General features: G+C 33.9%; 20 protein-coding genes and 1 long non-coding RNA gene across 27 annotated transcripts; 9 read left to right on the top strand and 12 right to left on the bottom strand.

Annotated features, from left to right (window-relative positions):
• The first annotated feature begins 5,473 nt into the window (after positions 1 to 5,473).
• On the top strand, positions 5,474 to 6,257 carry LOC105111399 (agamous-like MADS-box protein AGL62). The gene has a single exon (XM_011006742.1). It carries the CDS (start codon positions 5,604 to 5,606, stop codon positions 6,255 to 6,257), a length of 654 nt encoding a protein of 217 aa, XP_011005044.1. The 5' UTR covers positions 5,474 to 5,603.
• Positions 6,258 to 11,973: 5,716 nt separating this feature from the next.
• LOC105109515 (uncharacterized) lies at positions 11,974 to 14,360 on the top strand. Its single transcript, XM_011004248.1, has 2 exons — positions 11,974 to 12,916; positions 13,440 to 14,360. The coding sequence occupies exons 1-2, from the start codon at positions 12,300 to 12,302 to the stop codon at positions 14,170 to 14,172; spliced, it is 1,350 nt and encodes a 449-aa protein (XP_011002550.1). The 5' UTR covers positions 11,974 to 12,299; the 3' UTR covers positions 14,173 to 14,360.
• Positions 14,361 to 15,600: 1,240 nt separating this feature from the next.
• LOC105109521 (high mobility group nucleosome-binding domain-containing protein 5-like) lies at positions 15,601 to 18,859 on the bottom strand. Its single transcript, XM_011004260.1, has 2 exons — positions 18,727 to 18,859; positions 15,601 to 17,677 (listed from the first exon to the last, which is right to left on the bottom strand). The coding sequence occupies exon 2, from the start codon at positions 17,643 to 17,645 to the stop codon at positions 15,969 to 15,971; it is 1,677 nt and encodes a 558-aa protein (XP_011002562.1). The 5' UTR covers positions 17,646 to 17,677; positions 18,727 to 18,859; the 3' UTR covers positions 15,601 to 15,968.
• Positions 18,860 to 24,190: 5,331 nt separating this feature from the next.
• On the top strand, positions 24,191 to 25,453 carry XTH10 (xyloglucan endotransglucosylase/hydrolase 10). Its single transcript, XM_011004270.1, has 4 exons — positions 24,191 to 24,395; positions 24,475 to 24,575; positions 24,676 to 24,869; positions 24,960 to 25,453. Exons 1-4 carry the CDS (start codon positions 24,209 to 24,211, stop codon positions 25,360 to 25,362), a joined length of 885 nt encoding a protein of 294 aa, XP_011002572.1. The 5' UTR covers positions 24,191 to 24,208; the 3' UTR covers positions 25,363 to 25,453.
• A 3,359-nt stretch (positions 25,454 to 28,812) lies between these two features.
• LOC105109540 (pathogenesis-related leaf protein 6-like) lies at positions 28,813 to 29,799 on the bottom strand. The gene has a single exon (XM_011004281.1). It carries the CDS (start codon positions 29,511 to 29,513, stop codon positions 29,031 to 29,033), a length of 483 nt encoding a protein of 160 aa, XP_011002583.1. The 5' UTR covers positions 29,514 to 29,799; the 3' UTR covers positions 28,813 to 29,030.
• Positions 29,800 to 32,726: 2,927 nt separating this feature from the next.
• LOC105109547 (cell wall / vacuolar inhibitor of fructosidase 1-like) lies at positions 32,727 to 33,288 on the bottom strand. The gene has a single exon (XM_011004290.1). The coding sequence runs from the start codon at positions 33,286 to 33,288 to the stop codon at positions 32,761 to 32,763; it is 528 nt and encodes a 175-aa protein (XP_011002592.1). The 3' UTR covers positions 32,727 to 32,760.
• A 4,916-nt stretch (positions 33,289 to 38,204) lies between these two features.
• On the bottom strand, positions 38,205 to 38,873 carry LOC105109558 (pathogenesis-related protein 1-like). The gene has a single exon (XM_011004299.1). The coding sequence runs from the start codon at positions 38,801 to 38,803 to the stop codon at positions 38,315 to 38,317; it is 489 nt and encodes a 162-aa protein (XP_011002601.1). The 5' UTR covers positions 38,804 to 38,873; the 3' UTR covers positions 38,205 to 38,314.
• Positions 38,874 to 45,823: 6,950 nt separating this feature from the next.
• Positions 45,824 to 46,911, bottom strand: LOC105109568 (basic form of pathogenesis-related protein 1-like). Its single transcript, XM_011004311.1, has one exon. It carries the CDS (start codon positions 46,478 to 46,480, stop codon positions 46,001 to 46,003), a length of 480 nt encoding a protein of 159 aa, XP_011002613.1. The 5' UTR covers positions 46,481 to 46,911; the 3' UTR covers positions 45,824 to 46,000.
• A 4,639-nt stretch (positions 46,912 to 51,550) lies between these two features.
• LOC105109576 (branched-chain-amino-acid aminotransferase 2, chloroplastic-like) lies at positions 51,551 to 53,865 on the top strand. Its single transcript, XM_011004323.1, has 8 exons — positions 51,551 to 51,673; positions 51,901 to 52,077; positions 52,541 to 52,672; positions 52,773 to 52,871; positions 52,981 to 53,097; positions 53,239 to 53,334; positions 53,496 to 53,608; positions 53,686 to 53,865. The coding sequence occupies exons 1-8, from the start codon at positions 51,566 to 51,568 to the stop codon at positions 53,798 to 53,800; spliced, it is 957 nt and encodes a 318-aa protein (XP_011002625.1). The 5' UTR covers positions 51,551 to 51,565; the 3' UTR covers positions 53,801 to 53,865.
• A 4,455-nt stretch (positions 53,866 to 58,320) lies between these two features.
• On the top strand, positions 58,321 to 62,498 carry LOC105109590 (branched-chain-amino-acid aminotransferase 6-like). Its single transcript, XM_011004343.1, has 10 exons — positions 58,321 to 58,555; positions 60,063 to 60,115; positions 60,265 to 60,451; positions 60,603 to 60,779; positions 60,898 to 61,029; positions 61,146 to 61,235; positions 61,400 to 61,516; positions 61,666 to 61,761; positions 61,984 to 62,096; positions 62,210 to 62,498. The coding sequence occupies exons 1-10, from the start codon at positions 58,484 to 58,486 to the stop codon at positions 62,322 to 62,324; spliced, it is 1,152 nt and encodes a 383-aa protein (XP_011002645.1). The 5' UTR covers positions 58,321 to 58,483; the 3' UTR covers positions 62,325 to 62,498.
• Positions 62,499 to 62,636: 138 nt separating this feature from the next.
• TBL13 (TRICHOME BIREFRINGENCE-LIKE 13) lies at positions 62,637 to 65,180 on the bottom strand. Its single transcript, XM_011004335.1, has 6 exons — positions 64,706 to 65,180; positions 64,449 to 64,626; positions 64,177 to 64,317; positions 63,876 to 63,996; positions 63,151 to 63,285; positions 62,637 to 62,975 (listed from the first exon to the last, which is right to left on the bottom strand). Exons 1-6 carry the CDS (start codon positions 65,082 to 65,084, stop codon positions 62,712 to 62,714), a joined length of 1,218 nt encoding a protein of 405 aa, XP_011002637.1. The 5' UTR covers positions 65,085 to 65,180; the 3' UTR covers positions 62,637 to 62,711.
• A 1,515-nt stretch (positions 65,181 to 66,695) lies between these two features.
• Positions 66,696 to 67,195, top strand: LOC105109624 (uncharacterized). Its single transcript, XR_839301.1, has 2 exons — positions 66,696 to 66,873; positions 67,042 to 67,195. It is a non-coding gene; the product is annotated as an uncharacterized LOC105109624 (long non-coding RNA).
• Positions 67,099 to 70,263, bottom strand: LOC105109601 (uncharacterized protein At3g49720-like). Of its 3 annotated transcripts, none has more exons than XM_011004366.1 (7): positions 70,115 to 70,263; positions 69,841 to 69,978; positions 69,682 to 69,721; positions 69,307 to 69,348; positions 68,361 to 68,735; positions 67,812 to 67,867; positions 67,099 to 67,451 (listed from the first exon to the last, which is right to left on the bottom strand). In XM_011004366.1, the coding sequence occupies exons 2-7, from the start codon at positions 69,961 to 69,963 to the stop codon at positions 67,299 to 67,301; spliced, it is 789 nt and encodes a 262-aa protein (XP_011002668.1). In that variant the 5' UTR covers positions 69,964 to 69,978; positions 70,115 to 70,263; the 3' UTR covers positions 67,099 to 67,298. The 3 variants fall into 3 exon arrangements, with proteins under 3 accessions (XP_011002668.1, XP_011002661.1, XP_011002655.1); XM_011004359.1 differs by having other exon boundaries at positions 69,841 to 69,998; positions 70,115 to 70,262; XM_011004353.1 differs by having other exon boundaries at positions 69,841 to 70,009; positions 70,115 to 70,262.
• Positions 70,264 to 73,952: 3,689 nt separating this feature from the next.
• LOC105109629 (DUF21 domain-containing protein At2g14520) lies at positions 73,953 to 78,736 on the top strand. 3 transcript variants are annotated; one of them, XM_011004383.1, is made up of 11 exons: positions 73,956 to 74,671; positions 75,115 to 75,191; positions 75,272 to 75,355; positions 75,735 to 75,848; positions 75,935 to 76,021; positions 76,313 to 76,452; positions 76,542 to 76,629; positions 77,621 to 77,694; positions 77,813 to 77,937; positions 78,079 to 78,344; positions 78,446 to 78,725. In XM_011004383.1, the coding sequence occupies exons 1-11, from the start codon at positions 74,494 to 74,496 to the stop codon at positions 78,503 to 78,505; spliced, it is 1,293 nt and encodes a 430-aa protein (XP_011002685.1). In that variant the 5' UTR covers positions 73,956 to 74,493; the 3' UTR covers positions 78,506 to 78,725. The 3 variants fall into 3 exon arrangements, with proteins under 3 accessions (XP_011002701.1, XP_011002685.1, XP_011002692.1); XM_011004399.1 differs by lacking the exon at positions 78,446 to 78,725 and having other exon boundaries at positions 73,953 to 74,671; positions 77,813 to 77,957; XM_011004390.1 differs by lacking the exons at positions 76,313 to 76,452; positions 76,542 to 76,629 and having other exon boundaries at positions 78,446 to 78,736.
• Positions 78,737 to 79,349: 613 nt separating this feature from the next.
• LOC105109644 (G patch domain protein) lies at positions 79,350 to 82,000 on the bottom strand. 2 transcript variants are annotated; one of them, XM_011004413.1, is made up of 4 exons: positions 81,811 to 82,000; positions 80,899 to 81,073; positions 79,949 to 80,222; positions 79,350 to 79,800 (listed from the first exon to the last, which is right to left on the bottom strand). In XM_011004413.1, exons 2-4 carry the CDS (start codon positions 81,065 to 81,067, stop codon positions 79,482 to 79,484), a joined length of 762 nt encoding a protein of 253 aa, XP_011002715.1. In that variant the 5' UTR covers positions 81,068 to 81,073; positions 81,811 to 82,000; the 3' UTR covers positions 79,350 to 79,481. The 2 variants fall into 2 exon arrangements, with proteins under 2 accessions (XP_011002715.1, XP_011002724.1); XM_011004422.1 differs by lacking the exon at positions 81,811 to 82,000 and having other exon boundaries at positions 80,899 to 81,804.
• Positions 82,001 to 84,869: 2,869 nt separating this feature from the next.
• AGD2 (Pyridoxal phosphate (PLP)-dependent transferases superfamily protein) lies at positions 84,870 to 89,080 on the top strand. Its single transcript, XM_011004432.1, has 10 exons — positions 84,870 to 85,047; positions 85,140 to 85,216; positions 85,306 to 85,373; positions 85,522 to 85,638; positions 85,926 to 85,988; positions 86,379 to 86,483; positions 86,644 to 86,694; positions 87,267 to 87,587; positions 88,153 to 88,359; positions 88,477 to 89,080. Exons 1-10 carry the CDS (start codon positions 84,965 to 84,967, stop codon positions 88,768 to 88,770), a joined length of 1,386 nt encoding a protein of 461 aa, XP_011002734.1. The 5' UTR covers positions 84,870 to 84,964; the 3' UTR covers positions 88,771 to 89,080.
• Positions 89,081 to 89,900: 820 nt separating this feature from the next.
• LOC105109663 (uncharacterized) lies at positions 89,901 to 93,399 on the bottom strand. Its single transcript, XM_011004445.1, has 2 exons — positions 93,371 to 93,399; positions 89,901 to 92,029 (listed from the first exon to the last, which is right to left on the bottom strand). Exon 2 carries the CDS (start codon positions 91,864 to 91,866, stop codon positions 90,106 to 90,108), a length of 1,761 nt encoding a protein of 586 aa, XP_011002747.1. The 5' UTR covers positions 91,867 to 92,029; positions 93,371 to 93,399; the 3' UTR covers positions 89,901 to 90,105.
• A 1,109-nt stretch (positions 93,400 to 94,508) lies between these two features.
• On the bottom strand, positions 94,509 to 99,339 carry LOC105109674 (uncharacterized). Of its 2 annotated transcripts, none has more exons than XM_011004462.1 (12): positions 99,306 to 99,339; positions 99,015 to 99,189; positions 97,462 to 97,526; positions 97,322 to 97,383; positions 96,568 to 97,226; positions 96,234 to 96,513; positions 96,065 to 96,140; positions 95,842 to 95,964; positions 95,643 to 95,762; positions 95,452 to 95,544; positions 95,132 to 95,340; positions 94,509 to 95,049 (listed from the first exon to the last, which is right to left on the bottom strand). In XM_011004462.1, exons 2-12 carry the CDS (start codon positions 99,160 to 99,162, stop codon positions 94,794 to 94,796), a joined length of 2,091 nt encoding a protein of 696 aa, XP_011002764.1. In that variant the 5' UTR covers positions 99,163 to 99,189; positions 99,306 to 99,339; the 3' UTR covers positions 94,509 to 94,793. The 2 variants fall into 2 exon arrangements, with proteins under 2 accessions (XP_011002764.1, XP_011002756.1); XM_011004454.1 differs by having other exon boundaries at positions 99,015 to 99,188; positions 99,235 to 99,328.
• Positions 99,340 to 104,020: 4,681 nt separating this feature from the next.
• On the bottom strand, positions 104,021 to 107,763 carry LOC105109687 (receptor-like protein kinase HAIKU2). The gene is made up of 2 exons (XM_011004473.1): positions 104,737 to 107,763; positions 104,021 to 104,637 (listed from the first exon to the last, which is right to left on the bottom strand). Exons 1-2 carry the CDS (start codon positions 107,297 to 107,299, stop codon positions 104,234 to 104,236), a joined length of 2,967 nt encoding a protein of 988 aa, XP_011002775.1. The 5' UTR covers positions 107,300 to 107,763; the 3' UTR covers positions 104,021 to 104,233.
• A 3,129-nt stretch (positions 107,764 to 110,892) lies between these two features.
• LOC105109696 (malate dehydrogenase, glyoxysomal) lies at positions 110,893 to 114,130 on the top strand. The gene is made up of 9 exons (XM_011004482.1): positions 110,893 to 111,225; positions 111,349 to 111,564; positions 111,861 to 112,175; positions 112,376 to 112,465; positions 112,562 to 112,645; positions 113,389 to 113,424; positions 113,518 to 113,607; positions 113,692 to 113,786; positions 113,879 to 114,130. Exons 1-9 carry the CDS (start codon positions 111,160 to 111,162, stop codon positions 113,949 to 113,951), a joined length of 1,065 nt encoding a protein of 354 aa, XP_011002784.1. The 5' UTR covers positions 110,893 to 111,159; the 3' UTR covers positions 113,952 to 114,130.
• A 421-nt stretch (positions 114,131 to 114,551) lies between these two features.
• Positions 114,552 to 116,498, bottom strand: TIN1 (tunicamycin induced protein). Its single transcript, XM_011004492.1, has 3 exons — positions 116,264 to 116,498; positions 115,824 to 116,171; positions 114,552 to 115,574 (listed from the first exon to the last, which is right to left on the bottom strand). The coding sequence occupies exons 1-3, from the start codon at positions 116,387 to 116,389 to the stop codon at positions 114,753 to 114,755; spliced, it is 1,296 nt and encodes a 431-aa protein (XP_011002794.1). The 5' UTR covers positions 116,390 to 116,498; the 3' UTR covers positions 114,552 to 114,752.
• Between the last annotated feature and the right edge of the window lie 9,848 nt (positions 116,499 to 126,346).

Below are 126,346 nucleotides of genomic sequence, written 5' to 3' on the forward strand. Positions count from 1 at the left end.
ATATATGTACCACCTAACACGTTAGGGAAAATGTTTGAGAATTAATTTTATTAATTTTCTCTCTCTCAAGCTCCCTTTTACATTTAACAAGATATTTGTCTGTGCTTGCCCGATTTCTTCATTTATTTTGATTCCATTTTTTCGGTGTCTTTACTTACTAAATGTAACTGATTTATGTTTATGAATATGTTATATACAAGGTTGAATTCTAGAAGAGACACTGATAATAAATCTTTTCCATGGATCCATTAGTTTGTATGCAAATTATATCTATTTAATATTAATTTGATTAAAAAATTATTTTTCTTGATGCACAAAATTATCAAAAAAAATACATAGCCTTCGTATGTTTAAGGGGTATCCGAGATATGTCATATCTGGACATCGCGGCGGCCTTAAAAAAAAAAAATTGGAAAGAAAAAGATTTCTAGCATCTTATTTTTTCATGAGAATATTTTTTATTTAAGAAGTCGCCACCTAATATTATGGTTATTAGAAATCCTAACTGGTCAACAGAGATTCTATGGTTCGAGACTGATTACACAAAAAGGAAGATATTATCACTCTTTTGGCGTCCTGTCTAAGACAGGCTGCATTACTGACTTTGTCAATAATTGCTAATGTTTTGTTGGTTTATGGTACGGTGATTTTGCGTGTAATATTCCTGACTTTGGCGTCAGTGAATATTTAACTACAGATATTTCCAACTCTAGCGTTGGTAAATATCACATAGCTATAAAAAAATAATAATTTAAATCAGTTATTTTTTTTATTCCTGACTCTAGCGTCAGTGAATAAACAAATCAAATACATTTATTTTTACACATCACACAAAAAATAAAATAAATTTAAATCAGTATTTTTTATTCCCGACTCTGGCGTCAGTGAATAAATAAATAAAAATAAATTTATTTTTTATGCATGCACATATTTTTTATTTTTTATTTTTGTACTTTTAATATTTTTATTTTTATACGTATTACCTTGCACTGTTACAAATGGAAATTAATTAACAAAGTGAGGAGAAGAACTTACCTGGCTTACCTTGCACGGGACTTAATTAACAAAGCGAGGAGAAGAACTTACCTGGCTTTGCAGAGACTGTGCACGAATCAGCGGACGAAGCTCCTCTCTTCGAGTTTCCTTCCTGCTCCTTGCTCTTTCTTTTTTTCTGTGTTTCCATGGTTCTGCGCTTTTCGTTCGTTCTCCCCTGTGCTTTTCCTGTTTTCTCCGTTCTCTGTGTGTTCTGTTCTCGGTATTCCTGCCTCTTCTTTTTTTTTTGCTTCCCCTGGTCTTCCTTTTCGTTTCTGTCCAATCTTCCTGCTCGTCCCCTCTGTCCGTTTGATGAAGAACAGAGGACAGTGCTGGAGTTCGAATTTGGGTCTCTGTTTTTGTGTTGTGTTTTTGCTCTTTTCTTTTCTGGTTTTCGGTTTTCCTCCTCGTTTTTTAGTTTTTTTTCTCCCTGTTCTAGGTTTTTTTTTCCCCTTTTATTTTCTTCTCTGTTTTCGTCTTTCTTTCCTGGCCTCCCTCTCTATCTATGCTCTGCTCTGCCTTTTATAGAGCCCGAGAGCATGCAGAAACCAGTTCCCCTGTTAATCAATCCATGAGCGGGATCGTGGGCAAGAGATCATGGTGCCGTGGCCGTGATTTGCTGGAATGATCTGCCGGATTTTCTCCCCTGTTGAATCGGTCTTCAGCTAACAAATGATGAACAGTATGACCCGAAACGACGTCATTTGGCATGAAAAATGACATATTGTAGTTTGGTCCCTGGTGTTTTGAAATGTATTAATTGGGTCCAAAGCTAAGACAACATTATTTATTTTTGGACAATATATGCTACTTTTTATGGAAGAGGAAACAATAAAAAATAAAATTATACAACGAATGCTTATTTTTGACCTTAAGAAATCACTGAATACACTATTCAAAGCACGTGGTGGTCTCAATTAGTGGTCTTAATATGCAAGTAGTTTTTTAAATTTAAAAATATTATTAAATTACTAAATTATATTATCACCCTCAATCAAACCTCCAATTAAAAAAAAATCAAGACTAAAAGACACCAATACCATTGACCTTAATTTCTTACATTTCTTGGATTTGAATGTTTATAAAAAAAAAAAATCAAGATACCCTTGCCGCCTTAGTGGTGGTGATTTTTTTATTCTTAGGTATATTTTTTTTATTTTACTATAATTAAAAATGTTGAATAAAAAGAAATACCATCAACCAAATCTATAATAATTAATAAATCATGTGAAAATAAAAAAACACCCCTAGCTCTAAGGCACGTGTTTTTTTTTTTAAAGTCATAAATGTCACTTGATTCGTGTAGTAAATAGTAGATTATCTATATGGCTACAATATAAAACTCCTTTTCTTTTTAGCTTTTTTCTAATTTTTTTATTATTATCATTAATATTACTATTATTATCACTATCATTGCTATTAATATTACTGCTACTACTATTACTACCATCATATCATCATTACCACCACTATTATTACTATTATCTTTATTATAACCACCACCACCACCACCATTATTATTATTATTATTATTATAAACTATTATTAATACTATTATTATAATTATTAATAATATTATTACTACTACTATTATCATTATCATTATTGTTGAAGTAACAAAAAAATATAAACTTTATTTGAAGACTATTATTATTATTATCACCATTACTATTATTACCCTCATTATCACCACTACCACTACTATAACTACTATTATTATCATCATTACTTTTATTATAACCATCATCGCTACCATTTACTGCTATTATTGTGTTTTTTTTTTGCAAAAAGAAATTTTACTATTCAATTATATTTATATTTTTTTATTTTGATATTGACATGTAAAATCTAGATTCTATTTGTAAATAGCTACACCAAATATCACTACCATTTACCGCTATTATTGCATTTTTTTTTTTGCAAAGAGAAATTTTACTATTCAATTATAGTTATATATTTTTTTTTATTTTGATATTGACATGTAATATCTAGATTCTATTTGTAAATAGCTACACCAAATATTTTTTTCAAGATCATTCCTATTATATTTCTATTACCGGTCTAATATATTCCTATTATATTTAATTACATATTATATGTAATCAATAGACTACATCTAATACATTTAGATTTATATAATATATTTAATTTAAATAATATTTTTATATATTTGATTTTTTTAACTTCATAAAAACTTTGAAAAAAGGAAATAAAAAAGAAATCAAAAGAAAGGAACCAAATTTAAATTTTTATTATTCTTAGTTAAAAAAATAATAAAAAACTTGATATGAGGGGAAAAATTAAAAATCATAAAAGTTTTGATAAAAGAGCAAGGTAAAAAAAATCAAAAGTAGAAGAAATGAATTGGAAAACATACATTTACAAATTAAAATTAAAAATTAAAATTAAAAATAAATAAAACTTTAAACAAAAAGGACAAAAATCAAAACTAAAAGAACTGAATTTGAAATACCATCAACAATAAGGACCATAGTTGATTTTCTAGGACAAAAGAAATAAATAAAAGGAGAAAAAGGAATGGTCATTGGCAATAAATCAATTATTTTAGATATCACATACCACTAATTTAAAAAAAGAACATGAAAAAGAATCAAATAAAATAGCGAAAGCTCATTTTACACTACCAAAAAATACCATAGGTGTGGCCTAAAATGCGAGGCGTCTCCATACACTTAAATTTTTTTTATATTTAAAAATTATAAATTAAATATTAGATTACATTGCAACCCTTAACCAAACAAATAATAAAAAAAAAATGAGAAAAGAATGATAATACCCTTATTTCAATGGCTTACATTTTATATCCTTAAAAGTCATGTGCATAATCTTTCTTACTGTATTCTGAAAAAAGAAAAAAAAAAAGACAACACCACCTTTGCCTTAAAGTGTTAGTTTTTTTATTCCAAGAATATTTTGGCTTTTTTACTATTTATAAATATATTGAATAGATAAAAATATTCTCAAATAAATCTATATTGATTAATGTACTGTATAAAAAGATAAAAACACCCTTGATTCAAATAGAAATAATTTTTCTTAAAAGGGACAAAAAAGTCATGATAAATAAAAAAATATGAAACAGGCTACAATTCTTTTTCCTTCTATTTTAATTGTGTTGTAGTATGTATGAAAAAGGAGTCTGTTCAGAGATGTTCACAGTACTTATGTCATTCCTTCGAGAGACTAATGTTTTTGTTTTATATGTTCAGAGATGTTCACAGTACTTATGTCATTGAATTTTATAGCTCTTTACAAAATATTTACCCAGTGAAGCCATGGTACATAGCTTAAACAACTGTTCATTAGACTGTAATATCATTGAATTTTTGTGATTAAGTTAGTATTCGTTTGAAATTCAGTCTTTTGTGTGTGTATGTGTGTGTAATTGGTAAAAATTAATATTTTTCTAAGCTATTTTTAAAATATCCAGTTTAATTGTTTGGAGTTTATAATTTAGAGTATTCTCAGAATATAGTTATGTTAGAATTTGAGCGAGAATAGCAAGGAAATAATAATAATAAAAAAAAATTCAACCCAAGTTTGATTACCAATTTGCCATATAACTGATTTTTTTTTTTAAATCGCGAAATATTATTTCTAGGGTTGCTCTACTATTGATCAGATTTTATTAGTTGGATCTCTTTGCTACTAATATAATTAATGAAGCCCCTTTATAATTAGGACGAATCTTCATTTAAAACCTGGTTAAGGGTAGTTTTTCTACTTAATTATTATATGCACTCAGTTTGACCTGATTTCAACTTCTTGAAGTAAAAAATGGCATAAAATGAAAATCTTAATTTTTAAAATTTAAAACACTGACAAGAAAATAAGATATTTTTTAAAAATACCCATATGAAATAACATTCAGAAAATAAGAAACAAAAAAATTAAATTATTAATTAGTAGAGGTATTTATTTATATTTCTATATCGTTTTTTCTAATTTCTGAAATTATCTAAAAATAAAATCTCAGTTTTTCCAAGCCATTTCGCTTTGAGAAATTTATTTACATGTTATTTTGTGTGGGTTAATTTGGAGTATGTCCTTAATGATTGAGTTAGGATCAACACCATTTATTTCGTTCTAATGATGCCTGCTCCTTTGAGAAATTTATTTACATGTTATTTTAATGATGCCTGCACAGAAGTAACCTGCATATCCAATTAATTAGAGGCCATTAATCACATAATGATCTGCAGTGACATTTTAAGGTAGAAATTGATTATGCTTGGTAACTGTTGACATGGAGTTGCAGATGTCAAAGGGTTTCTTCATGGCTATCCAAAATATATTTATATTTAATTCCTTAGTGGTAAATATAAAATTAAAGCATAAGATTGCATAACCTCCAAATAAAGAGATTAATCATACGAGGAAATGCTAAATTAAGACACTCAAATGACATTTATTAGCCCCAGAAGGTTTTGGAGGGGATGTTCAGCCTATAAATACCGCGTGTAATTTTCCCTCCATGCATTCTCCCACAATTCCAGACCAGGTATTTTGTGTTGTAGATCTGCTTTCTTTGACGTATACATATTTTCGCAATGGTGAACAAGAAGCCAAGCATGGGTCGCCAAAAGATTAAAATTGAGAAAATACCCAAGAAAAATCACCTGCAAGTCACCTTCTCTAAAAGACGTGCTGGTCTTTTCAAGAAGGCTAGCGAGCTTTGCACTCTCTGTGGGGTTGACATAGCAATTGTAGTTTTCTCTCCTGCCCATAAGGCCTTTTCATTTGGCCACCCCGATGTTGATTCTATCATGGATCGATTTCTCACACGAAACCCACCTCCTCAAAGCTCTGGCACTCACCAACTCATCGAAGCGCATCGAAATGCTAACGTTCGTGAGCATAATATGCAGCTAACTCAGATTCTTAACCAGCTGGAGGCTGAAAAACGGCATTCAGAAACACTTAACCAAATGAGAAAGAGTAGTAGAAGCCAGTGCTGGTGGGAAGCTCCTGTTGAAGAACTAGGATTGCAGGAACTAGAACAATTGAGGGATGCTTTGGAGGAGTTAAAGAAGAGGTTAACAAAACAAACCAACAAAATCTTGATCGAGTCCTCTAATTCTTTGCCATTTTTGCCAGTAAATGGCACAGGACAGGTCGGAAATTTTGAGACAAAACCTGAGATTTGTGTTGCCTCTACTCTCCCTCACGTCAACAATTTTGGTTATGGGCATGGGATTTTTTAAGCTTTCATATTCCCTTTTAAACTAGCACCTCACTAGTAGATTATTGGTCGTTGATTGCCTTGTTTATCAGTTTTGTTCCTAGACAATAACATTTAGAGTGGAGAATCAGAACATGGAACACTTGGGTTTCATAATCATAGTCTTTGAGTCCATATAATGGACCAATGCATTATTGGCCACATATATGGATGAATAACGACTTTGAATGTATTCCCGTGAGGTATTCAGAAACAGATTTATTACAAGATCCTTTTTAATCAAGTAATTTAAGAAAATTTCATATGATGGGTTCTTGGAGATCATGCTTTCTTGTGTATGGGATTTGTCTTGTCACTTTATTTATCACTGAATTTTGTCGATAAAAGCTTTTATTAAGATGATAACAAATCATCCTTAAACTTTGCGTTGTCTTTCTTTTTTCTTCAAATCTCAGCCACGAATGACACGAATATGTGCGTGCAATAACAAATTTTAACGCCCACCAATAAAAAAAATTAATTTCATATTTGATAACATTTGGTATAATAAGATTCTATAACCTCCAAATCATGGATTAATGATACTGATTAATTATAGCATATTATATACAACTAGGCAACCGGAGAGAATGAAATTCGCAAGTATTTACTTTAAAAGGCTTTGATTTCATGAATGTCCCATATCTTCCATAAACCTTAACAACTCAGAGAGTATCTCATCCTCACGACAGTGTAACAAGTTGCTGAGATGACAAGCCCCCTTATCTTAATAGAACATTAATCAACATCCTCAAAACACTGCCCCCTTATTGACAAAAAAACAAGAACAAATTACGAGAAAAAGACCATGCCATTTCTCCGTGTCCTAACAATTCTCTTCCTGTTTACCATTCTTACGTTGCCTAGGCGCTGCTATCCACAGCCCCCGGCATAGGGCGGGCAGCGACGCCAGTCAGCCTGTAAAGGGTGACTTTGTTCAATCACACGACAGCACAAAAACTCATCATTCATCACCAATGACAACATTACGAAGCCCCAGTCTTATCTTCTTTTAGACGAATTTATATTGGTCTTACTGTACAGCCTAATCAGGTTTGGAGAGTAAAGCTTGTGTATTGATTAACCATTGAAGAGCTATGAAAATGGAACGTGCAGCATGAAGAGACATGTCCGGATCTTTGCAGATTGGTTTTTTAAACCAAGGGATCTACTGAGTCAATGCTTATTGCCCATTTCTCACCCCAAAGAAATATTAGTCAATGCTTTCCTTCACTCTTATTTCATGTTTAGAAGATCTTTTTGCCGCTTTTTTTTTTTTTTATCTTAATATCATTCGTATATATTGTATTTTCATTATTGTTGCATCCTTCCAATAGTTAGTATCATTAACACCAAAAATATTTGACATGTGTTATGTTCTTGAAGCATGAGATTTTCATTAGTGTGTGTGTGTGTTGGGATGGCTTAAATCATTACTGAGAATCGCCCGTGGTTCATAACTTAATCATGTGTGTGTGTGTTGGGATGGCTTGACCTTGAACAGGTTCTTATATTGGAAAACTCTTATCATCTAGTTCCTGAAAAATTCATCGGAACAATGTGGCTACTTGCAAATTACCATTTCTAAGTTTCGAGTGGTTGAGGTGCATGTATTATCATTTTATCATTGTTGATGATGATATCTATGCCAGTCTTGTCTGTCTCCATGCTCCATGCAAAACGGTAATTCTATCAAGAGAATTTCTGACATTATCGCGTTGAAAAACTCGTCTATTGAATTGGTGAGCCATATAAGATAAGATCTTCGATAAGAACTTCAAGAGACCAGTGAAATAAGATTTATCCAAAGAAAATCTTCTTTACCGCATCAAAACTACAGTAAAATAAAACATACGTAGTGACAAGAGACGGTCACAACAAGGGAATGAAAACGCAATGGGCCGGTGGCTTTGAATGGATCGCTACATGACCCAAGTAAAAAAGACGTATTTTTCTATCTTTTGTTCGCGAGCTACAAGCCATGAATCCAACGTCATAAAGCTTCCTTCATCGTTAATAACCTTGCCACGATTTCATTAACTTAAAGAACTAATGATCTCGATCAAGACTTACAAGCTAAAAAATCATGCCACGTCAAGGAATAACACTTATTGTTCTTTGAATCTTAAGCTATAGTTTCCAATAATTTTGTATTCATCATGGTTTGTCAATCTCTCTCTTCTCAACCACCACTTTCAGAAAGTGGTGGCATCTTTTGGCCAAGTTAAAGAAAGCTAAGAACAAGAACAATAAACTTATAAAGAATTGCACGTGTGATGCAATTCAAAAGATTCAATGTCCCAACAAACAAGAACAGATAACAAAAAAAAAAAGGGGGGGGGGGTTAAAAAGAAAAGGAGAAAGAAGATCTAACGGGATGGAAGATGGATAGGGACTGCCCAAATCCAAAAGCCACCAAAAATCAGACAACGTGATTAGTGGAGAGAAGGCTGTTAGTGGGTCCCAATAGGGTTGGGTAAGGTGACGGTCAAACTACCGTCCAACCGAAGTCTTGAGTGGCCACAGCTGTGCTCCAGCTCTGATCCGACATGTCCCTCGAATATCGTTCGGTTGATGAAAGAAAAGATTAAAAGAGATTTCTTTTCCTTTCACTGTGGTTTTAAGATTGAGTTGTGGTTTTAAGATTGAGTTTTGTGAGTGTTAATATGGAAAGTTTATATAATTATTAATTTTAAAGTTTATAAAATTAGTTGGGATATACGTAAATTAATTGGATATTTATGTTAATTAAAAAAAATAATAATTTAAGTAGTATTTTTTTTGTTTCAAAGATAAGAAATTTAATTGATAAACTAGAAATGTAAATATAAAGTGGGTTTTACAGCATAAAGTAACATCCGAGATAAATAAAAAGAGGATTTTACTCTATGGAAAAAATGGAACAAAACATATACAAGGTATAAGAGAAAAGAACCATAGATTAATCAGATATGTAGTCCCAGTAAATTAGTAGCTCTACTATCTCGTAAACGTTTTTTCTTTTACTAAGCATTGTTTTCCATCAAATCACTTATAACTTATTCACATTCATGAATGAATCTCTACTAATTGGAGGTAAGAAAATTAAAAAAATCATTAATTTTTTTTTTAAAAAACCCATAGGAGTAAGAAAATCATACAAATTGGATATTATATATAAAAAATCAAATTTAAAAATATTAATTCCTAACCTGGGATTATTAAAAGAAAATTATTGAAAAAAAAGAAAAAAAATGCTACCGCTATCAAGAAAAACTTCAACAAACTTCCAAAACTTCATATAAGCTAGATATTATATAAAAAAACATCAAATTTAAAAATATATATTCCTAATCTGGGGTTATTAAAAGAAAAGGAAAAAAAATGCCACCGCTAACAAGAAAAACTTCATGAAACTTTCAAAACTTTTAAGAGAAAGTATAGAAAGAAGAAGTAAGAGATAATAATAAAATAAACACAAATAACATTTAATCTGATGATTTCATAAATGCCAGTGAATTATCTCATTTATTATATTAGTGTACAAGGTTTTCATAGTATGTTTTTTCTATAAAGACTCCAATAAATCAAAAATGAATATTTTAGATTTTTTTTATAATTATAATATTCTTCATCTTTTAAAATTTTAACTTATAATAAATCTTGTTAACATTATCTCCTATCTGCGTGAAAAATAATAATGCTCTTAACTTGTTTTAGCAATTTCAATTTCATCTTCTTAATCTTACCTGTTGTCAATTCCAAATCAATTAATTGCATGTTTTTTTTTATTAAAGATTATTTTTTCTTACCAATTATAAAAGTTTTTATTTTTACAAACACATAATGAAAATAGAATTTTTTTATATATCAAACATTAAAAAATTCAAATGAACTAGAACAATCTCTTCTAAATATTAAATACATGCAAAGTAATTAAAAAACAATAGTTATTTAAAAAAAGCTAAATAAACAATAAAAAAGAGAAAGTATTAATTTAAATATAAATTAAATAATATTTTTTTAAAAATACATATAAAAAGTGTTAATTAAAAAAACTAAATTAAAAAAAAAATGCCCTATTAGGTCCAACTCATCTTAAAAAAGGTTGGCTCATATTTATAGGCTTTTATTTTTTTATTTGGAAATAGTGGATAATACATCGCTCACCCTAAATTTTTTTAAAAATAAAGAAAATTGATATGTCGCTTCCTTCTTCTTGAATTTTAGCCACAATAATAATTGGAAAACTAATTTTTTTTACACAAAATTTATTTTTAACCTATTTTTATTCAAAATACCTAAAAAATACTTTATACACATTGATAAAAATATACATGGCCTCAAATGACTCAATAACTATTTAAGAGATCCAAAATCTACCCAAAAAACAAAAAAAAAACCTTTAGAGCACGTATTACCATTTTAAGTTATGGGAAGATTAAATAATACTTCGAAGAGATTTCCCCATCAAGATCGAAATTTTTGATGTTATTTAAATTAATAAGAACTAAGATTTTTTTCTATTATTAAAATATGATGCTTTTTTTCTTGAATAAGAAACGGTAAAATATAGAAAATAAAGTTATCGATTCTTGAATAAGAAACGGTAAAATATAGACAATAAAGTTATCGATTGAAATTGAAATTGAAATTTCAAAAACTAAAGGACAAAAAAAATTAAAAAAATTGAAATTTCAAAAACTAAAGGACAAAAAATTAAAAAGTATAAAGATTAAACTAAACTTATCTTTCATAAACCTGTAGATTGCCATCTATTTTCTCTATTTTGTTTACTTTAGTTCTTTCTCTTTTAATTTTAACTCTGATTTGTAATTTAATTTAAGTCGATTTCAATTTGATTACAAGAATGTGAAATTGAAAAAAAAAAAAAGAAATCAAAATAAAAAACACGCAGTATACAACAAGTCTACAGTGCTGAATGTGTATTCACAGTGCAGCCCAATAGAAATTCACAACGATGAACGCCACAATGTTTAGAGTTTTCTTTAATTCACAGACAGAAAAACAATGTTTTTCGATTACCACGATTACTGCATCAAAGTGTAAGCAGCATGTACAAGCTTCAAGATACAGATCTGGTATGAATTTCTGTGTCAATTGACGAGTCACGTTTCTCAATTATTTTTCAAAATACAACGGTAGAGAGTTAGCGACAACCCTAGCTGCTATATTTCTCATAATTATTAATGTGTTGAAGTCCAAAAATCTGTTCGTGTAAAAGAGGAAGAGGAAAGACGACGAGGAAAAGGAATTGGTATTGACATTTGACAGAGATGCGCTTGGCTGGCATCTAGTAATCAAGCGTGCGTGCGTAGTGTGAGCCAGCTCACTCCACCCTGCCCCACAGATGCCCGATGCTTGTTTCTAGCTCTAGTCGGAAAATAACAAGGACAAAATTATTACAGCAATTCAAAGAGTAGAGAGATTAAATTGCTATTTTTCTTCTTTTCTTTTCTTTTCTTTTATTATTATGTTTTAAAAAAGCTTTATTCTGAATATGGGAAATGTGTTATACACAAGGCTCCGTCGCGATAAAATTAAGGAGTTTTTTTTATCTGCCTTTCTTTCATATTAATAGAGTGCAAATCAAAAGTCTTAAAAACCAGTATTTGAGATTTTATTTTCTAAATTGAAAAATAAAAAAGGAATAATGATTTGTATATACAATCTAATTACACCAAATAGTCAACAAAACAATTTAAGCCATGGAATATCATTTCCATAGTAATATTCTTTTCTATCTGTTTCTTCCCTCGACCTTTAAACCGCACCTGTTAGGCCTCGGCCAAGAAACCATAGAGCTCACAGCTGTGTACTGAGCTTGACCTCATCATGCCATTCCTTTTATCCTAAGAAAGACAGCCTGTTTCCTTCACATCTCTCTCTAGTCGGCGACGCTTATATATCTCCCTCCCAAATACCCTTCACCTCTCCCTTTCTCTTTCAGGCAGCAAGTAAAACCACCAACTCCAAAACCGCTTCACTTGGAGTTTTCAGGGACCTCTAATCTTTCTAAAGAGTAATGGATCCGTGTTCTTTTGTACGGATACTTGTTGGTAACTTAGCACTCAAGTTTCCCGTCTCTTCTAAACCCTCTTTGTTAAGCCTACAATGCTTTTGCAAGATCAAGCTCAAGAATTTCCCTACTCAAAAAGCTACAATTCCTTTGGTGAACAATCAAAACCAACAGGGAAATCAAAACCCAGAAAGCAATTCTTTATCGAATTCCTTAGCTGCAAGTTATAGTCTTGACAAGACACAAATTGATAATTTTTTGTCTCGCAAGAAACCCAACAGTTTGGAGATTGAGGTATACAGTAGAGACAACGGGGCTACTTGTGGATTGAAAGATGGAAAATTGTTGGGGAAGGTGACGGTGCCATTAGACCTGAGAAAGACAGAGTCGAGGCCTTGTGTTATGCATAATGGATGGATTGATATTGGAGAAAACAAGAAAGGCGAATCTACGCAGTTTTATCTGTGTGTTAGAGTTGAGCCTGATTCAAGATACGTGTTTCAGTTTGGTGGGGATCCTGAGTGTAGTCCTCAGGTTTTTCAAGTGCAAGGGAGTGTTAGGCAGGCTGTCTTCACTTGCAAGTTCAGTTTGAGGAACCCAGGGGATCGTAATTTGGTTTCTATGTGAGTTTTCTAATTTATCGTTGTTTTCTCTCCTTTTGTTACCGATTTGTTCCGGCGTTTGGTTGATGAGAGAGTAATTAAAGAAAAAAGGGAGGGGTTATATTTTTTTCCTTTTGTTGTAGGGAGGGAACTTAATTATTGAATCACTCGTGTTGCTCTTCCCCCGCAAAGTAGAAGACTTGGCATAAACCGAGTGAAAGGATTTGTTGTGTGGTCAAGTATGCAAATATGGTCGTAAAAAACCAGAAATCATCTATATTTTTTCGAATCCCAAAAACTTTGTGTTGACATTAACTATGTTAGCAAAAGCTGTTTCGTTCTGTTTGTTTTGATGCGGATACCAAACTGTAATTGTTTATCTCAATAGAAATTTCTATCCCTTTGACCCACCCACCAAAAAGATTTTAAATTTCTAGAATCTGGAAGTTGAGTTTGTTTCAGTAATCAGTATTGTTTATCTTGTTAATTATCATTCTCCTTGTTTATAAGTCGTTACTGATCTTGCTACATTGTTATTATGCAGGCCATCGATGACAGAACCAACTCCATCAAGAAATTGGCTACTCTCCCTTGGAGCTGATAAAGACCCACCAGCAAAAGAACGCAAGGGATGGTCAATCATAATCCATGACCTATCTGGATCGCCTGTTGCAATGGCATCAATGGTGACACCATTTGTACCATCCCCAGGTTCGGACCATGTTAGTCGGTCCAATCCCGGGGCATGGCTGATTCTTCTCCCATCACACGGTACCTGGAAGCCATGGGGCCGTCTGGAGGCTTGGCGTGAACGGAATGCCAACGCTTTAGGATACCGATTTGAATTGCTACATGATTCTGTTTCAGCCTCCCCTACCACCACAACACTAGTCAATTCAGTTATCAACGCTAAAAATGGAGGGAAATTCACAATTGACATGACAAATAGTGTTAGCACCCCGGCGAGCAGTCCACATTCCAGTTGCGATTTTGGTTCAGGACCGGGGTCTGGATCGTGGTCCGGATCCGAGTTTGGTCTAGGGTTGTTGTCCCCGTTTGTGTACAAAGGTTTCGTAATGCAATCAACTGTCAACAATGGTAATGGTCGGTGCAACAAGACAGAGGTGGAGGTTGGGGTGCAACACGTGAACTGTACAGAGGATGCGGCAGCCTTTGTGGCATTAGCAGCAGCTGTGGATCTAAGTGTGGATGCTTGTAAATCCTTTACTCATAAGCTAAGGAAAGAGCTGAGACAGAGTCAGAGTTTTGTCGTTTGATGTTTGTGTGGATGAGGATTGATCTGTCGTTTGAGGGGCATCAAATGAGTTGGTTAGGTATTGGATTCTTTTTGCTGATAGATAACTAACAGCAGTTTATTAGCTGTATGCGATGCATTATTATTTTTTTGTACAGAGAGGAATGACAAGGCATGGCTCTATTCTTTTAATTTTATTTTCTTGTGCTATGCGCCTTTTTATCGTTTAGTAGATAGTTTATGGTTGTATAATGAGAGGCCTTGGCATGAGAATCCAATGTTGGTGGGCATAACAAAGCATCCCGCTTGCACCAACCAGTCTCAGGCGGCAATGATTCGAATTCCAGTTGTTTTTCTTTTTCCCTGCGGTGTCAATTACTAGAAATCTAGAATATTCGTGACCCAACTTGACCGGCTGTCAAGAATAATTTAGAACGGAGAAGGAAACGAGATTTTCATAATTATTCTTTGCTAGTTTAAGAACACCCTCTACAGGTAAAAAGAAGAAGATAAAAAATCCGCATTGGGGGCTCTACAGGTAAAAAGAAGAAGATAAAAACGATTCATTGGGGGTGTTGGTCTGGTGGTGGTGGGAGAAGCTTGTTTTTTTTTTATGCTTTTAAATTTGAGTTTTTATATATATATATTTGTTATCTTTGTGATATTTTATATGTTTATTAAATTTGTAAAATATTTAATAAATTATGGAATTAATTGTGAAAAAAAAAAAAAAAAAAAAAAATCCGCATTGGATATATTTATTAAATTTGTAAAATATTTAATAAATTATGGAATTAATTGTGATACATGCAAATTGATTCAAACATTCATATAAATTAAAAATAAAAAATAAAAAATCCCAAATCTAGTTTCTAAATTATATATCTTGAAACACACGTACGGGTATATCAATTCCTTCAATCATTCCAAAAGTTTAATCTTTCAGAAAATGTGATGACGTGTATGGCATCTAGATACCGAATTTTGTTTCCCGTGAGACTGTCAGAAAGCTAGTTGAAGGTGGCTGGACTCTAGAGACGCCAACTCCCCGTCAATGCTGTCCCTTTGTTGGTTTACCATCAGAAAGAGAAACCCAAAGGCAAAGTCAACTTGGTTCCTTAGAAAGCCAAGTCTACTGCTGGGAAAGTAAAGAATTGCATTGGACAGTACAGGAGCTTGTCAACGCCCTGAAAATATACCAAGCTTCCTGCTTAAAATGGAGAAATGACTGGTCGATGATTTAATAGAAGGATTTAAAAGAGTTCCCTTCTAAAAGTTGCATATCCGTTTAATCCCTTTCACAGTGAACTTAAGTATAAGACCTGGTCATGTTACAGTTTAAAGAAGACCCTTCAGTCGCTCTCAACCTCTCCATCTTACTGTTTCCATAAACAATAATAGTTGCCTGTCAGCTTAAAGGAAAGGAACAGATAATTCAGGTAGAAAGTCCTTCAGAATAAAACATGCTTTCACTTGAACAGTCTGATTTTGGTCCCAACTCAAATCACCCAACCATCCATACATTAGGTAAAGATCTAAAGAGAGAAGCTTAATGAAGACCTAAAAGGATAAAAAAAAAAACAAAGAGGCATCACATCGTAAGCTGATATAAATTATACAATTAAACCCATCCGCAAGTGGAACCCGCCTATATTTTACTGTTGCTTGAAAATCTAAAGCTGTACTCTCTAAACACTGATAGATGTTTCATGGCCAAATGGAAACATACTAGAACACTCCATGCGTGTATCGAAACAGAGTGAAAAGGTAACTAAAACTTTACATCACTCACATACACAGGAGAATTTGGTAAGAATCTCATTCTTCTGCAGCATTTCCACTGCTAACCCCTCCTGTACCAGTCTCTGGCAGTGTACCTAGATCTATGCGAGCCTCTCTCTCATCTTGGCCAACTGAAGAATCAATAGGGTCATGCAGGATTGCATCTTCAGCCTTCTTCATATTAGAAGAAATGGTGTTTTCATCTGTTCCCCCTGATTCATTTTTGGTGTCTGAGCTCCCATCATGAGTAGCTTCTGTAGACTCATTTGTTCTGGAAGACAACCCAGAATTCACATCTTCTGCAACTGTTAATTCAGGCTTAATGATCTTATCTGATACACCAGAATCCGAATTACTAGAAGAGTTTGAGGAGTCAATGCTATTGTAAACCATGCCATTATTAACCTGTTCCAATTGAGTGGTTTGAATGTTGGATACATCTCCAGTAACTCGACCATCAATAGTTGCATTTTGAATTTGATTCGAGTCTGAGGCATTCCATGTTCCATTCTGCTGGGATGAACCAGAAACTCCGAGGTTTGCACCAGCCTGGTTATCGCCTGCTTCTGAACTCACTTCCATTGACTTATTGCTTGGTACTAATTGATCATTGGACAGCACTGTAACCGTTGTGTTGTTAGGTGACTCATCCTCAGACTTGGTCAGAGTGATCTTGTCATTTTGCTTTTCATCAATTGTTACATTCAAAGGATGGCCATTTTCAGCTTGTTCCAGCTGAGATGTTGAGTTAATTTTATCCTCATTAACATCCAAGGGGTTACCACTAATGGAATACTTATCTTGTTGCAAATCATTTTCTGCCAAGTTCTCATTTGATTTCTCCAAACCTTCTTTCTCTGGTTCAGTGCTTATAATTTGGGTGTCATGTGTCACTGCACTGGAAGCATCGTCTGCCTTGTAATGTTCCTCTCGGGCCTCATGGGAGTTCTTACCTCCTTCATCATGATCCTGATCTTCTGATTGAGTTTCATTGTCTGCTTGAACTTCCCTGTCCTCATTATCTTCACCTTCATTACCTTGACTTTCCTTTTCCTCGCCTTCATTATCTTCACCTTCATCCTCTCTCTCTTTCTCTTCATCCATAAATTCCTCATCACGGTCAGCTTCTCCTTCTATTTTCTCTTGATCATGTTCATCTACTTCATCATCTCCACCTTGTCTGCCCTTGTCTTCGGTTTCTTCACTGTCTGCTTCTTCAGTTTGCTCCTCTTCTTCATGCCTGATTTCTTCTTCTCTTTCTTTGTCTAAATGATTAGTTCCTTCTCCTTCTCTCTCTTCCTCTTCATGAATATGTTCTTCTCTTTCCATCTCTTCATCCTTAATCCCCCCCTCTCCTTCTTCATGCTTGGTTTCTTCTTCTTTCTCTTTTTCATGCCCCTTTTCTTCCTTCTTATTTACTTCCTCATCTACTCCAGTGTCTTCTTCCTCTTCTTCCTCGGGTTTCTCACTCCTGGTCTTGTCTTGCAAATCAGGATGGAGGTCTTTCCTCCCAAGTTTTGGAAGCTCATCATGATGCTGTGCACTGAGAGAGAGATTTGCATCTTTCTCATCAAGCTCCTTCTTCTTGTCATGGGAATGCTTGACTTGGTAGATCAACCAGAAGCAGACACCAAGCAACAAACAAATCTGAAGACCATGTTTTAACTTGATGCCTTTGGATCTTGGGTTTCTACGTGGTGACCGCTTGATCATGATCCACTCCAATCACGGCTCTAATCTCCTCCCTATACATATAGGATGTCAGAAACCAGCCACAATCCAATATTTTACCAATTAGATAACAATAAGAAATTAATGTACCAATGCAATTGCTGCTTGTTTTTTTTTTTCCAATTCACAATTAAATATAATTATAGTGAAGTTTTGACCTACTTTAATTTGAACTCTCAATCAATCAAATCTTCAAAACCCCAAGAAAATCATTTTGGTTACGGAACCCAACCCACAAGAGCTACTTTACTCTGTTTTAATCTACTATTAATGTTAGAAGAAGAAGAAAAACTATAGGAAACAAGAAACAAAATTCACAATTCTTTGTTTAGTCAACCATTTTCCATGCCAAGACCAGAAAAGTTAAGACACGTGCTAAACTGAGCCTATTCCTCTGCTTCAACATCCATTTTTATACCTTCTTCAACCAGACACAAAAAAGTGGAAAACTTTATTGATGGGCACCATTTTCAAGTTAGCCTAGTCACTAAATTACTTCAGATGTGAAAGACAATCTGAAAACAAATGCTCCGTGACAAGCAGCCAAGCAAGCTCTCTTCAATTTCCATCTTTAAAACATTAAAAATACTCGACACCAGAAATTCAACTGATTTCAAATTAACCAAGCCAGCGCTTGATGGTTTGTTCTTGGTTTAAATCCCAAGCCGATCATTTCATAAAAACAAGTTGTCACAACACAGATTTCTTTACTTCGCTACTGATTTATTCAATTAAATGCACCACTAACCAAAGCCAAACTAATTTCAGCAAGTGACAGCCCTTTGAAAACCCTAAGCAGAAAAATGAAACCCACAAACAAAGTCAGCACCCAATCCCTTGAACATGAAAATCCCACTTAAAACCCACAAAACAACCAAAATCTAATCCATTAACATTCAAACTGAAAACCCATCTTCCAAAAACACTTAAAGTTTATAAATGCAAAAACAAATCCTGCAAGATTAGAAACTAAAACAGTGCAAAGCTACTTGCAAATTAAGTACTGGCGAATAAAAATAAAATAACATAAAAAAGAGAGAGTTAAGGCTAAGCAATGAAGCACCTGGAAATGGAGACTGAGAGCAAGAGAGTTATGGGTGGTGTGGATTAAATGAAAAGGTATAAAAGCTATGAGCTTTGTTACGTCTCTTCTCGTTTACTAATAGTTTCTGGGAAGGAGCAGGTGGGATCTAATAACTAGGTGATCGTGTGGTGAGGGTCAACTGCATTTGGGTCCATATATTGTAAAATATGTTCTAATGGAGGACAGTCTTATTTTTTACTTTTCTATTTCAACCTCATAAGATCTTCAAAATATTTGAATATGGTCTCTTTCTATTTTGCCCCTAATGAGAATTCATAGAGGGGCCCCTTTATTATTACTTTTTTAATTTCTTTATAGATTTTCATAGACTTCTATAGAGTAATAGCAGGCAGGAATGGGTTTATAGTAATTAATATTTTAATTCCTCTGCTCGTTGTCTTTGTATGTGTTCTATGTGACATTTCCTATATATATATATATATATATATATATATATATATATATCAAATACTAGTAGGAGGCCATAAATAATTGGAAAATCGAGGCTGATATTGAAATATTTTAAAAAATAGGATTCAAAGTGAAATATTAGCAAAACTATAGGAACGAAAACACACTTTAAATTGATAGCAACAAAAGTAACGAGACCTTGTGATTCACGGATAGGAAACTCCGCTTCCTTCTCCACAAGCTGCGACAAATATGTTCCACTTCGGGTACAAAAAACTCCGTCCGCTAAATTACTGCGACAAATATGCTGGATTATTTTATTATTATTATTATTATAATAATTACTATTATTTAAAAAGTAAATTATATTGTATTAGTTTAATTTAGGATCATACAAAAGAAAGAAGAATCAAGCGATTTATTTTAGTTGGACTAGGCCAATATAGTTTTTTTTTTATCAGTTTAATTACAGTTTTTTGGAAACCAAATGACATGTGAAATAAAATTCAATCCTTTATAGTTTAATTACAGTCGTTTGAAACCATTTTAGAAGTCCGGTTTTCAAGAATTCGGCAACTTCGACGCTTGTAGTATGCCAAGACACAGTGCTCAAATACAGCAAGAAGATCATTCTTCCGCATGAAGGGCAAGAGATAAATATCAAGGAATGACATGAACAGTAGAAGTGCTATTATTGTTATTATTATTACTATTATTTAAAAAGGAAATTATATTGTATTAGTTTAATTTAGGATCATACAAAAGAAAGAAGAATCAAGCGATTTATTTTAGTTGGACTAGGCCAATATAGTTTTTTTTTTATCAGTTTAATTACAGTTTTTTGAAAACCAAATAACATGTGAAATAAAATTCAATCCTTTATAGTTTAATTACAGTCGTTTGAAACCATTTTAGAAGTCCGGTTTTCAAGAATTCGGCAACTTCGACGCTTGTAGTATGCCAAGACACAGTGCTCAAATACAGCAAGAAGATCATTCTTCCGCATGAAGGGCAAGAGATAAATATCAAGGAATGACATGAACAGTAGAAGTGCTGGAACTTACTTGAGTGAAATTGTTGACTTGTATGTTGAATAATTTCAGTGACCTGATGTCACTTTTCCTGCTCAGCATCTCTTCTCGCATTGAAACGAAATAACATCTAGACAACTCCTTTCTGTATCTATCAAGATCATTTCTTTCTTATTCTTATAAAACCTTTTAAGAAGACAGAAATCGACATTCTTTCTTAAACGGTTCTTGTTGAATGATTTCAGTCATAGACATTTTGTCGTCTCAAACATCAAAAAATAAAAAAATGGTGGTGTTTGAATTTGATTTGAATACGAATGGGAACCTAATTAAGTATGCAAAGAAAGTCTGTAAAGCAGTAAGATATTAAACAAACACGTGTAGTTGTTGTCGATGGTGAAGAGAGAATGAAAGAGATGGCGGGGTTAGAAAAAGAGAAGGAAAGAGAATTACTGTAGCAAATCAGAGGTATTGCATTCAATTTGCAAGCTAGGCTTGAATCCAATCAACATGATGCTGTTCGATATTGGCAGACCCTTCTTTTACCTCGAAAACTAATCGGTTGAAGCCCGACAAATCCTTCACCGGAACTTCTGAGAGGGCCGCTCCACGAGATAGGCCGGTTGAATTTGATAAAGACCACAAGATTCTGATCTTGTGGAAGTGAAGAAAGGGTTAGAAAGCAATGGACAAAGCAGTTCTGGCGGGACAGTGAGAAATAGTGATGGATGATCAATGCTTCATAACCATGACCATTGCTTTGATTGTATTTGACAAAGATTCACAAGATTCTTCAGATGGGATTTGATTATGACTTGTTTTTTATGGCCTCATGAGAAGCTGGTGTTTTACATTTGCTCTCTGGACTGTCCACAATCCTCCTTACCCTTCCTTTTAGGTTTAGAATTTTTAAGATTAATCGGTTTTGTTTGATACATGCATGTTTGTGCTTGTACAAGTCTTTTCCTATGTTGCTTGTTTCATGTACATTTCTTCTATTGAATTGGACTCATCTGGTAATTTTCTTTTTCTGGATTTTACTTGTTTTTCTCTTCGTTTCCTTTCGTGTTATTACTGGCGTCCATCCTCGTTCTTTGATTGGTGGGATATAGGAAATCTTGACTTGCTATAAAGCAGGGGAGTTTCTTAAAAGAGATTAACTATGTGAAAACAATTCAAGTAACAAAAAAAGGTGGATGTTGGGTGGTACTCACATTAGGGTTCAGGCCTGATCTTGGTCAGGAGAAATAAGCCGCTTTTAGTCCCAGCAGATTAATAGAAATGATTTTTCTCCTCTAGATTAAGCCACTTCGTTGATGCACAGTCCTGCCTCGTTCTGGCACTTCACATTCCTTTCGTGTTATTACTGGCGTCCATCCACGGTCTTTGAGTTGCTATAAAGCAGGGGAGTTTCTTAAAAGAGATTAACCATGTGAAAACAATTCAAGTAACAAAAAAAGGTGGATGTTGGGTGGTACTCACATTAGGGTTCAGGCCTGATCTTGGTCAGGAGAAATAAGACGCTTTTAGTCCCAGCAGATTAATAGAAATGATTTTTCTCCTCTAGATTAAGCCACTTCGTTGATGCACACAGATTAATAGAAATGATTTTTCTCCTCTTGATAATTTAAGCCACTTCGTTGATGCAAAGTCCTGCCTCGTTCTGGCACTTCACATCTATGACGTATCTGGGAATCTTTTAATCTGCCTGTAGCCAAAATCATACCAAGCAGACCAGTGATGATCAGCGAACAAGCAAGAAATTGAATGCCAGGGTATTTTTTATTCTTTTCTGGATTTGATTTTCTTGTTTTGTTATGGTTGCATTATGTTAGTATATATGATACTAATTTCAGATTTGAGAATTCTTCTCAGGAAGAAGTTTAAATAACAGAACAAAATTTGTAAAGAGCGGGCATTCGTTGTAGTTCATAGCCTAAATAAGAACAGACCAAATGTCCGAAACTTTCGGTGCTGAGATGACTTCACTTCCGGAATTCCTCTTATCATCATATAATAAGAATGGGTGTTCATAGAAAGTATTCAGTTTTAGTATAAAGCTTGAGGGCATCAACAACAAAACACATAGCATCGGTATCTGGATTCAATTTCTTATAAAGCCATCACAAACTACAAAGGTGTAGAGCTTGGTCAATGCGCTTAAAATGGTCACACGAGTTAAAATCTTTCCCTGTAATATAAAGAACGAAGAAATATTTCCCTGCTAGTTGCCATTATATTTACCAGAGAGACTTAAAGAACAGTACTAGATCTTGTCCCATTCTTACACAGCCATTTAATATCCGAAGGAAAAACTTGGTTTACAACTACAAGGCAAAGATAAAATACCTGATGATGACCCATCCCAGGTATTCTTGGAAAGATAGAAACTCAGAATCTAGCTTATTTCAACCATGAGAACAATTTGCTTGGCTAATATGGATAAAAAATTCAAGATTTTCCTGCTAGTTGTGTGCCTTTTTTTATAGTAGCAGCGGGTCAGATCCAATTTGGAAAGCTACTTTCCTTTCCTAAGCAAGTCATTGGGAATCATGGAAAAGAATGCGTTAAAATTAATGGTGAAATATAGAACATGAACAGTCATGTTTCCTTATCCCTAATTTGGAGGAGAGATTTATATTGCAGCATTCTTGGACTTTTGCATCAGTCTTTTATGATGCAAATTGGCTAAAGCAAACAACTTTTGTTACTGTTAGGTACTCTCTCTACCTCTGTACTTGTAGGATACTAATTTTCCAGTAAATAAAATTTAATCAGTGCGCATGGAATGATTTGAAGTTGGTTTAAAGCCACAGTCAGCCGATTGATGAAGCATCCCGTTTATTATTACAAAATGTTCTCTTTGCATGAAGATCAGAAGTAGCCAGCCCAGAATTCTAACTGCTGAATTCAATGTCGACGGTGTAAAGACAATGATGACATGCATGAATGTTCTTTACTTTACTTTAGTTAGGCTTTGTGTTGAAGATACTCCATGCCATTATCTTAACAGATTGTAATAATCACAATGATTATACTGTGTATTAGAAACTAGAAAGAGACGCAACTTATTTATTCTGCCTGTAGCACGGTTAATTTGCCAACTATACAAGACTACTGTTATTAAACATTATTTATCTGAGTAAACTACAAGATGCCTTTTTCTGCGCAAAAAGTCATTTTTCTACAAAAAAATCGTTCAAATTATGTTGAAAAAGGTTCAGTTATGCAATGTTTAAAGGGATGTCTGAATTGAAAGCATGAAATCAACTCGATAGTTACATATATAGCCCTAAGGTTGGCGAGAGAATAAAAAAGTGTCCTTCAACGAGTTAGCAGGGAAGGTTTAAACACCAAGCTATCCTAAAATAATAACCCTGAAGAAAAGAAAGCAGCTCCAGTCTAGCTAGTTTTTCACTTTCCGAAGCATTCCGCTAACCTACCAGAAAAAGGCTCTTAATTGAGAAAGCCTGAGGTATGCCCAAAGCTAGGTATCCTTTATCATGAAAAAACTCCGAGTCTATCACCATCTCTGCGCTTCCACACGTGTTACCTGATTTGTGGAAAGTACGCAGACATTATACATAACATAATTATTTGGTTATAACATTGTCGAGACACCTCTTTTACTCAAATGCTGGAACTCCAAATGGACGGACCATTCTTGATATTTACTGTCATGAGGCATTCATGAAGTCATCTGTAAGGACCGACAAGATAGTTCATTGGACCTGAAAATGAATGATACCCATGTAATAAACTGGAAATCTTAAGTCATTTGTTGAGCTTTAATCGATCTGTTTATAACATTCTAATACATATCTAACTAACTCTGCAAGTTATATCCAATAAGATGCTAACAATATAAAATTCCTTTGCTTCTCTCTAAAGATATTCTTTCTTAAACAACAACCTTATTGCTTCCTATTCATTTCCTTCTCATGCAATACATATATATAGCATATCAAGCATTTCCCTGTTTCACTACATTTCCTCTCCTTGTCATCTTCGCGAAAACAATGTCTACTACTTTCAAATTCGTAGTCTTCATTGGACTACTCATCACAAATACTTTTCAAGTATCATTTTCCTCTGTTATTTCAACCGGAGATTTCAACAAGGACTTCTCTGTAGCATGGTCTCCGGGCCATGTATACACCACTGCTGATGGCGGGACAAGAAGCTTGAAACTAGACCAAGAATCTGGTATGAGTTACAAAATCTACGAAAACTAACTTGAAAAATGTCTTGGTGCTCATTTATCTTATTACTACTGTTCTTTTAGGATCCGGTTTTGCTTCGAACCAGATGTTCTTATTCGGGCAGATTGATATGCAAATAAAATTAGTACCAGGTCATTCAGCAGGCACAGTCGTGGCATTTTATGTAAGTAAATTGAATCAAGTACATATATATATTTATTTAATTTTCTTTTTATATGTCCAGTTGCATTTCTCAAATGTATTGGCAAATGACAATATTGCAGCTCTCATCGGATCAACCTAAACGTGACGAGATAGATTTTGAATTCCTTGGAAATGTGAGTGGCCAACCATATATTCTTCAAACAAATGTTTATGCTGATGGGAATGATGATCGTGAAGAGAGGATTTATCTCTGGTTTGATCCAACAAAAAACTTCCATACTTATTCGGTCTTGTGGAACCTTCACCAAATTGTGTAAGCCAATTTTAACTAATTGTTAGCAAGTCTAAGAAAGACAACTTAAGGGACTATATATATATATCCATGGTGTTTCTCGCTTTTCAGGTTCATGGTGGATGGGATTCCTATCAGACTCTACAGAAACCATGCAGACAAAGGAGTAGCATATCCTAGGTGGCAGCCAATGAGCATCAAAGCCAGCCTATGGAACGGCGACAGCTGGGCAACACGAGGTGGAAAAGACAAAATTGATTGGTCAAAGGGTCCCTTTATAGCTTCCTTCAGGAATTATAAGATCGATGCTTGCCCTTGGAATGGAAATCCAAGGTTTTGTAGGGCAGAAAGCTCTACTAATTGGTGGAACAAGGAAAGATATAGCAGTTTAACATCTACACAAAGAAGGTGGTTCAAGTGGGTCAGGTTGCACCACATGATCTACGACTACTGTCAAGATAACAAGAGATTCCAAAATAACCTCCCAAAAGAATGTTCTCTTCCAAAATACTGATAGAAAAGGAGTTATTTATTTGTTTCTCTTCTTATAATTTGCTTATCATTAAATGTTATTGCCTAAATAACAACTTGAAAGGTTTCGAATTATTGGTGAAAGTATCTCCACCTCACAAGAAACGCAACCTTTTGACCTTCCTAAAGGATCGAATTGGATGCAACCTTAATTTAGACCAAGCATGAATATATATATATATATATATATAGTGTTGCTTTTACCAAAGAAAGGCTTGAAATGTGTATCAAATCCACTCGTGAAGGCCCCGCATTTTGAGTTAATCTTGCAGACAAGGAAATAATCTGCGGAGAAGATGAAGTGCTGAAGCTGCTAGAAGTCAATTGAGCCAAAACTTATCTGAGTCCTTAGGCCCTTCTAACATGTTCGAAAAACTCAAGGCTCTAACTTTGTCTTTTCCACCTCGTGTTGCCCAATGTGGTATTAAAGTGACTTAGTAACAGAAAAAACTATCTTCATTAATGATTTTGAGTAGCACAAGACAACTTGATTGCTTTAACATAACAAAATGTCATTACAATGGCACTGTAACCTTCATCTGCCCTCTTTGATTGTTTTCTGATCGATTAAAAATTGATAAAACACGAGCATTACAGTGACTCCATATTCCAAACCCAGTGCAAAGGTCCTGATATATTAAAGAAATATTAGTTTGGTGTAATTTGCTTCCGTTTTCAAATCTTCAATAAATATTTGGAAATCAATTATAATAATTTAATCCCACGTCAGCCATACATGAAAGCATTTGCATTCTATAGATTCTAATTTACCCTAAACTAGTTTTGTACGGATCAATTTACACGACAATGTTTATTAATATATTGGTTTCATTATATTCATATCTTGTTTATTATATTTATAATCCGAATATGCTTTATTACTGAAGATAAAGATCAGGTTTGGGCTGGATTTTATATCCGATCTAACAATATCTATACTTTGTTTATTTTTATTATTAAAAAATGCTAACCCCTGGTTTGGATCATATATGAAACCGTCATATAACCAGTGAATTAGGAAAGAGAAGAAGCCTTTGATATAAAAAATCGTGTGGGCCTTGGTTTTCAATTTTGTAAGGCCATGGGCTTTTATGGGCAGTACGATTTTTAATCGTTGTGTAAAGGGAAGCCCTCTTGGGTTCTGGGCTCTTGGCAGAGACTTGAGAGAGGAGCCTCTCTGCTTTCACTTAACTCAGCCTCCTGCAACGGAGTTAACTGAGAAAGAGAGCTGGGGATGGACAGTTCAAGCAAAGAATTTTTGCATTTGGCACACAAGAGTTCCTCCACTACCTCATCCAATGCTGTTCTCTTTCTCAGATTCCGTGTTTTTTATTAGGTTGGTTGTCATTTCATGTAGGATACCAACCATTAACCATTGACTATTGATAGCCACCATTATTGAATGAGCTAAAGTTGGTGGTCATCAATATTGACAACAAAGCAAGAAAAGCCTCCATGAATGCCTATAAATAGAGGTATATGTGAAAGAGCAAAATAAAAGAAAAAAAAGAGCAAAAAATATGAGAAATATAGAAGAGAGTGGACTGCCATTGTAGCATTAAAAAAAAAAAGAAATAGAGTGAGGTTGAGAGTTGTCAAAGAGAGGATGATTCCTCTTTCTCTATTATTGTAAATCTTGTACTCTCCCTACATAATGCAATGGCTTCTCCTGTGGATGTAGGTGGTTTGCCAAACCATGTGTCAGTGTGCTTCGCCTTCTATGAGCAAATATCAGTACATCACCGGTTAGAATTCCCAATATTTTTCTCCACATGTGTATAGTTTTTCTATTTTTCTAGCCGGAACTACACTTCTTTATTGTATGTAGAAGAGAATCGCAACAGTCACACCATCAAACAGAGAAGCCTCCAACTGATGGAAACTACGGTTCTCAATTTAACTTCTTTTGGAAACTGTTTCTGTAGAAAGAAGTGTTTTACTTATGAATTATCATTAAGGATACGTGGAATTCTGGATTGCAATGAATAATGGGAAAGTTAGAGGCAATGGGATCATATTTTGCGTATTTGATATCTGTTCATTATATTCTGTGTCCATTCATATGACAAGTTATTGGATGTTTTTATTTTCTTATGTGATTGACTGATCGCTTGCTTGTTTTATATGTCATCATGGTGTTCTCCTTGATTTCTCTGTTAGTAAAGAGACATTTTTTTGAAGGATACTACTTTATCTAGTCTTTACTGAATTTAGTGATCAGGAGAAAGATTGCCATTGTTTTGTAAGTGGCACAGATAGAATACCTAATTTTCCATTTAAACAGGGGGTTTGGCAGTGGACTATGATGGTGTTATCTTCTGAACACTGCTCTTCCCGCCAGTGTTTTTGTCCGACTTGTCCAGAATCTGAAACAATTGACGATCATGTGAGCCAGTTTATTGAACTTTCATAATATTGATTTCTCATGTTATGGGCTTATAGCCTTACAGGATCACTGTGTTACAATTATTTGTGTGAGATACAATGTACTGGCTGAATCACGGCTTAAAATTCTGACAGGCTGCGACTTCATTTTCAGCTTGTAAACCTCTGGCCCTATGTTCTGGTCATGCCATATCCAAATTAGTCCCTTCGCTGATATGAGTCCTGATAAAAACTCAAGCTTTGGTTATCATACTGAAGGATCTCCGGGGATCCATTTTGTTTGGGGAGATAAGCATTGCTGAAATAATATATATGTGATGCAAAAGAATCGTTCCAGGTAGTGCAAATGTTAGAACAATTGGAAGGGGTAAGTTGTGTTTTCTTTTTTGTTCAAATAGGACATTCACAGAACTATGATATTGAAGTGCTCGCTGGAAATGATTCATCAGTCATTGAAATGGTAATCAAAAGTCTTTCTCTGCCCATCAATCTTTAGATTATTGCAGCCTTGTTTTTGTGAAAGGTTTATGAGTTAGTGCTGGATGCATTTTCATTACAGTATATGATGCTGCTGGTCTTCGTATCCCTAAAGATGTAGCTGCTGCTTAATCTGCAATAGCTGGTGGGATATCGAGGAAAGTAAAGTGGTAGCAGGGATGATGTTAGAAAACCATGCTTTTGAGAAACACAAAACTTCATGGTCTGCAAAATAATATGGTTCAGGTGCATTAGGTGGAAATGATAGGTCAAAAAGAGCTGCTGAAATGGTCGAGATGCCATGAAACTTATTTTGGCAGAGAAAAGCCCGGCTTCTGTATGGAGATGAGTTTACTGTGATGTTCTTTAAGGTTATAGTATCATCTAAAGGGTTTTCTTGTTTAGTACTGTTTAAACTGTTATTTTTATATTTATTTCTGAATGTCAAACATGCTTAATTTTCCTTCTTTTCTCTGATTAATGGCATTTCATTTGTTTTCGTCTACTCCATCCTAATCTCTTACAGAATAAAGAAAATAAGTTTATACAACACCACTGGTTATAATTCATGTTTATTCAATTAAAACAGCAAAAGTACCTTGGAAGGAAACAAAATATACGGCGAGAATGTGGTGTAGCAATTGAAAGATTGTCGTGACTAAAGTGAGATCAGTGCTCACTCATCAAAGGCATTATTATTTCTCATTACTAATTCATACCGTTCAAGTTTTTGATTTGTTTTTTTCTTTGTGGCTACATTCTCTTATTTTGAGGCAACTCGAGGATTCCTTAGTAAGGGCGTTCCTCAATATAGTTGCCTGGAGGATCATAGTTACAAGAAACAAACCACCAGCCATTGGTGCATTGGACCCTGGCACACCCCACACGAACTGAATTGCGCCAAACGACTTGAGTGTAGTGCAAGCATTGCCCTCCAACACAAGAATTGGATGCATTGTCATAGTAAGGTTTCTCTGCCACCCACAAGTTCACTGCTGCAGTACCTGTGAAAGAGCCACTTCCCTTGGCTAGGTTCTCACCATAAGGGCCGTTAGAATGCACGAGGTTGCAATTGCTGATCCTGGAATTGGAATAGTTTAGAGCATAGGCTGCTACCGTGTTGTCCCATATAATATTTGCTACAGTCACCTGTGAACGAGCTGCGTTGTGAGCGTTGAGGTAGTCTTGTGGTGAGTTTTGAGCGTGGGAAGGATGCACAAGGGCTAAGCCCACGAGACAGAAAAGAAGAGGTAAAATCTTACTCAGAGCCATAGTATATTCTTGCTATAATGCTGAAGTAAGCTAATTGAATGTTTGGTGAGCATTAAGGCATGTTGATGGGGGAATTTATAGGAACAATGTAGAATTTTTTAGCTACAAGCTTGCATCCTTTTAACCGTTTTAAGCAACCTAAAGTAACAAAAACACCCCCTTTGGACATAAAGCTTGCGTGGTCACCTAGAGGTGATCCTTAAAATGATAAAATTAGTAACTTCTGCATTGCTCAAAGAGATTACCATGTTCTTACTTTTTTCAGAATGAAGCAAACGAAATAAAATAGGAAGAACAAGGAAGCAGTTTAACCAAATTGTTTGAAATAACTTTGATCTATTACATAAATCTAAGAGAGGTTTTTTGTTAATGTCTCTGATAAGATTGCGGAGATATTTGCTCCCAGTTTCCACGAGGCAAAGAAACGATGAAAAGTAACTAGTAGGAGTATATGGATAAGTGTCCAAAGAATCACAAGAGTTGATACTTAGAATAAGGCTCAACTGAATGAACTGTTGTTATCTGAATGTATCTGCTGGAAAACTTGGGACTGCCATGGCATGACCTTTGCGTCATTCGTAGGTTAACCCTTCCCCCACCTAATATTATGGCAAGAGATGATTCTAATCGCTCAAACTTAGTTAAAACTATTAATTACTTGTAGATGCATCGTGATATCTGAAGGCCATTAGCAAAACTCAAACTCATGATGATGAGCAGGGCGAGTAAGCTTTGTATAATCTTCGAATCTCTCGATCTGCTTGTCTCATAGGCTGTGTCATAATTGGGCATGTAACTGTGTAAGAGCCTAAGAGGAGGATCATCTATAGAGAAATTCCGATGAACTATTTACCTCTGCTCGTATAAAAGTAGAATTTATCACAATAACTACATGTACGTCTCATTTTCTTGTATAAATGAAAAGCAATATATCGATATTATCTAGTAATCTCTCTACATATATTATTTACTTGCCAAAACTCATTAGAGCCTAGTATCACTGTTTAATAAAGAAAACCATTCTTTGGATTTTTGTTCATGTTCTGGAATGGGGCGGAATCATCAAGTCAATTCTTAACAGTATAACACACGGATGCTTGCAGCCAATTACTTCAAGGCTTAATTATTATTTGATACATATTTTAATGAATTAATGTCTGCCATTGTAATGATTGATCCAACCAAATGACTCGTTTTTTTTTTCTGTCAATTGAGACAGAATTACTATAGATTGACTTTTCCTTTATGTTGGGGTCAACAATAATAAAATAATGGTGATCGAGTAACTAGGGGCTGCAGCAGCCTACGTGATGTGAAGGATTCAATATTACAAGGGGAAAGGAAATCAAGAGATGAATGATTTTTCATTAAATTTTAATTTTGAAAAAATCAATTGAATTGAAGGTGCATCATTTTGATTTGTGAAGAAAAATTAAAAGTTGGCTTAACATGATTTGTTTTGCTAGCCCTCAATCTCCAAACCCAAATGGGTTTGTTCTACCAGAAGCTTGCCTGAAAGTGAGGCGGACGCTGCTAAGATACATGAAGCAAGGTCTTAGATTCAAAGAACACGACGCCACTTCCTAATTCGCTAACCAACGGCAAGTTCTATAGAATTTAACTAGCTTCTTTCTAACGCAAGATTTCTAACGCATTTCTTGTGGAATGTACCTCTTATATTTTAAGAATTTTAGCATGGCATGATTTCTAAATAGTTCTATGAACACATCAAGTTGTCTATTTTGAATCAATATTGCTCTTATGAAACCAATAGTTAATTCTTGATGGCAACTATATATTATAAAATCAAATAAACGAAGCAGTTCTTATAAACTTGGTACATGCATACCAAGACATTCCTTAGATTAAACAACTCCATTTTTATACTCTGTCTTCTTTGATTTGTTCAATCCCTCGTTTGCTTCCATATACTATGCCCCTTGCAGTTCTATCTGCACTTGCAAGTTGGGATTTTCTTAAAGGTTACAGACATGAAAAAGTATAATTAATCTCTCTTGAACATGCCCATCGTCACCATATTGCTAGATCATCAGTGAAAATATTATTTGATTTGCTGCTCGGCGCCGTAAAATAAGGAATTTCTAACCATTTCCTCTGATTTTTCTTGCGGTTTTGACAAGGTAGATACATGTTCATCACGAATTTGTTTTCATATTGCTAGAGTACTTCTGTCAGTGAAAAAATAAATTGTATTATCGACACATCGCCACTCGGAGTTCCTTTTATCATCGTTGACAAATTGATAATATGACAGAAACAGAAGGACAGTGCCCGGCCACCCGAGAGTAACTCAGCCATTATATCAGAAAGGAAAAATAATGCTATAAATGTCTACATTTTTAACTATAAGATATGATAATTTGTGATGAATACTATACTACCAGCCATAAAGATTATCGTCAAATGCTGAACGTCATTTTATAGGAAACATCTGACTGAATAATAATAATAATAAAAATACTATAATAAGATTCTCTCTATCTTTGCATGGGAAAAATTGCCAATAAAAGGATTTATACATAGAATTCAAGTTTATTTTTATAACAAAAAATTAAAAAATCTCGACCAGCTAGCATATAGTCACAACTATGTTTGCAAGTCATTACTATTTTCTAGATTAAAAAAAAATCTATTATCCACAAAAAAAAAAAAATTGCATGGATTTTGAATTTCGTGTAGCTGAACTCTTGGTCGGTGGATTCTAGCTCGTGGACTTAATGTTTTGGGTTTCCATACATCACCTTGGACTCTAGAGTATGTACTGTCTTTGATGTTGGGCCTTTATGCTTCCTTATAAATCGAGATGGGCTTTTTCATGAACGGAAAACAGAAATTTTGAGCGACCAAATATCTGCAGAAGAACGCTCCTCCATGTCCAATCCAAGAACAATCTCATCTTTTAGACGAAGGTATAACTCAGAATTTCACTCCCCACACAGTTGAACATGGTAGCTATTTTGATTTTATTCGCGTTTTTCAAAGCATAACAGGAGCCCCAGGAAAACAAGAAAACGAAAACTCTTCTTCCATTACTTCCAAAATAAGAATTTATCAGGTGCATAGAAGACCAAGATTTTAAGGAAAGAACTAAACCGCCAAACCCTATAGAAATTAATTAAGCAACATCCAAAATTAGTTATGTCCTTATTAATGATCAGTTGCAAGTCTCAAAATTTATTTCGAATTCCCTAGTTGGCTAAACAAAAATTAAAATGATATCAGTCGCTTATACGATTGTCTGAACAATGGATGCAGCCACGATGGAGACGTCATGTACAACCCTATTCATATCAGCCAGGGGCGATTTGCATCTCCTGAATTCTTTTTCACATAACCTGGCCTCCAAAGCAGCATCCATTGTGCCTGCTTCTGCAAATTTGTAGTTACCCAAACGCAAAGCTTGTAGAGATTCTGGAATATCCTCCTTTATTATGGCATCGTAGCGACTGGCACAAGATTGCAAGGCTCGTTTCATATTTGTGTCCTGTCTATGTTGAAGCAGCTTGTTAATACGACGTAGTGTGTGGGTTGCCCTAGCGTTAATGGTGTGAACCATTATCTTGGCAAGGCCTTCAACATCTGTATTGAAACTGCGAGGACTTGATATTAAAGATCTTACACAAAGATCGTAATAGGGTGTCTGCTTGCAGGTTTTCTCGATCAAGTTGTTGCCAAGAATGCTTGGAAGGAAGGCATTAACAGGAAAGATGAAGTAGATGATGAACACTAAAAATATTACAAGAGTACTCTTCATTTTTTGTAGTAAAATAAAAATGGATAGGGATGCTTGTGTAAAGGTACCACCACCAGCCTTTTATATTGAGAAAAGCTGTCCTCACTCCATAGATATACGAGGACCGTTCTCAGATGAATAGCTAACAAAATTGGTTTCAGGTAGGAACGAAATGTTAGCCAAGACCAATTCATCATGCTTATTCAACACTTGCCAGCAGCCTAGCCTCCAGAAAAGGATCGCGATGCCTTTCTTTATACCAAATTTGTATTTATTCATATAATATAGTAGTAGGTCGTCGTCAGTGCTTGTGATGCTATTTTTTTATAAAAAAATGATTATAGGATTTTTGTTTGAATATGTACAGATCATATTCTGTATATCTCCACAATGTATTTTCGAGATGACGGTAAACTTCACACTAGTTTTTTTTAAAAAAAAAGATTAAAAAAATCTGTCCATATACTCTTGTATATTGAGGGTATTATCCCATATGCCATTTTTAGAGTTTTTCTCTCTCATCCGCCCATATATATATTTATATATTTTTTCCCATATATGCTTTTATTATTTTTTGGATGAAAATGCCCACAATTTAATCATAAAAATATTAATTTTAAAAATATAAAAAAAGTGAAAAATTTATTAAAAAAATAATAAAATTAAGAAATGTTTTAAAAAAAAAAACTAAAGGAATTTAGAAAAAAAAATGAAACTAACTTGTAAAATCTAAAAAAAAAACCCGACATCGGTCAAGCCTTGTCATGCAAATATGTCAATGCCAATAAAATAAGTTTTGCAAAACATAGATTTTTTATTTTTTTATTAGTTTTCTTTGTGTTTATTAATATTTGATGGGTTATTTCAATTTTTTGGGATGTTTTAATGTTTTATGTTTCATGATTTTATTTATTTTTTACGTTCATGGTTTTTCAAATTTTGATAATTTTAGTTCCATCCCAAAGGTCCAACACCCCGCTGTACTCGAGCGTTGTTGTTTGTGAGCATTGAGGAAGTCTTGTTTAGAGTAGTTTTGAGCTTGAGCTAGCTAAAGGGATTCTTACAGCCAAGACAACGAGAGACAAACAATCGCTAATGAATTATTTTCGATTTCCCAACTCATGAATTGGAGTTGTAATTATACTCTGGCTTCTCATCAACCCATAATTTCACCGCAGCACTTCTCACCGCAAGGTTTTCACCGAAAGATCCACCTGCAGAATGCACAAGTTAATTTCCAATCACCCCTGAGCCGATTAACATATATAGTTTCTTGCATAAGCTGCCACCTTACTGTCCCATATCATATTTCCAACTCCTACATGTGCACGAGAATTACTGTGAGCATCGAGATAGTCTTGTGGAGAGTTTTGAGCAGGGGATTATTACAGCTAAGGCAATGAGAAAAGCAATTGCTAGTGAATTATTGACAATTTTCATGTCGCTTTGTTTTCTCACTGTACTGGATACGTGGATGAATCAATGTATCAATATATTTTTATAAAAAACCATAAGATTAAAAAAAATTACAATTATACACTTTCTATAACATAAACATACTTCAATTAAGATATTTTAGCTTTAGCGCCTAATCATGAATGGACTTAGCAATGTGCTAAGTCTCGGGTACAGTGGATTTAACATTAACCAGACTGAACCATGATTGAGTCTGGCAATATACTAAAAAATTCATAATTTTAATTTTTTTTTTCCATATACATTTCAAAAACATCTCTTTTTAGAGTATTATTGTATTTTTTTTCTCTAAAAAAAATACTTATTTAAATATCGGAGAGTCCACAACTCCATTAAAGAGAATTTTTTATAGATACTAATCACAAGCTATTTTAACATGTCAAATCCAAGTATAAGCTATCAACCATCTTAACTAGAAAAAATAGATGATATTGATAGGATCGATTGATCAACCATTTATCCAATCTAAACATCTTATTTCTAGATTACTTGGATTTTTTGAGATACCATTATATATGAAAAATTTTCTTATTGATGATAAAAGTTAGACATACTGATATTATATATAAGGTAAGGGAAACTTATTTTAGACCATCACACTAAAATTTCCTCAAAATTTAATCGGCATGAACACCACAAGGGACTAACTAAAGAAGTAATTGCGGTCATTATTAGTTAATTGATTTCAAGATAATATCTCATGAGGGTAGTGATTAGTCGATGAAATCAACTAATTGGACTATCATGTTTATTTTCTAAAAGTGCTTTTTTTTCATAAAAAGATGAGATCTAAAAGTGCTTTTTTTTCATAAAAAGATTTTTTTTTTTATTAAAACAAATATCATATGTTTTTTAGACTACGTAATATTTATCAATTTCAGAATTAAAAATTTTCATGGTTAAATATTCACTGATACTAGAGTCAGGAATCTTACAAATAAACCATCATAGTATAAACAAACAAACTCTTAACAATTTAAGACAAAGTCAGTAATGTAATCTATCTCAGATAAGATACTTAAAAGGTGATAGTATCTTTTATTTCATGTAACTAGTATCGTATCAATCTCTATTAATCAATTAGTATTTGTAGTGACTATAATATTAGATGATGACTCTTTAAACAAGACATTTTTCTCATCAAAGATGTCACACCCAGACATCAAGAAGACCCTAAAAAAATATAATCTAAATTAGAAAAAAAAAATAGATATCTAACATCTTATTCTTTTGATGAAGAAATGTCTTATTTAAGGAGTCATCACCTAATATTATGGTCAATAGAAACCCTAATTGGTCAACAGAGATTTTATAATTCGAGACTAGTTATGGCTAGAGAAGGTATTAGTACCCCTAACGCATCCTATCTAAATTAAGTTGCAATGATAGTTTTGTCTTAAATTGCTAAAAGTTTGTTAGTTTGTGTTATGATAGTTTACCTATAATATTTACCAATGTCAGAGTTAGAAGTATCCGCGGTTGAATATTTATTAGCGCTAAAGTTTTTTAGTTTGTGTTATGATAGTTTATTTATTTTATATTTACTTAATATTCCCGACTCAAGTGCTAATAAATATTTAATCACGAATACTTCTAACTTTAGCATTGGTAAATATTACGTAGTTATAAAAACAAAATAAATCTAAATCATTTACTTTACTTCTAACTCTAACATAAATGAATAAACAAATAAAATAAGTTTATTTTCTATGTATACACTTTTTTTTTTTACTTTTTATTTATCAAGCTAAATAAAATAAAACAAAATATAATGAAATAAAATAAATTTAAATGAGTATTTTTAGTTTTGGCTCTAACATCAATAAATAAATTAATAAATTTATATTGTATTTATTTATTCATGTATATATTTATTTATTTATTTTATTTTTTAAACTGGTTCCAACTTAATTAATACAGAGTTGGGTTAGACCCAATTAACCCGACCCGGATACCGATTCAAGCCAGTGACTTGGCTGGGCATGCGTGCAGTAACTTCACGCGTGCTGCACAGTGTGGAGGTAATTAAATTACCTTCGCACAGTGTTTATGAATAAAATATGCAGAGAATGAAAGGAGAAAGGAACGGGCGTACCTGCTTCGGGAGGCGATGAAGATGGTTGCAGCGCTGGTGGTGACTCTCGTCTGTTACTTTCTTCTTTCTGTGTCCACCGTCTACTTTCTTTTTCCGGCAACTTCTGACATGATGAAGGAGCTAAGAAGATGATGCAGATGCCGACTTTCTGTGGAAAATAATTTCTGGGTCGTTCTTTTTTCTACAGGGATGAAGTCAATGGCAGGGCCAATCCTTGTCTCTGCGTTGCTCCTCTGTTTTTCTTTCCTTCTCGTCTCTGTGTTTTTTGTTCTGTTTGTCTTCTATGTTTTTTCTTTCCCCGTGATCTCTCTGTTTTTTTTTTTTTTTTTTTTCCAGTGGCCTTTCTCTGGCTTTTATAAAGCCAGAGACAGCCCCGTGGTGGTAACGGCCGGCCTCCTAAATGCCCTTTAACTGACTCTTTAAAACGCCCTCAATTACGAAACGTAAGCGTTGGCTGCAAACGGTCGAAACGGAGGAAGAAGACAGTGAACAGTTGTCCAAGAAACGGCTCCGTTTTCCATTCAACTGCTATTTTTGATTTGGTCCTTTGAAGTTTTGTAATCAAGCTTCCTGGATAAACGTTAATTGGAACCCTGGAGTTTAGCACCATCTACAGAATGGTCCTTAGACTTCAATTTCTTGCAGTTTTAACCCGAATCAGCCCCAAACTTTAGTATCTCTTCAATTAAGCCTCTGATTTCATAAATTAAACTAATGTCAAGTTCAATTAAGTCCAAAACTTATCAATTATTTAATTAAGTTTTTAATTTGGTTAATAAAATTAAATCCCAAAACTTCCAATCATGTTGCCCTTAATCCAAATTTTAATTCATTCTTTATTTATTTCATCATTTTTTTATTTTTTATTTTTTATTTTTTTTTCATCATCATTTATTTTCTTTTTTCTTTTTTTATTATCATTTTTCAGGAAATAAAATAATAATAATAATTCAAATAAAAAGGGTCAAAAAATTGGGTTAGGACAAAAGAATAAAATGTCTAGAATTTGTTCTTTTTATTTGATTGAATTTTTAAAGTTCACTGTGAATTCGCAGGTGTGACAAGTAGACTACAATTTAAAATATATATATATGTATATGTATATAAAGCAACAACACGGACGGTAATCTGCTAGTATGCATGAGTTATGCAAGATTAATTTTCACTTTCTAAAACATCCAATTTTAGTTCAACTTCGTAGTAATTTGAATTGAAATTGGATGCTATAACACATAAGTTGTGATCATTCTGACTATAATTAAAATTATAAGAAGCTAATTATATATATATATATATATATATAAAAAAAAAAAAACATCATCCAAGCGTATGCCACGTGAACTTCCTGTATGCCAGCATATCATCAAGATGTAGCAAATATTTTTCTATCATATATTAATTAATGCCAATATAAATCAGCTTATTTATCACTATTATTCCAGGTAATAGAAGCACTAATTTCATAATCAGAAAGGTTTAGTAAGGTTTTTGCCCAACATAATTGCCGGGTGGATCATAGTTGCACCCAATGAAGGTTCCTCCGGTGCTACACTTCACTTTAGCACATCCTAGGCGAGCAGAGTTACGCCAAACCACCTGAGTATAGTGCCCACACTGCTGGCCAGCGGCACATGAGTTGGAGCTGTAGTCGTAGTAAGCCTTCTCATCAACCCACATTTTTACAGCATCTGTACCTGAAAGGTCCGCGCTGCTCCATGCAAGGTTCTCCCCGTAAGGTCCACCTGAATGGACAAGGTTGCAATCGCCGGCACGTTGGTTAGCATAATTTTGTGCATAGGCTTGCACTGTGGTGTCCCAGGTTAGTGGACCAACACCTACAGCTGCACGAGCTGCATTATGAGCATCAAGGTAATCTTGTGGGTTGTCTTGGGCACGAGAGGGAAGGATTAGGGATAGGGTTATTATAAGAGTAAAGAAAGCAAGAGAAATCTTGCTTGACATCATTTTGCACACTTTCTCTTTTCTTTATCTTGCAAAAGAATTTCGTAGGTGATGGATGAAATAACAATGAGAGCTCAAGCGGTATTTATAGGCGTTATGCAACATTATGTGAACGATGACTTGGACGTATGCAAGCGAAGTCTGCGTAGAATGTTCAAAACAATAGCGTTAACTGCTTGGCTCGATGGTCTGCGTCGAGTGTTCAAAACAATAGCGTTAAATGACGCCCTCCAAAGCAAGTCCCTTGGAAAAGTTGAAGAAGTTGTCGGCTTCACATTCATCGGATGAAAATGAATGGATGTTTTGGCAGCAAGTGATTCGATCAAATGGTTTAATTTATGTAGAATATTATAAATTATATATATTATCTCATCAATTTAAAATTTTGAGCTACGTTAATTTTTTAATATAATATTAAAATTTTAATAATCAAGTAAATATAAGTTTGAATTTCATTATCTTATTTATTTGATAAAAATTAATTATAAAATAATATGAGGTTATATAAATTTTAAGTTTAAAAATTTTTTCATTTTAAAAAATATGTTTAAAAATAATATAAATTATATTTTAAAATCTTATTTGATACATATTTTAAGTTTTTTATTGGAATTGATTTTTTTAATATGAAAAAGTTTAATTAGAAGAAATTTATTTGAATATTATCATAGGTGCCAAATTCTAAATCGATTTTCTTGAATAAATCGATGCTAACGACATATGATTGTGCCTGATCAACGTGTTCAATTGTTAAGATATTTTCTTTCTGGATTTCATCATGAGTTAGTGAGTTTTATGTAAAAATTTTTTTGGAAGAATTCAATATATTGATGGGAATAACTAGAAAGCAGCCAAAAGCAAGAGATTAAAAAAAAAAAAAGGAAAAACAAAATAATATAAAAACAGAAAGCAGACATGAAAAATACAAGGCCAATAGATACAGATTAGAATATTATATGGCATTTTGTATTTCCTATGTTTTTCCTCTTCTTACCGCCTGCTTGCATTAATCTTGTTCTTGTCCTTGAAAGTTTTTGTTCCACAAATCACGCCGCTTCCATTGTTGCGTCTAGAACATGACCCTTTTTTTTTTTTATCTCTCTTGAGAAATTACCGAACAACTAATTGATTTTCCTAGTGACATGTAATCATTCAAAGAATTTTTTTTAAAAAAATCTTTGAATGAATCATGATATGCAAAATGGATTAACATGAACAAGAGGGAGTATTAGCCTGATTTTTAGGGATTTATCTCCTTTTGGGATGTTAAAGTTCTCATGAATCTTAAAGTTTTAGCAATAACTGACCTTGGCAGAATGACAAAAATAATTCAATCTTTATTTGCCGAATTTATTCGAAAATATTACCTCTCATAAAATTAAGAGAAGAAGGGCGTGTAACACGCCCATCAAAAGTTAGCATATTCGAGAATATCCAAACGTGTTTCATCTCAGCACCATGAGTCAAGACCCCACGAGACAGAGAAAAAAAAAGTGAAGGTTTTTGTTTTTTTTGAGGTCAAGCATATATGTTGGCAGCCTCTCAAAACAAAGAATTGCCGTGTAACATGGATTAACATGCTAGGAACATCTGGGCTGCTTTGATCATCAGCTAGTTTGTTTTTTTGGTAATAATTGGTGTTAGTTTATATATATATTAAATAATTTTTAAAAATTTTAAAATTAATAACTATATAAATCTTGAATAATTTTTAGATTTATAATATTTAAATTAGTAATATATAAAAAGTACATTTAAAATATTGAATCTGATTAATTAAATTATACAACCTGTTGAATTATAAAGTTTAATTATAAGTTTACAAAAATAATTATAACAAGAAGTTGGTTATTAATTAAAAAAATAAATAGTTAAAAAAAATTTAATGATAACAAACCCGTGCTTTCTATACATTTTTTTTTTTTGTCAAATTGTTGAGTGAGTGATCGAATTTCCGACTTAATATAATGCCGAGTTGCAATACCGGAATTAATGTAGAAAAAAATTATTTTAAAATTGATTCTATATCTAGATAACTTCAAAAGGATGCTTTAGTCAGAAGCAGACAGTACTGGATTATTTTTTTAAAATGGACGACTTAGACTCTTGAGTCTTGACTATTCTGTTTCTTTTTCGTGTAAACTGTAAAGTGATGCACCCGGATAGCCTGTAAAAAAAACACTATATCTCCCTGGCTAATCGTCAATTGCAGAACATGCTAGAATCGAGCAAAACTGATCAAATAATCTTTTTAAAAAATATAAGTGGAGAAAGAAATCTAGATGTTCTTATCATTTTTTTTTTTGTGAATAATAAAGTTTTTTCTCATTTTATTGTGTTTTTTTTTTCAAAATAAATCATGAAATACTTAATAAAATACAACTACCGCACAAAAAAAATTTATTGATAGGTTTGTACTTTGTATCTTTGTTTTGAATTCTACAAGCAACCACGGCTACAAAATTTATAAATATAAATCAAAATATCAAATATCTCACAATTCCATGAAAAAAAAAACATATAAAAAAAATACACATGTTGTAAAATTAATCAACCATTCGTGCACCAAATCAGTCATATCCTGGGAACTCGATCATCAATTAATATTAACTTATAGTTTTAATTCAAGGTTTTAAATCACCTTTCATTATAAAAAAAAATTAATTCCATTAAGTCAATGCAAAATTAAATGTATACTTTTGAGAATAATAAATAATTGTTGATTCAAAACAAAAATCATCAATCAATAACGTCGCAGCAAAGAGTGACTTTGCTCCCAACTCCATGTAAGTTTAATTGATATAATAATTTTCTGTTCTATGGTTGCCATAAACTGTTGAGATATTTTTTAGTATTATAATAATAGTTATTTTAAAAATATTTTTTATTTATAAATATATTAAAATAATAATTTGATATAAAAATATTTAATATGAATATATAGTATTAAATAAAATAATTTGATATAAATTTTTTTATTTTTATGATTTGAATCAGTACTAACAATAAATCTTTTTTAATTGTCAGGATTTGGCAACCCCTTCTTCTTTCTCAAGATAAAAAATTAATAAAAATTAATTTTTATATCAAAATAAATTAAAACAATTTCAAGGAACTATAATTATAGAATTTGCGTGATTATTTAAGTTAAAAAACTAAAGTGATTGTGTTTTCAACGTATAGGACGTCACTTATATTTGTCTTGTTTTTAATTTAAGTCCTTTTTCTTTCAATCTCACCCTCCCATAAAAATTTAAAATTAATTGCTTTTTAAATAATATTTAATTGCCAAAAAAACAAAGTTTGAGGACTAGCATACAATAAGATTTTGCACAGTAAAAAATATACAGTGAAAATCTCTCCCGTTTTAGTATATAAGTAATAAATTCATGAATTAGATAGCTTGCCATGAATATTTAAAATCCAATTTAAAAAAAAAATCATGTAAAATTTTTGACTAGGTGAAATAATCCTAGGAAGGTTTCTAGCTGGCACCGCAGCCCAATAGCTTCAGACGCGGTCAAAGATAAGAGGCCTTCAGTGCACATGTCTTCGATTAAATTGCAGCAGGAGATCCTTCGTATAGCAACTTCCCTTGCTTCGGCTGCCCATGTTTCGTTCCAAGAAATCGGGACATCCCCACCCTGTACACGAATCTCGTTACGGGCTTTAACAAAATCATCGGCAGAAATCTGGGCCAGGGAGACATGAACGCAAATGACTTATTGTAACCTAGTCGTCTCCATTCCAGGCACAAAGCAACTTCTTTCCTTCGTTTTTTTTATTTGTTCTTCTTAATCATGGGCACAAAGCAAGCTGTGAATTCACATATAATAGTAAAGTTATCAAATCCTCAACCATTTCTGTATGCATATCTGATTTTATTCATCTTATTATAATATAGTATTTATATCATAGGATTACGATTTTCAAAATGGTTTATAGTTTTTCCAGCCATCTATTGATTACCAATTTATCTATACTCTTCAACTAGTTTATAGTTTTTCCAAAAGCGGAGATCCATATTTGCCAGTCAATTTCCCAAGAGTTTTTTTTATTATTATTAATATTATTATTAGCAATGGATGAGCGAGTTCTCTGCGCGAGGGGAACCACTCCATACGATGCAACAATTTTCGAGACACCAATTTGGGAAGTAGATTTGGATTAAATTATTAATAGATAAAATCATCATTAAAAGTGTCTATTAAGAAAGATATCTGATCTTGTTTTTGAATACACCATGCCAACTTATTTTTCTAAAAATGGCCCTTATGTGGTTTAAAATTGTATTTCAAACAGTTTTTTAAAAAATTAAAATTATTTTTTATTTAAAATTAATTGTTTTTATAGTTTTAATTATTTTAATATACTGATGTAAAAAATAAATATAAAAAAATATTATTTTAATATATTTATAAATAAAATATACTTTATATTTTTAAACACTTCTTAATATATTTTGTACTAAATGAATGGTTACAGCAAGAGATGACATAAGACGTGAATTACCTTAACTAACAAATTAATTATATGGCATCGACATCTGAAAAAATTAAATATAAAAACTCCACTTATGTAGACCGCTAAAATAAAAACCTCATCTTAGAAAATTGCTCTATACGTGTGTGTGTGTGTGTGGATAGAAAGGATCAAAATAGCAACGAGCTTAATTGAGAGCAAAATATATAAAAGATTATGAACCAAACTAATTGTATTTTTGAATTTAGAATGCGAATTTTGTTAACATATAGTCATTAATTCATCATCGTAAATAAATTATTAATAATGCTTCTATAAAATGATATGAACAAATTTAATGATATGTAAAAAATTAAGTCTGATCTATAATCTTAGATGATGGATAAATCCATACAATAATATATTTAAAATACATTTATATGTGTAAGAATAGTTGAGTCTATTCTTACTGAGGTAGCATCTTGGACTGCACCTACCAACCCAATGGATGATGACGGGAAAGGCAGAGAACCAACAGGATGGTAAGGGACCGAGTCAAGTTGAGAGTCGAGTGTTTTTGCACCTGCACCCAACTCGGTACCGTTGTAACCATCATTTGCACCGGATCCACACCCGGTCAAGTCGGGTCAAATAGGATGAATGGTCTCCTTATCTGTCCAAGTACTTATCCTACTCAACCCATATTTTTTCACATGTTTTTTTAAATCCTCTTTAAATTTATTGTAATACCTCAAAAAATTATATCCTAATAAATTAGAGAAAAAAAATATCATATATCCATTAATATTTTTTTTAAGGTATTAATACTAGATTGACTTGCATGTACATATTTTTAAGGTATTAATACTAGATTGACCATGTATTGAATTGTATCATTAAATATCACTAGTGGTATGTGCTAATTAGTAATTTGTTAGCGACTTGTATGATTTAATATTTTATGTTAATGTCATGTGATGGCTATCTCTTAGTGTTAATATTATTGTTTTATCTTTCATGATTTTTTTTTTTTTTTACTTTGATGATTTTTCAAATTTTGCTAATTTTAATTCCATCCCAAAGGTCCAACACCCACCTGTGCTCGAGCGCTGTTTGTGAGCATTGAGGAAGTCCTTGTTTAGAGTAGTTTTGAGCTTGAGCTAGCTAAAGGGATTCTTACAGCCAAGACAACGAGAGACAAACAATCGCTAATGAATTATTTTCGATTTCCCAACTCATGAATTGGAGTTGTAATTATACTCTGGCCCAATCTTTGTGATGAGCGCTATGAATATTCTTTCATAATAAAAATATATACAATTAATAAAATCAGGTATTAATTTTATTTAATATATCAATATTCGAATATCTTCGTAGACAAAGCTTTTAACCTCAATCGAATTCTATTATAACACAAATTTATCACTATAGAATATATCAAATTACCAAAATCAGGTGCTCAATTCTAGCTAGTATTTCATTATCTTATTCTTTCATGTAAGTTAAGTATGATTAATTGTGTATGTATTATTTTAAAATAAAAACTGTTATCATACAAGTAGATTAGAATTTAATATATATATATATATATGAGCAACAAAACGGAGGGTAATCCGCCAGCATGCATATGAGTTACATGATTAATTTTCACTTTCTAAAACATTCAATTTTAGTGCAACTTAATAATAATTTGAATTGAAAGTGGATGCTATAACACATAAGTTGTAATCATTCTGACTGTAATTAAAATTATATGAACATAATTATATATATAAAAAAACCATCCAAACGTATACCACGTGAACTTCCTGAATGCCAGCATATCATCAAGATGCAGCAAATATTTTTCTATCATATATTAATTCCTGCCAATATAAATCAGCTTATTTATCATTATTATTCCAGGTAATAGAAGCACTGATTTCATAATGAGAAAGGTTTAGACTAAACCCGGCCCAGAATGATCATATATTAGTAAGGTTTAAAAACCTTACTAAACCGTTTAGTAAGGTTTTTCCCCAACAACGTTGCCGGGTGGATCATAGTTGCACCCAATGAAGGTTCCTCCAGCGCTACAAGTCGCTTTAGCACATCCTAGGCGAACAGAGTGACCCCAAACCACTTGAGTATAGTGCCCACGCTGCTGGCCACAGACACATGAGTTGGAGTTGTTGTCGTAGTAAGCCTCCTCATCAACCCACATTTTTACAGCATCCGTACGTGGATGGACAAGGTTGCAATCGCCGGCACGTTGGTTAGCATAATTTTGTGCAGAGGCTTGCACTGTGGTGTCCCAGGTTAGATCTGATGTCTTCATTAGTTTCCATTCTTCGAATAATATCATAATCAAATCCAAATCATGGTTTTGAATATTTTATGCCAGCTCAGTTGCCCACATTAATTCCATTGCCAATTAAGTTTATATTGGTTTAATTTGAGGACATCGATGACCCTCTCTTTTTTTCTCCAATTGAGACCAGAATGATCACTTCGTTACAACTGATGACAAATTAATATACGGATCTTACATCATAGTAAAAAACATCAAAAAGCATAGTAAAAAAAAAATTAGTACCCATAGCATCACCCTTTTCTTTAAACACAAACATACAAGTAGGTTTTGGTCCTGAATATTATAATTATGCAAACAAATCCTTCAATAGAAAAGATTTCATTATCTTCTTATATATTTTATTGTTTTTGTGGCTGACTACTAGCTAGAACTCCAAGCAACATAATTCAATACGGGCTTTGACCTTCAATGTTTCCAACAGGATCATAATTGCAAGTGACAAACCACCACCCGTTCTTGCACTTAGCTCTGCCACACCCTAAATGAACCGATTTGCGCCACACAACCTGAGTGTAATGGAGGCACTCGTCACCAACACATGAGTTGGTACCGTGGCTATAGAAAGGCTTCTCACTTGCCCACATTTTGACTGCATCCACTCCATTCAAGTTACCATAACCTTCAGCAATGTTCTCACCATAGGGTCCTCCTGAATGCTCTAATTCACACTTTTCAACCCTTGAATTTGCATACTTTTGAGCATAGGCTGCCACGGTGTTGTTCCAAGTAATTGGACCAACTCCTACTTCAGCACGAACGGCATTATGTGCATCGACATAGTCTTGGGGAGAATTTTGGGCTAAGGTGATGTTAACCGAGACGGATGCCATCAAGTATGCTGCTAATAAGAACTTGCTGAACCACATCTTCTTTCTCTATGCAAGGCAGAACTGAGAACAAGTCAGACAAGTGATCTTTGAGGTTCTTAATACAATGAAGTATAAGGTGTGTATTTATACAAGGGGGAAAAAAGGTAGAAAAGTCATCACACGAATTAGATTTTCAAAAGGTAGAGATACTTTTATTTACGAGTGTAAAATGTCAGATCATCATCATTTTATTAATGTACACGAGAAAATAAGACAATTGATCAATCACTAATAAGCGGATACAACAAGATATATAGAAAAAGCTAAGCAGGGCCGAGGATAACGATACTTTTGGTGCCTGCCTAATGACTAATATACCATATATCACCCCACTTACATGTCTTAAGAGATTTCTAATTATTTCACATGTATAAAAATCAAATTGATATTAAGTTTGCGGGAATTGTTCCTATAATCTTCTATATCTAGCAAGATTTCTGTCAATTTAGTTTCGTTTTATTTATCACCCGTCGACCAGTATGGTCTCTCTGTCAATTTAGTTTCGTTTTATTTATCCTCTGTCAAACAGTATGGTCTCCACATAACTAGGAGTATTTCATGAAATTCATTTCCTGGGAAATCCCACTGGGGTTAAGACAATCATTCTTCATTATCAGGGCATCATGATGCAAAAGGAAAGGAAAAAACACAAAATAGAAGTTTTAAAATCAGCAACACCAGTGATGCATGATTACAAGCTTCTTTGATTTGTCACTAGTTGAGAAGATTGCAGAGTTGTCAAATTACTATGAACAAAAGAACTCTTGTCAAGTTAGCATTTCGTGTACTAATGTAAAGAGTAATTCCGCCTACGTTAGTATTGTTTTTATCACCTATTTATCTTTTGGATTCGTGATTTTATTTTATTTTTATAATGTTCATAATATGCTATCAATCATGTTCTTGCAAGTTACTGAGAACTTTTTGGGTTCCGCCTACGTTAGTATTGTTTTTATCATCTATTTATCTTTTGGATTCGTGGTTTTATTTTATTTTTATAATGTTCATGATATGCTATCAATCATGTTCTTACAAGTTACTGAGAACTTTTTGTGGCGGTAATTGAGGAACCTGTAAAAGAGGGGAGAAAATCAAAAGAAGAAGATAAAATTGAAAGAGGACCATATAAAGAATAAAGTCATGGATTTAACAGTGAGATCATGTGAATAGAAGTCGCTATCCTATCTTCCGTGTAACAAGCGACTGAGCTCACAATTGTTGCACTAAACATTTGAATATGCCCAGGTTAAGTCACTAGCAAACAGCACATGATGAGACCCAGCATTTCACGGATCCATTACAGAAGATTTCTTTAAGCAAATGACTTCAATTCATAGTATTCTTCGCATGTGAACTCAACTGTCGCACGTTTGAAAAGAGTGCTGCTAGAAAAAGTAATGCTTAGAGTATCAATTGTCATCTTTGTCTAAGCAAACAATGATATTTTCTACACATGGGAGATTGATACCTGGGAGTGATATTGTTGTCTAAGCAAACAATGATATTTTCTACCCATGGGAGATTGATACCTGGGAGTGGCGTGCTTCTGAAACCAAATTCACGTTATCAGCGCAGGATTCTCAGCAGCCAAGAATTTATCGTCTTCGAAAAAAAAAAGGCCTTCGAATTCTTGCTGATGATTACCTAATATTGAGCTCATTTTAATTATGCTTATAGAAATGGAAATGTATGTTCACGGGAGAACTTTGACAGTAAAGAAAACTTCTCATCTACTCTTCGCCGCAACAAAAATAAAACAAGAATATTAGATAAGGGATTTTTTTTTTTTGTTTCTGTTTCTGTTTCTGTTTCGAGATAAGGGATTTACGTACTTGGTGACAAGGTTTTTTTTTTAACTTAAATTTGAATACTGGGTTGAGTTTGTTTTCTTCAAGCATTAGGATAATAAAAATATTGTCTATTTTCTTCGTTTTAGTTGATTAGCACATTTAAATTAAAATATTCTTATTACCCAAACATGCTAAAATATCTAGGGTTTAATGCACTTACTTTACTGTACTGTTTTTATGAACTTTAAACCTGCTTCTCTCAGTTTTTTTTTCCTCTTTTTCATTTTTGTCTTTTAATTTTATCTATTTTTATTTTTAATTGCAATCTCAATTTTTTTTTAAATAATAAATTTAATTAACTAGGTTATCAATTCATATATATGATTTGATTTTAAACTTGAATTATATAGCTTTTTTATTTTTTCAGTTACGCACTCATAATTTTTTTATCAAACAAGTTAATTTTTCATCAATTAAATTAATTAGGCAACGTTAAGAAAATTTTAAGTTAATATTAATTTTCACATAACATAATTTTAAGTTAATATTGGACAAGAAGTTAAGTATAAAGATTTTAATATTAATCCATTTTATAATAATAATAAATAATTATCCATATTTTGTACAATTTTTAATTATGTTTAAAAAAATTTTGATCACGAGTTGTAAATTAGTTATAGACTAAGGTAAATAAATAAAATGCGGCTTGGTTTTTCTAAAAAGAAAAAGAAAAGATGCAGTTCAGTTGCTCGGGCAGGCCTTTAGCCCAATTTCGCTGAGTAAACAAGATTTTCAGTTATGGGCCGAGAAATGGAGAGAATTCCAACGTTCCTTGCAAACCAAGGGATTGGTCCACAAACATGTCCAAGGCCTCGTGGGCATTAAATAGACCCAAAATAGGTTCAGCTAAAGGAATCGGCCCATAGTAATAAGCCTTAAAGATGCAGAGCTAATAAGCCCTACTATCTTCTCAAAAAAAGAAGCCCTAATATCAATTCAGGCCTGCTAATTTGAATACAACTTCTTTGGGTGTGTCGCATCCATCCTCCTCTTATTAACTGCTTAAGTTCTTATGGCTACAATTGAAAAGGATTCATGAAACAGAGCCCACTCACTTGGCTGGATGACACTCTGCGTTAAATTCCAGTTGCTTAGGACAGTGTTCTGGCACATTAAAATCATAAAAAAACACATAAATAAACTAAAATAATTTTTTTTTCCAAAAGAAATGACGAAATGATAGTTTAACTGCTGCTCGGAATAGCCTCCGGATCACTCGTGAAGCTCTCCTTTGCTAGGTCAAAATTAACCCGCTTTCAATGGGAAAAGCTAATAACAACTTTGTGGTTGATAACAAAGAGGAACCTGGTTAAGTCAAACACGTTCTTCTCTGTTTTCATTGCTTAACCATACTTCCCTTTTCTTTTCTTTGGAAGGGAGAGATTATAACGGGCAAAAAGTGGGAAACCACCACTAATGGTGGGAAGGCAAGAAATGACGACCAGCATGGGCTGAACATTTTGGTAGCACAGCTAGCTAGTCAATAGAAATGCCACAACTTAATGCGGCACCACCATATATAGGTCATAGGTGGACATAATTACCCAGAATGATCTCTGTTTGCTAGGTCTTGTGAAGCCATTTAAAGCCTGCCTTTTTTCTCTCTCCTCCCTCTCTTTGTATATATTTTTGATTGACCAGCAGTTTGAGACAAACTAGGAGTTTCTACAGTTTCTCTCCTCTTCCTTCCTTCCTCCCTTAAGGTGTGCCACCTTCTCGTTCATGTCTCTATGGTTTATAGCTACTGCAATTCTTAACTTCTCCAAGTCTTTGCATTCCTTTTTATCACTTCATTTATGTTCTACCGTATTCTTGCATTAAGAAAGAACAAAAATCATGACTTCACACATTTTGTGCATGAGATTTTCCCAACGCATTAATTGAAGAAATTACGATGCATTATTGTCTTCTCAAAAAAAAAAAACATGGATCCTATTCTAAATTACTTGCGCAGGGTCTTTGAAAACCTTAATCATAAAGAGGACGTTGTGTGCTTGGATAAAGTTAAGGAAGACTTCTGAGAATTACGTTACATAATGATAATGTTGATATTACATAATCTTTTCTTATTTATGTGAAATCACAAAAGAGTAAAAAAGAAAAACGAGCTGTTCTATTACAATGTCTTACAGGGCATATTGTAGAGGGCTCGGGGCATTGTTTCTTTTACTCCCTTCTCCTTTTCCACGTAGAAATGGCTTGTTGACTTGAGCTCCTGCCAATGATTAATTTTCTAAAAATGTTAATTTCATTGGTGCATTCTATTCCTGTTTGTTTAGAGATCTATATTTAGCTTGCAATTTTCTAAACAGTGTTTCCTCATGCAATAAGGATTTGTGCCATTATGTGATTGCCTCTGTATGTGAAAAAGGGTTGAATTTGTGTCACTGTGCGATTACCTCTGTATGTAAAAAAGGGTTGAACTTGGACGTGTGAAATGAGTTTGTAGCTATATTTTAGCAGTTTGTGCAACTTGGTTGCAGAGCTTGTTCTTCAGGCACCAATGGCTTCATCAACCTCAGGCCCAAAAAAAGTGCTGTCAAGGTTCCGCCAAGTCGTTGGGCTATTGCTTCCAGAGTCGAAATCTACACCGCCGCCACCTCCACCTGTTAGCAGGTACTGGCAGTACTTTTTTTTTTTTTGCCCTTTTTTATTATATATATAATAAAATCAATTTTGCACATGCTAAAACCTCAAGGGCTTGGCCAATTGATGATGGTCCCAGATAAGCCTCTTCCACTATCATTCTTCTTCCCTAGAGAAGTTTTTTTAATGTCTTCTTCTTTATTTATCATGAATAGAACAATTTGTATGGACCTCATGAGTTAAACTTACCTTACTGTTACAAACAAGATTTTAGTAGGGTTTTTTTGAATTACAAAACATGCTCCCTCGCGGTTTTAATTCAATTAAATGATACGAAAATTTTCAAATCATGAAAAAGTTTATGTTATTTAGTCTTCAATGGATCATTCAATATCGTATTATAATTTTATCGGCTTACCCATGGTAGATTCTTTCGAGCCTCCATGATCTAAAACATTTTTCTCGCAAAGAATATACATGTAAATTGCCACATTGACTTCTCTTCCACTCGTTTAATGTTGATTGATTATTTTGTTATGAAAACAGTACTGATGATCACAAAGTGACTACTGATGAGAAAGTGAAATCTGGTGGTGAAGATATCAACTGGGATAATGTTGGTTTTGGTCTAACTCCCTCGGATTTCATGTTCATAATGAAATGCCCTGTTGGAGACAAATATTCAGAAGGACACCTTGTTCCCTATGGAAATCTTGAGATAAGCCCATCCTCTTCAGTGTTAAACTATGGACAGGTAATCACCAACTCATCAACATTCCATAATTCTCTATTGACTACTGTAAGATCAGTTTTGATTTACGTTATGAACATCTCTTTTGGTCGTTCATAAATTGTAAATATGTGGAAAACTTGATTTTGATGAACTTGCACTCTTAGCGTTAAATCATGTTGGCAGTGCCGTTGAGATAGGAATTCAACTGGCACTGATAATTAATGACAAACGTATTTTCTCGGTTACAGGGATTGTTTGAAGGGATGAAAGTATACAGGAGAGAAGATGACAGAATCATGATCTTTAGGCCAGAAGAAAATGCTCGACGCATGCAAATGGGAGCAGAGAGACTGTTGATGCAAGCACCGACGACCGAGCAATTTATTGATGCTGTGAAGAAAACTGCCCTTGCAAACGAGCGTTGGGTATTATTATTTTTACCCTCTGTTTTATCTCTTTCTTTTCATAATTTCCGTCTCATGATAAAACTATATTTAATTAAAAGCCAAACAAATAAATCGGTGCAATCTTTTAATGACTATTATTTTTAATAGATCTAATTATAAGCAATTTGTACATATGCATGCAAACAAATAAATATAGTTTTTATTTCAATGTAATCAAAATTTTATGTTTCAAAAGCCAAACAATCTTATAAATTATCAAACTATATATGGAACCATTCAAATTTTAAAATTTAAATATTCTAATTTAATAAATACTAAAAATATTTTCTAATAAAAAATTCAAAATAATCTATTAGATTTAAAAAAAAAACGTATTATAAAATATTTAAATAATAAAGGCGCAAAAGTTTCAGAAACCTAATATTTATAAAAAGGTGCAGCAGAGAATTTCCTGCGTATGAATTCTTTAGAGTGGGAACAGGTGCCTCCCCATGGGACGGGAACATTGTACCTCAGGCCTTTGCTAATGGGAAGTGGAGCTGTTTTGGGTATTGGACCAGCTCCTGAATGCACATTCCTTATCTTTGCATCTCCTATCGGCAACTCTTACAAGGTGGGTGATTTCTTGTATTGCTTAGGATGTTCTTAAGAAAAATAGATCCAGTCCGATCAAGGCAAGTATGGGTTAAACAGGACATGAAGTGATATTGCAGAGTGGGATCGACGCCTTTAACTTGTCTATCGAGACCAAACTTCATCGAGCTTCCCCCGGTGGAACTGGAGGTATCAAAAGCATTACAAACTATGCTCCGGTAAGCATAGTTTGCCACTAGTTTGATTTTGATACTGTTTATGAAGTTGCAGCGGTAAATATTGAAGTATTTCATTGATTGAATTGTTTTTTTATCCGATTTGCTATAGGTTTTTGAATCAGTGAAGCGAGCGAAGGCTGCAGGGTTTGATGATGTCCTGTTCTTGGATGAAGAAACTGGAAAGCATATTGAAGAGGCTTCTTCGTGTAATGTTTTCATCTTGAAGGTATTACAGAATAGCATTTTTTCACTTAATATTTCCACTTCTAATAACAGGCAGAAGAGGCTTCTTGTTCTATATCTTCGTTCCCAAGATCAATTACTTCTCCCCAAATTAAATCACACTCGCAAAGCTTCTTCGTTGTAGGGTAATGTCATTTCAACCCCCGCCATACTCGGGACAATTTTGCCTGGAATTACTAGAAAAAGCATCTTGGAGATTGCTCAAGATTGTGGTTATGAGGTAATTAAGAATCATCCTTCCACCACTTGAATAAGCCACGTGTGTGTCAGAATAACAGTTCAAAATGTCTTCTGAAATACAACAAAGAGAAACGTGATCTTAACTTCTGAATTTCCTATACCAAATAGTGAGACAATTTTGGCAATATTCTCGATGATCAGGTCGAAGAAGGACGTATTCCAGTTGAGGATGTGCTTGCTGCGGATGAAGTATTTTGCACAGGAACTGCAGTTGTAGTCACTTCTGTTGCCAGCATAACCTACAAGGAACAAAGGTGAAGAAAACTTCAAACACTTCTTGGTTTTGGGCGGATCATATATAGCGGAGCTAATGGATTTGTATATAATGCAGGGTGGAATATAAAACAGGAGAGAACACAGTGTGTCACAAACTGCGAACAGCCCTTACAGGAATTCAAACTGGACTTGTTGAGGACAAGAAGGGATGGACTGTCCACCTTAATTGAGCTTCTCAAAACCCCAGAGAATCCTTCTCTGCATCAATTGATGAATTGGTTTGTAGCAATTAATTGGCCGGACATGCAAATACAAATCTCGAAGGATCTGTTCATTGCCTATCAGTTAATCTGCTAGTTCACATGAAGATACGAAAAACACAGAAAAATCTGCTATCTTTACATATGGATGGTGAACACGAGCGTAGTTAAACAAAGCCCGAGTCCAAATGACTGTAGTTTCTTCAATTATAATAATATAATTCAGGACTATATCCCTTTTTGTATGGTTCATCAATTATTAAACTTGAAAGAGCAATAAAGATGGGCAACTTTCTTGATGTTCAATCCTATCGTTAAACTTAAGCAAAATTCATAGAAACAAGGTCAGCGTAATGACTGGAAATGTATAACCAGCAGTTTCTTTCAATTTCCCCAGTCATAATAATATTTTGAGGGAGTACTCTTGAAGTAACGGAAATGGGTATTCGCTGGAATTTAGAAGAGAAATCTTCTTTCTAATCAATATGGGACTGGGACCAATATGGGAACTGGGACCAATGATTTTATAAATACCTACCGCATGACAGTGTCATGGGTCAGGTATCAGTGTCTCCTGTCCTGTCAGAAGGTCTGAGTCTAAAGTCTTTTCTTTATATATATATAAAAAAAGTAATGGAGTAAATAAATTAATGGCTAACCGATAGCTTGTCGAGCATAATGGCAACCCAATAAGGATTAACTGGACTGTCAACTAACAGATATTTTATGTAGAGTGTCGCAGTGTTTTGAAAGGGATTTGCTTTTTCTAGCAGTCAATAAATAAGTTCCTAACAAGTTGTCAGATTCATGATTCCTCAGTGTAGCTACGCGTAAAGCTCGATTGATCTACGGAATATTATAAACTGATATTAAGGTGATAAAACTCTGTTTATTCAATCTTAAGAATTTCAATATAAACTATTCATTGATAATTATCTCCTTGTATTTATATATGGTCCTAACAGCTGTATCATTTTTTTATTTTTGTCTTCATTTTTATTTTTATTTTTTTATATTTTTTATAATTTTTTTGAATATGTCCAAACTTGTTACAATAATAACACTTATAATTTATACTTTCAAATTTTTCTCTTAGCTTTCATTTGTCTTTTGTATTACTAGATTCTCTATCTTGCTTGTCTTTTCTATTACTAGATTCTCTATCTTGCTTGACATGAGACTTATAAATATTTGTCAATTTCCTCATCTTCTCTTCTTTAAAGATACCATTATTCACTTTCTTTAAAGTAATTTTTTTATTTAGAGTAAAATTGTTAAGTGATACTATCAAAATTTCCCAACTATCCACCAATAAACTCAATAGAATTAGTGTTTGCATCTCATCAACTAACTCAAAATTTATTAATAACAACTGATTTAGGAACCATAGCAATTTATTTATATGCATTGAAATATTTATTTAGGAACCATAGCAATTTATTTATATACATTGAAATATTTTCATCATCTTTGTACTTCAAATTTACAAGGTTTTTAATTACAAAAATCTTATTTTGTGCGCTCTCTTTAGCAAAGGTTTTTTCTAACATTTTTCAAATTATATAGCAGTCATGTTCTTGAGAAATATAATTAATAGACCTATAAGATACTCATTTTCTAATATAAACAGTTGTTTTTCTATTAAACTCATTACATTTTACCTCGTCCATCTCATCAGGTTTAATTCTTTTACACTCGAGTGGCAAAGCCAGATCATTATAATATAAGTGATTATTCCAAAGCCAGATCATTGCAATATAAGTGATTATCCATCATTGTTTTTCATGGAAAATAATTAGAGGAAGTGAGCTTTATCATACTCGAATCTTTCTTATCCATTTTAACTGCATAAAAAATTCAATTACACAACCAATGCTTTGATACCACTTTGTTGAGAAAACTAGAAACAAATAACCGGACATCAATTTATCCGGATCAATTCACAATTCACAAGTTTCAATTCTTTTCCTTCTTTGTGTAATCAAAATCAGAATCAAACAATTAACAAATATAATACAACAATCACAAAAATCAACACCATGAGTTTTACGGGGTAAACCTGATGCGAAAAAAACCACGGGACCGTAGTCCATCTAAAAACTTCCACTATTAACAAATAATAGGTTCACAATTGTTTTTCATCAAATTTAACTAAAAGCTACAATATACATATCATTCAGAACAATTTATTCTTAGAATACAACAAGATTAAAGAGAGAAGTATTTGAAAAAAAACTCACAACACTGATAACCTCGTTTTTTAAAAAACAGTCAGCTTTCACACAACTAATTTTCGATCCAATTATTTAAAATAAAAAGTAACATGTATAGACACTATTAACAAATAATGGGTTCACAATTGTTTTTCATCAAATTTAACTAAAAGCTACAATATACATATCATTCAGAACAATTTATTCTTAGAATACAACAAGATTAAAGAGAGAAGTATTTGAAAAAAAACTCACAACACTGATAACCTCGTTTTTTAAAAAACAGTCAGCTTTCACACAACTAATTTTCGATCCAATTATTCAAAATAAAAAGTAACAAAAATTTCCATATTACTATCATCTATAATGACAAACCTATTTAATTTAAAAAGATAACTTACTAATTAATATGATAGATGATATAGAAACCACACACAATTTACTAATTAATATGATAGATGATATAGAACCACACACAATAAAATATATAGTGTCTCTTTTCCTGTCAAAAGTCTCCAGTCTAAAGCCTTTCTTTTATAATAATAATAAAAAAAAAAAAGAGTGATAGAGTAAATAAATTAATGGCTAAACGATAGGTTGTAGTTCATAATGGCAACACAATAAGGATTAATTGGACTGCCAACTAAAAGATATTTTATGTGGAGTGTGACAGTGCTATGAAAGGGATTTGCTCTTTCTAACAGTTAATAAATATGATCCTAACAGGTTGTCATATTCATGATTCCTCAGTGAAGCCACCCGTAAAGCTCAATTGATCTACGGAATGTTATAGACTGATATTAAGATGATAAAACTCTGTTTATTCAACTTTTAACATAAACTATTTATTTTAAGGATAATTATCTTCTTGTATTTACAGATATATAAAAAGTACTTGCGATATGTATTATATTTTTATTTCATTAATAATATATAAAGAATATTAATTTATTCTTGATTAAAGGTTTTTAACCCCAAGAAAAGGGATTGTTTTGCATGTGATAGGAAAAACACCAAATATTGAGTATATCAGATTTTGTAACATCGATCATCGCACCATCTTTACATGGCTCCTGCACATGTCTGCTGCGAAGAGTAGGATTCTTTTGGATCCGAACCCAGCTAAGTTGTTAGTCTGTTGTGCCTTTACTCTTTTTGGTTAAAGTTTGTTGTACTAGGATGCTAAAAATGATGGGCTAAATACCTATCGAGAAAGGATTTTAATTCCTGCAAAACTGTTTCTCCCTACAAGGCTAAACCACGAACGCCATTGATTGCTGCCTCTTCAGAAAAGGAAAGAAACACAGCTCACATGCCAACGAACAGAAACAAGAGTTTACTGGAATTGTGAGTTGTCAAGGCTGATTCAAGAGGGAAAAGTCAAGACTGAAAAACAGAGGAGCCGGTTCTAATATTGAAACTTGGCAAAGCTGTATTAATTGATCTGTATATAGCGATGGAGGTTGAATTCAAAACTGTATTAGAAATTTTAATATTCAAATCCGAACTAATTTATTTTCATGATATTCAAGATCCTGGTATATTCCAATTTCTTCATGATCTTTGGGATATCGATCTTAGAGAGATATCATCTTGTGAAATATTCTAGCAAGGTAATCTTTAAGATTCTTTGTGATTGACTTGCTTGGTGTGTGTTTGGGATCATTTCAAGAAATTTTGATTTTAATATATTTATAAACTAAAAATAATTTAAAAAATAACCACTAAAATTTAAAAGGGACTCGAACAATATTAAAGACTTACCCTCAATATACATTTAGGATAATCTAAAAAAAACAATCCTTCATCAGCAGAAATATCCTTTGTGATTACAAATAGTCAAGTGCTACTTCAGTCAATCTCTTTCTTTTATGCTTCGTTTTCCACTTCAATGGTTGTCGTCATTGATTTCTTGTGGCTAAAGTAACGTCGACAGAGTCTCAATGAGAGAACCACCATATATTCTCGTCAATATCTGGAGAAAGATTGTGGTATAGATTTTCAGATTAGATCAGATTAGGTTCTGTATTGAAATTCTATGAAGAATCTACTTATTCAATAATCTACCCTGGCTGTTAGGGAATGCTATTTGTTGTTAAATACACGATCAAGAAAATAAAATAAAAAGATGTTGTGATTAGTAACTATACATAAACAACCACCGGTGGGGCAGATACCGATTGTGGAAGCAGATATAGACAGCACGTGGCAAATAAGCACGCCTAAAACTGCCTAACTTTTAAGGCTGGAGTCCTGTCTTGAATTGCAAATTCATCAGTGCTCCTGTTGGGGGGAGAGAGAGAGAGAGAGAGAGGCGTCTGTGGCCGTGGTTTTGTTTCCAATCAGAGTCAGTCAGCCCATGAACTCACGGTAATATTCAACTTTTAGCGCAGGATTGCCAGTGAACTAGCTGTATTCTCGAAGCTCAGCTCTGCATACAATGTCTAGAGGAAAGATCTGCAGCCTCGAGTGGATTAATCGAACACTTAGAAGAGGTGTCTTAGCTACCAAGGTGCGTCAAATATTTCTTTTTCTTTCTTACATCTTTATAGGAGGATGTTCAACCTATCGCTGGAAGACTCTAAATCCAGGAGCTTAAGGCTTGCAGCCACGCAATATTAAGTTAGAAGCGCCGCCACATCCCTTCTTGCTTTGAATCTCAATTTTGCACCTCTCGGTTTACTTCAGATTCTCGGTATCTCATCACCAAATTATAAATTAGTCACTTTATTTTTTAGAAATGAATTGATTGTTTTTTATTTTAAAAAACCAATTCTTTAACCCTCTTCATTCATTTTATGTTTTTTTTTTAATTTTGTTTTTTAATTCAGAAAATAGGAAAAATAAAAATAATAAATCGAATTATGAAAAGATTGATGAGAATAAAAGGAAATTGTCGAGATAAAATAATGTTAAATTAAGAGTGGTCGATGCCGGTGAAAGGATTATGTAATTAATTCTTAAAACAAATAGAACAAATTAATTTGTTTCTCGAGACTAGGAGGACTATTTTATAATTTACCCTCTTTGTCCGTCGCCAAAAAAATCTGCAACGCTCACGCAATATCAGTTCATCACCGCCCATACTCTCTTTCTCCAGCTTGCACTCAGGCTACAATTTCATACGGTTTTCTCAGTCCTCCCATAAAAGAATTGTCGTCTCGAAATATGGTTGAAAAAAATATCAAATGTTGATTTAATAATAATAATAATAATAATCTTAACATCTTTTATTTCCTAAATTCACTCAGAAGATGAACAAACCGAGAGGAAAAAATGAGCAAGAGACTTCCATTCGAAGAGGCCAAGTGCTTTACTTGTTTTTCTCTCCTTTTCTTTCTTTTTTTTTTTTTCATGAATAGCAAGTTATTCATTTGTACCCATTAGGATTTGATTGTCGTGAGTAAAAATGGGTATTGAACAAGTTAAAAAATAAGATGTTGGTGAGACAGTGGAGGTGGAGCTGAGAACTGGTAATGGAGTGGCTATACATCATACCTGCATGCATTCAAGAAGTGGCAGCAGCTGGATATTGAGAGGGTGTCAATTAGTGTTTTTTTTTTTTTCCCTGAAAGAAAACAAGCCAGTGAGAGGAGAGAGAGAATCTCCCCTGTGTTCCTTTCTTTCGATTTTATTTGTAGACGATCATTCTAAATTGCGTGTGAAGACATTTCCCATTCACCTTCTAACAAAAGCCATTGATCTGTTCAACGTCAAACGAGTTTATTTTCTTCAGCTCTTAAAATTTCATGGATAAATTCCTGTTGATTTATCATTAGATTAGTATCTGCAAATAACTAAAAAATAGATTCATGAGATAAGAAATGAACTAATTGATAGGGTATCGTTAATCTTTGTTCCGTATCTTAAATTCTTGATCCAGGGTTTAAATTTGGGATCTCTTCTTATTGATAGGAGGAATAACAACTGAATTAAACCAAAGGTTACCCAGTGAGATATTTGATGAACACAATATTAACGCAAACATAACTGGGTTTTACCTTATCTTTTGTCAACAGCTACAATATTGCTCGAGGAATGCAATAGGCGTGCAAACAGCTAGTGATGCCAGGTAAATTACGTTATTTAGCTAAACGGGCACCATCTTGAGGGGTCACTTCCATCCCAAGAGTTTAAAATGTTCTCTTTGTAGAAGCCTTTAATGCAGTGCAACTTGATGGGATTTTAATCTTTTATTTATTTTTTTCATTTTGATAACAGTATCAATGGTGATCAAGAAGAGCATGACCTTTGCAACTGGGATGAGCTTAAATTTAGTTTCATTCCAACTGATTACATGTACGTGATGAAATGCTCTAGTGGGGAGAGTGCATTTTCACAAGGCCATCTAACTCGCTATGGAAACGTCGAGCTGAGCCCTTCCTCTGGAGTTCTAAATTATGGACAAGTAAGTGGCTATATGAAACTGCACTAATGTACAGAACTCATACAGGTGAGCAATGGCACTGCTAAATTAATAGCAGAAATAGGTGATTAATTAACAGATCCTTTTCTCATGACCATTTGAGTGACAATTACATGAATGGTCTTGTTACTAGGGGTTAATTGAAGGCTTAAAGGCATATAGAGGTGATGATAACCGTATTCGACTCTTCCGGCCAGAACAAAATGCTCTACGCATGCAAATGGGGGCGGAAAGAATGTGCATGCCATCACCAACTGCTGAGCAATTTGTTAGTTCAATAAAGCAAACTGCTTTGGCCAATAAAAGATGGGTATTCAAATTCACAGCCCTAACTTATCCCATTAGCCTCAAGTTTCGTTCACATTTATGAATATCTTACTAGTTATCTTGTAATTATCATTTAAAAATGTGTTTTGAATTGGGTATAGGTACCTCCTCCAGGAAGAGGATCGCTCTATATTAGGCCCTTGCTCCTGGGAACAGGGCCAATTCTAGGTGTGGCGCCATCTCCAGAATACACCTTCCTAGCATATGCTTCTCCAGTTGGCAACTATTTCAATGTGAGTTTAGTGGATAGTTGCAGAACTTCGTCAAGTACTGGGGAAGGAAAGAAATGCACTTCATTTAGTGATGCAAAGTGGGGTTGTTATAAAGTGTTAATTTTGCATAAATGCAGGGTCCCATGCACTTCTCTGTTGAAGATAAGGTCTATCGAGCAATTCCTGGAGGAACTGGTGGCATTAAATCTATCACTAACTATTCGCCTGTAAGCATTACTTTGTCTATTTTCACTAGGAACACAATTCGGTCATAAATTTAACTTCTCATGCGATACGCAATGCATTCGGCGTTATGTTAGCTATCTACATATGCTTACCGTCTTAACAAATAACGGGTAAAATCTTGTTTACCTTTTCACTTCTACTGTAGATTTACAAGGCAATCACTCAAGCAAAGGCCAAAGGCTTCACCGATGCTATATTCCTTGATGCAGCCACCGGCAAAAATATAGAGGAGGCTACTGCATGTAATATCTTTGTTGTGAAGGTAAGACTAATGAGAATCAGTCTTTCGATGAAGGCGAGATCACTTTTTCATGTTCCAGCTTCAAGTTCATAACTTATATTTGCAGTTAGTTTATTTTTGATTCGGTGGGTAACAGCATATATTAATGTAGCATTGTATTTCTTTTGCAGGGAAATGTCATCTCAACTCCTCCAATAGCGGGAACTATTTTGCCTGGAATCACAAGAAAAACCATCATTGAAGTTGCTTCCTGGCTCGGATATCAAGTAAGTAAATTCTGATGAAAGAAAAAACAGTCGATCTCGTATTTGTAAACTGAGAGTTCATAATCGACCTTCTTTCCTATCATTTTTAATCCTTTTCTGGATATGCACAAGTGTTTGGTAGCAAGAGCTGAGAACTGAATTACGCGCAAAGGAGTACAGCATTCCTAAAGTTTAATTTGGTTTTCCCTCTAAATTGAGCATGCTCTACCGACCTTTGATCAGATTGAGGAACGTGCTATTCCACTGGAGGAGTTGATAAATGCTGATGAAGCTTTCTGCACAGGAACTGCAATAGCAATTAAACCCGTTGGCAGTGTAACCTATCAGGGACACAGGTACAAGTTGAAATGCATACTGTATGATTTGAAAAGTGAAAAAATGTTTCTTGTTCTTTCTCCTCTCTGGCCTTGCAGCTTTTAACATGCCATCACTGTTTATGCCAATGCAGGGTTGAATATAAAACAGGCGAGGGTAATGTATCTGAGAAACTATGTACAACATTGACAGGAATTCAAACTGGTCGCATTGAGGACACTATGGGATGGGTCGTGGAGATTGAATAAGCCTTTTCTTTTTCTGTTTCGTGTGTAGCAAGCAATTGCATGTGCTGGAACAAGCGACTTAAGTGCGACCATAGTTAATTTCTTTTAGTCTCCAAAATCTTTACAAAAGAAATGGCGACCAGAATCAAGACTGCAATAATATTTCTGGGAGCTCTTGAATTTCCAGTTCCATAATGAAAATCATAGGTTTCCAAAACATAGCTAGAAGCACATTCTCGTGTGTGTGTGTTTTGCTTTTAACTTCTAAAATTCTGTATTAGAAAATCCTAGATCTTGGTATCAATATCATGTAAATGAATAAGCATCAGACCAAGCAGATCAAACCTAACAAATTCCAGGAAACCAAATGGGAACTCAATTTGCAGAGGATATCAACTAGTGGATACATCAGTTTCTAGCCTTAATACTGTTTAGATGCATTATGAATAAGTCATTCCAAGTATCCGTAATGCCTGGCAAGCACCAGTGCATGCAGTCATCGTGTTTCTTTCGACCTGCTGTTGCTGGATGAGCATCTGCTCTGAACTCACTCATGTGAGTTATGTCCAAAATATGGAATGTAGACCCCTTGAGAGCCTTGAACAGGTGCTGATTAACCAGACGGGATTCAACATTTGTCCCATTATTCTTTAGAGAGAAGAGTTCTTCAACCTGAAAGAGAAAGGAAGAAGCTTTTACCTTTGTATACTGTTGTAGAACAAAAATGAAGCAATTGAAAAGCTCATGCAAGGTTTGGCACTGATTATGCTTCACAACATAGTAATATCAAATTGCCATCACGTCAACAAACTATCAAGTCCAAACTCATAGTTCGGATGTGACTCACTTTTTCAGGTGACAAAGGCTGTAGTCGTGGGCAAGAACCACCTTGATCCCAATCACCTCCTTCAAAATGTCTAGGTGATTGTGTACGAAAGAACTTGATTCCACCCGGACGCATTTGTCTCTCAACAAAGAGAATCTACAGTGAAAACATAGGACATGAGAAATTAAAAATGCCCATTTCAATTAAATAAAGAGTAGCAGAATGAATCCTGCATGCACTACAGATGCAAGGGCGCAAGAGAGGGAAACAACCACAACAATTATGTAGCCTAAGCACTGAAACAATATCACTAATATCTGCAGAACATGAAGTGTGGAAGCATGCATCAAGCAGACAAATAGCAGAGTCTAGTAGATAAATAGTTTATCATTTTCCAGTCAGAATCAATTGTCATTAGTCTATTTTTGATTTATAACTGTGTTGGCATATCCATAAGTCAGTAGCTTACAAAGTGCTACGCTAACAGAACTCTGAGCGGAGCATAATTTTGGAATTATATCTAACATCATGCTAAAGAGTACTAAGCTAACTAAAGTTCAGATAAATAAGTACGAATGACCAATATACATTCTGGAGATTGGGATTTCTTTATATATCAGATTTCCAAGGACACCACTCACTGAAATAGCAGTGAGAGGTCACACAACCATATCATGTGGCACATTCATGGATTTTTCACCGCAATTTAAAAATGAGATGAAACTAAAAGCAGATGGACTCTGTACCACGTGTTTCAAAACCTTGTCCAGGCCAACAGCAGGAAGTACTGGAGGGATCAGAGGCCGGTTCTTTTCAAAGAAAAGCATGGGGGATTTCACAGGATCAAACTTTGAGGGAGCCCACCACCTATTCACAAGAAGCAAAGAGCCATATAAACAGTCAATCACATAATAAAAACAACCAAATAAGATGCAGGATCAGCACGGAAAAGAAAATCTAGTAGCTACAGTCAATTATATATAAAACGAATATAGACCAGATTTCACATCCTACATTGTTCAGAAAAATTTAAGTAACTTAAATTACCAGTGTCCTGTGTTGAAGATTAGAACATCATGGAAGCTCGGAGCATCCGCCCATGTGCCTTCTGGAATATCAACATCAACTCTATAACCCTCTTTATATCCAAGAGATTCCAACTCACCCCCATTAGCATTAGCTGACCACCTAAACAAACAAAAGCAGAACATGCCTATGTAGTTTCAAATCTTGAAGTACCATAACCAAGAACTCCATTTTTTACCAAAATGCTAAGAAACATGCAAGAAGATAAGATTGGCATAGCAAGCAGAGCTTACCTACCATATCGCACCAAAAGATTAGTTCGATGATAAGCAATGGTAAGATTATAGAGAAGAAATGTAAAGCCACGATCAGCCCCAACTGGTCTCCACTTTTTCACATCACTTGACACCCTTTTTAGTGAGCAAAAGAGAGAAACAAACATATTCCTATTCAACGAGTCCCCAACAAATCCTGCACTGTTATACCATTCATTAGCTCCAAAGAAAGCACAAGAAATACATACATAATGATTAATTTAGAGAGAGAGTACCGATGCTGGTGTCTCTAAAGGTCTGCAAGAACCGGACCGGGTCGAAGGGAGGGAGATCACACCCGTTAGGCTGCCATCGCCACTTAATGATGTCTTTAGCATTTGATTTATTGCCAGCAATGCAATTCCAACCTTTGAATATTTCTTTACATGTACTGTCATATTTGTTGGGTATCCAATTTGGGTCGTAGATCCAGGAACCATGAGAGTAATTGCAGGGAGTGGAGGTTACAGTCGGGGTGGATCTGAAATGGATGGTTTCGTAAGAGATTGAGGCTCTTTTGGAGAGGGAGAGAGCGAGGAAGATGGAGGCGAAGCAGAGGAGAGAGAGCAAGGGAAAGAGTGGGAGTTTTTTGGGCTGCTGGTCTTTTGGGGCCATGGGTTGATGGGGAGGGATGCTGGAAGTAGAAATTGGCGCACGTTAGCATCCACTTCTGGTTTTTCGTTTTATAGTTGAGCTGGTTGATTATTGTTTCTTTCTAGCAGCCAGTTTACTAGTGTAATTAGTATTTGTTTTTTTTTTAATTATTTTTTTAATATATTATTTTGTTTTTTCAAAAACTAAATCCCACTATATTACCATAACATAACATGTTATGATGCTTGAGATAAGAGTGAGTTGTGCTTCAGAATTTATTTAAAAGCATGGTTGTGATTATTTTTTATATAATTTTTTGTATTAGAATATATATTAATAATATTTTTATTTTTAATATTAATATATTAAAATAATTAAATAAGAATATTACCTAGGAATGTTTTTGTCTATTTTTCTTGAAATCACAGGATGACAATAAAAATAAAAAGTTGCCAAAAAACAAAAATTAACAAAGAATAAATAAAAATCATAATGGACAAAACAATGACTGATAGTTTTATAAAAGAATAAAATTATTCTTAAAATTGATATTTTTAATATATTTTAAAGCTATTTATTTTCATGAGATTTAATCGCGGGGGGCGACGCATAATGGATCTAATATACAAAGGCTAAGCATTTGGGCCTAAGTGGCCCGTCACACTAGGCCAATTTAAAGAAAAGTCCAAGCCCGCGCATGAGATCCTTTTTTTCTTTGACCCGAGGGGCGGACAATATATTATTTGTCCCTTTAAAGAACAATTAAAGTAGCGAAGGCGTCGTTTACTTGCTTGGTTTTCTACCACTAAAAAGGTGGTTGATAAAACTGGTTTTTTTTTTTTAATTATCAAAAATACACTTTGCAACACCCGAAAAAACCTACTAAGCTTCCCTGTCATGTTAAGATTATGTTGATGGTTATGTTGTATTATTATTATTTTTCTTTAAATTAATGTGGATATTCAAACTAATTTGTATATACTATAACTAATCTTATAAGTTTTGAAATTAACAACAATATAAATCTATAATAACTATCTTATGATCATTTAAGAACTTGAATATAGAGTTGTATTATTATTATTATTATTATATATATGATGGGAGCATCGTAAGCCCAATACATGTGTTATACATTTCTGGATTGAGTACACGTCTTGTAAATTTCTTTGATTCCCGAATCTTGGTGGGAAAACTAGACTGATATTAATTTATTTGGTACTGAATTGTGTTTTTTAAAGTTTTTTTATTTAAAAAATATATTAATAATATTTTTTATTTTTCAAAAAATTATTTTTAAAATTAATGTATTAAAACAATTTATAAATATAAAAAATATATTGATTCAAAGAAAAAAATTTAATTTTTTTTAGAAACGTTTTAAATACAATAACAAACATCAAAGATGTTTTTTAAAAAACTGGAATGTACCTTAAATATACGAGTGGAACTGGAAGATGAACTCGATTATAAATGGAGAACAAAGACCAAAGCATGAAAGCTGATTGCACACGGCTCTGCCAAAGATGACAATGGCGATTATTCATATGTGTATGAATTTGGAAAGTTTTTGGTAATTCTCAAGAAACGTTTTAAATACAATAACAAACATGCAATTCTAAAATTATTGGACATACATCTAAAATCCAGCAAGGAACTTGACAGAAGCGATGTAATATAAACAAAAACCATCAAAATTCGTGACGGCTAGCAACATGCAATTCTTCAGCTTCAAAGGGAAGAGCTTCAGGAAACCAGAACCCGTTTAAACAGCAAGGTAATAGAACTCGCAGCTAAACCCGAGTACACTGTAGTATCTCTCCGAAACATCATCGAAGTTCTTGCCTTCTACACATTTCAGATGCCAGAAACAAATGACAAAATACAAGACAAATAAAATGACGTTAAAACGTAAAGATTTTCCTTGCTGATTTTATCATACCAAAAATGAAACTTGAGACATGTTCTGCGGTCAAAGTAAAGAATATGTCTGGATGTACCGACAGAACATAAATACAAGCAATAGCAGCAGATTGAGTGCAAAAACTTATCTTATAAAGAATAGTGGAAGTGAATTCATACATGCTTACTTTCCTCAATAAATAATGATCAAGATATTTGCTGTATCAAGATAAGAACCAACATGAACGTAATTCCACAAAATAGCTTATCATTGGCATGGTTTGTTGCCAGTTTGCAGACAGAGCAATGGAAAATGTTATGACACCAAAACATTCAATCATATGACTGGAGGTGGAAAACTTGGCAGGCTGGCTTATATGACTTCTTCAATGACGCCTGATCAAACTTCTTTAAGGCAGATTCATTCTCTTGTAAACCAGTCTGAACAAAGTACCTTATCCACCATGTTGAGGTCCGGAATTTGGCCTTCACAAGAATAACAAGTTAGGTATCTCTTTTAGAATAGAATCTTAGTTTCTCTAATCATAAACATAAAAATTCACAGCATGATACAACAAAGATTAATGAGACTGAAAGCGATGCGCTATATAAAATTTCACATGGACATATATAGATTCTATCCTAGAAATGATCAGAATTTCCATATTCCTTGTACCTTTCTCCCATAATGAGAGAAAGCAAACCCTTTCAACAACTGACTTAAAGCCTGAATGCATAGAAAGCACACGCAGCAGACTAACATTCAAGCAAAAGAATAGTATTGGCAAAGACAGTGAGATCTGAATGTCTAGAAAATCCAAAAAGTGAATAACATTGGCCACTTACCGGACGACCAAACTTAGACAACTCTGCAACTTTAACTCTTTGCTGACCTGGAGCACCTACAGAAGGATAAATGAGATCAACAATCAGATCAGAAGAGCTATTTGAATGACATTAAATATCACATGAAAAAAGATTCATTAGCAATATAAACAGACTATTTAGATGTCTGTTTATAGCATGGCAATACAAATAATTATGTTTGACAAGAATATCATTTTCCTCATTGATGATTATGAAATAATGAGAGCACAGTTTGGACTCTTTACCCCCAGCATCTTTCTTTGACAAGGGAAGAGCCTTGGGTGATAAAAAGGAAGATGACTAAAGGTGCACTTTATCCCTCTTCATGGTGTTTGATCCTTACAAGTAACCAAGTCATGGCAAGTTTAGGATATAATATTCTAAGGTGAATGCAGTCCCTAGTTGAGCCTTCTACTGTTCAAAACACTGTTGATGAATAAGAGTAATTTTCAGCTTGGCATCTGATTTACATGAATGTATGCGGCAATACTAACAACCTAAAAGAAAGTAAGCAACATGTCCAGTTACCAGAAAATACAACTAGGCCATCAGCAGACACCCTTGCCAATTCTGGAAGTGTTTTGTTGAGATATTTTGGAGACAAGTAATCCAATGCATCTGACACTATAACAAGAGAGAATGATTTTGACCGGTAGGGTAGAGGAAATTTGATATCAGCTACACGCACAAGGCCTTTGCGCACAAGACTCTTGCAGCTGGCACTCACATCATCTAAGTCATATGGCTCCACACCCCAGGCCTCAGTATCCTCTTCTTTTAATAAGCTTGATACTGCAGAACAAGTGTCCGGGCCTACATGCAGTACTTTACGCATGCTGTCCCCATAAGCCTTCTTCAGAATAGGTATCGCTCTTTGGACTTCTAGTGTGCAAGAAACACCACCTGCATATGAATACCCCCAAATCTCAGATTGCTGGAATTTTTACACTGGCAACATTCCTAGACAAGAGAGAACAAATGCTCAAAATGTTCTTCTTAGTAATCTTCATAGTCCCTTATACGAACCATTAAGAGCAAAGAGATACATGCAAAGTCTAGTTCAAAGACAAAAGCTGGGGACTGCACTTGACTAAGGATTAATCAAAAGCTCAGAACTACAGGTAACTCTCAATCACAACAAGAAAGGCAATGAGGAAATACAGGTTGTCCATAACAACAACAGCTAATAACATTAAATTGCAGTCAAGGAAATGAAGATTTTAGCCAATGCTTACTTAAGAATCACACAGAAAAAAGAGTCCATGTTAAAGTAGTATGAAAAAGCTTCTCTGAGAGTTCTCTGGATATGATAAATACCATATATAAACTCAGGAAAAATAAATGGAACACTCAAGAAAAATCCTGATACCAACTAATTCAACAGTGTTGCATCTTTCAATATTCCAGTTAATGTAACAGACCCAAACAAGTACAAACTAAGAAGGAAAACTATAAAGATATCATTTAAATTTACCTTCTGTCTTGCTTAAAGCTTCTCTATTGGTGATATGCCCACCTGTCACACAAAAAGATCATAAATTCACAAGACTTGTAGCATATAAAACTTTCATGTTCAAACTCATCTGCCTATAATAATTGAATTCAAAGTCAACAAAAAGGAAACCAAACTGAAACATGAAATTCGTTACAAAAATGCTTTATTTCCTCTACTTTTGTTTCGATATCAGCTTTTTTCCCTTCTTTAAGTGTAAGAAAATATGCTATGCTATGCTATTCATGTTAGCAGGAAAAACAAAGTTAATGCTTCTTGTTTACTTAAACCAGATCAGATCCAGCAGTAAATCAGTATCAGATGTAACAGATCAAAGTCGGTAGAGAAAGCAAAAACCTGAGCCACTGTAACAGTATCCAATAAGAAGAATCGCGCCCTGAAATCAACAAAAGAACAAATTCAATCAGCAGATTTCACACTAGACCCTAAACCACTTTACTTACTAACTTGTCATCCCCAAAGAAAATGAAAATTACAAAGAGCAATAAAAATTACCACGACAACAAGGCCAATGGATAGTAACGGCGACGAACGCGATTTAGAATGCACCGAACCAGCAAAAGGAAGACTTCCTCCATCAGCCAAACGTCTGGCAGGATTCCCTGGCCTCCTCGACATTTTCTGTTACTTGACCTAAAACAAAAGAGGCCTTCCTGCAATCAAACTAGAAACGCGCCAATTATAATGGCATTTTCTTTCCATTAACACAACGCATATGTTACATCAATTTACAAATCAACCATTTTTTTATTGCTGTGGAGAGAGTTACCTGAGAGATCGAATGGAAAAGGTTAGGGGTGGAGATCTTTTAAAGCGCGATCTGGATCTATCTGTTTTGATGGAAAGCTGGCTGGGAGAGCGAGCGAGAGACCCACTGACTGATAGCTTGATCCAAATCCAACTTGCATTTATTTATTTATTTATTCATTATCTCATTTAAATTTATCCGCCTGTACTTTGCGAGTGAAATCCAGCCTGCGCCAGAGCGAGGATCCATTCTGTGCAGCCTTGCTTGGATTTGATATTGGGCACCGGGCCCAAGTCTGTTCTGAATACAAAAAAGGCCCAAGTATCCTTTAGTCCAGTAATGACCCCCGCTCACAGCTTTGTTTCTTCTTGGCTCGGACTTGACCAGAAATGATCACCTCATGCGATGGAAATTTCAAAGCATTTATCAATAGAAAATGGAACATCATGGACGTGTGAGAAACACGTTTTGGTTACGGTTTTTTTTTTCAATATTAAAATAAAAAATAGATTTTAATAATTTTAAAAAGTGATGAGAATTCTATTCTATAATCTATGTCCATCAAGATTTATAATTTTTTTAGCGGTAATTGAAACAGTAAACAAAATCTACATGGCTATTATTTTCAAGGGGTTAGCACGAGCATCGACACAAATGAAATATAGCTGACTTGTATTTTAATATAATAAATAATATATATCTATTGTTTATGTTTCCAGCACTCACTCCAACTCATTTCTCATTTTTCTAAACTCTTTCTTTTTCTTTCACTCGCTGTTCGAGAGCTTTTCTATTTTTTTTAGCTACTGTTACCTGCCTCTCTTTCATGTACAAATTTCTTTTCAAGTCCAATTAAACAAGTGATCCTTTTTTATTTTAGATAAATTTCCTTCAAATTTTATATTTATTTTACTATCAAATTTTAATTTTATTATTTTATAATTAATTATTAAAAATATTAATATTTATAATAATTTAGAGGGTTTGATATGTATAATGTTTTGAATCAATTAAAGGCAAGTGATAGACACTAGCGAGATTTTATCAATAAACATTGATTTGATTGCTTTAAATTAATTAAAAGCTATATAATTTTCAATTGAATTGGTTACAATATGAAATTAAACTTTTTCACGCTATTAACAAATAAACATTCAAATTATTATCGATGAGTAAATATTAATATTTTTAAAATTATTAGCTTAAGATCGGTTCTTTTTATGATGTTAACTTTCCTGTATCTTTCTATAAAATAATCAGAACAAATGGCTAGTCAATTCATATTTTATTTTTATTTTTATTTTTTGTTAGTCAGTTTGTATTTTGATAGAGTCTGTAAAAGAATTAACACATGCTTACAAGTTTGATTTTAATTAAAGCAAGTTGGTTTTTTCTTTAAAAAAATATTTTTTTGAAAGTTTTTTTATTTTAAAAATAATTTTAAATTAATTTTGCCTTTGAGTTAATATATTTATTTCGATTTGATTTCTAATATATGATTATATAATATAGTATTTGTATGTAATTTGCTTTTTTATTTAAAAAACTCTAGCTCCTCGTTGTATATATATTTATATGTGTGTATATATTTTATATTACATTATATTAAAAAAAATTAGATATTGTACAACTATATCTTTACAATATAAATATATGATCCGGCCAGGTTCAATTGTGCTTCAAGTTGAACTTAACAATGTTTACACAGACCTGTTATTTATTAAATAAAATAATTATTTAAAAAATACTTATTTATTTGAATCGACTCACATTAATAAATGTATTAAGTTTAAATTAAATTGTTGTTTTTTTATTAATTATCGCTAAATAACTGGCAAAACCACTTGATGTCCAAACAATATAACTTAACTATTATATTTTTTTATTTTTTAAGTTACTGATATTATAAATAATGTTAAAAATATATATATTATTTTGATATATTTTAAAAAATAAAAATTATTTTTTTTATTGCTGCACCAAACAACTCAGAGTCTCGTTTACTATCAAAACTCTCCGTCATTTCCCTTTCGCTGAGTCCAAAAGAGCTTTTGTCACTTAATATGCATGGCCTCTTGAAATCTGCCTTGTCTGATTCCCTGTCAACTTCGCGACGGCAGATCAAATTATTGAGGGATCATAGATCACAAAACAACAAATTTACAGGTGTAAGCCGGTCAGGTTCTTTTCATAACTTTTATTTGTTTTAGATGGTGTTTGTTTCTTTAATTTTTTTTTTAATTTTTAATTATTTTTTTTGATATATTAATACTAACATTTTTTTTTAATTTTTAATTAATTTTTTTGATATATTAATACTAAAAAAATAAAAAAAATATTTTAAAAAATAACTTTTAATGCAATACTTATTAAAAATAATAAAAACTATATTTTTAAAATTTATCTAACAACTTAAATTTTTAAGTTGAATTAATTGTTTAATATAATATTTTTATCATTATAATATAGTGATTATGAGATCAAATTTTAAAATTTTTAATTATGCAAATTTTTAATTGAAATGATTTTTACTCAAAAAAATATATTAAAAAATAATATAAATTATATTTTATATATTTCCAATCTTAAAAACCATATAAACTATAAGTTTTTTTTTTAATAACGGTTTAATGATTTTTTATAAATAATCATTCAAAAAACAAATTATTATTATTTTGCTTGTTATTGGTTAATTCTTAGATTTCATTCTATTAAATAAATGTTATTCTTGGATGATGTTTGTGATATTTATATATAAAAAAAGTATTTTTATGTTTTTTTCTAATTTTTATGTGCGTTAAACTACTTCCATATAATGTACTTTTTTAATTTTTAATTTTATTTCAATATTCTTTCATTTTAATGTGGTCTTTTTTATATTTTTTTTTCTTCAGATAATAAAACGAATATGCCCTTCCACGGGTCAAATCACGAAAGAGACTTTGAACCTTTTTTTCCACAGTTTAAAATATTAAATTAAAATGGTTATTTGAGAATACTAAACAGACCACTGAAATTTCCCCTAAACACCAAAACTATGTATAGAGAGCTTGCAATTCCATGCATTCCCTTCAGAAGGACCAGAACGAAAGCAACAGCACGGATTTGAAGGTATTAGTGCTGTGTTTAAATAGATTTAGATAATAAAAAAAAAAATTAACACATCGCTGCTGTGTTTAAATAGATTTAGATAATAATAATAAAAAAAATTAACACATCACACCATGCATTTTTCATATAAGCTCATCTAAATATATTTATATCAAATAAAATATAATATTCTTTTCAAAATTGTATTTTTCTAGGAGACTATTTTTGTCTTTTGTTCCAACGAGGTTCCTAGTTCTTGACAAAACTCACTCTGTCTTACTCCAGATTATTTATAAAATACTTTACCTATCCAAATTAATGGTACACGTCAAAATTAGATTTTCCATGTCAGCATATAGAAATCTTAATAACTAATAAAAAGCAAAATTTTCATCTATTATTAATTGAAAATGTTGCATAGTATTAAAAAAAAAACCAGAGAGAGGCCAGAAAGCCCAAAACTATGAAGTATTAAAACCGCATGTTCGACCGCGAGCCTAAAAAATAATGCTGTTTGTTTTTAAAATAGGATGCACTTTAAAAGCGAACTAGCTTTTTTAAAAATATTAAATTAATTTTTTAATTTTTAATTTTTTTAACATATTTTTAGTGGTTTTTCGCCCGATTTTTTTTAATTTTAAATTATTTTTCTTCGAAATATTTGTTATGTATTTTTTAATTGTTTTAACATATTAATAATAAAAATAAAATTTAAAAAATAGTAAAATATTATCTTCATAGATTACCGCATAAAAAAGCACTGCTCACCACTTTCCGCGACAGTCCCTCGAGGGAAAACAGACCATAGCTCCGGCACTCACACCATACGTCATCCTCTTACAGCACCAAAAAACACTCCTTCCATTCCGTCTCTCCATATTTTCCTTCCATTATCTACATCACTTTCAAAAGCAAATCCCCCCCCCCCACCCCCCCCTGCCGGTAACCAAGTCTCCACGCACAACCTCCTCCTCCTCTCTCCCAGCATAACACACAATCCTTACATGGTCATAGTCACTCTTTAGCCGTTTAATTCAGTGCTTTCACGATTCTTCTAGACATCAATCATTTCCTAAAAGTAGTCAAGAAAGATCCGCCTTTTCATTTCTTCATTAACTTTTCGAAACACAACGTGTCTTTCACTCCCTTTTTGTTTGGAAAAGACTTTGCTTGCGAGCTGTGAGCGAACTGATTCGAGAAAGTTCATAGAAAAAAATATGGAGGAAATTTTGCACTGGTTGGTGTTTCTCTAACGATTAATCACTACTGAAGTTCGTGATCTTTGAGAATTTAGAAGAGAGAAGTTCGGAATGGCGGTGGAGTATAAGTGCTGCGAAACGGATTTCTTTGTAAACATTGTGATAATAGTTTTGCTCGTGTTGTTCGCTGGACTGATGTCTGGCCTCACTCTGGGCCTTATGTCTATGAGTATCGTCGATCTTGAAGTTCTTGCTAAATCCGGTACTCCAAAAAATAAAAAATACGCAGGTACAGCGTTTATGCTACTTTCTTTTTTTAAAAAAAACCTTATTTAGACCGTTTAAGTTCTGTTTGGATAGTGAGAAAATTGGAGTTTTGTCGTGCGGGACTTGGGGAAGTGATAATTAATTTCAAGACTTATTAAGTGGTTAACAATGGTTATCAGCTAGCCTGCCTTGTAGATTTGGCTTTTATGCCTCGATAACTTTTTAGGAGGGTTCATGAATAATAAACTCCAGCTGGGTATAGTAACCTTATACCACTGAATATAAACAAACAATTTATTTATTTTATTTATTTACCCCAAAAAACAATTAAATTGTTTTATTGAATGAAAATATTTCATTTGTAGTTGTAGGCCTTTGGTAGTTGCGGAACAAGTAATTGAAATCATAGCTTATAAGAGATTTCATGACTGGGTTTTATTATTGCTTGTTGCTTGTCATAAACAGCGAAAATATTGCCTGTGGTTAAAAACCAGCATCTGTTGCTTTGCACGCTCCTTATATGCAACGCTACTGCTATGGAGGTATGTTCTGTAGAGATGTAATTAATAAGCATTGATTATTATTCTTCAAATCGAATGTCTTTTTTGTTTTACTTTGTCAGGCACTTCCAATTTTTCTTGATAGTCTGGTTACAGCTGGGGTTGCTATTCTAATTTCAGTAACTTTGATTCTTCTATTTGGCGAGGTGAGGCATCCATATTGATTTGTGCATTTTTATTAGTTTTTTTTAAAGAGCTTAGGAATTGTGGGTAGGTGTACAGTAGAACCGTGGAAGCAGAATTTTACTAGTTTGACTTGTTTTCGATATGCTACTTGAAAATTAATGCTTTTTGACTACGGGTTTTGTGATGATCCTCTCTGTTTTGGGACCTAGTTCTTTCACTGTTGCTAAATATACAGGCATTCTGCCGTTGCCAGTTTTTCTGACAAGAGATGCTTCTTGGGAATGATGGATATATAAGCCTGATTCTTCTAGAGTTTCATCTATAATTACATTTTTAAGATGGTATGATTGGCAGTATGTTTTACGGGTCTTCTGATTGTTCTTTTATTTGGATATGCAGATTTTACCACAATCTGTTTGTTCCCGATATGGTTTGGCAATTGGTGCAACAGTGGCCCCGTTTGTCCGTCTTCTGGTTTGGACCTGTTTTCCTGTTGCCTATCCGATAAGCAAGGTGACACGTATGTTGGTTAAAGCTTGCGTGTGGTTGAACCCTCCTAAACACTAGAGTGACTATTAATGTTTATGTGATATTTTCAGCTCCTGGACTTTCTGCTGGGACATGGTCATGTTGCTCTTTTTCGCAGAGCTGAGTTGAAAACACTAGTAAATTTGCATGGTAACGAGGTGTGTTCATTACCTTTCAGAATTACACATCGTAGAACAGATGTTATGCTTTATCGTCTACTTGTCTGTGTATGTCTTTGTATTTATCGCCATGCAGCTTATCTGCTTGCTTCTTTTCATGGTTCTTGTTTGTAGTCATTAAATCTGCCTATCAAGCCATCAATATGTGCAGTTGTCTACCCGTATTAAAATTTTTCCATTGCTTATAACGCATGTATCCTGTTGTCTGCTACCCTTTTTTTCTCTCATATCTTCCATTAGCTTTGTAACACTGTCAGTGATGTTTATTAGGCTGGAAAAGGTGGAGAACTAACTCATGATGAGACAACAATTATTGCTGGAGCACTTGAGCTCACTGAAGAAACAGCTAGTGATGCCATGACCCCTATATCTGAAACTTTTGCTATTGACATTAATGACAAACTTGACAGGTGTTGTGCTCAAAAGGGTAAACTGAAAAATCACTGCTGTTGCATGACATGCATTGTGATTTGCCGCATTGTATATTTTTCATGTACAGGGAGTTGATGAGTTTGATATTGGAGAAAGGGCATAGCAGAGTGCCAGTTTATTATGAGCAGCCTACAAACATAATTGGACTAATTCTGGTAAATTGATGATATTAACGTACTCAGCAACAATGAAAGAGATCTTTCTTTTCTTCATACACTTAGAATTATGTCTTAACGAACTAGCATTGGTTGAATAATGTGGTATACTAATAATCTTCTTTTGTTTGCCAACGTTTAGCTTTTATTGGTTATCTTTTGTGCCAACTCTTTGTGCTCTCACTCAAGTGATTCCTGTATCCTTAATTGGTTTGTAATTTATATGATGTGCAAAAAAAAAAAAAAATCAAATATGTCAGAGAACCACTTCAATGGCCTTTTAGCTATGAGATTTTCTGTGGTTTCAGATAAAAAAATTGTTTCATCATAACATAGCTTTCAGATTGTCTCTAAGAAGAGTGTGCCTTCCTTAAGATTCTCCTTTCGAGGACCCGTGGACCGTGGCTCTGTGATAGGCTTTCAATCTGCATGAATTTATTGTTTGATGGGCATTTCCCTTGTATGGCTTGCTTTGGTTTATGCTGTCTTTAGGTGTTCCTTGAGGCTTTTCTATTATCTTTTCTGTTTAAAGCTAATGTATTTTCCCAAGACTAACTTCACTTTCTAGTAAATATTTTGGAATCAAGCTTTAGCTCTTAACAGGTTCATTTTAAAGTTTTAACCGGGATTTGCATTTTTTTTCTTTATGCAATCACCAAAAATAATGTTTCAATTTATGTGGAAACATAATCCCCTACCATTGACACTAGAAAGAGATAGGATGAACCACAAGGGGGCCAAGTGCTTTGAGAACTAAAGCATGGCAAACTGCAAACAGGCATGGCTAGGGGAAATGAGGCATAGTTTTTGCAATAAAGGGTGACCAATTAAGACTACCTCTTGGGCTAATTGATTTTGTTTGGCACTTCATTTCTCCGTCATATCTTGCCTTTACTTTCATATCTTCTGATCTGAGTTCATTCGCTAAATTAATTGGCTGAAACTTCTGATTACTTTTTCTTGAAAATGTATGTGTATTTTGATCTTTTAGGCCAATAATTTGTTGACAATTCACCCAGAAGATAAAATACCTGTAAAGAATGTCACTATACGCAAGATTCCCAGGTAACCTTTAGGTCAAGGATTGTATTTATGTCGATGATATATTTTTAGTTGCTCCTGGAGAACAAAATGCTGTCCATTGTTACCTACAGACTGATGGTTCTATCTGTTTATGTTGTAGGGTTCCAGAAACTTTGCCTTTATATGATATATTGAATGAGTTTCAGAAAGGTCATAGCCACATGGCAGTTGTTACAAGGCAGTGTAAAAAGCCAGAGGAGCAGCCTGTAAGCAATGCTGGTGACAGTAAGTGTCAATTCACGCGGGTATCCACTTCTGTTTGTAGTCCCAAGCTGTACTAGAATCTACCTAATTTGGAGAGCATCTGTCTTTATGATAAGTAAATCATATGATAATTATTACTCTCCTGTCTCTTGCATGCAACAGATCCGGTGAAAGAAGTTAAAGTTAATATTGATGGTGAAAAGCCTCCCAAGGACAGGGCTTTGAAGAGCAAGAGACCACTTCAAAAGTGGAAAAGCTTTCCCAACAGTGGCAACAATTCATTTAGAGGTTCAAGGAGCAAGAAGTGGACAGAGGACCTGAACTCAAACATCTTGCACATAAATGGCAATCCACTCCCAAGGCTTCCTGAGGAAGAAGAAGCAGTTGGCATAATAACAATGGAAGATGTCATTGAAGAGCTTTTACAGGTAAACATTACGTTTTGCTATTCATATCACATATATCTCCCTCCAACAATTTCTAGAGGCTACCTCATACTGTGATCTGATTTGCACAATGAACAATGTAGGAGGAGATCTTTGATGAGACAGATCATCATTTTGAGGGACACTGCCTAGGTGAGCTGTAGTATGTACTGCCGGCTAGACAATGACGAAAAGGTTGTTCCAGATGAAACAGGGTACAATGATCAAAATCTCTTGTTTGCAGTATTGAATGGTTGTATCGCGGAAAAGCAATGCATGCTATATATATATATATAAAATCATACAGGTTATTGAATCAAATATTGATGTTTGCTTACTTTTTGCTGTAATGAAGAATAATTTAAACTTTTAATCTTTAACTAATATTAAAGCTCTTTTACAATTTATTAGTTAATATATTTTTTAAAAGTTTTATAGAAAACAGACATTATCTTTTCAATATGCATTTAAATTTCATTATGACATCAAAAAATGAATAATGTACCGATGAGACCCCATGTCCGTGCCCCTAGGAAGCACCTGCGCCTACGATCCTCGAGTAATCTGACGACGACAATTGGAACCACCAGTCCTAACCGCTGAATACCGCTGATTATTGAAAAAATATTCAGCAGTTTTCTGATCACATGGTCGATGCCGTATTTCCATGCCTCTCCATTAAAGACCTGTGTCGATTTTGATTTTCTAATGTTCGAAGGGTGCAGAAAAAACTGTCCGGAATATGCAAACAACCCCAACAATATTAATGGCCTTGTTGTAGCCAATAATAATGGTAATATTTTTAATAATACTAGGAGTCTAGGAGAGGGCTAATTAATCTTATTCGGTGTTTTGTTAAACGTGCGCCGGGTAGGCATCAAAAATCTGGATGATGAGAACACCTGAACAGGAGGAGCTGCTCTGCTCAGAGAATAGACCCCGTTTAGCTGTGATGCAACTGTATTTTGAATTATTTTTTTAGCTTTAAATTAATTAAAATAATTAATATATTTCCAAAAGATAAAACAATCTATGATATAATTACCAAACACTGTGCGCGAACAAGAATTATCATACATACTCGACACAATAAAGTTGTTAATCTTTAACGGGAACAATGATGTACAAACAGGGCCTTTACTAGTGTTTACTTCTTTTCTCATCCTTTCTCTTCCTTTTCTTATCTCTAGACCTTTCTTTAGATCTGTGCTTCCTAGAATGCTTCTTATCCCGACTCTTTGAACAAGCCTTCTTTTCCTTTTTAAGCCCATCTTTGTCAAGCTCTTCCTCAGATGATTCATAAGATTTCAGCGAAGAAGGCTTCTCTGGTCCAAAAACAACACGCTGCAGCTTCGCATCCAAGTTTCTGGACAGCTTTTCGTCAGGATCTGGGCAAGGAGCAAGGTAAGGCCCTGTATCATCCATCCTTGAACCTACAGCACCTCGACCTCGCTTGACCCTGTGATAAACAAAAATATTCATGTCAAACCAACGAGGTTTTGCTTTTCTTTTCTCTTTTTTTTTACTTAGAGATTTTGAACAAAGTTACAAATGATATTTGAGGAATAAAATGAGTTTGAGAAAGTGGATAGAAGTTTTCCGATGACCTCGAGTGCAAAAATTCCTCGACTTCTTCATCCCTTAAACCTCGGTCTTCCCTTGAACAAGAGCTCCCTACTATTTTGCTTGACGAGGATGGCATATTGGTATCGTTCTCATTTATAGAATGCCTTTGGCTTGTACTTCTAAAGACATTACCAACATCCATATGGTTCTTGCTGCTGTTACCATCATACCCTGATCTTCCTCTCAGCCTATCATCCAGCTCAAGCTCCTTTTCCCGGACCCGCCACATCTCATTCTGTTCAACAGCTCGATTTGCTGAAAAGAGTAGATCAATTAAAAATCAAAAGGGAAAGATAAAACAAAAATCAGTGGCATAATATCAAGCCAATATAAGCTGTTAACAAAACGGTGATGAAATCAAGAGAAGAGAAATGCATACATGGATGAAATTTTTATATAGAAAAAAGAAAAGAAAAGAAAAGAAAGATAATTGGTTTCATTTCAAGTCCCTGTGAAAGACAGGGACATCATTACATTGCACGCAATTTGCAAGGATCCCTTAATGGGTGCGCATGGATCTCTAACTATGCAAGCCAATTTTCACATGTTGAAATATGGTAGACAAAGATTGTTGAATATGTACGCAAATACCCAACCAATCATTATCCTTTAATCCCAGAGAAGGTTTGTTTTGAGATTATCTGAAGAAAATCTGTTAGATGATTAAGCACAACTTCATTCTTTAGACAACCGGGTAAACTTTATGCTTTTTCCATATCCGTTTTTTTAATCTCCATAGCTAGACTTCAATTAGAAAATGTCAGCCAACTCACAAAAAAATCTTTTCATGGAACCCAGATGACAACTTTCAGCAGGGTATGCTATTACTATTACTAATAGATGGTGTACAGTCATGCATTTTTATCTGATAGCACTAAAGCATCAACACAAAGGATGACAAGCTGAAAACTAAAAGCAATTAAACACTGACTTTGCTGCACTCCAAGGACAGTTGCAGTGAGGAAGCGAGAATTTGGTCGTGCTCTTACTTTAGGCCGTTCAAGGTAAACATGCACTCCTTCCCTCTCAGCTCGCTGCCGCAATTCCGCTGCTTCTTTCATAAGAATTGCAGCTATTCTGTTCTCAGTCTCTAGATCCATTAACACCTGCAAAACATGCTCCAAAGCACCAGTTCAGTAACAAGTTTGAGATAGTACATGTTAGTATTATGTTGCATCTTTGGCATCCGCGTATACCTGCTTTGATTAATTGAAAAATAAAGATTGATCACTGACTAAGTATGTATGCAAACAAAGTATTGTGTTCATAGCTATGGTTGGATTGGTATAGTGGGCAAGCCCTAACTCACATACATGACACGAAAAGTTAGTGCGATTCCTCGTTGGAAAATTATGGATCACACAAATGCCAAATCAGCTATGAGTAGTGAAATCTTGAAAGGCAAGATACAGTTCCATGAAAAACTGGGTGGATTTATTATGCTTCTAGTCACATATTGAAAATATAAACCGAATTTTAAATTAAAGCTGGTTAATTAAACCGATTTTGCACCACAAGAGATATAAAGACACTGCAGTATTTCCTTTGCTTTGAAAACAATTTAAAATTTTGAATACTATTAATTTCAGTTAGTTTCTAACAACTCAACCAGGAAATTGCAGTTTTTTGTTATGTCCAAAACAATCGTTATTAACAGGAAATAAACAAATTGGAATGAAAACAAACCCAATTGATCCGAAATTCATTAGAGTACAAGCTATTGTCTAACACGGCAAAAATCAGCAAAATTAAAGTTTCTTTTGTATTCCTCGATATTCTCAGCAATCAAGCAACAAAAGCTGGAAAATCGAATCTTGAAGCCATTAAAAAGACAGCAACTTACCGAATTGGTTTAAAGAAAAGGCAATTGTGAGAAAAATAGAGATCCAAACTCAGTCGAGCAAAAAGAATGTCGCTTTTGCTCTCCCAGTCTCCCTTCTTTCACGCCTTCGGATTTCCAAGGAAAACCCGTAACCCTAGGTTTTATTTTATTATTTCCCCCTTCCATATATTTCCGTTAGATTAGAAATATACGCGTCGCCTACTGCTAGAATTTTCTTAAGAATAGAGTAGGGGCCGGTTTGAAGTAAGGCCCATACCCCATTGGGCCTTGTAACGCCGATATGTAGTATCTCGCCGTTGACTTTCAAGCGTCCCAGAACAGCTGGCTTTTTGAATTAAATTTTTTAATATATTTTTTACTTAAAAATATATTAAAATAAAAATTTTAAATTTTAATATTAACATATCAAAATAATAAAAAAAGCTAAAAAATATTGATTTTAAAATTTTTAATAAAAAATTAAAATTTTTTAAAAGTATATGATGCCTTGATTGTAAATTTACTATGAGGATCTAGTTTTTTTATAAAATATAAAAATATATAGGTCTTGAAAAAAAAAATGGTGTTAATATTAAACCTAGAAATACAGTAGTTTTAAATTTTTTTAAAGATAAATTTTTATATTAATAGATTTCTTATTTATCTTAACCAATACAATATTTCTAGCCAAAATCATTGTTTCTATTTTTAAAAAATATTTTATAATTTTTAAAGTAAGTTAGCAAACAATCTTAGAATAGTATACAAATATTTTATGTGATTACAAGATAAAAAAATCATAAATATGGTAATATCATGTTCAATATATATTTAAAAATATAATAATAAAAAACAAATTTTAATTGAATTTTCATAAACAATTTATTATTGGTATTGTTATTTTAAAAAATATATCAATTATTAAATAAAAATATATAATTGTATTTAGTAACCATGTCTCAGTTAAAGAGTTATTGAATCTCATTATTTTTTTAGCTTAACAAAAACAAAAGAAAAAAATAAAAAGAAAAAGAAAGCAAGGGGCTAGGCCCAATACTTCCTCCATGTATTATTGAAAAAGAAAAAATAAATGATATGTAATTTGTTATCATTTAATAAGCATGCTGAACTTTGAAGGGATTTAACTTTATAACCTCGATCTTGTCTCGCGCATGCTAACCACTTCATGCACACCACATGGTTGGTATATGATGATTAGAACAATACATTAACGTGCTATAATGTTTATATAAACAACAAAGCACCATTAAAACCCTTGGTTATTTTAGAGCATGTGGGTAATATTCTAAAGACTAAGAGATACACAAATGAAAAACATGACTCGTATCATGAACAGCCAACATGCGGGCCTGCCACTTGTTTCTGTACTATTCTTTTTTCTTTCTTTCTTTCTTTCTTTTTTGAACTATGTTTTTTTAATTAACATGGATGTCCGGGCCAGCTTGAACGCACCACGACTAATTCCACGGCCCACTGAACATCCTGCAAGCCCAGTAAACAGGTAAGACACCGCGGGGAGGACAGGCGTACCACACAAAGAAAACCCAGTAGAGACACAAAGGAAACCACTTTCCAGCCCCACTGTCACTGAGACTTGAACCGAAATTTGAAAGAAGGAAAGCAGCGCCTACACCACTGAACCACAACCTACTTGGTTTTTTGAACTATTCTTGATAGCTCTTCATGTCACCTGTGCAATTTGTATTGTAACAGATTGGAATGCTACACTGCGAGCTAGATCATGGTAAGAAATTTACAGTAAAAAAAAGAGAGAATAAAATGCTAAAGCATTTCTAACATGTTTTTTTCAGAAACAATAAAAAACATGAATGGAAATAAGTTCGCAGACTCTAACATGTTTAATAAGTTCGTTCTATTCAATTGCTTGATAATAAAAATAAACAAACAAATATGATAGCATGAATGGAAATAAATAAAAATAATCATGATGGCTTGAGAAAAAAAAGCATATAATGTTGTGAAGATATTCTACAATCTTATATGATATCAAGGTTGAAATTAAATGGATACATTTTTTATTAACTTAAGAAGAAAACATATATAAACACATGTCAACCAATAAAATACTAAAAAAAATAGAGAAAAAAAAAAACAAGTCAATAAAAATTAACATACCAGACACATAATTTAGATTGCAAAACCAAAATATCACCTAGCAAAGTCTAATTTCCAAACTATTAAGTGCAAAATAATATAAAAAAATTAATTAATAAAAAAAATAAATAAAAAACTCAAATAACTTGGATGAACTTATCAGATATTAAACTTGGTTATAAAACTAGAATAATTCATCAATAACCAATAAAAAAAATAAAATATCATTTTTAACCAGTTAATATTAAATCAGTGAGATTAAAAAATAATAATTATTAAAAATAACAATAAAAAGAAAATACAAATCAAATACAACAAAGAAGAAAATAATAAAATTTAACTGTTATATGCGGAAACCAACAGGAGAAGATAGAGAAAAAAAGAAAAGGAAAGAAAAGGAAAAATTAGAGTCTGTTTGAAAGTGTAGTTGCTGTTACTTTTCGAATAGTTTTTCATGCTAAAATGCATGCCAACGATATTTTTTTATTTTTTAAAAATTATTTTTGATATTAGCACATCAAAATAATTTGAAAACACTAAAAACATATTAATTTGAAGTTAATAAAAAAATAAAAAATTTTCAAATTTTTTCAAAAACGCTTTTGAAACGCAGAAACAAACAGGCCCTTACTAGTCAAGTTAACCATAATAAATTATTAAACTAATCTCAATAAATTATTAAATTTAATTTTAGATTAATTTAATATATAAATTATTAAATTTAATTTTAAATTAATTTAATATATTTTTTTTTTAAAAAATTAAAATATTTTAAAAAATCAAATGATAAAAAAAACAATAAAATCTAAACAGTTGTCGGTCATCGTGATCATGGTCGCTATGATAGAAATTTTAGCTTTCTTATATCTTTTTTTATTTAATTTGATTTTGATTTTGATTTATTTAATTCAATAAAGGAATAGAAAAACGAATAAATGAAAGGAAGAAAAGCTTTAGGGCAGCTTCTTTGAAACAAACAAGCACCGTCACTGCCGTGCTCTGCTCTCAAAATCCCTGAGCTGCGGTGAAAAAGCGAAAAATGTCGCCGACGCAACTTTTATCGACTTCGATTTCTTCTTCTTCCTCTGCGTTTTTAGCCGCACCTATTGCCTTCAAAGCTAGGTACTCGACTGGTCTTACCATCTTGATTCGGCATTTGTGTTTGTGTTTCGGTTTCTTAATCCCTTTTCACCACGAACTCTCTAACTCTGCAGAAACAAGAATGTTTCGATCGCGTCGAAAACACCTTCTATTTGCAAGTGTGTTGCTGCTCCTCAAGAACAGAAAACCGGTGCGTTTTTGTTTTCTAAACTTTCTTTCTTTCTTTCCGTGCTGGATTTTATTTTATTTTTATGTTTTTATTTAATTCTTTTTGTGAAGTTTACAAAACACAAGTCTCCCGCAATGCAAATATTGCAAAGCTTCAAGCTGGTTACTTATTTCCAGAGGTTTGTGATTAATTCTCCTTAAAATACTGATAAATTTCGAGCAGAGAAAATAGAGGCGTTTTATTTTTGATATGGAATCGGGAAAAAATTCAAAATGATGTTATCTTTCTTTGTGTTTTCTATTTCTGTGCTGTAAAAATAATAATAGGTTGCTCGAAGGAGGAATGCGCACATGCTGAAATACCCTGATGCAAAAGTGATAAGCCTTGGAATTGGTGACACTACAGAACCTATCCCAGAAGTTATAACTTCTGCAATAGCAAAGGTTAGGCTTATTTTTGTTTAACGTAAATAGCTTTTATTATTAATGATTGTTTTATGGTTTACGATTGAGGTCTGTATCGAAAACCTAGTCTGCTTAGTTTTATTTTTTTTGCATTAACCATCTACTAAAAGAACCATTTTGAGCTAATATATGTGTATGTGCGTCTAGCTTTTAATTCAACTGTTTCTGTTACATGATATGAAATCAGTATTGCTAATGTTTTTCTTTTAAGCATTTGCTGTCTGTCCATGTTTCTGAATTTTCTTTTCTTTTCTAATTTTTGGCAGAGAGCAGAAGCACTGTCTACTTTGGAGGGTTACAGTGGCTATGGACCTGAACAAGGTGAAAAGGTATGTGAGCATTATAATGAAACACGCTATTTTCCTTTTGCTGAAATTTCAGGATCTGATAGTTTTGAGCATTTTTGATGGATTTTGGTGAGATATTTTGCATTTTTTTTAAAATTATAATCACCCACTTTTTTTTTTTGTAGATGAAATGTTAGAAATCCTTTTTAAATGACAATAAGATTTCTTATAAGAATAATCATTCCCATTTGTATGGTAATTTTTAGGTGCCATGTGTTTTGCTCTGAATGCATTGCTTCTGGCATGGTCTTGAACAAGAAAAGATAAACTATTCAACTGTTCTATTTTTTATGAGGTTTATTATGTGGTCTCTGTTCTCTGATATCAAGCCTCGTGACAGTTAAGAGTAACACAAATTGTTAATCCGTGCAGCCTTTGAGAACTGCAATTGCTTCAACATTTTATGCAGGTCTTGGGATCGAGGAGGATGATATATTTGTCTCTGATGGTGCCAAGTGTGACATATCTCGCCTCCAGGTTTGATTTTATCTTTCATTGTTATGTTTTTTCCTTCTTTATTTTATGTCCTGCTTCTGTCTTTCTTCTTGATATGCCCGTGTATGCATTTTCTTGGCTTTAGTTATATGCAAACTTCATCATAATTGACTTGCTTTTCCCTGATTAAATATTCTTTCAGATGGTATTTGGGGCAAATGTAACCATGGCAGTGCAAGATCCATCATACCCGGTAATTTATGTTTTTATAAACTGGTAGTGAAATTTGAAATTTGTAGCACATCCTTCACACCCCTCTCCCATTTTCAACACCTTCTCCTTGCACATGTTCCTAAATTATGCAGTATTTATTTGTGATGCTTGATGGATCCTTATTGTGATAATTATAGTCAGACCTTTGAGTATGCCACTGCAGCACTTCCTTCCAACTTTTCTTTTCCTGGCTAGTGTGGAGGGAACATTATTGTGGGGCTTTTCTTAGTTCAACTTTAGATGGTTAAATTAAAACCTCCTTAGTTTGGTTCGGGGAACCTTATTGTATTGATGTTCTGCTAAAGACTTTATTGATTCCTTATGTTGCATATTTGGTGGTGCTTGGTGTTTAGTGGAAAAGTTTGATCGTGAAAAAGAGAAAAGAGCATTACTTTATACTTACCAGAACCTTAGGTAAAGTAATGTTTCCATTGTGATAGGCTACTCGATGATTCAATTGTGTTTAGCATCCACACATTCAAAGAAAAGGAAGAAGAAGATACGGGGCATTCCTGGATAACTCTCTTTTGATTACCATCTAATTATGTGCAGGCTTATGTCGATTCAAGTGTCATCATGGGCCAGACTGGACAGTTTCAGAAAGATGTTGAGAAGTACAGTAAGATTGAATACATGAGGTGCACTCCAGAGAATGGTTTTTTCCCTGATTTATCGAAAGTTTCACGAACGGATATCATATTTTTCTGTTCACCGAACAATCCTACTGGTTCTGCTGCAACAAGGGAGCAACTGACCCGACTAGTACAATTTGCAAAGGACAATGGATCAATCATCATCTATGATTCAGCATATGCCATGTATATGTCTGATGATAACCCGCGATCCATATTTGAAATTCCAGGAGCCAAAGAGGTAGCCCACAATATATCAATCTTGCTTTGCTTATTGTTCTCTTGGTAAAAGTTCATGCCTTTTCTTAGTAAAACTCATTTATGTTAAAATTTGTTATTTTCCTTCTATTCATGAATTATAAATGTTCAATTGACAGTAAAAATGGCTTTAATCCATTGGTGTGAAGTATTCTATCACCTGAAATTCCCTGTTTCTTTCAAATGTTTTTGGACCAAGGAGGCATTCACGAACCATTCTTAGTTTAAAATGCCTTTGTAGAAACTGTGTTTCAAACGACATTATTATTTTAAAGATTTCATAGAAGTTAGAACTGACATGTCTGAACCTGCATGAATTTTTTTTCACATCAATTCCTGTGGACACTGTATCTGTTACATAACATGGATATGAATTGTGGACTGTTCAAAACTCCGATAATCTGATCATGCAATATCATTCTTTGATTGGCATTAGAATATTTCTTCTTACATTGTGATGTTGGCTGTCAATCATTTTTCTCTGAGCTGGAGTAGTCCCTCTTTAGTGATGCATGTTTGTGATGTGGTAGTTCCCATACTAATTGCAGGTTGCTTTGGAGACATCATCTTTCAGTAAGTATGCTGGGTTTACTGGAGTTCGTCTGGGGTGGACTGTTGTTCCAAAACAGCTTCTATATTCTGATGGGTTCCCAGTTGTAAAGGATTTCAACCGTGTTGTTTGCACTAGCTTTAATGGGGCATCCAACATTTGCCAAGCTGGTGGTCGGGCTTGCCTTTCACCTGAAGGCCTTAAGGTCAGTGCGTTTTCTTTTTGGGGTAGTATAGCCCACTGTTTTCTAACTCGGGAATTGTGTTTTGCGAATGCTGTATGAAACCAAGAATAAACACTTAACCATTTGATTTCCTTGCAGGCAATGAGTGAGGTGATTGGATTCTATAAAGAAAACACCAACATTATAATGGATACATTTAATTCGCTTGGTTTTAATGTATATGGAGGAAAGAATGCCCCCTATGTGTGGGTTCACTTCCCTGGCCAAAGCTCGTGGGATGTTTTCAGTGAAATTCTTGAGAAAACTCATGTAGTTACCACACCTGGGAGTGGTTTTGGACCTGGTGGTGAAGGTTTTGTCAGAGTCAGTGCTTTTGGCCACAGGGAAAATGTTTTAGAAGCCTGCAGAAGATTCAAGCAGCTTTACAATTGAAGCAACATATATTGTGTCCCTTGCCTCCCTTTTGACAAGGATACATGCAGCTACCTCCATTGCGTGGTTTATTTATCTGGTGATATTAGTCATTTATGGTTGAATTCTATGCAAACCATGTAGCAGTTTTACATTCTAGGGAGGTCTAGATTCTGTCTTTCATGGCTGACCCTCATCTTGAAATTGTAACAAATTGTTAAGCTTATTTTTTGGCGCCAAAATATTGAGGTGTATCAGCAGAATGAAACTAGAGCTTGAATTGATGCGGGAAGGGAGTGAAAATAACCATTATCAAGGTGTGTTTCAAGCACCGTGGGCTGCCAAGCGTGATGCACTTTTATGATCAATATATCGTTGTCTATTTGGCTGGCCCGCGCCCCCCCCCTGCAGATAAGTTCTCTTTTACTGGAATTGGAAAACGAAAAATGAATGTCAGAAGTACTCTCCAAAACTAGATATTTTCGTCATCCAAGATTTATGCTAGTAGCAAGCTATTCAAAGCTCGTAGTGTGTTCCTCAAGTTGAATAAAATAGAATTGTAGAGGGAAATACAGAATGGCTGATTTCTTTTTCCTATCTTAGCATTTACGAGATCCTGCAAGCTTCTTTAATGTCGCTCAGTTTGGTTAGACTTCCAAGGCAGAATATTTTCTGAAAAAACAGCAAGCCCGCTCACAACAAGCTCGGACACTCGAAAGGACAGGATCTCCATAAAGCAGGGGAAGCAACCAAGACAGCCTTCCTGCGATGTTAGCAATCCAAATCCATACGCATCAAGTTGGTAAAACCACAGCAAATACATGGGTAATGATCATGAGAATTTTATTTAAAAAATAGTATCAGTAATTAAAAAACATGTTCTTAATAAAATAATCGAGAAAATATATTAATAAAAAAATAGAGTTTGAATTAGAGAGATACAAATTTTGTTTCAGTACATGATAAATTATTATTTTGTTATTAATATTTGTAACGTTAAATGATGTATATAATTATCAATTTATTTTATTATATTAAACACATTGAATTTTCGGTATACATTTCACATATTTTTTTATGTTAAAATAAATTGATAACGCTTGCATACTGTTCTGTGCATTATAAAATTAGATTTTAATCTAACTAGAAGCGAGGCGAAGAAGGGTGTGAGGCGACTAGCCATTACCTAAAATGGCTAAATTACATAATTTGGATGACACGTACATTTTCAGTTACATGACAGGTTTCGTATTTTACAGATACTAAATGACAGTTGTGCCTTAAGCATCGCAACTCTACTCTACTCTACTCAACATAACCAGTCCAGGGGAGCTGTAAGGTACAAAGTTAGGTTACCTAAAACTGTTCAATACTGTTCATAGTCTCTGCCTTGCATGTTGTTTTATAATGACCAGTTTGGTTACACCTACTACAATGCACGGTATGTTTTTCACGATTAAGTTCGTCCTCTACGCAAATTCGTTTCTTTTCTGGGCGTCCTGGTGGCCGACGAAACTTGGGTGGCCTGACAACTTGAGCATCATCATCATCATTCACAGGAGCCTCACTCATCTTTCTCCAATCAATTCTTTCAGGGATGGGATGTATAGTTTCTGCATATGCTTCGCGATAACCAGCAACGGTAAAACACTTCTCTGTAAAGGCATATACATCTTTCCGACATGAAACAAGGGCTGCGACAGCATGTGAACATGGTATTCCATAAAGCTGCCAACCTCGGCAGGAACAACTATGCGTCCCAATATTCACAATGTCCGAGCGCTCTGATGACAGAACCTCAAATTCCACTTCATCAGATCGAAGGACTTGGTATGCTGATGCATGATTAATGGCCTCAATCATACGTTTTTCGGCAGAAGGAGCAAGCACAGAACACCATGAATTACTCTTCATCTGCCGATCCTGAAACTCAGCCATGAGTTTACCGTGAATTCTCTCAATCACCTGGATAATAGGCAGCTCCCGAGCTTCCAGAATCCATCTATTAAATTCATCAATATTTGAAGAGAGATGGCCATACCGTGTTCCTTCAAAATAAACCAAAGCCCAGCGAGAGGGAGGAAACTGTTGCAACCACTCGGCAGCTGCAGAAGAAACCTCTGAAATTTCAAGCATTTTTTCTTTAAAATGAATGGTAGTGGTAGCGTATGCAGCTTTCCACAAAAGATGGACAAGCCTTGAGTTCTTGAATTCTTTACCAATGCTTTCACTCAAGTGGCGCAAGCAAAATGCATGAGAAGAACTTGGGAATTTTCTTCTTACTGCATCTACAATGCCTTTTTGTCCATCACACAAAAACGTGAGCCGTGGCATATTTTCAGTGTTCATCTCCAATGCCTTCTGCAATTCTGACAAGAACCACATCCAGCTCTCATCATTTTCCACATCAACAACTCCAAATGCAAGTGGAAATAGCCCGCCATCAGCATCAAAAGATGTCGCAGAAAGTAAGGTACCAAGGTATTTGCTCTTGAGTTGGATTCCACCAAGCCCAACAATAGGCAGGCACCCATTTAAGAATCCATTTATGGATCCAAAAATAGAAATGAAGAGCCTGTGAAACCGGTTATCTGCACCAGTGGTGAACACTTCTGCAACACTTCCAGGGTTAGTTCTCTTTATTTGCTCGCAGTATGAAGGAAGCAGGCAGTATCCTTCTTCAGAAGAGCCATAAATTGCTGCAAGACCCCGTTCTTTGGCACGCCAGGCTTGCTTATATGGAACAGTTATCCCATACTGCTGGTGGATGTCATGTAATATATCCTTTGGCTTGTAATTGGTATTATTCCGCAGTCGTTCCTCTATAAAGCTCACAATCCAATCTACAGAAGCCTGATGATGGCCATTTTGTGCATTTCTACCACAAGTATGTGTACCTTCAAGGCTTCTTACTGTGAAGGTCGGGACATTAGGAAGCTTAACTGCACGAATACGCCATGGACAACCTTCTGAAGCACACTTTGCAAAGTATCGAATCAGGTCACTTTTGATGATACGGAGTTCAAAGTGTTGTGCAATTGCTGCTTCTTTAATAGCATTCCGAAAAGCCTTGACATCAGGAAACTCTTGACCAACAACAAAAGTGTGGCTCTCCATGTGAAAACTAAGACAGATTCAGAACCCCAACCTCTCAATAAAGGGATCGATTATTTCAACCTTCACTAGACATGTGATTGTGAACACCATTCTCAGTGGATGGGAGTTCGACTATTCGCATCCAAATTGAGCTCGATCAAGAATTGACCATTCCAGAAAAAGCCTGCAAGAGGCAAAAGATCATATTTAAAATGCTATCACATAAACAATTATTTTAAATCAAGGAAAAACATAAAAGCGCACAAGGCAAACGAATTGTAACACGAAGTATTGGAACAAAAGTCAATACTAATACATATAAAGATTTGGAGGTTTGAAAGAAGAAAATCATTCACTGTAATACACAAAAACTGACATTGTCCAACGTTAAGTCGAAAGGAACATTCAAGTTTCAATAGCTAAATGTTATCATCTTTTATGTTAACGTTTAGCTATCCAATTATTGGGAACATAAGCCAGTCTTTCAATGCTTCTATCAGACAAACGTCAAAAAAGTGATCTTTAAACAACATGGAATATCCCAAAGGGAAATAAAAACCATAACTTGTAAATGTATACGGATTATATTCATAGGAAAACTCAGGACCCAATAACAGATTAATACAACCAAATATTATATTCATCATCCTAACAGGAGCAATTTACTGTGACCTTAAATGCTATTTATATTAAGTTTAAAAACAAAATGGCACTGCCGCCTCTCTGTCTAAAGCGAAATCCCTACCGCTATCAATTTTGTTCTTAAAAGATCTCGCTGCATCTGTTATTAGAAATGTTTCATTCACTTAGTGTCTTTTGGAAGCATAAATCCTCCCAAGCATCTTCTTTTATATGCTAAGGCCTAAAAGTTCACAGTTTACTTTAGCAAGAATATCTCCGGGGAAAATACACTACTTTTCTGATAAAACACTCATGCAATATGATGCTAATTGCCCATCTGTCATTTAAAAAACCTTTCGCTATAGTGTTTTTTTATTTTTTAAAATTTATTCTTATTATTAAAATATCTAAAATACCTAAAAAAATATTACTTTAAAGGAACATAAAATTAAAAAAACAAAGGGGTCTTAACCATGGAACTATAAATTTTTGGCTTGCTTATCAAAATCCAACTTTCAACCCTTTCCAAAAAGAGAGGAAAAAAAAGAGAGAAAATCATTACCACTGATATCCGATAACACCTAACTTTACTTGTAAATTCATTTCAAGCTAGTGAAGCAAGACGAAACGAAAAACAAGAAAAACCCAAATGGGCGTTCCTATTTTGCCACCAAGGCGCCATTTTTTTACTAGAGTAGAGCAACTTCTCTATATTCAACCAACAAACAAGCACCTATCTAGAGCACAATTACAAGACAAACCCAGAAGCATAAGGTACTTAAACAAGATTATTAAAACTTGCATAAGTATAAAAAAATAAACTTCATGTAAGGAATTCATTATAGATCCACAAGAACAAAGGTTTAATAAGAGCTCAAGGAGAGCAGGAAGAGAAAAGATAAACCTTAAGATGGATGGAATCATATAATTTTTTTTTTTTTTTTTTTTAATTTGGTTAGATTTGGTATTTTAATAAATATAAAGCATTATTAAAAAATATAAAATAATTGATGCTCGTGCCATTTGGACGGCAAATACAAAGTCTCCATCAACCAAACATCAACTCTTGTAGTGTTATGTTCCTTTGTTTTTCTTTTTTTGAGGAAGGTGTGTGCGGTTGAGGCGATGATGTAATGTTAGTGATTTATTTATTTATTTATTGAGATATTAAATTTATTTTTATTTTTTTTAGTCTTGTTGTGAAATTTTGATATATTTTTAATTTTATTTTATATTTAATGACTCATGAATTGAGCAATATCATTTGTTTTTTAAATAATTTTAATTTAATTTATTTACTGTTGTTGTCTATATTTTATATAATCTAATTAAAATAAAATTAATCTATTTAATCCGGCCATTCTATAACTTAAATCACATATTATTCTGCATGCTTTAAATCGTGCATGACACATTTGAACATCATATTTTTTTTAACCCGACACCAAATCATATCACGAGCCCACAACTATTGTTCGCTATGCACCGTTAGTCATTAGGTAGTGTTTAAACTTTGAATTGTGTTAGGGCTAGGGAGTAGGGACATAAAATAAAATTAGCGTGATTAAGGAATAATTATAAATATTTTTATGGATTTAAATATGCTTTTTTTTATCATTCATCTTTTTTTTTTATTATTATAAGTGGATTTATGAATAAGTATTGATTTGAACGCTCTAAGGTTTTTCTAGAGAAGAAAGCTAGAGAAAATCTTCTTTTTTTTTTTACTTTCCTCTGAACCTACTTCTAGATAAATTTTGGCTCTCAGAAAAGGAAGGACATAGCATTTTTAATTTTTGTTGTGAATTATTTCTTTTCCAAAATTCTCACATTTAAACAAATCCTAATACCAGCACTACCCCTAACCCTCAAATGTGATGCAATGAGGATGAACAGTGCATCTTTTCTACTGTTGAGATGCAGTGTTGCTTCCTCCCAAGAAATCTAAAAGCTTGAAAATTGCTATCATGTCAACGCAACCAATAATCGAAATGGGGCAGAGGCTTGCTTACTATATGAGAAAATAGAGCCAGAGCAGGACAAAACAAAACGTTGGCAAAAATTGTACTCTGATGGTTAATTAGACAATACAGCAGCAACTCAGCAAGAACACTCAATATTTTTATATAAAAACTGAGAATATAGGACCTTTAGAAGGAACACGCTCGCATCGCTTTGATTGAATGGAACAGGAACGAGATCTCTCATTGGCTATATGTAGACAACAACAACAACAACAAAGAATTGCTCGAACAGTTTAAGCAGAAGAAATAATTCAATGGATGAATTGAACAGCGACAAACTGGAGTGTTTTCCTAGAAAATAACTTAAGCCACTCTTCGTGTGCAGCTCTTTGGAGTGTGGATGGAATGGAAATTCGGTTCCTTTGGAATAGTTGTGGACCTCCTCCCCTGTAGTGATTGCCTGGGGACAGCAGAAGCTTTGGTTTCTGGGGAAGCACCGCTTTTGCTAGGCTTTGCAGCTTCTTTGGGTCTCAACAAGATTTCTGGTGATTCTTCCTTTATCACACCTAGTCGACCAGGTAAAGTAACAGGGAGTGTTTCTTTTGTAGTCGATGAGGTCCTGCAAGAGCAGAGTAGCTTATTTTATTCATGAAAAAACTCTTCCTGTATTAAAATAACTTGTTAAAATAGCAGAAACTCACTCTTGTGGTCTCACGACATTTCTCACAAATGGTGATTTGGCCCTTTTCAAGGTATTCCCCAAATCTTGAGCCGTTGTCTTACAATGACTATATTTCTTCAGTGGAGACACAAGCTTCTGTTGGGACGAAACTGTATGTCTCTGTGGAGCTGAAGATAATTTTCGTCTCATTCTTTCCTTAGAGTTCTTCAAGATGGAAGCCTGATTTTGCTACAAAAAGGTATCATAATAGCAGGCTTGAGCCAATGTAAACAACCATGGAAAACCAAGCCTAAATGTTTTTTTTACTTTATTTTACGCTTCAAAAATAGATAGCCTTACATGTTGTTCCTTCTGCGTCGTGTTTCTTTCCTTTCCACATGCTTTCTGAGCATCATTAGCTAATTCAGTTTGTTCAAGGCTCTTGTCATTTCTCTGCAATCAGAATCATATTCTCAGTCTACTTGAACCAGTGCGGACAGCTAAACGAGCAATGCACCCTGTTGTTTTCTGTAAATTAAATGAAAACTCACTAGCAATGCCTTCTGTTTTTTCTGTGAACTTCCTCCTGGGAACCTCGTAACTGTGATTTCTTTCAGTGGAGCAGCGTGAAGCTTCTTCTCCAAGGTTGCTTCCTTGAGAATCCCTCTTTCCTGTATATAAATTAAATATTCTCAGATTCAATTAAAAGATTACTATTTATAGGACTTCGATAGGTAATAAATTACATACATCAGTTCTTAGCCGAAAAGGCTTGGGATTTGTAGGCTTAGGTTTTCCATGTTTCAGTCCTTGAACACCAGTAGCGTCAGTAACGAAGTTCTCTTTAGATGGCTTCCTCATTGCTTTGGCTATCTGAATCATTTCCATATTCACAAAGAAATCAAAAACAGAAACAAAAAAAAAAAAAAAGAGAGAGAGAGAGAGAAGTTCAAATTCCTAATAAAAAAGTTACCATTTGTGTGCTCTTCACACTCTCATGCTTGCCAAGGGTTTGTCTTTTCAAGTGGCCGGTATTAAGATCCATGTCTCTGCAGCTCCGAAATTCATGGATAACTGATTACCAAAAATATCTAACAACATCCTAGAAAGACTAATAGAATTATTGATATGAGTTTACTCACCTGTTATCGTCAGAGGCCGAAGCATTTTCCTTATTGTCGCTCTCCATGGCTTCACTATCATTTTCCTTGTCATCTGATATCAAAATATGTTTTCTATCATTACTTTCCATGATTCCACCAGTGCCCTTATCCAAACTCGAGTTCATTTCTTCTTCTTCACCATGTCTTTCACTGGTCTCATTGCCCTCTTCACTTGAAGCCAGAAGTTTGGGAACGTCATTTTCTCCCGAGCACCCCTCTTCATAATTTGACTGGGTATTTTCGTTGGCATCTGACAAAGCTTCAGCTTTATTCTCAACCAGTGATGGTTCTATTTTTACAGTTGTTAAAAGCCCTTCATGTGGATTATTTCCTTCATCACATTTAGCAGTAGAGCAGACTCCCAGAGTACCATTTCTTGATTTCTCCTGAATCTCCATGTCACTGAAATTATTTCCAGCCCCTTTTTGAGGCATATGACCATGATACTGCTTTAAATTTTTTCCCTTACAATTTCGGGAAAGCGGCCCATCATAAACTCTGCTTTTAACCTCTCGTCCTCGCGGTTGTTTTCTTAGAGCATTTGAAGGCAGTGGTGTATTAGCATGCTTCTTTCCATCAGTGACCTCAAACTTCTTCACACCTGCACATATTTTCTTGACAGTTGTATCCAATTCTATTAAAGTTTTTGTGCTCACTGACTTATCAGGTGAACGAAATAATGCCTTTGCTACCACTCTACCATTTGCAATGTCCATTGCCTTTGGGTTCCTAACACTCCGAAATGCATCAGGATTTGACAGTCGCTTTTTGTTCCTTGGAGTAGTCAGAGCCTTGGATGCAACAGAAGACTGCTTTTCCCTCACATTTGGAGTTGCATTTCGCTTAGCAAGAGGTTTGACTTTCACTTTTTGATCGACCATTTTTTTAGATATTGAGGAAATCAGGGCCAATCTTGATACTCGAGGTTTCGAAGATTTTGCTGGAACTGTCTGGGGACATTTGATATTGGCACTATCACATACAATTAGTAAATCGTATTAGCATGGATCTAGTTATATCAATAAGAGAATGTTAAATCTGAATTACAAGAAGCTTAATGCATATACCCTGAATCCTTTCTGTACAATGCTTTCCGAAGCCGTATGTTGGGACTCCTTGCAGCCATAACCTGCAGGACTCAATAACTTACAAGCCTAAATCTAAATTTTGAAACCAACTTACTGCAGAAAAGAAACTGGTAACTAACCCGAAGAACAAAATTTTTGTAGATTGCTTCAGAATCCATTTCTTCTTCATGCTTTTGATCACATCCTAAGGCAAAGGCACAGTGGATGCAGATAGAGAAATTCAAATTTTAGCATTTAAAGTATCTCAACAAAAGAGAAAAATGAAAAAAAAAAAAACCTTAAATAATCAAATACTCTATTGAAAAATGTAGACGACTCATTTAGAATGATTCTGGAGTAGAATTACAGTGAAGTTGAATTAAATTTACGTTGAATTCACTTGTATGCAAGGAGTTAGAAATGAACCAGTATGATTTTACTATATTTCCAATGTCCGTTTCCATTCTTTCCTTTTATTAATAAACACATACGAACCCCCATCCACGCTAGTTAAATCCTCAAAATTGAGAATGTAGCCATTGCTTGGAAAGTCCTAACATGTAGTGGACCAATCAACACAAATCTAGCACAAATCTATGTAGAATTTACTCCAATTCTATCACCTTTTGCATTTCCTTTTTTGCCAGCAGCATTTTAATTGATTTCAAAAGGCTTTTAAAAATAAATTTTCGTATGGATCAGATTTATGTTTATTTATTCATTGCATGGTGGACCTCACCATGCAACGTTCTCATCCTCAACTTGAAAGCTTAAATAGTGCTAACGGACTCTATTATCCATGAGTTTCAATAATAAAAATTGCCATGTAGGAAATATTTATACCAGATAAAATTCTAACACTCAAGCCTACCCGGAGACTTTGAACTGACAGCGAGGGAAATGCGACCCTCACTTGCAAGTGACGGACCCTTGCACCGTTCAATTCAAAGGTGTGCGTTTCACGCATCCATTGAAAGCCCATTGCAAGTGATGGTAGCATTTCTCTCGTTAACAATTCAACTAGGTTTGGCTAAAAGGTAGAAATCTTCTTGTTGCAAGAATTAGATTTGATCACAGTTTCACTTGGAAGTATTAAATAAAAATCCCGTCAAATACAAATTCAATTATGAGATACTAAAATTGGAAAGATAATGTTTTCATACTAAAAGAAAAAAAACAATGAACAGCACACACAATCCAATTCTATCCCACCCAAACATCTCGTTGCATACTTAATTCAAGTAATATTATTATATATAATTCAACTCCAACTCCACCGCATAAATAATCTGCAAGGAGGACGGATTTCCACCGGAAGGAAATCTCTTTCTTTTTTAACATTAACCTTTTCAAAATTCAATCTCCACAAGAGATAAGATCCACCAAGCCAAAAAAAGGGTGCCGCATTGATAATTTTACAAAATTCTTAAAAAATTTGGTAATTAACACAAATTAAGTAAGCTTGAGAAATAAATGCAGCCCATAATCCTATTTTAACAGACAGTATTTAAAATAATTACCGCCAACCAATTCTTAATAAAAATCATGAAGGAAGGGGACTGCAACCTCCTCCATCTTTAAAAGTCTTATATTCACCCATCAGATTTTAAACAACACGGCATCGATAGAGCTTCGGACTTGAAGTAGTATTGGAAAACAGAGACAAACATATAACAGTAATTTACAAAATTACCAACACGCAAGCAGAACCAGTATCGGTCATCGCCAGGCTGGTACTGATCAGGAGCGTTAAGGTCCACGAACTTCGGCGCCTCGATCTTCTCGTAGAAGTCTTCTTCGGCGTTGATTTTCAAACACTGAGATTCTTCTTCCATTTCCATTTTTATTTTTTTTCAGAGAGAGAGAGAGTATAACTGACTGAGATTCTTCTTCCATTTCCATTTTTTTTTTTTCAGAGAGAGAGAGGGTATAACGTGTGTAGAAGAATCCTTCTTCGCTGGTTATGGAATGTTTGGGTTGGTAAATGGTGCGAGAGAGAGTAGAACTGTGTGTAGAAGAATCCTTCTTCGCGTTTTAAAAAAACATGCTCGTTTGCTATCCCCTTCTCACACCAAGTAGCCGTTGGGAAAGGTACAGACAAATTCTGACAGACACGATTGTAATAACAACCCATTCTCGTGTCTGTTTTCGTCCAATAAAATAATGTCAGAAGACAAGACAGAAACCCCGGCCCAGACAAAACCATAAACACAGACTCTCTAGGCCTCTCAAATCTCATCTATTTTACTTCCAGTCCAGGCCCAATACCTTTTTCTTTTGTTATTTCTACCATCTCTTCCATCCTCTTTTTTTTTTAAAAAAAATATAATAATATAAATATGTATGACGCTATCTTTGATTTCTCTAAATTTTAGATGATTTTTCAAAATTTTCCCATATTTTTAAGAAATTAAAATACTGCAGGTTTTACAATTGGTTTTCAAGATGCTGCTAAAGTGAGATTCAATTTAAATTTGACCGTTTCATTTGACTTTTCAAATTTTCTATTAAATTGGTTTCACAAGATCATATATAAGAGGAAGTAAGTAGAGCAGTAAAGCTTAAGTGGACTAAAGTTGAACATAGCCTACGTTTAAATTTATGCTTTGCAGTCCCTAATTAGACATTGATAAAATGTTTTTATTAGTAACACAACAGTTTATATTACAATGTTTGCTTGTTGTATGATTAAAGAATAGCTAGAAAAATTAATTGGGATATATACAAATTAGTTTGAATATTCATAATAATAATAATAATAAATTGATACAAACATTTATATTAATAATAAAATAATAAAAAATATATATTTGATTTTCTTGTTTCCATTTCATCAATATATATTTGATTTCTTGTAGCCCCCAGGTTGTAGGAGCTCACCAACAATTCTGTGAAGCTCAGTCAAGTTTCTTTAATTACAAGAATACTGCGCCATCTGCGCTGTATATAGCAGAAGAAAACAAGGTTGTCAAGGATCATTACCATTGTTCGTGTGTACCTTTGCGTTAACGTTATGTGTTAATGAGTAATTAATACCTTGCCAAGAGTGTAAGCAAGAGATGGCCGAAGCTGAAACACCAGCACCCGATGATCGCATCAGTACTTCCAGCAATTTCTGATCCAATTTCGGAGCTTTTTAATGCTTACAATCTTTCCTGAAGCTTTGATCTTCTTCCTTCCTCTCTTGAACTGAGAGTAAAGGGAAACCTTCCATGGAAGTTACTCTAAGTCTTGTTAAGGACGTACGATCATACTATAATGGAATGCTACTGGCCCATTGCCATTTGAAGAAAGAAAACCAGACCAGGTTTCAAAAGGTACAGACCATTTCCATTTGAAGAAAGAAAATCAGACCTGGTTTCAAAAGGTACGAGAAGCCATGCACCAGAAAGAAACAAGGAATTGAAATCAGATAACAAGGGAAATCCATCCTCTAATAAATGTTAACTGAAATGTGTCATCAAGAGAGCGTGATACGTATCAGGCAGTAGGAATCCATCTGTTCGGACAGCACAAACATTTTGTCCTCCATTTTATAGGCTATTTTCACTTATTAACATTGTTTTTTAAAAATATTAGAAAAACAACATAGTTTTTTTTTTTTTGAATGGATAAAATAATATAATCTATATGTATCAGTACGACATTCAAATTTGTTGTTATTTTAAAATATAAAATATAAAAAAAATGTGAAATTAGCTGTATAAAGATAACAAAAAAGAAAGATTATGGTGGCATCTTAGCTGACGGCATGGGCAGACTCGTACTGTAGAGTTTGTTCTTTTTTATTTTCCCCGTCATTGTACTAAGGTATTTTTTTAAGCATGGGTATAATATTTAATTGAAAACTAAGGGTGTTTTAGTCAATAAAAAAATAATATTTTAAGAGATTAAATCGGTGTTAAATTGCTTTACAACTAGCATTTTTTATTTATTTATTTTTGAGCAACACATATTAATTTATTGCACTCCACTGCACAGTCGAGAACTTTTCAGCGTTTCTACTTCGTAGATAATAACCGCAAATATAAACCGTAGGTGACTGCTGCCATTACTTCACCTTTTTGTTATTAATATGAAAAATTAAGTAAAATGTTTTTATTCATGTAATTCAATTATAAAAATGTAAAATAAAATAAATTGAAATAGCCATTACTTCAAGTCATAAAATTAAGAAAAATAAAAATAGAGGCAAATCTTAAAAATACCATTCAATTATATAGGTAATCATATGCTACCATCAGACAAGTTTTATATCAATTTTTATTTTAAATTTTTAAAAGATTTTAATTAAGAATTTTCATCTATTTTTAAAAAAATTTATCTATATTTTCATTCATATTGCATTATTTTTCTTTTTGTAAGAAATAACATCATTTTATGAAAAACTTAACTTGTTTTTGTTAAATATTCTAACAAAAATTCTTAATTGAAAAATCAAAATAATTTAATGATAAAATTGATATAAAAAAATAGTTTAGGTATAGAATTGATAATATTTCAATAATTTGATGGAATATTTGATATTTATCCTGAAGTGTTGGCACATAACCGCTATTGTCAGACTGTACAATCATATGAATTACAAATTCAGATTATAATATTAACATTATAATTTATTCCATATGTAATCTCTTCCCACCCCCAAAAAATAATAAGATACCAATATATTGATCTTTCTACAACAAGAAGAATTATTGCATTGTTTCCCTGTTCTAGCTAAGACTAGAAATACCCAACCGAGAAGAATCAAGTTCTCTGACAGTAAAATTAAATAAAGCAGTATTACTTACTACTCGTTCCTTGTTACTCACAAATTTCTTGTTTTCCATATAATCAACGGACAGGAGGAGTTCTGTAGTAAGTTTGCATGGTTATTGGGAAGAATGTTGCTCTTATTCCTTCTGCTTTGATTATAGGGAGGAAGATGCCTAATGCAACCTGAAGATGAAAGAAAATAAAAATATAATTTTTTCTTGACTATCTAATTTTCCATATGCTGAATCGACAAGAAAATTAGCTAAGAAATTCATTCTGCAAATACCAGTTAAAGAAGCTCACTTAAGCCAACTCCCCACTCTTTTTGTGACTGAGCCTCCAGCTCAGAAGTTCACTTACCTTTAGAACTGCCTCTGCCCATGCCCTATGAAATCCCAAGCAGACATCATAGGAATGCAAACATCATGTCTCCCCAGCAACATAATTTGACTGTGTTAAATCGATTGCTGTTTCACACCTTCGAACTTCGAAGATGCAACCACCACAGAAACAATCGAAATTTAACAAAGAGATCAAATTGCGGGAATTGGCTAGAACATAGCGTGTTAAAAGAATCAGACCAGAGAGAAAATCAAGGATGGTTTCATATAGCACTAGGCCATCGTTTATTTTTCTGAAAAGATTACTTGCTTTCCAAACAAAGCTTGCAAGTGTAGTGTTGATGTGTCGTATTTCATCAACATTTTCTAATAGGGAAAAACCCCTTGTTCACAAAGTAATGATTTTCTATCCTTGCAAATGCCTGTAGCAGGCAGATAAAGCATGCCGCAATTCAAACATGTAAATACAACATATTACAAAAACGTAAACAGTTCCAAAAGAGAGATATAGAGACTCATTCAACCCCCTTCCAAACAACACTTAATAAAAGACTAAATCATATTACAAAGACTAAGACAAGTGAAAGACTGCTTCTTTCAACATGCACGATCAATTACACAATCCCAATTATCAAAAACACAATAAACGAAGACAACCCAGAAGCAAAGAACACGTGAACACAGAGATTTATAAATAGAAAGGCAAACTTTATGGACCATGGCTACTTACATGCCCAGTCGGATTTTATGATTGTTCATGGTAAATTGTGTGAAGATCAGAAACTTCAAAAACCAGTCGCATAAGGCTCTATGTTTCCATAAAGATTCCCATTTAAGACCACTGACTCCTTGGCTGGTTCCATGTGTAGCCCCACTTGCCTGGGATCCATGCTTGTTATTAAGATTTCTCACACTTAACATTAAAGGGTTCTGTTTTCCAGCGAAGTCACAAAAACATTAATGAAGTACAAGTGTTTTCTGTATATAAAATTTAAAACCAAAAACAGATGGAGATGGTACTCACTGATGGAAAAACAAGAGAGTGAAAGGGGATGGAGAGTGAGGGAATGGAAGGGAGTGTGAAAGTGAGGAGTGAATTGGTGAAACCTACTAAACTCATGATTTGGTGGGCATAATTGGTACGGGAAATGTTTTGGATAGCTTTCAAGGATTTATGTTCTGATTCCAAGCCCGAATTTAAAATGAAATATGCCCATTTTTATTTCTATACCTTTGTATCTTATTTTTAATTTTAGCCCTTTCAGTTTTGTTTTATTCTGAGCCCAATTGGCAATTGCATTCTGGTCTTCTAACACTCTCTGTCAGTTCTTTTATTCTTGTTCTTAATTTTGACCTTTCATTGTAATGGCTATTGATTATTACGGTGCTGGTGGTAACTAGAACTGCAAAAAAGCAACTCCTAAAAACCAGTTTGTGGTTTAATGGCCAGAAAAATGATTTTTTCCCCAAGAACCTAGTTTCGACTTCATCCCTCTCCCCAAAGATCCAATCAAATTAAAGGGACGATTGTTCTTCTCAATTTTCTACAATCTTCGGTAAAAAATTATTCTTCTCAGTGTAATTCCCAAATGCGAAGTAGTTGTGTAGAGCCTGCCTTCTTTTGCACCCAACTATTTAGCATTTACTGCTTTGCACGAGAAAATATATCACATTCTTGATATAAAAGTTACTATATAAATCTTACAAGCCTATATTTAAGCCTATTCCACTTTCACAAGCTCAAAGTTACAGGTTTATTGCATAAAAACAACCTACGAGGTCAAGCTCCCATAAAAAAAACTGACCTCCTGCTCTAACTGCTTGGATCAGATATGCTACCTGTGCTCACTTTCTCCTTTGAACAACTTCCACTTACTTTATCGACAACAACGTCTGTGAGTTGAAGAGGCTCAACCTCTTCCAGCATATGAACTACCATTCTCATTGAGGGTCTAAGTGCTGGGATTTTTGATGTGCAGTGAATAGCAATTCTCAACATTTTGATGGCATCCTCCTTGTATACCTCTGAGATGTTTGAGTCCACCACTTGAAGCGCACTCTCTTTGCTCTCCAGTTTGCTGCAAACCCAGTACACTATGTCCTTGTTTTCTCCAAATTCCGGTTCTGTAGGCCTTTTTCCTGTCACCAGCTCCATCAGGACTACACCAAAGCTGTACACATCACTCTTCTCATTTACCTTGCATGTGTATGCATACTCTGTGCATCCCAGTTCAGAAACAACCAAATTAGCAAAATCATCTATAAACAAAACAGAGTAAAACAAACAAGGAAAGGCAAAACATGAGAGAAATTTACCAGGAGCCATGTATCCGTGAGTTCCAGCAATGACATGAGTCCAATCCCCTTGACCACCAGCCTGCACGATCTTTGCTAGTCCAAAATCAGCAATCCTAGGCTTCCACTCTTCATCCAAGAGAATATTACTCGACTTCACATCCCTGTGAATCACTGGTCTGTCAAATCCATGATGCAAGTACTCCAATCCCCTTGCAGCCCCGGCAGCAATTGAATACCTCAACTCCCACCCCATCTTGATCTTGTGACAAGAGTGTAGCCGATCCCACAAGCTTCCATTAGGTAGATATTCATAGACCAACAGGTTGCAATCATCACTTGTGATGCTACAGTATAGCTTCACCACATTCACATGCCTCACATTACTCAATGTGGCAACCTCAGCATCATACTCTGGCGACCGCGAATTCATCTTTGTCAGCATGGCTGAGCTGCTCCTGAAACCTGTCCGGTCGATGGAATTTGTTGTCCAGATATGTTTTACAGCCAGTTCATTGCCATTATCAAGCACAACTTTGTACACGTTTCCTGATCCACCTTTGCCAATCAAATTCTCGGATTTGATGGCATCGATAACATCACTTTCATTGAAACTTAGTATCCTAAAAGATTTCATATTCCATGAACTCTGCTTCAATGGATGAGCAAGATTGTTTTGCCTCAATTTCAAGAACAAGAAACAACCAGAAAAGATTACCAAAACTAGCAACCCAGCAACAAAACAAGATAGAAATACTCGAAGCTGATTAGATGTCCTAGCATTGCGTGAACATGGTTGAAGATTCTTCAGATTTTGGCTACACAAACCTGGATTTCCATCAAAACCTTCACGAAAAGCCTCGAGAGAGAAAGAGTCGGGCACGGGACCGATCAACTGGTTATTTGATAGGTCAAGGTTGCTTAGTTTTAGATGTGACAAAGAAACTGGAATTTCATCAGAAAGTTTGTTGTTGGACAAATTCAAGGAGTTTAAAGTTGGCAAAGATCCAAGACTCTCTGGGATATTCCCAGAAAACGAATTGCCAGAGAGGTTTATATCAGTGAGAGAGACACATGAACCTAGTGAGTCTGGTATGTCACCGGAGAACATGTTTCCAGTCAAAACAAGACTGTTCAGTTTCTTCAATTCACCAATTGTTGAAGGGATTTCACCAGAAAATCTGTTTGAACTCAACTGGACTGACACTAATGAAGAAGTCTGAGAAATGGTAGAAGGCAATGTACCAGAAAACCGATTGTTAGCTAAATTTACTAGAGCAAGAGACTTTGCATTGCCGATATCAGGTGTCACAGGACCTTCAAATTGGTTCATACTAAAATCAACAATGAAAAGGTTTGGCATACCCCATATTCCGGCAGGAATAGAACCTGAAAGAGAATTCTTGCTTACACGAAAGCGTTCGAGAGACTTACAATTCGCATAGCTTTCTGGGACTTGGCCTGTGAAATTGTTTTGCAGAATCAGAAGATCAGTCATTTTGCCGTTCTTGCACATCTCTGGAGGAATAGGACCTGTCAAGAAATTCTCTGAAACATCAATGTAAGCAAAATCTGCCCACGAGCCTAGTTTTTGAGGAAGTGGACCGGTGAGCTTGTTCGTATAAAGAGAGAACTCTTCAAGGTACTTGAGTTCACCAAACTCATCAGGAATCTCGCCAGTGAATTGGTTTTCAAAGAGGTGCAAGGAAGCAAGGAGTTTCAAGGGTTTCAACTCCACGAGCTCACCTTCAAGCCTATTATTTGAAGCATCAAAATTCACTAGACTTGTAAGATTTCCAAACCCCGTAGGAAGTTTTCCTGTCAAGGAATTATTGTAAAGCTCAAGTTGCCAAAGCTTGCTGAGTTTCCCAATCCCCGCTGGGATCTCTCCGAACAACTGATTGTCCGAGAGTTCAAGATTTTCAAGCAGGGTAAGATTTGAAATGCCCTCTGGTATCTGCCCTTTAATGCTGCAGTTTGACAGATAAAGCCAGTACAACTTGTCAAGCTTTAAAAGCTCAACAGGAAATGAGCTTGTTACATCAAATGGATTGTCACCAAGGCTTAAAAAGGCAAGATTGGTAAGATTTTCCAATGAACGCCACGGAAAAGACCCCGAAAATCCACTGGTGTTTAAACTCAAGATCTTCAACTGTTGTAACGTAAACAAGTCAGGCACCTTCCCAGCAAACGAATTGTTACCCAAATCCAAGACCTGCAAGCTTGTACAATGTTTCAAGTCCTCGGTGATGCCACCATGCAAAAAATTTGACCCCATTGAGATTTTCTCTAGCGATCGTAGTCCACAAATTGCATCAAATGGAAGAACACCCTCTAGTTGTTGTTGAGGAAGATTGATTTCGGTGACAAATCCATTCTCGTTACAAACAATTCCAGTGAAGTTGCACACTGAATTTTCCCGTGTCCATGTTGTGAACACGTTTGTTTTTGAATGTTGAACTGCAGACTTGAACTTCAAAAGTATTTGAAACTGATCATCTGATTTTGTCGGAGAAATGAGCATGATCAATGTTAGATAGAAAAATAGCGAAGAAAACCATTGCCAGAAATATTGAACCGACATTTCGTCCGATGAGGTCTAGGAATGGTGGGGGGTTCAGGAGGGAGTGATGTGCTCTTCTGGTTAGTCTATGGAGGAAGAGAAGCGTGGAAATGTAATGCAGAGTAAACTGAACTATCACATAGTTCGGCACGAGGTGGGCTTGAATTTTGAGGCCGGTTCACATGAGACAGAACATAATTTAGTTGAAGAGATAATGATATTCCACGTAGCGAGTCCAACCTTGAAGAGTTTACCATGGAATTATTATTTAGCTGTTAAGGATAAAAGCAATAATAACTCATTTTTGGGATCTCTGTGGTTGTTCCGCCAAGATGAGCAACTCTTCTTACTTTCTAGTTGGGGGCAAGGAAAGGGATGTTGAGCGGGAGATGGGACCTTATGGCCGCCGAGGTTGACTTATGAATGGAGGAGGACTATATGGCTGCCGCTTGGGGAAAATTTGGTATTAAAGACTGTTGACTGGTACTAGCTTTTTATATTCGTCCACCTTTTGGATGTTGTGGCCTTGTAGGGTGGATGATCCTCGTGTTTCTTTCTTTTGTCTACCTTGTTGATGTAACATCACTTTATTAACACCGACTTGGAAGATCGAAATGGCCAATCACACAAGCCCACCACATATAACCGGGATCTTGCTGAGTTTCAAGGTTTTTTTTTTTTAAGGTCTTGATTAAATAAATTCCGTCCAATTTTTATTTTTATGTGGAAAAAACTACGTTATTTTCAGAGGGTAGACTCAATTCAGATTTTTTAAAAAACTTTGGATACTCAAAAAAAAAAAATGAATTGAGATATATGATTTGGCTCGCTCGAGGGCTAATTTGTGGTTTGAATTAAAGGTTTCATGTTTATATGTAAAAACCTTCTTCTTTTTTTTGTTGTTTTTGTGTTCAAAGAATACCAACTCTGGCACGCATGTATATGACTCCCTTATAGTAATATTTAATGAGTAATTAACCTGTTTTGTTCTCTCTTCCAAGCATCTTGAAAGTCCTCGCGTGCCACCTTAGACGACAAGAAGATTGAATGACATCCAGTTGTTACTTCGGGTATGTTTGGAAATTGGAAGTATAAAAATATAATAAAACAATATTTTTTTGTTTTTTAAAAAATTATTTTCATTATTAGTCTTTCAAAACAATAAAAAATATATAAAAATTAATTCAAAACTAAAAAAACTCAAAAGTTTTGAGCTACAAAGCCAGCCAACACCAAAATTTCTCTTTAATAACAATAATTGTCACTGAAAAAAATAAATAAGACAGCATATCATGTTTATCTGTCTTTTTTTTTTTTTGTTTTTCCAGTGCCCACTAAGGTTCTTCGTTCATTTCTTTCCCATAATTCCAAGGAAAAAGAATATCTATATAGACAATACACCTTCAATGATATATACAGAGAGAAAAACACAAAAAAAAAAGAGATACAAAGGCCAACTTTATGATATGAGATTTTAATCACAATAAAGTCCAAGGGTTGCTGATAAATCTAAAAGATCGTTGAGCATGCAGCAGATACAACAACGAACAAGATCATCTGTAGTAGGTAGACGGATTTCTGGCCCTCCTCGTTGCAAATATTTTTTTAGTGGAAGAACGGTGAAGAGATGATAAAAATACAGTAGAATGAGACAACCAACACCAAACCAAGCACTTTTCTATCTTATGAATCGATTAATTTAGATTCGAGAAAGGCCATACGTATATTTTAAGCATATCTGTCATTTCCTAACCAAATATATAATATTTTCTTAAATATATTTTCCAAAAAAGTATTTTCTCCACTTCTCAAATAACCTTAAAAACCAGTAAATAAAAAACACGTTTTGGATTAAAAAAAACTATTTTTATTTTAGTTTCTCTAAAAAACACTTTCCAAACCTTTTTTAAAATAAAAGATAGAAATTTCATTTTTTTGTTTTTTAATTTTAATTTTAATTTTTTTATTTATCAAATTTGATTTTCTTTTTCTTAGTAAACTTAAAAATAATATTTATAGGTTATTTTTTACGATAAAAAAAACTAAAAATTATTTTTCAAATCCTTTTCATATAGTATTGTGAAATATCAAAAAATTATATTTCTTTCAATAATTTATGTTTTATAGAAACCATTTTTTAAATAGAAATTACTTCGATATCCATGAACCACCTACCGAATCGAGGATGCGACCTTCGATGCAATCATTCATATTAAGAAACCATATTGTCTTTTGCAAAGTTCAAACTTCAAAGCAGAGCATGATGATATATAGAAAGTAAAAGCACTCATTGACAAATAATTGCCTGATCAGTGATATTTAATAAATAAAGTTATTGTATGCAGGGTGTATTTGTTCCTCAACAGCATTACAGATCATGGAGGGGTGATTTCCTTCCGCTCTGCCTTTCCGTGACCGGAAATCTGAAGTCTATCTGATAGAGAAATTCTGGAGAAGGCCAGCCTGCCTGCGGTCTAATAAACTACTAACAAGTTGCATGGTGACCACGAGAAATCAATGCGAGAGAGAGGCGAGGGAGTGCCTTGCGGTCAAAGACTGAGGCCTAACTTTGGATTTGATATTTTGGACCATTCAGATGATTCAATGAACTTGAGAAAAGCAATGTGCCCGTAGTCAAACCGTCAAACCGAACCCTATCGTCTGGGCCTGGGCCTGCCAACCTTGCTAGGGTAGTGGGACCGACCTAGAAATGAAAGGACAGTACCACCGAACTGTGTCGGGCCTTGTTTGTCAGGCTCCTTGCCTTGACTGTTTGGGCTAGAATAGCCCAATTAACGGAGTAGAGTGAGATAGGGCTTGGGTTGGAGGGTTTATAACTGGGCTTTTAATCCAGGCAGTTTGGAAACGATTTCTCTTGGCGAGTAAAAACAAATTAATGGAATCATTACCTCAGTTCTCAAAACTCGGCCCGGCCCGGCCCCATAAATTAACCTAGGTCGGAACTGGACCAAATTAAAAAAAAAAACAAAAAGTGAAAAGGAGAGAACCTAAAGGGATCTAGAGTAACTTAATTGGTCTGCTTTAGGTTGTACTCCATTAACTATTTTTTAATGAAAATAATGTTATTTTGTTTTGTTAAAAAAAAATCAAGATAACTTGGTTATTTAATCAAAACCTATAATTTAATTTTTGATATAAATTAACTAAATGATAAAATCACTTAAAATTATTAAAAAAATTGAATTATATCATGATTTTTCTTGTTTGGTGTGGATTCTACTAGGGTAAGATAGAATTAGTGTATTTATTACCTTAGATTGTCTACATATTGTATAGTTTTGTAGTTGTTGAGAGTAATGTTAAGATATAGCATCTATAAATAGTTTTTAAATTTTTATGTATTTATTTATCATTAAAAAATTTAATCAAAAAAAATATTTAACAATCAAAAAAAATTTAACCTTATTTTTTTATTTTTTTTATTTTAAATAAAAAATACTTTCTAAAATTATAAAAAAAAATTAAAAATATTATATTATTGATTGATTATATTAAATTGAATCTTTAACTTTTTTAATACATTTTATTTTTAATATATAATATTAACTAAATGCGAGCTCTTGGAATGCCATGAGATCATTATTGCTCTATCAAAATTGAGGAGAAACCAAACAAATGTTTGAGGGGGAAAAAGAAACATAATTTGCGAAGAATATTATAGCCACGTACATTTTGAGAGATTCAGATGAGATAAGGGCTCGAAAACTTGTTTCCACAAAAATTATATTTGCCATTTATCTCCAAAAAATATTTTCTTGAGTAATAAATCCACTCCACCCCTTCTTTGCTTCATATAGGCGTGCAAGTACAGCGATACCAAAACAATTTTCTCACCTGCCAGTTTTGCAAAGCACCTAGCTATGGAGTCGGTGGCTAACCAAAGGATTGCAAGGTTATCAGCTCATCTCCAACCTCCAAATTCACAGGTCTTCGTTTTGCTTTATCTTTTGACTTGTTTTGCCGTTGATATATGTGCATACCCTGCTACGTGATTTTCAAGTAAGTTGGGACTTTTTCTTGAAAAAGATCTGTGTGTAATGTTTCAATAGATGGAGGAAAGCTGTGTTTTGAAGAGAACCGATTGCAGAGCAAAAGGAGGAGCGCCTGGGTTCAAAGTGGCTGTCTTGGGTGCTGCTGGAGGGATTGGGCAACCTCTTGCAATGCTAATGAAGATGAATCCTTTGGTCTCAGTTCTTCACCTCTATGATGTTGTGAATGCTCCCGGGGTCACTGCTGATATTAGTCACATGGATACCGGTGCTGTGGTAATTTATTAGTCCATCATTGGCTATGTTTTTCTTTTTAATATCTTAAATATATGTGGTCATGTCTGACTGTAATGGAATGTAATCCTTTTATCTTGGAATTGTAATGTTCTTGGTTAGGAGCAAATTATGACTTGTTTTATGTTTTTATAACTGGCATTTTTTAACTGTTTCTAATGTAATCCAAAGGGTAAGAATCATTCATCCAAGTAACAGAAGTTTTATTCATGATTTCAAACCTTGTCATGTAGTCTTGAAAGCATTTGATAGCTATGTTATACTATTTGGTTTTCTAGGTTCGGGGTTTCCTAGGGCAGCCACAGCTTGAGAGTGCTCTTACAGGGATGGACCTTGTGATCATACCTGCTGGTGTGCCAAGGAAGCCTGGAATGACTAGAGATGATCTTTTCAACATCAATGCTGGGATCGTCAGAACTCTCTGCGAGGGAGTAGCAAAGTGCTGCCCCAATGCGATTGTCAACTTGATCAGCAATCCAGTTAATTCTACAGTTCCAATTGCAGCAGAGGTTTTTAAGAAAGCTGGAACTTATGATCCAAAGCGACTTCTAGGAGTTACAATGCTTGATGTTGTGAGAGCAAACACTTTCGTGGTATGTCATCAGCGAAATGGACTAGCTAATAATTTTCTGCCCTTGTAAATTGCTTACGCACTGACATTTAAGGTAGCTAAAATCTGCCAGACCAATTAGAATATTTCTTACTGAAACACCAAATGAACCTTTTATGTTTGTTTGTTTTTTTTTTTTACTTTTATGAGCTTTCTACATTCCGTTCCCTGATTTCTTTGCAGGCAGAAGTTCTGGGACTTGATCCTAGGGAAGTTGATGTTCCAGTCGTTGGAGGCCATGCTGGAGTTACAATTTTGCCCCTTCTATCGCAGGTAGTGTAGATTCTTTTGAGAAAATTTTAATGTTAAAAATCTGGCACGTTATGAAGTGAATGCTTTTAATGCAATGACTTGATGCACTATTTGCAGGCTAAGCCCCCTTCCTCTTTCACCCCTGAAGAAACTGAATACCTGACAAAACGAATTCAAGATGGTGGAACAGAGGTTGTTCAGGTAATATTTTTATTTTTATTTTTTTGGAGCACGTTGGGTTTCAACACTGGATGTAATTAGACCCTTCCAAGTTCCAAGTGTTCTGTTGAGTGTCATCTGCTTGGGCAGAGAGAGAGAGAACCAACCAGTGTTTAACATACAATATGTTACCACCTCTCTGGTAATTTTTCAGTGGTCTGATATTGATTAGCATGCGCTATAACAGCTTGTTATTGTAAATCGAACATAAAATTCCAAGTGGACATGGATAAGGATGGAGGTATCTTCGATTAGACTGGCAAAAATCGATATTTTTATTGAAGAAAAGTTTTACGAATTTCATCTGCGGCATCTTTGTTGATCATAAAGTCCGAAGCTTCCAAACTTTACCATTTAGTTCTTCTGTTAACCCTTAAACATTTTACAGTACTTTCTTAGATGGAGCTCAATCTCACGGTTCCACACTATTTGAATTGTTTTTGCTGTAATTGTAGTTCAGAAATTCATTTTCACCTGTTATTGTAGAGTTTTGGTTGCTTGTATAGCACCAAGTGTTTTTGTTATGATGTTTGCTAAATCCTGATTGAGCTTCGATGGAAAGTGCCACGCTGCTACTACATGAATTCTTAGTGCAATTGTTCTTAAGTTGATGGTTCCCAGCATATGAGCTCCTCAAACTTGCTTCTACTAGTTGCCGCTTCCTTTCCATTTGGATTTAGTAGATCGGTTAAACTACATTAAACAATGTTTTTTTTTATTGGCAGGCAAAAGCTGGGGCTGGCTCTGCAACATTGTCAATGGTTAGCCAATCTATTCCTTCTTTTTGTTCATTCTCCAACTTTGATTGCAAAAATGAATGACCAAAATGAAGACAAGGTTACATAATTGTGCAGGCATATGCAGCTGTGAAATTTGCAGATGCCTGCCTCCGTGGCTTGAGGGGAGATGCTGGTGTTGTGGAATGTGCATTTGTAGCTTCTGAGGTATTCTTTTGAAATCCTTCCTTATGTCAGAGCCTTAAACTTTCTATTTTAACCTTTTAATAACAAGCACATTGATTATAATAGGTGACAGAACTTCCATTCTTCGCGACCAAGGTACGGCTTGGCCGTAGAGGAGCTGAGGAAGTCTATCAACTTGGCCCCCTAAACGAATATGAGAGGTATGAAGAAACATTTAATTACTCGACTGACTTTCCTTTGTTGGTAGAAAGAAATAAACAAAAAAAATTGATCTTGTAATTATATTTAACAGGGTGGGATTGCAAAAGGCGAAAAAGGAGCTGGCGGAAAGCATTCAAAAGGGGATTTCCTTCATCAGGAAGTAGTTTCAATCGAAGTGAAGCAAATTATGTAAAGTTATCGAGTAGTTTCTTGTATCCAGACCAGTTTGATATTTGCCAATTTGAAACTCACCAAGAGATTGTAATTCTCGATCATCTTTTATGGCTTGAACTGATGTAATATCATCGGAGTATCAAGTATAATTTTCAGTATTTTTGAAATCCTAAATCGATCTTTACCTGTAGAAACACGTCATTCTCCCCACCCAAGGACGAAGTCAATTGATCAATGAAATTCCCAGACTCCAGAGGACGACACCCTTCTATCGCTGGCTTACGAGTTACAAACAAGTAGCCTTGTTTCCCCACGTGGAACCTTCATCTGCATTCCATAGATGTGGAATAATGTCTATTTTAGTGGACGCCATCTTGATAATGCCCCCGTTGCAATGGATTTTGCAGGCTAAATCTTGATCAGCCTGTTCTCTGTTGAGCTGTTATATCACCAGCACTTTCAATTAATTTTACAACCGATATTTCCAGGGAGCTAATGGAATTTGGAAATAATCATGAATAAAAATTATGTGTAACGTGCAAGACCACAGCTCCCGAAAGAGTTCCAGGGGTGTGGCTTACACTACCGGGAAAAGGTTGATAACAACACATGATTAACAAGTAACACCACAAGATGAAGGCTCTCATATTATCACTCGTAGAACAAACAATAAGGACCTCTTCAGATCTTCGTTTACATCTCCCTACTATCTCATTGTGTATAACTGGAAAGGGGGGGAAATTTACAGTTTCTCCAGCAAATTTGCCAAAATTAAGTCCCCGGCCAATGGTTTAAGTGGTGAAAGGATTGGAAGGAGGGTGAACAACAGGAGTTCTGGACATGCTCACATTTCCTGTAAGCAGATGAGGAGCCACGGTGTCCTCTATAATCACAGGATTAACCTGCACCACTCTCTCTGGAACAACCTTCTGGCCATCGACCTTAGCCAATACCTCAAAATGCATCCTCACACTCTCAGGCTTCGTCCTCCACCAAGGAACAGCCTCCAAATCAAGCCCATCTCCTTCTTTCAACAACTTCTCAACACCAAAACCTATCTTAACAAATGTCTGAGCTGACACATCTGCCTTCAACAACTTTAAGGAACCTTTCTTATTAGCCTTGGACCCCAAAACTGAGGCAAGCAATTTCTCGAAACCAACCAAATTTGAGTTCGAGCCGTTCACAGAAACAAATGGCCACATTGTAGTGAAATGTTTGGGAGTCAGGACAGTTGTAGCACGTTCCAAATCAACAGCGGGGAGGGAATCAACAGGTTGGGATTTTGCAGGCGAGGATAGTTCCACAAGTCCAGGAGCAAGGCGCTTCAGCTTGAGCCTGTTATTGGAAGATTGTGATGATGAGGAAGGAGACGTGAGTGACGTGGGCCCAACAATGCGCAGGGAGAGGGGGGGAGCTTCTTCAGAGCGAGTAGCACGACGTAGCTGTTCAGCTAAGGCAAGAAGACCAGAAGCAAAACCAGATTGAGTTCGATTTAGAGGCAATGGAAGATCAACAGGGTGACGCAGACTAACTGATCTCGCACCCTTCACCGTAACCACAGCGCCATCAGCTAAAATTACTTTTTTCAAAACACCAGCATCAACATCGTGCTGCAGACAAAGGCAATTATTTTTTTCAGCTTCTCTACTGAAATTCAAAACAATTTCTTATGGAAAACTCGGGGTAAAAATATCGGGCAAATAGAAAGACCCAAAATCATTGTAACAAAAACATGCCTAAACTAAAACAGGCCCTTCATAAACTCCTTTAAAAATAAATAAATAAAAACTAACAAATTCTATCTGTCGAAAATAGCCCGAATGAACTAGAATAAAATCGAAATCGATTAAATCACATACCGGCAATGAAAGGCGCATATCTTTGGCATCCTGAATCCATATCTCCATGGGTCCAGCAAGCTGAAACGGAGCTAAAACAGGTGATCCATTGACATCCTTTTTCTGCTCCACCAACCCGTTTTCATCACCGGGTCTAATCGGGTCTTCAACTCTAAAAATAGGTAAATCAACAAACTCCCACCGGTTCACATCCTCCAATAACTTGAACGGAAACACCTTATTATCAACTTCCACATCAAATTCATAAGCCACCGAATGGCCCACGAGTGCGTCTCTCAAATCAAAACCAGATATCTTGAAATCATCCGCTTGAAACCCTAAGCCCTTCACAATCGCTTCCTTCAAATCCTACAGCAGCAAAAATAAAAAATTGTCATTAGAATAAAGACATGGGAAGGTGCAGTTAAAGAATTTTGCAGTTTGTGAAGTTAACTACTTACGGAGATTGCTTTTGGATGGGGAGGGGAATTGATGTCCGGTGCGGAGAACAGAGCTGCGGTAAAGGACAGAGTTGTGAATACGAGGGAAATTAGGGTTAGGTAGCGGCATGATGATTGGATTGCCATTGATATCGGAACCGGTGGAGGTTAAGAGCAGAGCGGAGATCAATAGAATTGGTAAGTTGATGCTTCTGGAGCGAAAATTGATTTGGTTGTGAATTTCTTTATTATTATTGTGGGGCTTATAAAGGATGAAGGTTCTAGATTAGTGTCCGAAGATTTATGGAATGGTGACGTGGAAGAAATGGACCAATGCGAACAGAGGAAATGATGTGGAGGTGAATGATGATTGGTTGTGATTTGATGGTGAGAGAGAGAGAGTTTGGGAATTGGCGCGGGGATGGGGGGTGGCATGGGGTCAGGAGATGTTTCTGGCGGTTTCAACGCTGAATGATGTGTCGGTGGAAGTTGTAGAATTGACTTGTCGTTTGAACCTTCAATGTGTTAGACAGACGTCATAACCATCGAACCTGTTTTTAAAATAGAAAAATTACCCGGCATTTATATTTTATTCTATTGAATTTTGAAAAATTAATGTGTTAACACTTAATATCTTAATATATAATTATTACAAGATTACTTATATATTTCATTTAATAACAAAAATGCTTTTATATTAAATATTACACTCATCCTTTTCCCATCAATAGAATTCAAACGCCCATCTCATTCATTTGCAAGAGAACACCGACCTAATAACCCAGAAGCATACCTATATTCTTTGTCATTATAAACTTTACAGCTTGTTGTACCAGCACAACCGTGGGAACATGAGGAAAGGGATTAAAAATACACATAAATTCAGGCAATTGTCCTATGATTGATAATCTTTTATGGGATTTCTCCAATATTTCAGATCATTACATTACAATTACAGAAGAAGAAAAAACTAAAAAAGCTCGATCATGTACATTAGAGTATGAGTGTTTTTGTTGTGAGTTGGGGTGGTGTTTGTGGAGGAGAAATCATAGCAAGTTATGAATTGTTTGTATTTTGCTTTTTATTTTTCGGAGGTACAGGTTATGTGCTGTAAGTTGTTGAGTTATTTATTGTTAGTGGGTATTTGATATTATCAAGATGGTTGAAAATATATTTTTAATATGAGATGAAAAATAAAAAATAAACTTGAATTGTAAAATCATAAAAAAAATAGATTATTCGGATACATAAAAATATATGGTTCAAATAAAAATTTATATATAATTTAAATAAATTTTTTATTAATTAACAATTAACAAACTTAAAACAAACAATATTTTGGTGGGTCATGTAGATTAAAACTTATGTTATTGCTTTCATTGTTCCTTATAATTCATCCATCAAGAAAATTATTATTGTCATTGCTAATATCAACACTAATATTTTAAATATTAGTACTATTATTAATACCAATACTAATATTATTTGATCCTAAAAATTCATCCATGTGGTGTTATATTTATTTTTTTATTTTTGTTGAACTTAGTTTTTTATAAGTATTTTTTTAATTATATTAAATATAAATACAAAATATTTATTTTATGTTGTTTTTTAATTTGCTATTTTGATTGTTTTTCTAACAATATAAATGGTACATTCCAATTACCTTAGTTTTAGATTTTTTTACATATTTGAAATTATTGATGTTACATATATTTTTTTTTAATGTTATAAAAAAATTAACTTGACATGAGTTTGACAAGTTTATTTATTTTTGTATTTGAAAAAAAATTGATTTTTTATTTTTTAAATAATTTTAAATTCTTTAAAAAAAAAAGAAAGAAAAAGTGACATGATAAATGACTGTTTCGCACGTGCTATCCATGCAATCACAATCTCTCTTGCTCTCTTTCTCAAATCATCATCATCATCGGTCTTCGTTTTCCTTCTCTTCTTAAATTTTCAAGCTCATCTCTTGTACTCTCTTTATCATGACTAACAACTCAATTTCCATGGTTTTTGCTCATTGCTTGGTTGTCATTCCCACTGAACCCTCATATCTCACAAAAACAGCACTCTTTAGCAATTGCTTCAGCTTCAATTCTCCTCCCTTCTCCACCTCCCACCACCCCCACTTTTTTTTTAATAAAAATCACTTTGATTTAACTTTTTTTTCTACCTCATGGAAAACAAAAGCATGCAAGTTATCTATATTTCCTAAATTCTATAGCATTGGACAGAAAGGTAAAGTCATAATTTAATTATATATTTTTTTATTTTTCAAGTAAATCATAAAATAACTTAATTAATTTGGAAGGGCTGTTTTTAGAAAAGGCGAAGGCGAAAGAATCAGAAATGTCAATAATTTTTGTTAATTTTGTTAAACTTGAGCTTACCAAATTATCAATTTTAACTGAGTTTGATGGTTTTTTAGTTTTTTTTTATTTAATTTCACATGATATATCTATATTAACTCATAAAATTATATGATTTTACAAGTTAACTAGCAAATTTGACAATCATGACTGTCATTCTCATGATTTGTTTTATATGGAGGGGCTTGTAGTCAAATATAAGCTTTACTGGTAATGTATCCAGTTACATGATTGTTCTTGAGAGAATGTTAGTCTAGTGTAGTTGGATAGGATTTTTATTTATTTTGCATGAGATAATGATGGTTTCTTTATTGTTTCTTTTCATTCTATGCTGGTATAAATACTTTTTTATTGGATTGTTTATTTTAATTATTTTTTTGAATTTTACTAAATTCAAGAGAACATGAATGAATTTTGCATTTAAAATTAATTAGACAGTCCTGCTTTTTTTTTAACATGCTATTTTAAAATATTATAGGTTGCAAGGTTTAACAAACTTAGGTTTGTTATGCTAGTTAGATCCAACCAAGATGGGTTTGGTATGCTTTCCATACCTAAACTAGTATAGATTAGTCATGTTTGTCGGATCCAAGTGTCTGATATAACAGACCCATAAATGCCTGACTTTGTTACTTTATATGTTTTTTTAATTATTTTTTAGTTTTTTTTAAAAATAATGCATTATTTATATGTATTTTTTAAATAAATTTTTGATTTATATTTTAATTAAATTGTGCTTATTTATAAATGATATTGAATTTGTTTAGTTTCTAGAGAGGTATATAAGAATTTTATGTAGATTAAGTTTTTTAAAAAAATTGTTTTATTATAGAATTTTTAATAAGAACAGCCTTGCATTTTTTAATTATTATTCAATAAATTTTATATATTATATAAACTCATGCATTTTTTATAATTATTTCTAAATAAATTTTATATAAATATGGTATGATGTTCATAAATCTAACTTTCAAATATTATTATCATATTAATTTATATTGTTTATAAACTGATCAGCAGGAACGCAGGAACCATCTGTATAGGGTCCCGCTAAAAGCTACAGAACTACTGACTACAAGCTACCCATCTAACCACTCCAGACGAGCAAAGTTGTTTGCACAGGAGGGAATGGAAAATCATACACGGGGCAGAGCTTAAAAGATGGTGGCAAATATGGGCTATCGTAAAGGGATGGGATTAGGGGCGTCGGGTCATGTGAAGGTCCTCCCACCAAAGCAACCGCATGATCATGGTCAGCTAAGAAGCAGAAAAGTAAAGGCTCAGAGGAGAAGAAAGTCGATAGGCGAGATTTGCGTGCTTCTGATATTGATGAGATTATGGAGTTGAGGATACGTGAAGAGAGGGCAAAAAGAAACAAAAAATAGAAGAAATGGCTCTATATTTTGAGGCCATAATGCTATACATCGTTGTGCAGTTCAAACTAAAAAATTGAGCACCATCACAGCGACATCACCGTATAGCCGGGGTTAAAGTCAGCAATCAACAACCAGTCAGTTCTTATCCTAGGCGTTGATTTAATTGATTGGATTCTTTGGGTTTGCATCAATTTATTTGATTTGGGCACGAATCTTATGGCTTCAAGATTTTATGGATTTGTATGAATTGCAAATGGATCAGAGTCATCCGTTACCTTTTCTTTCCTCTGTTTCATCAATTTGATTTGGGCTCGAATCTCGCTCTTATTTATTTGATTGATTTTTTTTCATATTTTTTGTGATTTTATTTGCTAACAGAGTAGCGCTTTAATGGAAATAAGAGGATGAAACAGAGGGAAGAAAAGGTAACGGATTACTCTGATCCATTTGCAATCCATAAGATTTTGAAGCCAGAAGATCCACAACAATCATCAGCTTCCCTCCTGACAAAACTAATTGCTACGTCATGGCAGCTTTCGAGCAAAGCTCCAATGTCCCTTGCAACTTCAGCTGGCTTCCCAGCCTAGATCGCTATCTTCACTATGCGCACCCTGCTGCCAAGCTTAATAATACATCGTGCCTCTGAAACTATGGCCATAACAGTGCTGTTCACATGGCCATATTGTCTTGGTATGAGAAGATAATGAAAGCATAATATCATAACAATTAAGTAGCTTTATCGATAAAACCTGTATTTCTGTCCTCCTCGACTGCATCCACCGTATGTCATATCTAGAGAACCAAAGACAATTAGTCAAATTTATGTAGAAAAAATACAGGCACTGGATGTACAATACTGCTCTGCCATTAATTACATATGAGTAGTTCAGTCAATGCTAAGAAATGATGACATTATTTGAACATCAAATATATTAAAATACAAATGGTTTTTCTCTATGTGAAAATAGCGTCTTTCCTTGGAGATAATGTTATTAGTTATGAGAACGTGCGAATACAATCAAAAGATAGAATATCAGAAGTGAATGTTGATACTTGATTGATAAGAAGCAACTCATGCAGGTCACAGGTGCCGCATGCTTGAACCAGAAACATCAAGGTTTTGCTCCCGTCATTTTAACACAATTCAGTGGACAAATTTTATTGGGCTTTCCATTAGCGAACACAAACTATAGCTTCTATAACAGGAACCACAGTGAAAGCCCAACAGGAAAGAAAAGGACAAAAACCGGCTGCAGCTTTGGTTGTGAATTGATTTAGCAAGACGCTGATTTAGGAATTCTCCCATGGAACATGCATTCTGAGAAAGTCGAGGGCCACCCATTTCTAGTGCCTTTTCTTGGAAGAAACTATTTGACTGTAAGAAAAAAAATGATACTGCAATGAAAGGAAGGGATTGTTGGTAGGGAAAGAGCTGAGCCAATGGATCTAGCTTCCTTCTTTCCGATTTATCCACTAGTAGTAATCTGCTTCATAAAATATACCAAAATAGAAATAAAAACACAATAATATACATTTTAGCTGCTGTGGCATCCGCCATATAACCATACATAAATAAATGTTTTTGCTTTGTTTTGCTTGCTGTTGTTTATCTATGGGATCAGTCGCAGTGCGTAGAAGATAGAGAGAGAAGAAGGCGAAACCAAAAGTAAAAAACCGCGTCTCCTTTCTCTTCCCTTGCGTTCTTCTCATATCAGTAAATGCTGTTCATATCTCGGTGATGGATGATATATTTGTTTGTATAAACTACTATGCGTTTTTTAACCAGTGCTTGATTACTGGGTCTCACACCACTTATCAAATGAATTTTTAGGAAATGCATCCGGTAAGAATATTTTTTTGTTTTTCAAAAATGTAAAAGAAAGCTTAATTAACTAGGTGTGCACGGGGCTCTGTATTGGGATGATGATTTTGAAACCTATTTTTATTTAATTATACAATACTCAGAGTGAATATTTTTCATAATTAAAATGACTGAATTTATACAAAAAATGTATTTGCAAAATTCAAATGATTTAAATCAATGAAAAGAATATTTCTTTGGTGAAAACCCCCGTTCGTTAATCAAGTGTTTTTCCTATTGAAAACATTTTTTTCATTGTAATATTTTTTTAAATAAAAACTTAGTGATATATGAAAATTAAATATCAATTGAAAAACAAGAAACCTAAAAATTATGACATGATAATTTGACTCAACAATATAAAAAAAAATAAAAATAATTAATTAAAAAAATGCATATACATTTTATATTCATATAAGAAATTTATAAATTAATTGACACTATTATCCGAAGAATACCAAATTTCATTTGAAAAGCAAGGCATAATTGGTCAAGTTATAAATTTTAATATAACAATCCTAATTAAAAATATTTTATTATACAGTAAAATGAATAAATAAAAATAAAATAAATAAGTGATAAGCTAGGCATCCTGGACCTTCGCTTTTGCACCTGATGCAAAAAAAATTTATAAATCAAAGTTGGCCGCACGTTGTCTGTCTATTTTTATTTTTATTTTTATTAAAAAAGGCACTAACATGTTGTCTACTTGTCCAGACAACGTGTCATTGCAGGTTCAATTTTAAAGCCATCAAACTTGACTCTCCATGACCGAAAAATAAGAATCCAGCATATTGGATAAAAAAACTAAAATTTTAACCACCTTTTCATCCAAAAGCATTAATAAAAAAAAAACATCATATACACCTGTAAAACTTCAGTCTTAAAAAAAAAAAATTAAATTGACAAATTATGGATCAAATTGACATAAAGTAGGAATTAATGTCCTATTCAATAACTCACGCGGTAAAGTTCCATTCAATCTCTATAATTTTTTTTTTCAGTCTATGTTCTGTTATGTTATTATATTTTATTCTTAAACTTTGTCATTGTTACATTTTAATCATTAAAAGTTTAAAGATGAAAGAGAAGGTTGCAAAAAAAAAAGAAGAGAAAGTTCTTATTTAAAGTGTTTATATATTTAGTTAGTAACTTAATAAGGTGATTTCTACCTTTAATAATATTCGGGCATAAAAAAGTTTTTAATCTTGAGGGTTTTTTTAATTAATTTTTTTTATTGTTATAAATAAAGTTTTAAAGGTATAAATGATGTATTTTATAAGATTGACTGTCAATTTAATACCAAAATATTTAAATACACGTCAATATAGTAAAAAAGACAAAAAAAATTACATATTCAACCTAGCTCGTAAAAATATAATAAATCAATTTTAAAAAATATAATTGAAGAGGAATAAAGTGTGCAAATTTTAACAATTTTAATTAATACTTAGTTTTAATATAGCATTAATATAATTATTCAAAAATGATATCTTTTTTAGATTAACAGAGATGTTTGGGTTACTTTATGTATATATCTTGATTAATTTTATAAATCTTAAAATTAACAATTATATAAACCTCCAATGGTTTTATTGAAGAACTCAAACTAATGAAGAACAAATCTAAAATTTGACCAGAGTTAAAAATAATTTGATGTAATAAAAATCTAATGATTATAATAATTTTTTAATTTTATTTGTATAATATTTTTATTTTATAAATTTTATATTTATTCTAAACTCATTAATTAAATATTTAATTAAAAATAAAATATAAATAAATTTTTATTAATAAATTTTATATATATGTGTGTGCGCGCTTGTGAACAAACAAAATCATTGGAAAATGTAACCCGTTTATAAACTCACGTACAGCACCGAGCCCACAATCGAAGGAGTATGGTGCCGCGTTCGGTCAAACATTCTAGAACGCCTCCTCATAGTCGGTGCCCATATTTGCTACCAGCTTAGCATGGCTGCATTCGATCTCTTGGTACCCAATTTTCCAGTGCGTAACAGGTGGAGGATCACATGCATCCTCACTTCCGGCAACCATGGCATGTAGAATACAACACATTAATCATAGCGGTAATGGACGGGAAGGAACAGGGAATTCCAGAGGGATATTTGTCACTGTGTATATCTATCTCAAAGTCTACTGGGCTCTTACAACTTCGTCAAAAAAACAAAAACCTAGTTCTGAATATCTAAGTGAAAATCTGCTGCCTGCTGGGTTGGCTTCAGTAAGTCAATTTAGGTACATTACTGGTTGGTCTGGTTTGTCTTCTTATTAAAATATTTTTTTTATTCTGAGATTATTAAAATAATATTTTTTTAATTTTTTTATAATTATTTTTTATATCAGTATATTAAAATAATAATAAAATATTTAAAACTAATTTTAAATAAAAAAATCAAAATCTATCCAACCCACAGCAGCGAAATCGGTTCCAAAATGCTGAAATATGAAACAGATTAATGATCCCAAGATTCCAGGAGATGGGTTGTTTTATTTATTTGGTACACCCACTAGTGCTGCCTATGTTTTTTATTCATTATATATCGTTTTTATAGAATGATAGACTTTCCCTCTGGGGAAAAAACATCTATAATTTAATTAAACTTGTTGATTAAGAAAGATGGTGGGTTCTTACTGATTATAATAATTGAATCACAAATTTCAACTAATCAATCACATCCTTACGGCCATTACGTTAGCTTTTCTTTAATCATTTTTAGAACTCGTATTTCCTCAGTACGATCCTGAGTACAGAATGACTTGAACATCGAGCAACTTGCAGCTAATAAACCACTCGTGTATCCATTAATTCTCCGGGAGATCTCATGCTGGGTTTTCAACCCTTAAGTTATATTATCTTCAGCAATATCAAAATGATTTGAAAATATTAAAAAAATAGATGATATCAGTTTAAACTGCACTCCACACAGGCTGAAGCAATCAGCGAGACCACATGGCTTAAAATAGCAGATAAATACGTGGGAGAAAATGGGCATTAATAATTTGAAATAAGTAGCTAACTATACAGCATAGCTTTCAGTTAAAGATCGAACGCTTTTCTCAGAGGAAACTCTCCTCAAGTAAATTTTCAAAGCCTATGTTGTAGTATAGCCTTGCTTCCTTGACAAATCATGAAGAAAAGTTGAAGTGATGCAAAAGTCCCATTGGTTTAGTGAATTGCCCTGGACTCTGGTTTGATACCAGTGGCTAGTGATAAGAAAGGACTCTGTCTTTTCTTCATCTGTATTCTTGGTTATCAAATGAACGCCATGTACAGCATCAAATATCAAAGGATAATCCATTGCATGTGACGGTAAGGCCATGATATTAATTGTATAGGTTTGTCATTTCTGGAGTATAATTTTCCAAGCTATTTTCTGCGTTTTGATATCCACCAGTACAGCTTGAATTTTCATTTTCTTCGCTTTTGATTTTTATTGGGAATTAACAATTAGTGTTCTGGTTATCTTCGAGCGGGGAGAGGGGGAGAGAGAGAGAGAGAGAGCTGAAGGTCATAGCAAGATCACGGTCTTTTGTGGGGACTGAGGCCACAATGGGTCCGTTCAATAATTCAAGTAATATTAAAGTAGTCGGAAAGTAGTCTTGGACGACAACCTTATCAATTTTATTACTGTCTGGGACTATGATACAAAAACTTCTGCGGACCGTCAATTCTTGAAGGAACGCTTGTGAAAACAAATAATTTTTAATTATTTTTAATAATATTTTAAAATTATCTTATGTACTAATATGAAAAATAAATTTTAAAAAATAAAAATATATTAATTTTTTAAAAAATACTTTTAAAAATCATTATAAAAATAACAGAGCAGTTCAAAGTGATGGCCAAAACAGGTCATTTTTTTAAGCTCTCTATCAATCTTGCACCAAATAGCCATTTAACTAGTACATTGGCAGCCATGGGTGTTATCAAAAAGTTTTCAAAGCATGAAAAAAATTCAAGCGTTAGTGATATGTGTTCTAAAAAAATAAATGTTAGGTATTAAATATTTTTTATTTAATATTAAGATGACATTTAATTTATCTAAGTTAATATAGGTTAACCTATAAAAGAAAAAAACAAGTTAAAAAGCTCAATGATAAATTAACTTAATGATAAAAGATAAAAAAAAATAAAAAAAAAATATTTATTTTTTGAAAAAAATTAAATGAACTTAATCAATAAAATTAACTAGTAAAATAAATCATACATGTTATCATATTCAATAATATTTTTATCTTGAAGATTATTTTATTTAATTATATAATAAAAAATTGCATGATAATTATATCAAATATTTATTTTAGAAGTAAACAAAAATGATAGGAATGTGATGGCAAGATTGTAAAAGTACATTATTGATACAAGTAATATTACGAATTAAACCAAGAAAAGATCAAGTGGGCAGGCGTATTAAAAAAAATAACCTGAACATATAAGCTTGTCTTTTAAAAAAAAACAAAAGGATGG

Source organism: Populus euphratica, unplaced genomic scaffold, assembly GCF_000495115.2.
Source record: "Populus euphratica unplaced genomic scaffold, PopEup_1.0 scaffold3.1, whole genome shotgun sequence".
NCBI classification, from domain to species: Eukaryota; Viridiplantae; Streptophyta; class Magnoliopsida; order Malpighiales; family Salicaceae; genus Populus; species Populus euphratica.

What these genes read in the sequence shown, in the direction of transcription:
- LOC105111399 (XM_011006742.1), top strand. Translation starts at nt 5,604, where the DNA reads ATGGTGAACAAGAAGCCAAGCATGGGTCGCCAAAAGATTAAAATTGAG.
- LOC105109515 (XM_011004248.1), top strand. Translation starts at nt 12,300, where the DNA reads ATGGATCCGTGTTCTTTTGTACGGATACTTGTTGGTAACTTAGCACTC. An exon ending in GATCGTAATTTGGTTTCTAT is followed by an intron (nt 12,917 to 13,439) that starts GTGAGTTTTCTA and finishes GTTATTATGCAG; the next exon opens with GCCATCGATGACAGAACCAA.
- LOC105109521 (XM_011004260.1), bottom strand. Translation starts at nt 17,645, where the DNA reads ATGATCAAGCGGTCACCACGTAGAAACCCAAGATCCAAAGGCATCAAG.
- XTH10 (XM_011004270.1), top strand. Translation starts at nt 24,209, where the DNA reads ATGTCTACTACTTTCAAATTCGTAGTCTTCATTGGACTACTCATCACA. An exon ending in GCACAGTCGTGGCATTTTAT is followed by an intron (nt 24,576 to 24,675) that starts GTAAGTAAATTG and finishes ACAATATTGCAG; the next exon opens with CTCTCATCGGATCAACCTAA. An exon ending in TGGAACCTTCACCAAATTGT is followed by an intron (nt 24,870 to 24,959) that starts GTAAGCCAATTT and finishes CTCGCTTTTCAG; the next exon opens with GTTCATGGTGGATGGGATTC.
- LOC105109540 (XM_011004281.1), bottom strand. Translation starts at nt 29,513, where the DNA reads ATGGCTCTGAGTAAGATTTTACCTCTTCTTTTCTGTCTCGTGGGCTTA.
- LOC105109547 (XM_011004290.1), bottom strand. Translation starts at nt 33,288, where the DNA reads ATGAAGAGTACTCTTGTAATATTTTTAGTGTTCATCATCTACTTCATC.
- LOC105109558 (XM_011004299.1), bottom strand. Translation starts at nt 38,803, where the DNA reads ATGATGTCAAGCAAGATTTCTCTTGCTTTCTTTACTCTTATAATAACC.
- LOC105109568 (XM_011004311.1), bottom strand. Translation starts at nt 46,480, where the DNA reads ATGTGGTTCAGCAAGTTCTTATTAGCAGCATACTTGATGGCATCCGTC.
- LOC105109576 (XM_011004323.1), top strand. Translation starts at nt 51,566, where the DNA reads ATGTTCATAATGAAATGCCCTGTTGGAGACAAATATTCAGAAGGACAC. An exon ending in CTATCGGCAACTCTTACAAG is followed by an intron (nt 52,673 to 52,772) that starts GTGGGTGATTTC and finishes GTGATATTGCAG; the next exon opens with AGTGGGATCGACGCCTTTAA. An exon ending in GCATTACAAACTATGCTCCG is followed by an intron (nt 52,872 to 52,980) that starts GTAAGCATAGTT and finishes GATTTGCTATAG; the next exon opens with GTTTTTGAATCAGTGAAGCG.
- LOC105109590 (XM_011004343.1), top strand. Translation starts at nt 58,484, where the DNA reads ATGTCTAGAGGAAAGATCTGCAGCCTCGAGTGGATTAATCGAACACTT. An exon ending in CAGTTGGCAACTATTTCAAT is followed by an intron (nt 61,030 to 61,145) that starts GTGAGTTTAGTG and finishes GCATAAATGCAG; the next exon opens with GGTCCCATGCACTTCTCTGT. An exon ending in CTATCACTAACTATTCGCCT is followed by an intron (nt 61,236 to 61,399) that starts GTAAGCATTACT and finishes CTTCTACTGTAG; the next exon opens with ATTTACAAGGCAATCACTCA.
- TBL13 (XM_011004335.1), bottom strand. Translation starts at nt 65,084, where the DNA reads ATGGCCCCAAAAGACCAGCAGCCCAAAAAACTCCCACTCTTTCCCTTG. An exon ending in CTTTAGAGACACCAGCATCG is followed by an intron (nt 64,627 to 64,705) that starts GTACTCTCTCTC and finishes ATAACAGTGCAG; the next exon opens with GATTTGTTGGGGACTCGTTG. An exon ending in CTTTTGGTGCGATATGGTAG is followed by an intron (nt 64,318 to 64,448) that starts GTAAGCTCTGCT and finishes TTGTTTGTTTAG; the next exon opens with GTGGTCAGCTAATGCTAATG.
- LOC105109601 (XM_011004366.1), bottom strand. Translation starts at nt 69,963, where the DNA reads ATGTCGAGGAGGCCAGGGAATCCTGCCAGACGTTTGGCTGATGGAGGA. An exon ending in ATACTGTTACAGTGGCTCAG is followed by an intron (nt 69,349 to 69,681) that starts GTTTTTGCTTTC and finishes TTTGTGTGACAG; the next exon opens with GTGGGCATATCACCAATAGA. An exon ending in AGCTTTAAGCAAGACAGAAG is followed by an intron (nt 68,736 to 69,306) that starts GTAAATTTAAAT and finishes ATTCATATGCAG; the next exon opens with GTGGTGTTTCTTGCACACTA.
- LOC105109629 (XM_011004383.1), top strand. Translation starts at nt 74,494, where the DNA reads ATGGCGGTGGAGTATAAGTGCTGCGAAACGGATTTCTTTGTAAACATT. An exon ending in ATTAATGACAAACTTGACAG is followed by an intron (nt 76,453 to 76,541) that starts GTGTTGTGCTCA and finishes TTTCATGTACAG; the next exon opens with GGAGTTGATGAGTTTGATAT. An exon ending in ACATAATTGGACTAATTCTG is followed by an intron (nt 76,630 to 77,620) that starts GTAAATTGATGA and finishes TTGATCTTTTAG; the next exon opens with GCCAATAATTTGTTGACAAT.
- LOC105109644 (XM_011004413.1), bottom strand. Translation starts at nt 81,067, where the DNA reads ATGGATCTAGAGACTGAGAACAGAATAGCTGCAATTCTTATGAAAGAA. An exon ending in TGTCCTTGGAGTGCAGCAAA is followed by an intron (nt 80,223 to 80,898) that starts GTCAGTGTTTAA and finishes TACTCTTTTCAG; the next exon opens with CAAATCGAGCTGTTGAACAG. An exon ending in GAGGAATTTTTGCACTCGAG is followed by an intron (nt 79,801 to 79,948) that starts GTCATCGGAAAA and finishes TGTTTATCACAG; the next exon opens with GGTCAAGCGAGGTCGAGGTG.
- AGD2 (XM_011004432.1), top strand. Translation starts at nt 84,965, where the DNA reads ATGTCGCCGACGCAACTTTTATCGACTTCGATTTCTTCTTCTTCCTCT. An exon ending in GTGACATATCTCGCCTCCAG is followed by an intron (nt 86,484 to 86,643) that starts GTTTGATTTTAT and finishes ATATTCTTTCAG; the next exon opens with ATGGTATTTGGGGCAAATGT. An exon ending in TTTCACCTGAAGGCCTTAAG is followed by an intron (nt 88,360 to 88,476) that starts GTCAGTGCGTTT and finishes ATTTCCTTGCAG; the next exon opens with GCAATGAGTGAGGTGATTGG.
- LOC105109663 (XM_011004445.1), bottom strand. Translation starts at nt 91,866, where the DNA reads ATGGAGAGCCACACTTTTGTTGTTGGTCAAGAGTTTCCTGATGTCAAG.
- LOC105109674 (XM_011004462.1), bottom strand. Translation starts at nt 99,162, where the DNA reads ATGGAAATGGAAGAAGAATCTCAGTGTTTGAAAATCAACGCCGAAGAA. An exon ending in GTGTGAAGAGCACACAAATG is followed by an intron (nt 95,965 to 96,064) that starts GTAACTTTTTTA and finishes GAAATGATTCAG; the next exon opens with ATAGCCAAAGCAATGAGGAA. An exon ending in CTTTTCGGCTAAGAACTGAT is followed by an intron (nt 95,763 to 95,841) that starts GTATGTAATTTA and finishes ATTTATATACAG; the next exon opens with GAAAGAGGGATTCTCAAGGA.
- LOC105109687 (XM_011004473.1), bottom strand. Translation starts at nt 107,299, where the DNA reads ATGTCGGTTCAATATTTCTGGCAATGGTTTTCTTCGCTATTTTTCTAT. An exon ending in TCACGGATACATGGCTCCTG is followed by an intron (nt 104,638 to 104,736) that starts GTAAATTTCTCT and finishes TGGGATGCACAG; the next exon opens with AGTATGCATACACATGCAAG.
- LOC105109696 (XM_011004482.1), top strand. Translation starts at nt 111,160, where the DNA reads ATGGAGTCGGTGGCTAACCAAAGGATTGCAAGGTTATCAGCTCATCTC. An exon ending in GTGCATTTGTAGCTTCTGAG is followed by an intron (nt 113,608 to 113,691) that starts GTATTCTTTTGA and finishes TGATTATAATAG; the next exon opens with GTGACAGAACTTCCATTCTT. An exon ending in CCCCTAAACGAATATGAGAG is followed by an intron (nt 113,787 to 113,878) that starts GTATGAAGAAAC and finishes TATATTTAACAG; the next exon opens with GGTGGGATTGCAAAAGGCGA.
- TIN1 (XM_011004492.1), bottom strand. Translation starts at nt 116,389, where the DNA reads ATGGCAATCCAATCATCATGCCGCTACCTAACCCTAATTTCCCTCGTA. An exon ending in CCCATCCAAAAGCAATCTCC is followed by an intron (nt 116,172 to 116,263) that starts GTAAGTAGTTAA and finishes TTGCTGCTGTAG; the next exon opens with GATTTGAAGGAAGCGATTGT. An exon ending in ATATGCGCCTTTCATTGCCG is followed by an intron (nt 115,575 to 115,823) that starts GTATGTGATTTA and finishes CTTTGTCTGCAG; the next exon opens with CACGATGTTGATGCTGGTGT.